Genomic DNA, 144,179 nt, shown 5'->3' with positions numbered 1-144,179 from the left:
TATATGCCCTGGAGAACTCCCTGCCAACCTATGTCCCCTGTCAATAACATCCCACACCAGTATTCCTCCCCTGCCATTGTTGAACCTCTCTGTGATCCAAAACTTCTTCAAAAATGAAGCATAATATATTGCCACATTCCATTAATAGTAAAATGGAATATAGTGATGAGTTTAAAGGTTAGATATAGAATACATATTAATTTAGAAAAATTAAGGTAAAAATAAATTGGGGTATCAAAAAATTTAAAAATGCAAAAGCTTTATTTTTGATGTTTTGCCTTCCATCACTGCAGTAAGTGTTGTCCTGTACGCAAATTGGCAAGGCAACTTCTTCCATCTTTTCCTTAGTGTCTATGTCCTTCCTTTTTCTTTTTTTCCCCTCATTATTAAGCTTATCTTCACAAAAGTTTTAGATCACAGTAGTTCATATATACAATATACAGTACTCCAACATATCCAACATAAAACCTTTTCCCTTCCACAGCAATAATCTTTTTACATATTCATACTGTATTTACTGAAACTGGTGTACAGATACTGAGACAATAGCTTTCAAACATGGTAACATTTGGGTTTACATTGTGGTTTATATTTTAGACTATACAATTTTCTAAATTTTTAATTATCTTATGTTTTACATTATGAATTGCATTTTAGCCTATTGGCCCCTCTACATTTTTGGTGTAATTTAACATGTCTTATATCCATCTTTCCATAATCTTGTGAACACTTCTATTGCACACACAGTTACATTGATTCTGTCTATTGAATACCTCTGTCCCCCTCCCCTCAGGGCACACAGTTACCATCAATCTTCATTGCTTAAAGGGCCATGTTCAGAGATACTTGCAACAATGTTGAGGACTTGACATGCTCAACTGCCACCATTCCTCTCGAGAGATACAATTCCCTCTATTTGAGAACATCAGTCCTCCCCAGGATGTGGGTATACCTTCACTCATTATGTGGGTCTCTAGCCAATGATATAACTCACTATGGCAAAATGAGCACTCACACACTCCCTAGGAACCTGTCCTGTATCAGATTATCTCCTTTAAGCATCTTAAACAGGTAACCTTCCTTATATTTTTGAAAGAGTTTTCTCAACATTATACTCTCAACCAAATATCTGACAATCTCCTATGTTCATATGTTCCCCCAGCCTCCCCTCAATTTCTTGGGCAATATTACCCATACTCCCATACCTAGCCCCCTCTAGCCCACAAAACCCCACTCAAAAGTAACCCTATGCCCCCATTTTATCCCTTCCTTGTACAAATACTTCCAGTTTATTATAAATTTCACCCATGTAGGTGTCAGCTTACATCCTTCCTCTACCCCCAATTTCCTGTAAGCCTATCATCCAGTCTCTACCTCTCGGAGGCAGCTTTGTTTCCTTATTTCATGTCATTGAAGTCATGTAGTATTTGTTCTTCAATGCCTGGGTTTCTTCACTAAACATAAGGTTCTCAAGATTCATCCATGTTATCACATGTGTTTGTAGTATATTCATTTTTAAAGCTGAATAGTATTCCTTGTATGTATATACCAGATTTTATTTATCCATTCATCTGTTGATGGGCATTTGGCTTTTGGTAATAGTGAACAATGCTGCTATGATCATGGTGTGCATATATTGGTTTGTGTCCTTGTTTTCAGTTCTTCTGGGTATATACCCAGCTGTGAAATTCCTTGGTCATATGACAAATCCACACCTAGTTTTTTGAGAAACCGCCAAACTGTCCTCCAGAATGGCTGGATCCTTCTGCATTCCCACCAGCAGTGGATGACTGTTGCCATTCCTCCACATCCTCTCCAGCATTTGTAGTCTTCTGTTTTTTTCATAGCTGCCAGTCTTATGGGAATAAGATGGTATCTCATAGTTTTGATTTGCATTTCCCTAATAGCTAGAGATTTGGAGCATTTTTTCATGTGTGTTTTAGCCATTTGTATGTCTTTTTTGGAGAAGTGTCTGTTTAAATCTTTTCCCCATTTTTTTTTAAAGATTTATTTTTATTTATTTATTTAATTCCCCTCCCCCGGTTGTCTGTTTTCTGTGTCTTTTTGCTGCGTCTTGTTTCTTTGTCCGCTTCTGTTGTCGTCAGCGGCACGGGAAGTGTGGGCGGCGCCATTCCTCGGCAGGCTGCTCCCTCCTTCGCGCTGGGCGGCTCTCCTTATGGGTGCACTCCTTGCACGTGGGGTTCCCCTACGCGGGGGACACCCCTGTGTGGCACAGCACTCCTTGCGCGCATCAGCACTGCGCATGGGCCAGCTCCACCTGGGTCAAGGAGGCCCGGGGCTTGAACCGCGGGCCTCCCATGTGGTAGACGGACGCCCTAACCACTGTCTTTTCCCCATTTTTTAAATGGGCTGTTTGTCTTTTTATTTTCAAGATATAGGAGTTCTTTTTATATGCAAGATATAAGTCTCCTATCAGATAAGTGGTTACCAAATATTTTCTCCCATTATATAGGCTCTCCTTTCACTTTCCTGACAAAGTCCTTTGAGGTACAGACAGCTTTAATTTTCAGGAAGTTTCATTGATCTATTTGTTCTTTTGCTACTCGTACTGTTGGTGTGAAGCCCACGAAGCCATTTCCTATTACAAGGTCCTGTAGATGCTTCCCTACACTGCTTTCCAAAGTCTTTATGGTCTTGGTTCTTATATTTAGGTCTTTGATCCATCTTGAGTTGATTTTTGTATAAGGTGTGAGTTGGTAATCATCTTTGATTCTTTTACACATGGATATCCAGTTCTGCAGGCACCATTTGTTGAATAGGCCATTCTCTCCCAGTTGAGAGGGTTTGGTGGCTTTACTGAATATTATATGACTATATATATGAGGATATGTATCAGAACTCTCAATTTGGTTCCATTGGTCTGTGTGTCTCTCCTTGTGCCAATACCATGCTGTTTTCACTACTGTAGCTTTGTAGTATGTTTTGAAGTTGGGTAGTGTGATTCTTCCAATTTCATTTTTCTTTTTCAATATGTCTTTGGCTATTTGGGGACTCTTTCCTTTCCAAATAAATTTCATAGCTAGTTTTTCTAGTTCCTTAAAGAAGGCTTTGTTGATTTTTATTGGGAATCCATTGAATGTGTAGCTCAGTTTTGGAAGGATAGACATGTTAATAATATTTAGTCTTCCTATCCATGAACAGTGAATATTCTTCCATTTATTTAGGTCTTCTTTAATTTCTTTGAACAGTGTTGTGTAGTTCTCTGTGTATTCGTTTTCTACATCTTTAATTAAATTTAACCTAGGTATTTGTTTTTTGTATAGACTATTGTAAATGGTATTTGTTTCTTGATTTCCTCCTGAGCTTCCTCATTATTGGTGTACAGAAATGCTACTGATTTTTGCACATTGATCTTATAACCTGCAACTTTACTAAACTCATTTATGAGTTCTAGAAGCTTTGTTGTAGACTTCTCAGAGTTTTCTATATATAGAATCATGGTATCTGCAAATAATGAAATTTTGACTTCTTCCTTTCCAATTTGAATACCTTTTTTATCTCGTTCTTGCCTCAGTGCTTGAGTAAGTACTTCTAAGATAATGTTAAATAGAAGAGGTGATAGTGGGCATCCTTGTCTTGTTCCTGATCTTAGAGGGAAAGATTTTAGGATTTCACCATTGTAAATGATGTTGGATGTGGGTTTTTCTTTTATATATATATATATATTTTATTCATTTTTAAAAAATATTACATTAAAAAAATATAAGGTCCCCATTCACCCCCACTGCCCCTACCCCACCACTCCCTGGCTGTCGGTTTTTCATATATACTCTTTATCATGTTCACAAAATTTCCTTATATTCCGATCTTTTGCAGTGTTTTCCTCAAGAAAGTGTGCTGTATTTTGTCAAATGCTTTCTCTGCATCTATAGATATAATCATGTGATTTTTTTCTCTTCAATCTGTTTATATGGTGTATTACATTGATTGATTTTCTTATGTTGAACCATCCTTGCATACCCGGAATGAATCTCACTTGGTCACAGTGTATAATTCATTAAATGTGTTGTTGAATACGGTTAGCAAGTATTTTGTTGATGATTTTTGCATTTAGGTTCATTAGAGAAATTCATCTGTAATTTTCCTTTCTTGTGGTGTCTTTCTTTGGCTTTGGCACTAGGATAATGTTGGCATCACAGAATGAGTTAGGTAATACTGTTTCGATTTTTTGGAAGAGTTTCAGCAAGATTGGCATTTTTCTTTCTGGAATGTTTTGTAGAATGAACCAGTGAAGCCATCTGGCCCAGAGCTCTTCTTAGTTGGGAGGTTTTTAGTGACTGATTCTATCTCTTGTGATTGGTTTGTTGAAATCGTCAATTTCTTCTTTCATCAGTATAGGCTGCTTATGTGTTTCTAGAAATGTGTCCATTTTCTCTGAATTGTCATTTTTGTTGGAATATAGTTTTTCAAAGTATCCTCTCATGATCGTCTTTATTTCTGTGGGGTCAGTGGTTATAATCTCCCTTCTCATTTCTTATTTTGTGTATTTGCATCTTCTCTCTTTTTTTCTTTGTTAGTTGAACTAAGGGTTTGTCAATTTTATTGATCTTCTCAAAGAACCAGCTCCTGGTTTTGTTTATCTTTTCAATTGCTTACTTATTTTCTATTCCATTTAGTTCTGCTGTTATCTTTGTTCTTTCTTTCTTCTTCCTGTGGGGTTATTTTGTTGTTTTTTTTACTAATTCCTCCAAATGTGCAGTTAGTTCTTCAATTTTTGCTCTTTCTTCTTTTTTGATGTATGAATTTATGGCTATAAATTTTCCTTTCAGTACTGCTTTTGCTGCATCCCATAAGTTTTGGTATGTTGTGTTATCATTTTCATTAGTTTCAAGGTAGTTATTAATTTCTTTTGAGAGTTCCTTCTTCACCAACTTTTTCTAAGAGTGTGCTGTTTAATTTCCATATCTTGGTGTGAAATGTAGGTCTGGTCCTTGTAGATTTCCAGCTTCACTCCACTGTGATCAGAGAAATTATTTTTTATGATTTTCATCTTTCTGAATTCATTGAGACTTTCTTTGTGGCCTAGCATATCGTCTATCTTGGAGAATGATCCCTGTGCACTTGAGACAGATGTATATCCTGCTGTTTTCTGGTGTAATGATCTGTATGTGTCTGTCAGGTCCAGCTCCTGTAATAAACTGTTCAAAGTTTTTGTTTTCTTTATTGATTCTCTTTTCAGATGTTCTGTCCAAAGTTGATAGTGGTGTATTAAAATCCCCCAGTATAATTGTAGAGGCATCTATTCTTTCACTTAGTTTTTCCAGTGTTTGCTTCACATAATTGGAGGTGCCCTGTTAGCAGCATAAATGTTTATGGTTGTTCATTCTTCTTGAAAGAGTATCCATTTCAGTAATATGTAGTATCCCTCTTTTTCTCTCACAATCGTTTCACATTTAAAGTCTATTTTGTCTGATATTAATATAGCTACACCTGCCTTTTTTTGGTTATTGTTTGCTTGTAAGATTGTTTTCCAGCCATTCACTTTCAACCTCCTTGAATCCTGGGGTCTAAGATGTGTTTCTTGTAGACAGCATATAGATGGGACATATATCCTATTCAGTCTTCCAGTCTGAGTCTTTTGACAGGTGAGTTTAATCCATTGACATTCAGTGTTATTACTTTCAAGGAATTATTTATGTTAGCCATATTTTGTTTGTACTTGTGTTTGTCATATTTTGTTTTCTTCCTTCTCTTTTTGTCTTTTTTGTTGCTTGTACAGTGTCCTCCAAGTCTGCCTTTCCTCTTTTTTTCTTTGTTCCTGCAGAACTCCCTTTAGTATTTCTTGAAAGGCAGGGTTCTTGTTGGCATACTCTTAATTTCTGTTTATCTGTGAATATTTTGAACTCTCCATCATTTTTGAATGCTAGCTTAGCTGGGTAGAGTATTCTTGGTTGGAAATTTTTTCTTTTAGTACCTTGACTATATCATACCACTGCCTTCTTATCTCCATGGTTTCAGATGAGAAAGCAGCACTTAATCTTATGGAGCCTCCCTTGTATGTGATGGTTCTCTTTTCTCTTGCTGCTTTTAGAATTTTCTCTTTGTCTTGAGCATTGGAAAATTTGACAAGTATATGTCTTGGGGTAGGCCTTTGGGATTTATGGTGTTTGGGGTGTGTTTTGCTTCCTGGACATGTACATCCATCTCCTTAAGTAGATTTGGGAAGTTTTTAGCCTTTATTTCCTCCAACACCCTTTCCTTCCCCTTTCCCTTCTCTTCTCCTTCTGGGATGCATATAATACATATGTTTGTGTCTTTTGCATTGTAATTCAGGTCCCTAAGTCCCAGCTGTAATTTTCCTAACTTTTTATTACTCAGTTCTACTATCTATTTGATTTCAGATGCAGTGTCTTCCATGTCACTAATTCTCTCCTCTTCCTCTTCTAATGTGCTGCTGTTTGCTGAGAGTGTATTTTTGATTTCTTGATCTGTGATGTTCATCACCATCATATCTGTTATCTTTTTGCATATGACTGCAATTTCTTCTGTATTCTCTCCTAGTGTTTTCTTCATATTGTTAATCTCTTCCTTTACTTCATTAAGTTGGTCTCTGATATGTGTTTTGAGATCTTTAATTACTTGTCCGATGTTCTGCTCCTCTTCCTGGTTTTTAGTTTGTTCATTGGATTTGGCCATGTTTTTCTGATTATTTGGTTTGTAGTTTCTTGTTGCCGTCTGGTTATCATTTTATCTTGATGGGTTTAATCAGTTCCTTAGCTTCTTTGTTTAGTCTTGGGGATTAATTAGTTGTTGTTTGTGCATGTTATGTCTTCTCTTTGTCCCTTTGTTTTTCTTACTCTATTTTCTTGTTGCTGGGCAAGTTCAATTTGAAGGAAAATATTAGTGCCAAGGAAAGCAAAAAGAGTAAGAAAAGAAAATGTATAAAGTAGTATTGGTAATAAATGTTAAAAGAGCAATGTGAGATCTAGCAGAATGGATATTAGACTCATGTAAGTTGTGTAGAGTTATAGCAGTAAGTAGAGTACCTATAATGAGACAGTCAACTGAATATGGGGATGAATATAGTATGAGTTAACAGGTCAGTGTTTTCATGATAGAGGGAAAGAGAAAAGAAAGACAATATCAAGAGTGGATAGGTGGCGGACTTGGCCTAGTGGTTAGGGCATTTGTCTACCACATGGGAGGTCCACGGTTCAAACCCCGGGCCTCCTTGACCCATGTGGTGCTGGCCCATGTGCAGTGCTGATGCACGCAAGGAATGTTGTGCCACACAGGGGTGCCCCCCGCATAGAGGAGTCCCTTGCACAAGGAGTGCACCCCATAAGGAGAGCCGCCCAGCATGAAAGTAAGTGCATCCTGCCCAGGAATGGCGCTGCACACACGGAGAGCTGACACAACAAGATGATGCAACCAAAAAAGAAACACAGATTCCTGTGCCACTGACAACAACAGAAGTGGACAAAGAAGATGCAGCAAAATAGACACCAAGAACAGACAACTGAGGTGGGAGTGGAAGGGTGAGAAATACATTTAAAAAAAAAAGAGTGGATAAAAGACAGAAAACAGAATAAAGTATTAGAAATAGAAATTCAGACGATTTGGGGGCCAACGAATGGGAAGTGGAATATAAGAGAGACAGTAGATGGTGGAGGATAGAACAATGTAGAGGGAAGGGGATAGTGTAGGTGGCCAAAATCAATGCATATAGAAAAGAGGAAATGGAGGATGAGGAAACAGAGCAAATGTGAAGTGCTCCCTGCAGCACCTATTATATAAAGAAAATAAAAGAAAAAGAGGAAAAAAGGGGGGGCAAAGAAAAGCAGGGGAAACAAGCAAGAAAAAGAAAAAGAGAAAAAACTAAATAAATGAAAAAGGACCTTGTGGGATAAAATGGGACATAAAACCAGGAGAAAATGTAATAGTAGCAACCATGACAAAAAAAACACAAAAAACAAAAAAAACCCAAAGTTTCAAGCTAGGAATCTTCTTTGCAGTTAAACAAAATGCCTAGGGATTTGACATTCCCCCTTTCTCCCTTCCTCTCTTCTCTCCCAGGGCAGCAGGAAAGCTGCCTGAGAGGTCCAGTCGGAGATTTAAGTGGGCCCTTGTTGAACCAACTCAGCACAGAAGACAATGACTCTTTATTTCCAGCATGAGAGCACCTACACCTCACCAGAAATTGCAAATATTCTATTGGAAGCTTGGATAGCATGTCCTACAGTCCCTCCCCCTTAGGTGTGCCAGTGGAGACCTAATTGATTTTCTGACTCCACCTTCTCCCAGACCAAGTTTCCAATCTCAGGACGTTTTGGTAAATTGGTCTTTCTCAGCAGGTTCACCTCTGCCTTCTTTGCAGACTCTCCCCAAGTCAGCTTGTACACTCCTCCATACTCAAGGAGAAAAAACAAAAAACAAAAAACCTGGACATCTAGGGTGATCAAGGACCTGATGGACCTCAGGCTGCAGTGGATTCAGGAATGGAAATTCCATGATATTGCAGACTCAAGGTGTGTGAGTCTCTGGAGCGTGGGCTACCAGGATTTAGGGGATACAGACCTGGGAACCATGCATCTGGTAAACACAGGGCCTTGGAACACTGCAGCACAACAAAGTTTTCAGGGATTGCTGTGGCTGGGCCACCAGCCCTAGGGGGAGGGGTCCCACCCACAACTTCTGACCTCCGTGTCAGAAACCCAAAATTCCACCTCTCACAAGAATCTCTTCTGTCACTGTCTTGCCAAATCTACATGCAGATACTTCCTGCCCTGCTAGCTCCTGAAACAGCCCACTCAGGGTTTGGGAACCCTGCAGCACAACAGAGTTTTCAGGGATCGATGCAGCCAGGCTGCCAGCCCTAGGGGGAAGGGTTATGCCTACAAATTCTGACCTCTGTGTCAGAAACCCAAAGTTCCACCTCTCACAAGAATCTCTTCTGTCACTGTCTCACCAAATCGACACCCAGACACTTCCTGCCCTGCTAGCCCCTGAAACAGCCCAGTCCAGCAGGACTCCAACCTTACTCAGCTGCTTCTTTGTAGGAGAGATTATGAGGTGCATTCACTCAGATGCCATTTTGCCCCACCCATCATCCATAAGTTTTGATAAGTTGTTTTCTCACTTACATTTGTCTCAGTATATTTACTGATTTCACTTGCAATTTCTTCTTTGACCCACTGCTTATTTAGGAGTGTGTTGTTTAGTCTCCACACATTTGCGAATTTACCTTTTTTTTGTCTCTTATTGATTTCTAGTTTCATTCCCTTATGATCTGAGAATGTGCTTTGTATAATTTCAGTCTTTTTATATTTTGAGAGCTGCATTGTGTTCTAACGTGGTCTTTCCTCAAGATGAATCCATGGGCATGTGAAAATATTGATAACTTGCTGAGTTTGGATGCAGCATTCTTTATATGTCTGTTAGGTCTAACTTGCTTATCATATTAAGTTTTCTATTTCCTTGTTGATCTTCTGTCTAGTTGTTCTAGCTAATGATGTGAGTGAGGTGTTGAAGTCCCCAATGATTACTGTAGAGATGTCTGTTTCTCCCTTCAGCTTTGCCAGAGTTTGTCTCATGTAATTTGGGGCACTTTGGTTAGGTGCATAGATATTTATATCTGTTATATCTTCCTGGTCGATTGTCCCTTTTTATTATTAAAATTAAAGGCCTTCCCTATCTCTTATAACTTTTTTTTTTTGCATTTAAAGTCTGTTTTGTCCAATAACAGTACAGCTACCCCTGCTCTTTTTTGGTTAGTATTTACATGGAGTAGCTTTGTCTAAGTTGGGTCTCTTGTAAGCAGCATATGGATGGCTCATGATTTTTTATATATCCTGTCAGCTATATCTTTTTATTGGTGAGTTTAATACATTCAAATTCAATAATATTGTGTAAATGCAATATTGATTTCCACACCATTTTATCCTTCGGTTTTCATATATCCTATTATACTTTGGTTTGTCTTTTTACTTCTTTGGTTTTTCTTCCTATTATTCTTTTATACTCTTCTCCAAGCCTCTCTCTCCTTTTTCTTTCTTTCTTTTTTTTGAAAGATTTATTTATTCATTTCTCTTCCCTTCCCCCCCACACTGGTTGTCTGTTCTCTGTGTCCACTTGCTGCATCTTCTTTGTTCGCTTCTGTTGTTGTTAGCGGCACAGGAATCTGTTTCTTTTTGTTGTGTCATCTTGTTGTGTCAGCTCTCCGTGTATGCGGCACCACTCCTGGGCAGGCTGCACTTTCCTTTGTGCTAGAAGGCTCTCCCTATGGGGTGCACTCCTTGTGCATGGGGCTCCCCTACACAGGGGACACCCCTGTGTGGCATGGCACTCCCTAAGCACATCAGCACTGCATGTGGGCCAGCTCCACACGGGTCAAGGAGGCCCAGGGTTTGAACCATGGACCTCCCATGTGGTAGACGGATGCCCTAACCACTGGGCCAAGTCTGCCTCCTCCTTTTTCTTTCAGGCTCTAAATCTTCCTTTAATATTTCCTGCAAGATGGATTATTTATTTCAGACTCTCTTAGTTTCTGTTTGTGAACATTTTAAACTCATCTTCATATTGGAAGGACAATTTTGCTGGATGCAAGATTCTTGGTTGGCAGTTTTTCTCGTTTAGTCTCTTAATTGTGTCATACCAGTATTTTCTTGCCTCCTTGATTTCTGATGAGAAATCTGCATATGTCTTACTGGTCATCCCTTGTAAGTGATGGTTTGCTTCTCCCTTATTGATCTCAGAATTTTCTCATCTTTGACATTTGTCATTCTGAGTATATGTGTCTTGGAGTTGGTTTATTTGGATTTATTGTGATTGGGTATGGTGGGCTTCTTGGACATGTAGGTCATTTCTTTTGTGAGAGTTGGGGAATTTTAATCTATTTCCTCAGATAGTCTTTCAAGCTCATTTCTCTTCATGGAGCCTCTGCCATGTCCATGGCGAAGTCTTTTTGCCCCTATGTTCTTCTTCTCTGCATCTTATTCTGTGTTCTACATGAGTAAGTGTCCACCTCATCTTGATTTAATAAAATAAAAGTGAAACTTTAAAAAAGTTTAAAAAAAAATTTCTCTCCCCTCCCTCTTCATTCCCCCAGTTTTCCATTCTCTGTGTCCATTTGCTGTGTGTTCTTCTGTCTGTTTGCATTCTTGTCAGTGGCACCAGGAATCTGTGTCTCTTTATTGCATTACCTTGCTGTGTCAGCTCAAAAGTGAAACTTTTTAATTCAGTACAATCAGAGAGGTATCATGCCCAGAGGAACAGACCAGTTTACAACCATAATCAATATGTTTTTGGAATTCATAAATAATATCAAGCTATCATAGGAGGAGTGTATTTCATGTAATGTTCAAATATAAGATAATGCCCAAACTTTAGGTTGAAACACTGTGCACTATTAGATGTGAACCAATCTTGAGTTGTACATGCATTAATTCTGTGATTGTGGCAATTCTGATTGAATTAGTAAATTACAATTTTCACATATACAAGAATATGGCTTAGGCATTTTATGGATTTTTCCTATATATAGGACTGATAAGCTACAATTGTTATTCTTGAATCTACATGATGATTGCATTTCCACATTACCTTCTGTAGAGCAGGTGCTCAGGTATATCTTCTAGTGCTTCCTTTTCTTTGGCCTGATAGTGATTTTGGTGCTACTGATGGACTAGTATCATGGACAGTAGATACTTTTGACTGAGAAACAAATTTTCTTTTTTGTGCCCTTGAAGCAAAACCTGGGAAAATTATTCATAATCGGAAGATCTGTTAACATTTTACTGACAAAGGTAGGAACGTTATTCATAATTTATTTGCAATTCAAACATTTGATCCCCTGATTCATAAGTTGCCTAGTGGACCCATGTGCATCAAAGTAGGGTTTCAAGAAAATCTTTTGTGTTTCCTTGAAACACCCAATAGACAGATATGAAGGCATGTGAATGTTACAGTAGGTGATGTGACTACTTAGCTTAACTTACAATGTTGGGCAGTATTTGTAAACTCTGTAGGCTTGGGAAATTTCAGCAATATGCACAGATGCTAGACCTCCCTTGTACAGTATCTATTTCTACTTCACAGTTCCAAGTGTAGGTTCAGTGTATTGATGTTAATGATAGGGTATGCATTAGGCTTTTCTGCATGAGATTGGGAACCTTTGTCTCTGCCTGGCATTCTCCATCTGAGTTTGTGTATAGTAAAGACTCACTACATGTGGCTTTGATGAGGACTAATAATTTCCCATGTGTAAACTTTGTAGTGGTAAGATGAGATTATTTTCTTGACATAATTGATAGTGGCAATTGTCTTGTGCAAAGAAAACCTGTGCCCAGGATAAATACACAGAAGGGCACACACACACGAAGCATGCACAATCACACTACATAGTTATCCATTAACAAACTATAACTCCACTTTGTGGTAAGCAAGACCACCCAAAGGGACCACCGCTGACTCCAGGATCTGTAGAAACATGATCAAGGGTCTTTTTCTGGAAGTCACTTTCTCACCACACCCTCAGTCCTTATTCCCACATGGGATATGGAATCACTGCGTTCTCCACTCTGAATCAAGGAAGCCCCATCATAGTCATCTAGATTCCTTCCCTGAGCCAGAGGGACACCATAACATGCACCTTTTCCTCTGGTAGTTGAGGCCACCTGCAATGAAGGAAAAGAAATGCTGAGGTTATATGAACCTGTGTGTTGTTTGCATTTTTTTCCTTCTTGCTGTCTCTAGAAAAGAGGATGGGAAACCATGATCATATCAAGATCACAAAAGCAAGATTAGAAGGCACCTGTAGAAAAGGCCCTGAGGAGTTTTCTTTCAAACCCATTTTGGTTGACAGTTAAAAAAATTCTTAATCCAAAGAGGAAAAAATGTCACTATTGATAAGGCCCTTTAGCATACACTTTCCAATGTGATGCTATTGACATTGAATGCCCTTGGATCCAGGTATCCACTAGTAAGGGATTGTACTCATGCACACATACTACACACACACAAGAGGATGGTGCCTAGCTTCTATGATCTGCATGATGTTTTTAAATCTGAACTTGACAGAAAAGACAAAAATTAAGAAAGCAACATAACTATGTCAAACAAAGATAGGCAACCTTACTTTGGCATTAGATGGGTTCTCCTCTTCTGCCTTGGCATTTAGGAAGTTCCTCTAGTGGGTCCCCTGGGGGACCTGGGCTGAGAAAGAACAACTGTCAGTATATAGGTGGTTCTGCCCATGAATTGCTCAGAGAACTTTTCATGTGGGACCAAGAGTATACTTTATGCATGTTGATTAACAAGTATGAACTGAGCTGCTGCTGGGCCATCCACTTCATCCTTCTTATTATTCTTACTTTTTATTTATTATCTTGCCTGTGTACATTATATTTCTGCATGTGTAACTATTTGCTTATCTAGTAGTCTCTTAGTTCATTGGGCTGTTCTTCTGTCTACTGCTCTGTAGGAAAGAGCCTTCTCTTTGATTACTTGTGAAAAAACTTATTCTATTTTCCCCTTGGTTACTTTTAGGGAGCCAAGTGGGTTCAGTAAAAGTAGAAATAGTTATCTCCTTAAAATGGGAATTTTGGATAATTACCAAGAATGTAAAGGAATTTGTGTTTTGGGCCATAAACTCATGCTTAGGAAAGAAAACTCTTAACATATGCTTTGGGAAATTGCTTATATGCATCAAATCAACAGGTACACAATTATACTGAGCTAATCATGCTTCAGGATAAATTAAACTGGAATGGCATGCTAAAAACAAGTCCAGTACCCTTCATTGTGAAATGCCTTCTTTCCTATCTCCACTGTTCAGATTCACTCTAAATTTCTGAAACAAATAATTTAATACATGCTTAATGTGTAAAGAACAGCATCAAAATAGACATCATAATATGATCCCCCAATGAATACCTAGAGTGAACAGAAGTGAGGGCTGAAGGAATAATAAAAAATATTCAAGTATTCTAAATAGAAGTTCATTTTAAGTCAACCAGCTTGATAGAATAATCAAAAATATAAATTAAGGAATAACAAAAATATAAAACTCATCTAAAACTCTTCATTATCAAATGAAAAGGGGAAACTGTAAAGAGATGAAAATAATTTGTGAACAGTAAACTAGCTCCTTTGGAGGAGTGAGTTAATTAGCAGGTCCATATGAGCATTCCAGCATTCCTCTGGAGCAGCAATTGAGATTTCCCATCTCTGTGAACTGTAGTAATGAAGCTGAGAGCTTTTCTACCTGCTGCCAACTTTGCGACTCTATGAGCAGAGTGTCAGAGCCATGAGCCACACATGCTTCATGAGATAACCACAGTGAGGGGCCATCCCAGAATGTTCAGAGTGCATGTGTTCTCCACTTTGCAAGGTCCAGCTGCTGCTGTCCAGACTCGTGTGTTTTTACATGGACAAGTGTGTCATTTCAGAGTAAATGTTTTGTTTTAAAAACTGAATCCTAGAGCCATACATTATCTTCTTTGAAAATAAGTTACATGAGGGATAATGATCTTTTCCCCTGCATTGTCACCAGTAGTGAGATTTCAAAGTGAGGAAGAACAAAGCTGAAATCCTAGGTTATTACATAATGATTGAAAACACTATGAGTTTGCCCATGTATCACGGGTTAGGAGTTCCGCAGGGAGCAGTGGGGATGTCTGTTCTGCTTTATGATGTCTTGGGCCTCAGCAGTAAGAGCTCCCTGTCTGGGGTTGTTTCTACAGCCAGGAGTTTGACTCATCTGGCTTGACTTCACTCACATGCTGTGGTTGAAGCTGGCTTTGCCTTGATGACCTATGTCACCAGGCCTTCTAGGCAGCAGAGAAGTCTCAGAACAGGTTGGTCAAAGAACTTGTAATCATATTTTCAAACCACAACACACCTGGACTAGCTTAAGAAATACTCAGTCACCGGATGCCACTCCAAAGTATAGGATGCAGGAGATTTTGGCCATGGGATAGGATCATGGGTTAGGTACACAGGGTTGACACCTGCCTCCTTCACCATGAGCTGGGCAGCAGGTAAACACAGGCATCTCAGGTTCCTCAGATGACAGACAGTATTGGCCATTTTAAAAGTAAAGTCTTCCATATATGGTGTTCTATGAGGAAAACATTCAATCCCCACACAGGTCAGGTCAGGATAACAGTGAGTACATGCCCTCAGAGCTTCCTGAACTTCTCTTTCTAAGCAGTGCACAGACTTGTAAATCCAAATAGATTTGTATAGTGTGCATAGTGGTCACTTTCACTGGAGGCATAAAGCCATGTGAGGCCAAAGATTGACTCTTTTGTTCCTCACCAGCTTTTCACTCAATGATGAGCACAGAGAGGGATCCCCACAGATTGTATCAACTTCCTCTTCTTTCACCAGGCTGTTTCAGGATTTTTGCAGGACAGGAGGTATCTGGACATCGATTTGGTGGGAAGGTAACAGAAAAAATACATGGAGGGAAAGCTCCCTCCTTGGGTGGGTGGAGCCGCAGCACTGGGCGCTGCCGTGGCATTTTTTGTTTTTGTTTTTTTGTTTTTTTTTTGAGGCTCTGCAGTACTGGGGAACTCATAAGTCCTGAGTGGCCTATTGGGGGGTTAATAGGACAGGAGGCGCTTGCAGACTGATCTGGGGAGACAAACAGGAGTTTTATTGTGAAGCAGGGGAATTTTTGATTGCAGACACAAACAGTTCACACTTTTAACAATTTCCTGGTCCACACCAGAGAAAAGGCCTTCCTGCAGCCTTCCACATCTATTCCATGCTTTTGTTGTCACTGGAAGATATTCACCTATAGTCTCCATTTTATCTGGGTGACAGCAATGTTTTCTAGAAAATTCCAGAACTTCAGGCATTGGCCATATGAAATGCATGTAGTTATGGTACATACTTAGTGAACAAATCAATGAACATTCCCAAAACATTGTCATCCATAATAATTATTTGGTGCATTATAAAAATAGGTGTAGAAAATTACCAATATTCAATAAATGTCATTTTTTAGAAAATGACAGGAATATGAAAACATATTTCCCCCTTGACAGCATATACCAAAATATCTAGGTCACTTTAAAAATAACAGTAAAATATACATAAATAATATTACTTTCATAAAATTTTCCACAGGAAAACCATGAATGAAATTATGTGTAACAAACCAAAGAATTAGATTAATGCAGATGTAAACATTTCTTTCTCCTCTTTGTCATTGAACAGGAAATATAAAAACTAATGCTAAAAACTTTATGTAAATTATATACTAATAATCCTTACTTTATAAAAATGATATGGCATTATAATATAGCTTTTAATAAGGAGTGCAGATAGAGAGATGCAATCTTAACATGGAATCTCCTTCATGTATTTTAAGTATTTCCCCAACAGAAATTTCAGAATGAGCAAAGCAATTGGGAACATGCTAAATAACCACAACTTGGGTGATTTATCTTGTACATAAATTTAATCTCAGTAAAGCTCTTGAAACTGCATTAAAGATTGGTATATGAATACAATGGAACAAATCTTAAGGAGTGATATGTTGAAAACAAATATTTGATATGGTAAGATCCAAATGAAAGAAAAAGCTGGAATACTTTCTGGTAAAACAATAGTTGTGTCATGATGTTCTTAAATGATCAGTTTACATATAAATATGTACTATGAAATGTTAGAGAAAAAATGGTTTCTAGTATTAGAAGTGATTTCCCTTGAATGGTAAGATTATTTGTGATTTTCATTTCCTTTGCTTTCTCTTCTGTATCACGAATTTTTGGATTAGGGTATATAAATTGCAATAAGATATATTTTGAGTGCTAATGACGTCTATGAATAGAAAAAAAACTTGAATGGGCTTGTGAAGATTTGTCTTGAAATGATTTTCCAATACTTTATCCATGATATTTTGACAGCATCTATGATGTTCAAAGTCAGAAGATTAATGTGACTAGGATCATGACCCTTGGAACCACAGGGTCAGGGCTAAACCCAGACTCTGGCCTTACCAATTGGGCAACTTAGAGAGTCTGGGTCTCATTTCCTAATGTGAAATACAGAGATAATACCTCATAGGCTGCCTTAGGAAGGAAATTATGGTCCTGCCTAAAATCCAGTCTCAATCTGTATTATTCTATTGTTATCCATAGGTTTTTATTGTTATAATTATTTGTCTGATGACTCAGTTACATTTCTACATATAGCGTTAACAGACAATGATCACATAATTAGAGTCCCACTGACATAAGTGGACCAGTCTCAAATGATGTGACTGGTTGAGCCCTAATCTCCTAAAGGCAGTTTTGGCCAATCAGGTGGCTAGTACTTCCTAGGAAGTGTTTGTCTTTTCAGAGCCTGTCTTTGTCTCCCTTGAGGAGTTTCCAATGACTTAGGCAGAATGAAGCCAGCACTTCAAGGCCTTCTTGTATGCCTGACTTTTCATTCTATTATAAATCTGTTAGCACAGAAGCTGCCTCCCCGAGGCATCAGGGGGTCTGGAAATGGACTCTCCTTTCCTTAGCTGACACACTCAGATGCATCATTTTTTCTCAAATGCTTTGTCTCAGTATTCATTTTACAGTTTTCAAAAATATTGTGAATAACAGAGAAAAAATACAAAAATAAAAATTAAAAATAAATAAATAAAATTTCCTTTATAGCCTGAAAAAAAATATGGATCCCAAAGTGCTTTCCTTTGTATGGATTGTATCTATGAATATTTATCTTTTTATAAACTGAAACTGACTCTTAGGGTTACATAACGACAATGGTATCTGTGTAGGTGATTTTCTCCCAATATTCTTTCTAAAAATGATAGTACACCCTGAAAACAAAATAAGAAATTTATGAAACAGCCACACTCTCAGCATGCATTTTAGAGAAAGAACGTTGAAATGTCAAAAATAAATTTGAGGACAAATAAGAATAACAATGAACCATAGAGGAGCTCTCACCCTTCCCTCCTATCCCCACATGAGCTGAAAAATATCCAACAAAGGCAGATTGAGAGGAACTGTTGGGAAAAAAGATGAGGGAAGAGATAAACCATTCTTATGATGTTCTAAAACTTCACATAAAGAGTAACACCCAGAAGAGTGAACTGGTAAAATATAAGTCTGGAAATTCAGAGCATGGAATATAGGGAAAGTCCTTCACAATATTTATAAATTTAAAGAGCTGGTAATGTTAAAGAAGCAAAAATAGTCCCTTGGGGGAGGCAGATGTAGCTCAAGTGGTTGAGCACTTGCTTCCCATGTACCACATCCTGGGTTTGACCCCAATACCTCCTGAAAACAAATAAATGAAAAAAGCAACTCTTATTGGGAGCAGATGTAGCTCAGTTATTGAGTACCTGCTTCCCATGTATGAGGTCCTGGGGGGCATTCCCAGATACCTCCTAAAACAACAATAATAAACAGTGCATTAGGAAGTCCTAGGATCATTCCATCTAAAAAAGCATCAAGTATATGAGAAAACTAGCGAAATAAAATTTTTCACAAAACCATGCTAAACAAAAGAATACAACAAGGGGAACTTTGAATCATGATTTTAAAAGAATAGATAAAAATGTGTAAGAGAGGGTTTGAGTTGTTTTTGTTTACTTTGGTCCAATCCTTCTCATCAGCTTGGTAATGGCTTTGAAGGTGACAGCTTGCATTTCTGTTATAATCTATACCGTAAGGAGCAGGAAGGACCTTATTCTCAGTGGTTTGTAGTTGATAGTTTTACTTGGATGGTAACTCCCTATAGGTCCATCTCCAGGGACCTGCATTTATTTCACCTAACTCAGAACCTTCCCAGTGCTCAGGCTGCTCATGCTATTTACCAAAATATTTAAGTAAATAAACTAGTTGTTACATGGCTCACAGGATTGTAGTTGGGGCTGCAAAAGACTAAGCCAAATGCTTTGGAGGAATGAGGTGGTTGAAAAGCTGCAATATATTCTTGCATATCTAGATTCAATGTGCATGCAAGGGCTAGGTGCATGAATAGAAAAGATCTTAAAAATGTGCTAATCTCTCAGCTCTGGTTGACCCTTAAGATTTGTACAAACAGGATGTGTAGGGTTGTGGGGTCATAAACTGGCTGAGTGTTAAACCTATGTTCCATTGTACAGATAAAACATATCTGCAAGGACTTTGAAATTTTTTATTGATATTAGGTCTGTGTGGAAATTTCTGCCCATTCACTTTGTGACCACTAAGCTATTGGAACAGAGATTTAAGTGACCATACCTGGAAAATTTTACCAGTTTCACAAAATTAGTGCCAGAAACTGACTAAACAAACAACTACAGCAAGCAGTCATAACAAACCATGGATTCAGGAAAATCTGATTTCAGACTGGCCACCTTAAAATATTCAAAGGATCCAGTTTTCAGAGCATGCAATGGAAGAAGGAAGAATATCCCACATACAAGGGAAAAAGTGATATAAATGAAACTTTAGGAAACCTATATATTTTTTCTTTTTTTTCTTTTTTTATTGATTTTGTAAAAATATTACATTAAAAAAATTATATGAGGTCCCAATCAACCCCACCACCCCCATCCCACTACTCCCCCCCCAGCAACACTCACTCCCTTCATCATGACACATCCATTGCATTTGGTAAGTACATCTCTGGGCATCTCTGCACCTCATGGTCAATGGTCCACATCATGGCCCATACTCTCCCACATTCCATCCAGTGGGCCCTGGGAGGATTTACAATGTCCGGTGATTGCCCCTGCAGCACCATCCAGGGCAACTCCAAGTCCCAAAGGCTCCTCCACATCTCATCTCTTCTTGCCATTCCCCATATCCATCAGCCACCATGTCCACTTTTCCCATTCCAATGCCACCTTTTCTCTGTGGGCCTTGGATTGGTTGTGTCTGTTGCACCTCTATGTCAGGAGGAGGCTCAGATTCCACATGGATACTGGATGCAATCCTCCTGCTTTCAGTTGTAGGCACTCTAGGCTCCATGGTGTGGTGGTTGTCCTTCTTCAACTTCACCTTAGCTGAGTGAGGTGAGTCCAATAAATCAGATTGTAGGACCTGGAGTCTGTTGATGCTCAGGGCCTGGCTATCCTATTGTCAGTTCAGAGATTCAAATCCCCTAAATATATCTTAAACCCCAACACCAACTACAATTCCAGTAAAGTAGGATGAAAGTCTTATGAAAAGAGATCCCATCTGAGTCCAGTTCCATCATGCAGAAACACCAGCTCCAAAGAAGGGCCATCTGACATGACAGTGAACCCTGTCTTCCATGACCATAGAACCCGTGGGTCTCTTTAGCCCTCAAAGGAACCAACACATGGGGATTGCATCCACTCCATCTGTCTCCCAGACTCTGCTCAGCTGTGCACAGGGGCAATCCTTCTGACAGCCTCCAGACTCTTTTTTAGAGACTCGTAGCCATATAAACTCATTTCTCCTTTCCATTTCCCCCTTATATTAGGTCAAACAGCATTTTAAAGTCATGTTATTATATGTAGACAGGGATATTCTGCTGATCCACATTGAACCTTTAATTCAAGGTCATTTTCTAGTTCCATCTTCAACTGGTATTTGGTAGTGATCCCTCGGTGCCAGGGAGGCTCATCCCCGGGTGTCATGTCCCACACTGGGGGGAATGCACTGCATCTACATGCTGAGTTTGGCTTCGAGACTGGCCACATTTGAGTAACATGAAGGCTGTTAGGAGGAAATTCCCAGGCACAGTGCTGCTCTAGGCATTGTTCTTATTTCAGGCATATAGGCTCACAAGCATAGTCATTGGTATCATGCTCTTCCTGTTGGACCCTCATTCCTTCCTAGTCCTTACCGTTGCACCTGGGGGATTGCCGCTGTTCCCCTAGGGACCGTGACAGAGCACCCCCGGCCAGGAACTCAGTACCCCCCCAGCTGTAGTTTTTAATTGTTGCCACTATGAGTATATCCAAACATTACCATGCACCCTGGACATATACCCTGTACAGCTCCCTGTCAGCCATATATCACCTGTCGATAGTATCCTATACCAGTATTCCTCCACTGCCATTGTTGAACCACTCTGTGATCCAAAACTTCCTGAAAATTGAAGCCCAATATAATGTCAGGTTCCCTTACTAGTAAGATGGCATATAGCGATGGGTTTAAAGGTTAGATATAGAATACGTGTTGACTTGGAAAAATTCTACATCCTATCTTTTTCTTTTTCTTTTTTTTCCCTAATTATTGAACTTCTCTTCACAAGGGTCCTAGTCCACAGTAATTCATATATACAATATACAGTACTCCCCCACATCTACCATTAAACCTTTTCCCTTCCATGGCGATATTCTTATAACTTATTCATATCATATTTACTTAAAGTGATGTACAGACTCTGAGACAATAGCTTTCAAACAAGGTGACATCCATGCTTACATTGTGTTCCATACTTTAGGATATACAGTTTTCTAAATTTTTAGTTATCCTATGTTTTACATTGTGGTTTACTTTATTAGTCTGTCGTCCCCTATATGTTTATGGTGTAATAGTACATGTTTTATATCCATCCTTGTGTACTCTCGTGAAACTTCTCCCTTACCCCACATTTACTTTGGTTCCACACATTTAACATCCATTTTCCTATCCCCTTGGTGCCCACAGCGACAGCCAACCTCCATTTCCCAAGGAGCCCCATCCAGAGATACTTGCAACAGTGTTCAGGGCCTAACTTGCTCAACTGCCCCAATGCCCTGGGAGCCACCCTTTCTCTCGAGAGATACAGTTCCCTCTATTTGATGGTATTAGTCCTCCCCAGGATGTGGGTCCACCCCCACTCTCATTACTTGGGTCTCTACCCAATGGTACCACCCACTCTGGCAAAATGAGCATTCAGACATTCCCCAGGATCCCGTCTCTCATCCGACCATCCCCTCCGAGCATCCTAAACAGGCAACCCTCTTAATTATATTTTGATACGATTAGGAAACCCATATTTTGAACTTACTAGGTGTGATGGTTAGGCTATTGTGTCAACATGGCCAGGTCATTATGCCCAGTTCTTTGGTCAAGCAAGCACTGAACTGTAATACAAGGGCATTTATGAACTTTAGTCACCATTGACCTTACTGTAGTGGTAAATCATAGATAGCTGGTTATAATTACATCAGTCAGGGAGATCACCATCAGCAATGAGTGACACACTTGACCCAATCAGTTGAATCCCTTAAAAGAGGAAGTGATTTCAACATTGAGAGAATTTCCCAGCTCATCTTTGGACAGCCAACATCTCCCAGAATGCATCAAGAATCTTCACTGGACTTTTACCAGAGCTCCTGGTTGCAGCCTGCCTGCAGAACCTGAACTTGTGTATCCCCATGGCTGCATGAGAAACTCTGATAAATCTCTTACTATTGACAGATATCCCTTGTTGATTCTGTTTCCCTAGAAAACCCTGACTAATACACTGCAAAGATTACAAATTACCAAATTTTATATACTTTTCCATTTTTTTAAAGAAGGTATTTAGATTACATAAATGAAATATAAGAAATATAAGGGATTCCCATGTGCCCTGTTCCTCATTCCTCTCACATTTTCCCACATTAACAGCATCCTTCATACATGTGGTACATTTTTGAAAATTGATGAACACATTTTGGAGCATTGCCTATAATGCTATATAGGCATTATGTATGGATTATAGTTTCCATTGTAGTTTACACCATGTCCTGCACAATTTTGTAAGTTTTGACAGGATATATGATGGCCTGTATCTGTCATTGCCATTAAATTCAGGACAATTCCCAAGTCTGGGAAATGCCCCCATATTACACCTATTTTTCCCTCTCCCTCCCCTCAGGACCTCCAGTGGCCACTGCCTTCTCATGAAGGGTAAAAGTTCTTCCATTGCCAGAATCACATTGTCTATAGTAGAATACCAGTAAGTCTACTCTAGTCCATCATTCATTCCCCAATCCTGAGGATTCTGGGATGGTGAATCCACTCCATCCTTTCATTGGGAAGGGTCTTAGATACCATGGGGCAGATGGATGGGACAATCTTGGTTGCAGTTGCACACACTGTGTAGCTTGGGATGGTCCTTGTCCATCATTATCTCCTTTTTAGTTCTCTTAGATGAGTCCAATGAACTGGAGAGTAGGTGTTGCAACTCTGTTGAGATTCAGGCCTCAAATGGCATATGGATAGCCCAAAGATTTACATACCCTTATCAACTCTAGTACTAACTATAGGTTCAGGTAGAAGGGGCAGAAAAGTCACGTGTAGGGAAACCACAACTGAGTCCACCTCTGTCACACTGGGGAGTATAAGTTCAAAATAGTGCCTTCTGGCATGATGCCAGGCCTAAGCTGTCTGCCCTGCCTATAGTGTCTGGATGTCTCCAGAGCCCTCAGGAGCCCTAATGTTTGAGGCAGTGTTTACTTTGGCAGTCAGTGAGATCCTGCTGAAGCATAACCTCTGGAATGACCTCCTGACTCACTTTGAAGTCTCTTACCTTATAAACTCATTTGTCTTTACCCTTTCCCCCTTTTGGTCAAGGTCTTTCTCCTCCTAGCATTGATAGTTGGTGCTTGGTAGTAATCCATCAGTGCCAGGGAGGCTCATCCTTATGAGTCACATCCCATGCTGGGAGGAAGGTAATGCATTTATATATTGAGTTTGACTTAAGAGAGGCCATATTTGAGCAACAAGGAGTCTTTCAGGAGGTAACTCTTAGGCACTCTATAATACTATGCTAAGTTTCAATTTCAGAAGTAAAGTTTCATAAATACAGTCATCACTTTCAAGGGCTTGCCATCAGTCCATCCTTCTTCACTAGTCACTGTCTCTGTACTTGGGGGATTCTTGCTGCCCCATTCAAGAATGTGGCAGGCTCCCCAGAATGGGAATTTGATATTCTTTCAGTTGTGTGTAAATCTCTGCCCATTGTGACAATGCCCCATGAATACTTACATACATTTATATGCCTTATAGGTTTGCCCCAGGTCACCCTCCTCCCAGGCATCCCCCATTACTGACACCCTACAGCAATCATCCTCTCCTGCCACAGTTGTAACCCTTCTGTGATCCAGAACTTCTTCAGACATGAAACCAACACAATAACCAAATACAATTAATAGGAAAATGAAATAATGATAGTTTAAAAATTATCAATGAAAATACAAAAAATTAAAGGTAAATTTGAAATGAGGAAAAGTAAAATAAATTTTAAAAATTTAACATGTCTTTCATCATTGTAAGATGTGTTGTATTGTATGTTAAGTGACATTTTCTTCTGTTTATTCCCCCAGGGTGTTATTTATTTTTGTTTTGTCTTCAGAGAAGCTTTTATTACAGTAAATTCACATACAATGTATAGGAGATTCCATATACCCAACATCTTCCCTTTTTCCTCTATTGAAGACATTTACATGTGGATGATACATTTGTTGTAATTGATGTACAGATATTGAAACATTGCTACTAACCATGGTCAGTGATTTACATTATGGTTTACATTTGAAACCATACACCTTTATAAATTTTGATGAAATTTAACATGGTCTTCCACCACCCCCAAAATGCCCCATATTCCATCTATTTTATTCCTTCCTTCCCCTCCCTTGAAGAACAAGGTTCAGAGTTACTTACAACATTTTGGGCTTTACATACTGTTCTGTTCTCCCCTATGAGTCACCACCCTAGCTCTCAAGAGACTCCCTCCTTTCTATTTGATAAGCACAGCAGGACTCCCCAGGGTGGGAGTCCAACACCTTCCCACTCATTATTATATGGCCCTGCACCCACTGATACAACACACAATTGACAAGATGAACTCTCACTCCCTAGATGCCTACCCCAGGTGCACCCTGTCCTGCATGCTCCCTACATCCAACTCTGTAAACTGGTAATCCCCCCTTGCCATACTTGGCAAAATAACATTCCCAACATTGTAGTTTCAACCACATACCTACAAATCCCCAGTGTTCACCTGCTCCCTCCCCCATCATTCCCCCATTTCCATTGACAGTCCAACCAACCCTCCCCTCCCTAACCCTTCACAAACCAGCACCTAGCTAATAGCATCACTGCCAATCCAGCACTGTCATCATGCCCTTCCACTGCACAACTACTCCTATACACCTTACCATAGGTTTCTCTCATATGGGCCTTGGCTCACAATCTTCTGCTCCCTTTCTATCTCCTGTAAACCTATCTTCCAGACTCTAGCTCTGTGAGTTTTCTTAATTTGTTTAATTCATATCAGTAAGGTCATGTAATATTTGTCCTTCAGTGCCTGGCTTGCTTCACTTAACATAAGGTCTTCAAGATTCATCCATGTTATCCCATGTGTTAACACTGCATTCTTTCTTACAGCTGAGTAATATTCCATTGTATATATATAGCACAATTTGTGTATCCATTCCTCTGTTGATGGACATTTAGGTTCCCATCTTTTGGTAGTAGTGAATAATGCCACTGTGGACATTACTGTGCTCTATCTGTTCTTGTGCTTGTTTGTGCATTTCTTGTTCTCATTCACATTCCTAGTTCCTCCTGAATTTTTTTGGGTCTTTTTATCTATCTGTCCTGATTTCAGCTGTCCTGTCTTCTGCTTTGCTGATTCTTTCCTCTGCCCATTCAGATGTGTTGTTTGTACCTCTAGGGTATTTTTAATTTCTTGCATTATGCCATTCATCACCATCAGTGATGTTATATTTTTATGTATATTTACAATTTCTTCAGTATGTTCCCCCAGTGACTTCTTAATATCCTTTATCTCTTCCTTCACTTCATTAATTTCACTCATGATATTTGTTTGGACACCCTTGATTAGTTCCCCATTTTGTATCTTCTCCTGTTTTTCAGTTTGTTCATTGGAGTGAGCCATGTCTTCCTGTTTTCTTAGTATGGCTTGTAATTTTTTGTTGTGTCTAACCATCTGTTTATCTTGATGAGCTATTTTGTTTCTTTGCATTCACCAAGGATTTTTTTTTTGCTTGGTTCCTCTCATTCTATATCCTTGCAGTTGTCTCTGTTCCCTTGTTAAAAAGAAATAGGCTCAGGGAAAAGGAAAGAGATAAGGAAAGGAGAATAGTATTAATCATAAAACATACAAGAGGAACTGTACAAAAGTTTGGAAACTAAGTAATATGAGTAAAATTCATAACAAATACAAAGGAATAAGAATAAAGAGTTGGGATTGAAAAAACTAGAAAAAAATAGAATGAATTTGAAGACTAGACAGATGAGGAAAAAATAAAACAAGAAAGAAAATAGAAAAAAAATAATGAATTGAAAGACTAAGCAGATGAGAAGAGAATAGAAAGGGGAAAAAAGAAGACAAAGAAAAAGAAACATAAAGACCAAAGAAGAAGTGGTGGAATGAAAGAAAATCAACAGAAGCTGGAAGACAGAAAAATGAAGGAAAGAAGAGAAAGTCGGTTGAAAAATTAGGTAAAAGAATGAAGGAAACAAAAGGTAAGAGAACAAACAAGAAACAAAAGAGTAACAACCCAGGAAGAGCAGCCTTCCCTCTTAGGCCCCTAGGGACCTCCCAAGACTGCTGGTGCTCATAGTCACTCACCCTGCAGCCTGCCCTCTGCAGGTGATGTACCCAGTTTTAGTGAATAAAAGAAAAAAGAAAAAAAGATCCCAAACAACCATAAAACAAAATAATAGAAACACAGTCTATGAGTTCCTATCATGAGGTGCTAGCTGGGTGCCTTACTCTCTCTAGATCCCTTCTCTTAGGAGGTACCAAGGTTTGAACCAGGTACCTATGTGCAAGGTAGGCATTTCCCTCTTTTTCTACAGCAGCTCTACAAGCTAAATAGGCAACAAGCACCTCAATCTTAATATTAAGGTGGTGGTAAAAATAAAGTGATCTTGATTCCATTGGGAATCTTAGGTTTTCATAAAACAATAGAAAAAGTAATTTTTCCTGTATTGTTAAAATAAACTACCTGTTAATGTAAGCAAGGTAATTATATATATTGTAAGAGATTTGCTCTGAGATAGTTTCCAAAATAACTTTGGTAACTTATGTATGTAAATAGAATGTTTTATTATTATGGAAAAAGGAAGTAGTTATGCCCTAAAATAAAATAACTGGTTATTAAGAAAAAGTAAAGTGTGGGACAAATCCTGAATGAATACAGAAAGTTCAAAAGGCTCATGGAAAAATAATTTTTATAGTTAAAGTTGAGTAAGATTTGATGGGACTATTTATAAAGATTTAAAAGCTTTAATATCAAATCTAATGATGTAAAGCTAAAATTTTGTTCTTTCTCTATTAATGTGACAAAGTTTCTTAAGCTGTTAGTCTGTTTTAGTAGAAGTTGAGTTTTTCTCCTGAATAACATGAAGAAACAAACACAACAAAAAAGAAAGTTTATCTGGCTCTTCCTGCCCCCATTTCCCTTAGGCAGGTGGACTTCTTCTAACAATTTTCAGTGGCTGGACTAGTTAGATGCCTGTCTCTGCCCCCTCCTTGGCCAAGTTCCTCTCTCAAGGTGGCTGGGTCTGACAGCTTGCCTGAGCAGATTCCCCCTTTCCTCTCCCCAGGGCCACCTCAATGCTGGCTGGTGTCCTCCCTGAGATTCAAAAGTGGCTCAGGTTCCCAAAAGGCAGAAAGGAAACCACTCTCCACCCTTCACCAGGGCTCCCTTCCTCCAGGGAATGCTTCCTCCCACTCAGCTGGCCTTTGAGAGCAGGGGGTCCACAGAAGCTATTTGCCTTGAGGGTGGGACTTATCCACCAACTTTTCCAGCCACAGGGCTGAGCACCTCATGGTTTTCCCTTGGGATCTTTGTCTCTTTGTCCAGCTCCCTCCTTAATGATGGCTGCATGCCTGCAGCCTCCTGCTCTGTGGATTCCCCAAACAGCTCACTCAGGTTAGGCCCCTGCCCTTTCTCTACCATTTTTGTGAAAGAACTCAGCAGTGCCCACCTCCACTGATGCCATTTTCCCAGACTAGTCTCTTAATTACCAATTTTTAATCTCAATGAGTAAAAGGAAAACATGAGAAGGATGTTTCACCAAATAGAGAATATAAATAAACAGCTAAGAAGTATAAAATCAACTGAAATAGAAATTCTGGAGGTGAAAAGTATAATCTGTGATAATGAGAACTTCTCTAGAGGTGGTCAACAACAGTAGTTCCCCTGGCTAAAGACCTGAACCACTCTCTGAGCAGCCTGGAGTTGTGCACCTTCCTACTTCAGTCCTTCCTCACCCAGATCATGTTCATTCCATAAGATGTATCAGTGAGACTTTCTAGTTTTCTTATGAACTTTACTGGTCACTAGTGTTGTTGAATGAATGTTCATACCCTTGCTTATGCTTAACTCACTGCAGATCCTATGACTTAGGGTCTACAGGGGAAGGAGATTGTCAGTTATTAATTTTTTTAAGAGACCTTTACTTCCTTCTGAGAACCCAAGACTGCACCCAGTGTGAATGAAAGTCCCCCAAAGGAGAGATACTGATGTGGGCTATGGGTGGGAGGCTCTTTGTCTCTTCAGAGATAACCTTAAACTATCTGTGACTTGTGGGTGTGGGATGATAAAAGGTTGCAGTCCTGCCCTTGGTGAGCAGGAAACAGTTTAACAATGCAAGGTCTATAAACTTTAAGTATTCAGGGGAAATGCAAACCAAATATGCTAAAAGCTTACCAAATGCCTGAGGTCCATGCTAAAAGCTTACCTAAGATGTGGAAATATATGCTAATTCAAGCCTATTGAGAACTGAAACAAAGGGACTATTTGGCATTTCCTCTCTGTATAAAAGGGACTAAAAAATCTTGTTCGGGGCTGGGGATTGAAACGGAAAGTTCCCGAGTCCAGCCAGCTGTCAATAAACCATTTTTCCTTCTCAAAATCATTCCTGAGTCCTGGCCTCTCTATACACAAATAATTGAACCTCTCAAATTCTACAACAATACAGCTCTATACTCAGAGATATTCCACATTCTTGCCTCTGAGTCCCCATTAAACTTACAGGAAGATAGTGGCCCTCCATTAACAAGGAGAATTATAACCCAAATTTCTGTGAACCCCAATGTCCCTGAGGATCCTGCAAATTCTTAAGTCAACCAGATCTCAAGGAAAGACCTCCTGATGTTATATAAATTAACCTATCCCAATCTCACAAAGGAGAAAGATGATTGTTTTGACTCTTCAAGACAGTAATTGATGCCATTTAAATTTGACAATCAGTTTTTCCAGTTCTGCAAAAAGAATAATGCTGCTGGGATTTTTTAAACTATTATATTGATCTGTAGTTTCCTGTAGGTAGTATTGATATTAGAACATTACTGAGTCTTACTATCCTTGAGCAAATGATGTCTTACCATATGTCTAGGACTTCAGTTTAATGCAGGTATGTTTGCTAGTGTTCAAGTGTTTCACCCTTTCATTAAATTCATTAGGTATTCAATTTGTTAGTGGATAATTAAATGGACTTCTAAAAAAATCCTTTGCTGTATTATAAAACCTTTTTTGTGTATCTTATACATGACAAGTTTGCTTTATTGTAAAATTATTAGTATTGTGGATTCTTTGGAATTTGTTTTTATAAGATTATGTCATCTGTATGTAAGGATAGCTTTCCTTCTTCCATTCCAATCTGAATGACTTTATTTCTTTTTCTTACCCAACTGCTCTGGCTAGACTTCATAGGCAAGATTTTCAGGATTTCACTATTGAGTATTATGTTAGCAGTGAGTTTTGTAGATGCAGGTATATGAACAGAGTAGAGTGACTTCCACAAATGTCCCTCTGCTTAGTAAGCAGTAGAAAGTTCCCAGGTGATAGCATCCTGTGAGTGCATTTATGAAATCCTGGAATGTGAGTTAATTGTAGCATACCTACAATTTTATGGTTTTGAAGAACTGAATTCTTTCTAATATCCACGTGTTCAAGTTTTAATAATCCACTCATGATAAAATATGCCTGAAACATTTTGATGTGTTCTTAAGTTTTAAAATTCAGTAAAGCATATCAAATGAATTTATTCTTTCTAGAGGTTATTAAGAAAACAGTACTATTAATGGATCAAGGACAAGTATTAAAGACAATCCTTGGGGGCCATGGGAATACCAAGATTCCTTCAGGGATGTTGGTGTATGTGCCTGATGATAGGTTTAAAGCCATATGGTGGTGATATTGTAGTCCATATAAATGACACTGAACCCATGTGATTGTGAATCAAAATAATAGAAATTTTTAAAAAATTGCTGATATGAACTGCCATTGCTAACACCAAATATGTATGAAAATAGATTGATTTAAAATGAAATAAAAAGGAAGTTAACTCTGAAGTCAACTCAGATATAAGTGTAAAAACAAAGAAATTTACATATATAAGAAATATAAGAAACTAAAACCTAATGAGTATAGGAATAATATGTATATAAATATTCAAAAATAAGTTAATTCAGTAATGAAATACAATGTAAGTCATATATTTGAAAATAACAGATAATTGGTTTTAAAAATACATAATCATTTATGGAGAATGACTTGATTTTGGCAAAGTGGTAATTCATGTTTCACTTGCTAAAAGGAATATTCAGTAGTCACATGGAGGAAAAAAATACACAATGATGGGTGCAATAGAGGTAATGAGAGTGACGATGCATTTTTAGGAGTGCTAAAAGTACAGAATCCAGAAATATCAGGAAGAAAGCTTCCATGCTTTAAAAAAAATTTCATAATACATCTAGACACAGAAACAGTTCTGTGTTATTGGAAAAGGTATTTTGAATCTCACTTCTGTCTATAATTTTTTAAAATCATGTGAAAATCGAAAGAAAAAATTCATGTTATTTTCAAATAATATAGTGAGAAAAGAAGTACAGAATAACCCCAAATGAATGAAAGCTCTTTATCATGATTTATATTATGTACTGAAATATACTTTCTCTAAAGAAGATATGAGGCACTAAGAAAATGAAACAATATTTGAGAAGACATTATAAATTATTTATAAAACAAAAAATGAATGGGGAGAAATTAGGCAGTAAGAAAATTGGAAAAATATGAGTTAAAACTTGAAATGTAATATATATGAAATAGGGTGACAACGCTTAAGTAGAAAGAGAAGGTAATAAGTGGAAAGTGCTGAAAAGATATTAAGTGTAGAATGTTAAAGATTTGAAAGAGAAGTCAACAGGTGAGTGTGATGGTTATGTTAATATGTCAACTTGGCCAGAACGTGTGCCCACTTTTTTGGTTAAGCAAGCACTGGGCTAATTGTAATATAAGGGCATTTGTGGACTTAAGTCATCAGTGAGTTTACTGCATAGATGGCTGATTATGTCTACAGTCAACCAGGGAGATTGCCTTCAGCAATGTGTGATGCTTTATGCAATCCACTGAATGCCTTAAAAAGGGGAAGTGATTCAGCATTGAGAGAAAATTTCCCAGCTCCTCTTTGGACAGCCAGCGTCTCCTGGGAACTTCGTGGGACTTTCATCAGAGCCCCTGGCTTTGCAGCCTGCCTACAGAATCTGGATTTGTGCATCCCCACTATACATGAGAGAATTTTATAAAATCTCATACTCTTTACAGATATCTCCTGTTGATTCTGTTTCCATAGAGAACCCTGAGTTAATACAATGAGGAATGGTATAGAATGTCTGAACCAGAAAACCAGTTGAAAGACTTGAAAGAAATACTAAAAATTACAATTCCTTTGTTTGATATGAAATTCTTTGAAGCTGCATATCAAAAGTGCACACTGAGCACTGACTAAGAAAGGCTAAATGTAAGGCATATTTTAGGAAAATTACCCATTAAAGAAAATATAAATATCCTTATACATGCATTATGCAAAGTAATTACTATTTCATCAACATTTTGGAGAACAATATTTTGTGCCAGATGCAAATGGGGCAGTATATTTGTGGAAAGAAATATTTGTGGTTTTATACCCAGCAACACAGAAATGTAATAAAAAAGGCATTGACCACTGGGTGGACTGGGAGAGAGTGTAAACTACAATTTAAATCATTATCATGTGGTGCAACAGTGCTCCAAAATGTATTCATAAAGTGTAGTGAATATCCCATGATGATGAAAGAGGTTGTTGATGTGGGAGGAGTGGGGTGAGGGGAGTGGCGGGTATATGGGGACCTCTTATATTTTTTGAATGTAACATTAAAAAAAAAATAGAGAAAAAACAGCAAAAAATTCATTGAAACTCAATTATCCTACTAGACAAAGATTAATATTTTGGCCAAGACCTCTTCCATGTTGAGTGAACAGAGTTCAGTAAATGAAATTATAGAAATTCATTGACAGGAGGATGGATGATACACACTCAATTTACCATTATTCAACTAACAATGAGGATCCTAGGAGTGAGAGTATGACCTTGGGAGCCATTATGGAGACCAAATATAATTCATATAGTGCTAACTTTGTTTAGGGTGCTTATCTATATATATACATGTATTAAAGATACAAATATTGTTTAATAAGTAAAATTAAATGTAACCTCTTTCTAAAACAACCTAATCTTTTGAAGTAAAACTAAACTGTCATTAAATTGACTCATTCTGAGTGGAGTAGAAGAGTGAGTACTGAGGCATCTCCAAACACTGTGAGATCTCCAGCTCCTCTTAGCCTCAAACTGAGGCCTCTAGTCAAGGTCTCTGCAGCTGTCAGTTGTAGGATCTGCAACACAAATACAGAATCTGGAATACCTGAGGTGGGTTGCAAGACCCACCTTCTGGACACCTCAGACCCTGGAGAAGTGACTTTAGGTCCCTGTACCCCTGGGAGCCAGATCTAGGAGGCATTGAATTCCTATTGCTGCTCTTTGCAGAGGGTGCTGTCTGTGACAAAGATTGTCTAGAAATTTCCAACAGAGTTCAGTCATGAAAGATTCACATTAAAAAAAACCTTCCTTTTCCTAATCAACAGTTTCATTCTTAATCAAACACAAAGCTTACCTGTCATTTTCCATTTTTAAAAAGTTGTACTGTGATACCAAAAACAAATTTTCTTACATTAATATATTCCAAAATGTAGATATTATAAAACACTCCTCATTATAGTATAATAGAGTTATTTTAATAATTACAATCTTTAATAAGGGGAAATGAGTAATGTGAAATCCTACTTGCTTCTCTCATCCCAAGTTAGCTCTGCAGGGAAATTTCCTTCAGGTTTTGTTTCTTTGACTTCTACATACATAGAGAAATCTTGAAGACCTGCATCTGTAGAAAAGGTGCATGAGCTAATCTGGTATCTGGGTAGAGAACTGCAGAGGCTGAGAACCCCATGTCTTGGGCAACTGAGAGTCAGGTCCCAGTGAGAACAAATGGCCACAGTAGCTACCCTTCTTGCTTAAGAGGGACCCCAGAGCATCACTGTTCTTGTTAGATCAAGTCAGGTCCAGCCATAAAGTCATGGTTTCACCCTCACCTCGACTCCTAGGGAAGTGAACTCGTTTGTGAATAGGGCTGTTAGATCTTCTTGGTGTAAGTGATGCCAGTCTGCTACAGGGTGGCTTTAGTCCTTTATGCATGGAGTCCTGAAGAGAGCAAGTCTAGAGAAATTCATGAGCAGGAGCAGAGGGGGCAAATATAAAGAGATGATAGGTGATGGAGGGAGAAGTGGAGTTATGGATTGCTGGCAAACTGCCACCAGCTTGAGGGAAATCATGGCCATGCTCACACCTAGAGTTTACTTCTAACCTCTGAAACTTTTAGGCAGTCAATTCCTGCGTATACACCAACTAGTCAGTGGTATTGGGTAAAGCAGCCCTGGCAAACTAACAATCTAACTCAACCTTTTCCCTTGAGACCTGACTAGGTGGCACTCAATGACACTCCACTTTATCCACCACACTCAATAATAGAGAGGGGAAGAGCTGGTGGACTTTAAGGGGATTGGGAGGGCAAACTCTGTTCTTAAACTGGGCTAGAGCTCTCTCCTCTTAACTAAGGAGCCATAGCTGAGCAAATTAGGACTTTTGTGGAATGGGTTTCTAGTCCCTGGGGTGAGGGTCTCAGGGCATCCTTCACCTGCCTGCACTTATTTTCACCATCCAATTCTCACCTCTATCTCCATGCTCCCACACTTGCAGTCTCTTCAGTAAGCTCCTCAAGAAGGCTGGATTTCCTGAAGTGTCAAGAGAAAGTAAAGAATCAGTGGAGTGTTAGTTTACCTGTTTCCCTTCTCCTCCTCATTCTACCCACACCACACTCAACATTTCCTCTTCTTGTTCTTCTCTTTCTACATCTTGAATGCCATCTGTGCTTTCCAGGAACAGACAATTGACATAAAGAGACTCCTTCTCCTCCTCAAAGAGTGTAGACAGCTGCAGGGAGGAGAGCAGACTTGCATTTCCAGAGCTGCATGTGCAGCATCACTACCGTGAGGGGATAGCCCAGCCCAGAACCAACTTCACAGAGTCCCCTTCCTCATGATGGAGATCCAGGCTTCTGATCCCAGCACAGCTACTTGTTTGGCTCATCTGGATTCCATGAGTTGATTCATGGTGCAGAGTAGGTTGAAAAATCAGTGTAATGTAGAAATATAGAAGGTAGGAAGTTGAAGACATGTGTTAAAAACATTGTCATTGGTATGAACTCATCTTCCTGGAAGAGACCTTCAAGATAATTATATAAAGAATGGATAAAGGAAGAGCTACAAAGAAATGCTTACAGATAAGAAACAGATTTTAAAAATAGGGAGAAAGGAAATAAATTACATGCAAGTTGCCATTCTCTATGTCTGAATCTTCTTCATCTGTGAAAAATGCTTCTGAATGCACCAATGCTGTAATGGTGATGGGGTGGCCTTGCAAAAGGAAAGGAGAAAGTTCAGGTTGAAAGGGGAGCTCAAGCCCCTATTGTTGATGTCATAACATGACCTGCACCTAGGATACAATTCTGTCCTCATCTCATCCTGATTTTGAGCTTCAATTGCTTCTCTTCTGCCTTGTGGGGTTTGCCTAAGATATAGGGTCTGTGTTCTAGACCTCACATGCTCTAATTTTAGGGAGAAATGCTCATATCTTCCTTGAGCACTAAGAAAGCAATCAGTGTCTCCTTGTCTTTCTAAGCATGCTATTGCTTTCCTCCCCATTTTCCTGGCTCAGAACCTCCCTGCCTCTCTTCTCTCTCCTAATTAGTGCTTATTTGCTTTCTTATTTCCATTCGTGTTGTTGTTCCATAGGATAACATGGAGGAATGATCAAGTGTATATTGTTGTCCTCTCCAGTCAATAAATTGTTCACTTACCAATTAACCCATCTCCAGGGGCAACTCTCTGCAACCTGGAGTTGAATCAGATCCTGGGGAAGAGAGCTACCACCCACCTCACAAACCAAGTGGCTGTCAAGTGCCTGGGATGACCTTAGGAATTGGGCAGACCTTTGTCCTCTCAATGCCCCCATAGGTTTCCTAACCCTTTTGGGTGGATGAACACAAGATTAGAGGTAACTTGCCCACATTCCCTTGTCCTGCAATTGACATAATAGGGTTTATGCAGGATGCATGGCCAATTAAAGAAGTGACTTCATCAAGCCTCTCTAGGACTGGGTACCTTGGGTGCTTTGACAAGCCTGGGGAAAGGTATAGGGAGGGACACACATGTTGTGTGAAGGACATAGCAGAGATGCCTGGCAGCAGCACTGGTTTAGGGAGGAGCAGGGAAGCTGTGGTCCTGCTGTCCAGAGATTTTCTCTTGGGCCTGCTCAATTCCAGGACTCCAGCTGAGTAGGACTTGGAGAGCCAGTGTGTGAAGCCATCCAGCAGCCCATTCACAGAAGTCCTACAAAAACCTGCTAGGGTTTTTTAGCACTGAAGGGGCAGCTGGAATCAAGCCTTTCTCGAATGTGATGAAATGTAGGTTTAATTCCTAATCCAGCATTTTGGATTTGGCACCAGGTATAACTACTGATCTGGAATCCTCTCCATTAGATCCTTCCTTGAGAATTGTTACCTACCTGGATTGTCATCATCTTTGCTTCTGGTGGAGATGTACCTCTGATCCACAAGTTAGTCTTTTAGGAACACAAGCATCCATAGGAACATTATTAAAATAAGGCCTCCACCCTCTGTTCTCTACCTGAGGCTGTGCTGGCTACCATAGGAATCCCAGCTCCCTAGCCTGGGTCCTGAGACATTCCCTGTGCTCTCTGGAGTCCCAGGCCTCCAACGAGATGTTGCAAGCAGTTTGCAAATGTGGAAGAAGAGGTGAAGGAATCAGCCCTCAACTTCTCACTGCCTCATTTAGCTCAAAAGTTACAGCATTATTCTCAAATCTTATCACCCTGAAATGTTGACTGGACACACACACTAAGGTGAGTACAAAGAATGGACCTAGTGCTAGACTCTGGGTAGCTGTCCTGGAGATCATTTTACAAGGGTGAATGTGTTCTCTCTATTGTCCATATCATAACTACTAGCACAAATGGATACTGGGCTTTTGAAAATTTGCAAAAATTGCAATCTGCTATACATGCACTGACCCTGTGGGGCTCAGGACCAGGAATTAAAATAGGAAATGTTGACAAATTCATACTAGAACTTTAGAGACCCTGCCAGGCAGAAGAGGCGTGAAGAAAGTGTGTGGTTTAGGAATCCAAGCCTCTAATATCTCCAGTGCCTGGGTCTGTTTTCACTAAATGTGCAGCTCTGAATACTTTGTACACCTTCTCAAGTCTTCCCTGTCTCATATGTTAATGAATGGCCACATATGTCTGTTTTCATTTCATCATGTGCCACTCTGGTGCACACAGACTAATGCCAAAGAAAGAGAACACAGCTTCTCAGGAAACATAGTTGTTGTATTACCTGGAATAGCCGCAGCTTTCACCACACTTCCTACCAGGAGGCTGTAATCAGGGACTTCTTGAGACTAAACTAGCATGGAAGACCTTTTTTTTTTTTTTTTACTATATGGATTTTTTTCCTCAGCTAGTGAGATTTCAGAATACTTACCATTGCTTTCTGTATGGGCTGGTTGCAATTACAAAGAAAATATTGGAGGGACAGATGCTGGACATTATATATCCTGGCATAACCCACTGAATGTACTGGGGGAGAGTGTAAACTACAGTGTGAACTATAATCCATGTGGTGCAGCAGTGTTCCAAGATGTATTCACCAAATGCAATGGATGTGCTGCAGTGATGAAGGAAGTTGTTGACCTTGGAGGAGGGTGTGTGTATGGGGTATGTGGGAACCTCTTATATTTTTTAATGTAACATTTTTTGTGGTCTGTGTCTACAAAAAGTACAATAAAAATAAATGCTCATTAAAAAAAAGAAAGCACTGTAAGGATCAGAACTCACTGTATAGTGATATCAGAAGCTTATGTCCACTTGGTGACTTTAGAATACAGGATGGGAAAGAACTCAAGGAAAGGAGACACATCAGGAAAAGAAAGAAGCTTGTCCTGGATGATGTATCTCTCAAGTCCATTTTGATTACTAAGTCCAAAATTTTTAACCCAAGTAGAATATATTTTTCTACCATATAGTTAATAACTTGATGCTGCCTTTTGTGATTTTACCCTTGACATAGTGATTAGCTAAGAGATGCCCACTGATCACTGACCCACTAGACATTTGTACTTCCCACCTCTAGTGCACAGGATCAAATTTTCATGTCTGAATTAGATGGGAAAAGGAAGAAATGAAGAATGGCTCAGTTCTAACTCAGATGAAGAAAGTTGACCTCACCTTGGAGTAAATGGTGCATGCTCTCTGCCCTGGCACTTAGAAACTATTCCAGCTGGCCTTCAGGAGGATCTTGGAGGACACGGAGTCACAGTCAGTACCTTGGGTTTGTTCCTCCTGGATTGGTCATGAGGCCTTATTTGGAGCAGGGATTAGGGTCTATGAGGCAGGTAATCAGCAAGCACAAGTGAGCTGCTGAGGAGAGGAAGAACCACACCATGGAGGGGCAGCAATAGCAAGGGAAGCTGTCACTGGTGTTTAGCAGGAAATAACCTTGCAAAGGGACTAAAATGCAGCAGTTTGTTCAATGAGAGATTCTTACCACTCCTCCTGCCCCTTTTGAAGCCCAGTGTTATAGTTTGACCATTGACTGTGCAAATATATGTTAAGTATGCAATTGTGGTGGAGCATGAGCAAAATCCCAAACCACCTAATGGGAATACAGCTGCTTCCAAGTACTGTAGTACATGGCCATTTGTCTTCACCTTAAACAGAAGCACATTCCTATTTCTTATGTCCCCGTGGAAGCTGAAAGCAGGCTTCTCTCCACAGTAAAGTAAGCATGAAAAACCTTGTGGTTAAATTATCTAGATTTTTTTTCTTAACGTGTAACCAATACCAAAATCCGTACCATTTTCACTTACTCCTGAAGCCACCTACAATTAGAGAAATGAAAACACTGAGGATTGGACCATGCTGTTTATGTTTGCACAAATATTTTACTCTGTTGTTTCCTTTAGAAAAGCTGATGGTAAAATGTGGTCCAGTGAAATGCCCGTAAAGTAACTGTAACAGATGTGTGGAAATGCACAGGATTTTCCTGTTTGATCCATCTCTCCTGTCTATTTAGGTTGGAAATAAAATCTTAGTCCTATGAGGAAAAACTAGCCCTGTATCATACAGGTGATTCCTTGTGGTTCCTCTTGTGTCAGGGCTAAGTTAGTAACAGGCTCCAAATTAACACTCCCCCTGACCAAGGAAATTGTATACATCATGAATAATTACTTGGTCTGATTTTCATATCTTAATGAAAGCTAAAATTAGGAAGTTTATTTCAGTAAAAGAAAGGGTGACCTTACCTTTGAGTTAGATGGAACATCTTTGTCTGCCCTATCTCTAGGGGACTTCTCTAACAGACCGTTTGGGGTTGCTGGGAGGACACAGAGTAAGTATCTTTACATGGGGTGTTGTTCATGAATTATTCAGGCAGCTGCCATATCTTTGCAATGGGCAAGAAAATATGGAGCTGATGGCAATAAACCTGGAATGATGTGTGGTAGCCCATGCTTTCTGGTGGAAGAAGGATTTTAAAGGAGGAGAGGAACAGGAAACAAATGAGAAACAAGAATGTTTGGCTATGTAGCTTAAGGCATCCAAGAGCAACATGATATATCCAACCCACAATTAGTATTAAATAGATGCTTTTCCCTCAGAGTCCTATCACTCTTCCTTCCTCTTTTGAATCAAAGCTAATTGTAGTGTCCTTTTGTACTTCACAAGATCATTTCAATCTCCACTACTACAAAATACTGCTACTAAAATACTCATTTGTTGTGTAGTATTTTTCTTTGTGTGTATTGGTGGACTGGATATAATTCTAGGTAAATTATTCTTTGTATTGAGTCACTGAGATGTGTCATAAGGATAGTCTTTATAGAGCTTGTCATTATACTGAAGCATTACCATTTAAAAGTAACATGTTCAACTTACATTTTTCCTTCATTCTTTCTTTTCATTACTGTATTTTTGTATTCACTGAGTGATGTGACTCTCCATGCTTACATGAACCAGCCCACTGTGGGACAGTTAATTTGGATTAACTGTACTGAGAGGTTGAGCATTGATTCTTTATCCCACCTATGCAGGAATGTGGCAATGAGAGTGATGAACATGAAGCTTATGACTAAGATGGAGTTTGATTACTTCCTGGTTACTGTTCCTCCAATGTGTACTCACAGAATGATCATTTGTATGGCTGTGGCAATGAAGTCATCAAGTAGATGAAAATATCTCCCCAATACCTATCTACTTGGGCCATGCACTGAGCTGTGACCCAACATTGGCAGAGATTGGCAACTTGTTCTACTGATGCCTCACAAGTCTTGGAATTTACCAGAAACATTTTGGGCTTTCTCTTGCTTTTCAAACTAGTAACTAAAAGATTTGGTAAAATGCAACTAATGCAACCCTGGGTTATATGACCCCTGAGTATATCAAATATATAAGTGCAGTGTTTAAGAACTGTCTAGGGCACATGCATATATACAGATGATGGAAACTCCTTCATTGTCACTAATAAATCATGCCTGTGATGTAAGTGATAGTAGCTCACAATATTGGTATATTCTATCACAATATTCGTATATATTGTGATAGGTAGCACTACCACAGATATTAGTGGTAGAATATTTGACTCTACCACTTAGGAATTTGAAGTCTTGGTTGATTAATCAACGCCCCTCAGAATCTTCATGTAAGGGATGGGGAGAGTGTACATCATTGCAAGAATGATTCTGGTGAGGATTTTACAGATTAATATATGCGAAATGTGCAGTGGTGATGGGATGATTTTTTAGAAAGTTTTCAATGACAATTGTCCTTTGTATGTTGGGCTTCTCTTAGGGAAACACACATTAATGCCCCACACACCTCCACAATTCCTGCACATAGGGTCAGTCATACAGTGCCCTAACCACAGTACACACAAATCCATGCCACCTAAAGGGAATGCATTTGCTTACTGGACAATAGAGAATGGCCATAGTCCTTATCATGAGAAATTCATGTCTAACCATACCACAATCTTCACTCCCACCAGTACCTGGAGCTGCCATGGCTCTACAGGCAAACTTATCTTACCCATATATTTCCTTAATCAGTATTCTAGATACCTACCAATCTGACTTGCTCCTGGGGCCATCTGCAATTAGAGAAAAGCCTATGAGGATCATATCATGTTTTGTCTGTTTGCAAAGGACTTTTGCTTGTTTGGCATCATTAGTAAATCAGATGTGAAAGAGTGGTCAGGCAAGACCTGATAAGCAATTATAGCAGACACTTCAGGAGAGGCATGAGTTTTTACTGAGACATGCATCTGTTAAATTCAGTTTTGATTGTGATTGCAAATTCTCAATCTAAGGTGAAAAAAGTTATAGTTCAGTAAAAGACTACTTTGTAAACTGCTGCCCCACTTTGTCGATGATCTCTTCAAAGTTGGATCAGTTAATAGAGGTTCTTACTTGATGCTTCCTACTCTAAGAAAATTGTGTTATGTCATGTAATATGTACATGATGAGGCATCCTCATCTGAAAGTGACTGAAAAGGAATGTTGTCATTTTAGATAAAGAATAGTAACCTCACCCTGGCTGTAGATGGGACCTCTTTATCGTCTTGGTCCTTTGGAAGTGCCACCATCAGTTGTTGCTGGGGTGCTATGAGGACACAGAATAATGCCTCATATTTGTGGGTTGCTTATGAATGGCTAAAGAAATTTATGGCCTTGGACAAGATGCTAAATTTTGTAGAGATGGTAGTTTAACAAGCATGATGTTTGCTGCTGTGGGGACTTCCATCATGAAAGAAAGATGACAGGGAGAGTAGGAGGAAAAAACAAAACTCAGTGTCCCCAGCTTTGTAGCTAATGGAAGCCTAAAGCAATTGGCCATACCCAGTGTACAAATGGCACAAAAATACATGCTGTGACCCAGTGGCTGAGTACTATCACACCTCCTCTCTATAGTGTATCTCACCTAAATTGCCAGTATCCTCTTGACAAATCCAACAAATTCAGCTCCTTGGATACACATGTACTGATGCTACATTTACCATTTGTTCCACAGGAATTTCCACTTGTGTGGCCGCCGCTGCGGCGCTGCAGGCAGGTCGCTGCAGGTGAGTCGCTGCCGGGGATCGGGCCTATGCCACGGCCGGACCGGGGCAACAGCGGGCGGCTCAAGGCTTGGTGGGGACGCGCGGTTCGATGGAAGAAAAACCACGGAGACGAGGTCTATGCGCAGGTCTGATTTTATTCGGGAAGTACATGAGGTTTTATAGTGTCATGGAGGCGGGGAGGTTGTGGGAGGGGCATGTCCGCGGGGCAGCTGAGGATTGGCTGCAGAGGCAAGGGCGGACCTGTGGTTTATGACATAAGCCATTGATGGCAGAGGGGGTTGTTTCCGAGGTTGTGCCGGGGCGGATCCGGGATGAGGGCAGTTGAAATGAGGCGGGGAGAACAGCGATCGGCTGGGAGGGGGAAGATAACAGTGGCTGGGAGGAGGGACAGAGGGAGGCAGCAGCACAAACTACTGCTGAGAAGGGCCATAATACAGGGAGGTTACGAGGAACAGGCGGGCAAAGTATAAGGAAGCGAAAGGCAGGGTGGGAGCAGGGGACAATTGCTCCCTCTTTCAAAAATAAGAATGCATAGGTTTTGTGGGATTGACACTTTGTGGGGAGGAAAGATGAGGGGGGTGAGAGGAGGGGAAATAGGAGAGAAAGGAACGAGGAGGGGCTACCGGCAGGGGGCATGGGGGCATGAGGGGGGCGTGAGCAGAGGGGAGGGCAGCTGAAATGCCCAATTCCCCATGCGGAGGGCAGAGAACCCGTACCCGCAGCTCGAGGTGACCACGATGGGCCCTATCGATGGCCGCCTCCTGCCACCTCCGTGAGCCACACCTGGGCATGCCGGGCCTCCTCGGGAAGGGGATGGCTTTGGGAGAGGACTAGGCGGAGTTGGTGGGGAAAAGCCAGGGACCCGTGACATTGAGAGCGGAGGCGTTGAAGGAGGAGTTGACGTTGAGGGGTGAGGTGGGGGAGAGGTCAAGAAGAGTGGCGTTGGTGAGAAAAAGGCACGAGTTATTGCGCGGGTTTACGCACAGGGAAAGGTTGGTGACGAACTGCAAGGCGTCGAGGGGAATAGGGATGGAGACATTTGGCAACGACGAGGAGACAGGAAGGGCGAGGGGGTCGCAGCTTTCTGGGAGGAAGTCGCAGTTGGGGGAGTACATGGTGGGGAAGGTGGGGGAGTGAGGGGAGAGAAAGAGGAAACCAGGCGGTTGAAGAAGGGCGGCCCAAAGGGGTGTGGCCTGGGCTGAGGAGGCTAAGGAGAGCATAATGATGAGAAGGTGTAGGGGGGGGAATGGTAGGAGGGCGCGGGGCAGGGGAGGCGCGAGCACGACGGAGAAGCTGGAGAATTTGCTGCTCGATGGAGGCATCTTCGAGGGAGAGACGGCTCAAGCGGTGGACAAGAAGACGACGTCGACGTCGCTCGCGGCGGGAGAGAGCTGGCGTGGTCCCTGCGGGTGATGGCGCAGGAGGGGCAGACTCAGGCGGGCTCGACTGGGTGACTGGAGGCGTCATCTGCAATGACAAGAGGAGAAAAACCTCACGGGGGGGTGAGGTGCGGAGAGGGGCCATCATTACGGCAGGGGGGAATCATCAGGGGGAAGGGGGTCGGGAGGTGGAAGGTCGGCAGGGCCGTGTGGAGTGAAGGGCTTAACAAGACGAGCAGGGATCCAGACAGGCTGGGGTGCGGATTCCGGGAAGACGCAGGCAAATCCTCGCCCTTGGGTGAGAAGGGGCGCTGGTCCGGTCCACTTGCTAGTGAGCGGGTTGTGCCAGAGGCCGAGAGGGGCCGGAGTGGGCCGGTAAGAGGTCCCCCAGTGCTTGTGGACGGGCGAAAGCCCCTCAGAGTCAAAGGTCATCAGGTTGTGCTGGATGAGCACTTGCGTGACTGTTTCACGTGGGGTGAGGTGGGGTTGAGTCTCTCTAGTCTTCTGGACGAGGATCTTGAGGGTTTGGTGAATTCTTTCAACAAGTCCTTGGCCTTGCGGGTTGTATGCGATGCCGAAGTGGTGGGTGATGTTGTAGAGCTTCACAAACTCGGCAAAGGCGGCGCTGCGATAGGCGGGGCCATTATCTGTCTTTATGTCCCAGGGGACTCCCATGAAGAGGATGGCTTCCCGGAGCGCTTGAGTGGCATACTTGGCAGACTCTCCCGGGAGGGCGACGGCATAGCAGAGGTGTGAAAACGTATCGATGGCAACATGAAGGAACTTCCATTGGCCAAAGGAAGCGACATGTGTGACATCTAATTGCCATCTAGAGTTGGGCCACAATCCGCGCGGGTTGACACCTTGGGGCTGGAGTGGCCCCAGGGGCAGCAAAGGTGCGCAGGAGCGGCATGCATGCACCAGATGTTTGCATGTCTCGATGGGAAGTTCTGGGAGGAGTCGATGGAGGGCGGGCGCACCAAGATGGAAGCGCACATGCAAGGTCTTTGCCTGGTTGATAATGTCTCCTACGGCAGCTGCGGGGCTGAGGGCATTGATGGAAGCACCTTGGGCCGCTTGGTCAGCGAGATGGTTGCCGTGAGCCAAGGGGCCTGGGAGGCCTGAGTGGCTCCTAACATGGGCAATGAACCAGGGTTGTCGCCGCCTCTCTAAGAGGAGTTGAAGATCAGCTAAGGCCAGGTTGATGTCCCGGTTGCCAATGCTAGCAGGCGGCAGGAAGGCCGCAAAGGCAAGGATACGAGAGACCTGCAGGCAGTAGAGACTGTCCATGAAGATATTTACTGGCTGGTCCTGGAGGTATTGGAGAGCCAGAGTGACGGCTTTCAATTCGGCCACTTGGACAGAGCTGCTATGTCGGTGGGTGTGGCAGAGGGGTTGTGTGGAGTTGGGCTTGTAGAGGACTATAGCAAGGCAGTGCTTGGAGGCGTCCGTGAAGGCAATGGCGGCGTTGGGGAGTGGCTTGGAGGACGGGAACGGGAAATGGTCAGGAGCTGCGACGGGGAGCGTGCTGAGGCCTTGTATGAGGCGGTGCTGGGGGAAGTGATTATCGAATGGGCCGGAGAATAGGAGGAACAGTGCCTGCATATCTCTGGAGTCCTTTAGCAAGTGAATGACCTGCTGAGTTGTAAGGGGCCAAATGATGACATCTGGATGACGCCCGTAATGGTGGGTGGAGCGCTCAACAAGGGCGATGGCGAGCTGCGCGAACAGGACGGATTGGGGGGTGATTTTGCGAAGCTTGCTTTTGGCTAAATGGACCCACAGGAGTGGACCGTCCTGCCAGATGAGGCCAGTGGGGGTCCCACGGGTGGGAAGGACGAGTCCTGCAAATGGCTTGTCTGGGTCTATTCGCTGGAGCAAGCAGTCCATTAGGGCAGAGTTGACACAGCTCAGGGCGCACTCTGCTTCATACGACAGGGTGACCCTCTTTGTGGGTGCCTGTGATGGTGGGCCAGTGGTCTGAAGAAGCTGGAACAGAGGCTGCAGCTGATGTGTGGTGACTGGCAGCGACGGGCGCAGCCAGTTGAGCTGGCCACAAAGCTGTTGGAGATCATGGAGCGTCATGGTTTTGGGGACGTTTATAAGCGGCACCATGGGCGTGACCGTTTCCGAGATTTCAAAGCCCAAGAATTGAAATGGTGGGTGGAAAACGGCTTTCTCTATGTTGATCTGAAGACTGATATCTTCCAGATTGGAGAGAAGACTGGCAACTATAGCTTGTAGTTTTGGCTCGCTCGGATGGGCTACAAGGATGTCATCCATGTAATGCACGATAGTGGCCTCGGAGGTTAAGGGCTCAATAGCAGTAGCCACAAACAGCTGGCAGATGGCAGGGCTGTTCTTCATGCCCTGGGGGAGGACTTTCCACTGATACCGTTTGGCAGGCCGGTGGTGGTTGGGCTGGGGAACAGTAAAGGCGAACCGTGGGCGGTCGTCCGGATGCAGGGGGATAGAGAAGAAGCAGTCCTTGATGTCGAGGACTGCCACATACCAATCTCGCGGGAAGGCTGACGGGTGAGGCATGCCGGGCTGAGGAGAGCCCATGGGTTTGATGTGCTTGTTAACCTCTCGCAGGTCGTGGAGGAGGCGTGGCTTGCCAGATTTTTTGATGATGAAAAAAATGGGAGTATTGTATGGACTGGTGGAGGGCTCAACATGGCCAGCACGGAGCTGCTCTTCCACGAGGTCCTGAAGAATAGCTAGTTTTGGGGCAGTCATGGGCCATTGCTCCACCCAAATGGGTTCCTCTGTGTCCCATTGCAGAGGAACGGGTGCTGGAGGTCGAACGCGAGCAATGGCCAAAACTATTGGGGGGGCAGCGATGGCTGCAAAGTAAAAAGAACGGCACCTGACTGGTGAAGAATGTCGCGCCCCCAAAGGACTTGCTTGATATCCCTGAGAACCAGGGGACGGAAGAACCCTGACCGTCCATCGGTGTCATGCCAGGTAAGATCTTCAGCCGCCTGTTGTGAGGAGGACTGGCCTGTGGCGCCTACGACGATGGGTCCGGCTGTGAGTGGGAAGTCACGAGCTTGGGAGAGTGGGATGCAGGAGATTTCGGCACCGGTGTCAAGAAGGCCGTCCATCCACTTTCCATTGACCTTGATGGTGAGGCGCGGCTGCAAAGCGGGTGACATGGGAACGGACCAGTGGATGCCTATGGGCGGGGCTGGCACGGGGCGACTGGAGCCTCTTGATGGCGGGGCTGAGGCCTGCCCCGCTGCCCGTTTAAAGGCTGTCTCGGAACACGGCAATCGCGAGCCCAATGATACCCTTTTCCACAGCGCGGGCAGGGGGTGGAGGGCGGCCGGGCGGCAGGAACAGGGCCCGGTGGTGGCACCATAGGCTGGACTACGGGTTGCGGCAGAGCCGGAAGGTTGGGGCACTCACGAGCGAAGTGGCCCAATTTGCCGCAGCGGAAGCAGGTGTTGGTTGTTTGGACTGCCGCGACAATAGCCGCTGCAAGCGCAGATGCTTGCCCAGAAACTCCGGAGCATGCGAGGACCCAGTCTTGGAGCGGCTTGTCACGAAGGGGACGAATGATGGCTTTGCAAGCTGGGTTAGCCCCCTCCTGCAGGATGTCCTTAACGAAGGACTCACGGGCTGCGTTGCCGACAACTCACCTCTCTGCAGCAGCCTGCACACGAGCTACGAACTCGTTAAACGGCTCCTCGGGTTTTTGGAAAAGCTTCATGAGGGGCTCTGGGGCGGCCGCGGCGCACAAACGGAAGGCTCAGAAAACACAGTCACGGAGCTGGAGGAAAAACCCAGGCGGGGTGGCAGTGTAGGCACTGGGATCGCCGTAAGGGCCGAACCCGAGAAATGCGTTTGCAGGGTAATGCACACCCTGACGAGCATTGTCGGCAATCTGATTGTCGATCAGGACACAGAGATGGGCTCGCCAGTCAATGAATTGCCCGGGGGAGAGAACCGCTTGGGCTAGGGAGATCCAGTCGTAGGGGATGCAGCGAGGGATGGCCATACGCTCGAGAAGGTCTTGGGCATGAGGGCTGGCAAGGCCATCCTCTTTTATCGCGTTGCGGAGCATTTGGATGTCTTTGGGGGAAAAGGGGACCCACGCTTGTGGGCTCTGCGGAGTGCGAGCGGGATTGAGGGGGAACATCTGAGCCAGAGGCGGAGTGGGGGAGGTGAGAAAGGCGGTGTCGTACGCTGGTGGAGGAGGATTCCCGATGCTCCCGCTATTGCTGGGGCAGGCGGGAGGTGAAGCGGGCCATGGAGGTGAGGCATTGGCGGTGCCACCGGGCGCCGGCCAGGAGGGCGCGGCGGCAACGGTGTTTCTGATTGGCCAAGATGGCGGCACGGTGACGTCATGCCTGACATCACTTCTGGCCTCGGGCCAAGATGGAGGAGTGGCCACGTCATTTCCAGGTACAGGCCAAGATGGCACCGGAGGCTCTGCCGGTTTAGCCAAAAATGGCGATCGGCAGGCATCCGGGACGGGACCGGATGGCGACGAGACAGGAAGAGGTGGGTAAAGGCGGGAAGAGGGCGCCGAGGAAGAAGAAGGAGGAGGTGCGCCATGTTGGCATTGTTTGCAGGACGCGGTGGGGGGGGAAAGGCGGAGGGTCGCCATGTTGGTTGGGGTCCGGATCGGAGGCTGTGGGGGGATCCAGTTCAAGCGCGGCCTCTAGCTGGGCGGACAGAGAACGAGTATCATCGTCTCCATCAGGATTGCAGGTGAGAGGGTGGCTAGGCTCACAGGCGAGAGCGGAGGCAGGGGAGGGCACACCTTGGAGACAGGCGCGGATAGCGACGAGGGTCGGGATAAGGCCAGGGGGAAACTGCTTGCGATCATGCTCCATAGCGGACGTCACCCGCTGAATTAGACGTTCATAGGTCTCTGGGCTCCAGAGAGCACAGGTGGCGAGCCAAGGGTTAAAGGGTAGGAGAAGGTCCCAATACCACTGTAGCTGACAGAGAGAGACCTTCACGTGGTGAGTTTCTAAAAGGGCCGCGAGTAAACGTACTTGAGGGACTTGGCGGGACGAGAGAGAAGCTCCCATTGTGACGGAGGGTTCAGGAGGGGGGTAGACTCGCTGTCGCTGAGGGCCGGGTTAGGTTCACAGATGGGCTGGGACAGCGAAGAGGAAGGGAACAGCGCCGGAGAGTCCCTACCTTGAGCGGCGGCACGGGAGGACGGTGATGGGTCCCGTGCGGGAGATCGAGCGGCTGGCCGGCCAAACAGGAATGCGAAGATGTCGCTCCACCGCATACAGAAGGGAGCGGTGGTCCCTGTGCGGTGGTCCCTGTTCGGGCGCCACCTGTGGCCGCCGCTGCGGCGCTGCAGGCAGGTCGCTGCAGGTGAGTCGCTGCCGGGGATCGGGCCTACGCCACGGCCGGACCGGGGCGACAGCGGGCGGCTCAAGGCTTGGTGGGGATGCGCGGTTCGATGGAAGAAAAACCACGGAGACGAGGTCTATGCGCAGGTCTGATTTTATTCGGGAAGTACATGAGGTTTTATAGTGTCATGGAGGCGGGGAGGTTGTGGGAGGGGCATGTCCGCGGGGCAGCTGAGGATTGGCTGCAGAGGCAAGGGCGGACCTGTGGTTTATGACGTAAGCCATTGATGGCAGAGGGGGTTGTTTCCGAGGTTGTGCCGGGGCGGATCCGGGATGAGGGCAGTTGAAATGAGGCGGGGAGAACAGCGATCGGCTGGGAGGGGGAAGATAACAGTGGCTGGGAGGAGGGGCAGAGGGAGGCAGCAGCACAAACTGCTGCTGAGAAGGGCCATAATACAGGGAGGTTACAAGGAACAGGCGGGCAAAGTATAAGGAAGCGAAAGGCAGGGTGGGAGCAGGGGACACACTTGATTAAAAGCAACTCTTTTTTGGTGGTCTAGATTCCAGTCTACATTGTACATTCCATTGCATTTATCAGTATCATATTGTAATAAAGATAATCAATTGTAGAAGATTGATGATCTAAAATATTACCATTTAAATGTCACTGCTTATTAATCATATGGATTTTCTTCCAGTCTTTTTTTGCAGCCCCCTTTGTTAATTCATTGAAATATTGTTTTCATTATTGGCCATCAACTCTGGGATGCTCATTATGGAGGGCTGCCTAGATTGAGTGCCAACACCCATAAAGACAGCTGTTTAAGAATGTTTCAAGAAGGGTTTTAGAAACCAGGTTGAGAATGATGATGTTCCTGAGTTCTTATTTTCAGTGACAGTATTGTGTTGACTCATGATTCGAGCATCTATGGTGTCATTTAGGATGATATTATCAAATGCACTGTATTGTCTTCTCAATGCTTTTTCTTAATATATATGTATTTTTAATCACCCCTTTGCAGCTTTTTTTTGCTTGCTCTCAGTTCTTTGTGTCCATTCACAATGTGTTCTTCTGAGTCTGTATTTTTACTTATTTATTTCCCCCTCCCCCCCCGCTTTGTGGCTTGCTTGCTGTCTGCTCTGTGTCCATTTGCTGCATGCTCTTCTGTGTTTTTTTTTGCTTGTCTCCCTTTTTGTTGTGTCACCTTGCTGACTTGGTGCTCCATGGTGCTTGTGGGCCTGGAGACCTTCTGCAGTGCTTGCGGGCCAGTGGCATTCCATGGCGCCTGGGCCAGTAGCTCTCTGCAGCATGTGGCTGAGCCTGCCTTTACAAAGAGGCCCTGGGTTCATGCTGTATGGTAGACAGGAGCCCAACTGATTGAGCCACAGCCACTTCCTGCCTGTCTGCTTTTGGTGACTTGCTGAGCTGTGTCCTCAGCCCTCTTAGGATTGACCATGTTATCCTATGCATTGCCACACAACTCAGAATTTTGAGCTGCTCATTTGCATGTGGGAGTACTGTGTGCTTTGGGTACTAATAACTATGCCAATGTCTGTAATATTCTGGACAGCTAGCTTCCCTAGGCCATGTGACTATGGAGGCTACTTTATAATGATGGGCAGTTTTGTTCTCTTTGTAGGCCCAGGTAATTTGGGTGTAGGTACATACACATGTGCTAGAACTCTCTTGCATGGTTTCTAGCAAGCATATGGTTGTGTGGTAAGTTCATGTCTGTAGGTCACAGTATCATGACACATGGCTGAGTTCACATTTATGACCTTCCCTTTAGCAGTGCAAGAGTGTGGGTTCACATCTGGACCTCACTTTTACATCTTTTTGCCATCATAGAAAGCAAACCCCAGATCCAGCTGTGGTGAGGACAGAACAAGGTCATATACCTAGAGCATGCTGTGGTGATGGGTTGTATTTGAGAAAACTGTCCCTGGTAATTGTCCAGTGTAAATGGCACCTAACATCTAGGGAGCTGCTTATGGTCACCCCTTTTGCTCAGAGGCAAACTAAAAATGACACCACAGAAACTAAAACTAGAGTACCTGCAAACCCCCTTGCATGCAAAACTTGCACAACTTAGAGAGATCACAGCCATTACCACAGAATGTAGTAACAAGGGCACATTTCCTCCATGGAAACCCTTCATCATACCCCTAATCCTCATCTCACCATGATGCTGTGATTAGCCTGAGTCTCTAGTTTGAAGCCCAAGTCTTTTATATTTGTTTTCTAATCAGACATTGGATGAGCCCAGAACACCTACTCTTTCACTTGCTCTGGAGTTCCCCTGCAATTGTTGAAAAGAAAACTATGAGGATACTATGATGTTAAATAGGGTCTGTTCAGATGGTGATTTTATAAAAAACATATAGGAAGCACTAGTAAAGTCAAAGCCCCCATGAATAAGCCTGGCAACTAACTCTGGGAGTCAACCTTTTCCTGCAGTATGTGTTTCTCAAATCCATTTTGATGGCAATTAGCAAAGTCCTAATCTGATCAGGAATAATGGTGCTCAAGTATAAATCCACTACCATATGGTTTATGAAACAACACTGCCATTTTAGCACTTCCATTGTCTGAGATCTTTTGGTAGGTATCTCCCAACTATCCTTCCCCCAAAGAGTGGTTAATTGTGGGGAGCCACCCGCTGTGAAATCTATTTATGGCCTCAGACAACATGGGCGGATTTCACAACTACCTCAGCCCTGCCCCGCCATTTCCTTCTTCTTCTTCCTCCTTGTTTCTTTGTTCTCCCCTTCCCGCCACAACTCTGGTAACCACAGCAGCACGCATGTTCAAGGCATGAAATTCTGCAGACCTGCCATGAACTTTCAGCCAATTCCCTCCTTGGATGCCTGCCACCCACAAAACCAGCCTATCACCCATGGACACGTTTCCTTCCCTCAGTATATATTCCCATGTTCTACCCCCAATAAATGAGGCTTGATCAGAATCCTGTCTTGCCTCCATTCTTCTCATCCCCTGCCCCCACTTCTTCCCACAGGCCCCTGGAATCCACCCCCACCAGATCAGACAAGCGGCACCCTATGTGGGTGGGGCCGGGAATGAAGTACTCATGATAGGCTGACACAACAGAAAACCTGGCCAGGTGATCTACGCGAACTCGGAAGACCTGAGAATTCTTGGGCGGAAGACCTGAGCAATCAGCTTGGGGAGAAGACCTAAGCCATCGGCTTGGGTAGAAGACCTGAGCAATCAGCTTGGGGGGAAGTCCTAAGCCATCAGCTTGGGCAGAAGACCTGAGCTATCAGCTTGGGTGGAAGAGACCTTCAGAAGACTGCCTATCTTCTGAAGGCTCGGTAAGTGATCTGGCGAGGATGGGGCAGGCATCCTCTAATAATTGTTCCCTTTTCCTGTCCGGCCTGCAGGCCCCGCTTAGGATGAGAGGAGTAAAGGTTAATGTTAAAGAACTCTCTAAATTCTTTGCCTTCCTAAAAGAAGTTTATCCCTGGTTTCGACAGGAAGGGAGCATTTACAACTCATAAAGGAGCTACAGCAGCTAAAAGGATTACAACACCATAAATGCAGAAAGGCAGTTTAACCACAATCCTTTTATCAACTTCCCACCCACCTGCACCTGCTTAGAAAGGCCACCCAGGCAGGCATTCCCTGCAGTGAAAACCCCCCCTTTTTTTGCATATCCAGTCACCGAAAGGCAAACCGAGGGGCAAAACAATGAGGCAGATAATGAGGCAGATGGTGAGGTGAAGATACTTTGTGTGCATTCCACTTTCCCCTTTAAATCTTTAAAAGAGCTTAAAACTGCCACCGCCACCTATGGGCCCACTGCTCTGTAACAGGCTCGGGAGATTATGAAGGCACTGTACAGCATATGAATTATAACCCTGGCCTATTTGCCCAAATTCAAACTGCAGCCCTTAGGGCCTGCAAAAGGTTGCTCACAAAAGAACACCCTGCTTCCTCCCTCACTAATATTAAGCAGGGGCCAGAGAAACCCTTTTCAGATTTTGTAGGCAGATTGTGCATGGCTGCAGAAAGACTGTTTGGTGATACCAATACAGAAACAGACTATGTAAAGCAAATTTCCTTTGAAAATGCGAATGCAGCTTGTCAGGCCACAGTTAGACCTTATAGAAAGAAGGAGGACTTGTCTGGTTACATCAGGCTTTGTTCTGAAATTGGCCCTGCCTACCAAAAAGGCCTTGCTATGGCCGCCACTTTAAAAGAGGTTTTACAGCCACAGCAAATAAGAACTTGTTTTAAGTGCACTGATCCTGGCCATTTCACCCAAGACTGTCCCACCCCTGATATTAACAAAAAGCCTAGTAGTGCCCCTAAAGTCTGTCCTTGTTGCCGCTGCAGCCAGCACTGGGCTAGTGGCTGTTGGTCCCAAACCGACATGCAGGGTCAACCTCTCCCTCCCCATCAGGGAAATGGGAGGTGAGGCCAGCTACAGGCCCCAAAACCCAAACAAGCTTATGAGGCAATCAACTTTGCTCCGGTGAATGCCAATCCCTTTCACAACTCTTCAAACTCCCTGCTGTCTACATGACAATGTAGCTCTGGGCAAGTGAGGGCTAATATAGTTAAGCCACTGGAAAGAGAGAAAAATGTGGCAACATTTGTGTTTTGTTTTGTTTCCATGCTAATTCTGATTGGGCTTACATAACCAAGATAATAAAATTACTACCAAGTTTTTATCAAGGTCTAAAAGGAATTTTCAGTTTTAAATCAATAGTTTTCTCCAGAACTTCAAGTCTCAGTATAGTCTTACAGTAATAATCCAAAAATGTGTGTTAATGGTCTGTCTAAACTGCAAAATAGAAACTTAACTATATTTATGCTGCTCAAGTTATTTTAATTGATTGCTGATAACTAATAATGTTTCCAAGCACAAGCTTGCATATTACAGGTGACATGAATTCCAGAAGAAATCTTAAAAGGTACAATCTAAGATGTGATATATAACAGAGGATTTAAAAGCAGCTATACCAAGAAAGTAAGAATTATGAGTCAATTGTAAATAAATTGTATGTTTCTGTTAATGTGTTGTAATTGTTTTGTGTTTGTCTGTCTGTTCATTCGGTGTCAGTGTATATTGTGATACCTCCGGATGGTAAATATAAATTAGTAGAAATTTTTAAAAGAGCTCTATTCAAATGGCTAAAAATTAAATAAGCACTTATATTAATAGTTAAGTTAATTATATTAATACATAAGTTTAAATGTTAATAAGATATCTACAATGATAAAAATTGTAAGTCTTGATTAACAAAATTACTATGCCTTTTCATAGGGGATGGTTCTTGCCTAGACTGAAATGAATGGCTTGTTTTTCTTTGCAGGGTGGTGTGGGGGATGCAAAACTTGAATGAATGTTAAAGAGTTGGGGGTTTGGCAATGCTAGCTGAAATTTAATGGGTTTTGCAAGGGGGTGTGTTTTGTCCTAAAGTAGGATGGCTAATTTTTCATAAACTCTTGAAACTTAATTTGCATGTGGCAAGTTGTAGAAGGTATTGTGATAACTTTAAGTAAGGGAATGTGTTCTGTAAAGATAAAATTTGTCTAAAAATGATATAATTATAGTCTATATGTTATAGACTATAATTATAAATAATTATAAAAGGTCTTATAAAGCATTATTTAAATTAAAGTGTTTAAGTGGCTATTTCCAAAAGGTCATTATTAAACAAACCTGAATTAATAATAATAATAATAAAAAGTAATTTTATAAGAGGGAAGCTTGGCTGCAGCCAGCCTCCCTTGACAACTTGCTTTTAGGAAACTGTTTCTGATATTGCATGCTACTAAATATTTAAAGTAAAGAAAAGTTCATTATTTTAACAAGCTTGTTTAGTGTTCACGGTATTATGTTATAAAAAGTTTGCTTGATAACTTTGTATGTAGGCTATATGGAATGTGTTTTTATTATTAAGGAAACAGGATAATTTTGTCCTAAGAGAAAATGATTGGTTATTAAGAAAGGGTAAAATATGGAACAAAACCTGAGTGACCACTAAAAGTGCAGAAGGTTCGTGAAAAAGGAAATTTTATAGTTAAAGTTGAATAAGATTTGATGGGTCTATCTATAAAATTTTAAAGGCTTTAGTATCAAGTAGTATGCTGATGCAAAGTTGAAAATTTTTATTCTTTCTCAAGGCCTCTCATCATTAATCTGTTTTGGTAAAAGTTCTTATCCTCAATAATCAGTATACAAAGAAAGTCTGTCTTACCAAAATAGCTTCTTGTGCTTCTTCTGCTTATCATTTCCTCGGTGTTCCAAGAAAGGAAAGTTTTATCTCTTTTAAAGGAACATAATGTTCAAAACTGCTTTCTCAAAACCTAATCCTGAACAGTAGCCTTTTATTCCAAACTAATTATAAGAGATTTGTTCTTTTACCTTGAAAGAAAAATTAAAGTAATAATTAAGTTCATTTAATATGTTATAAGTAAATAAAAGGTGTTTTACAGTGTTATAAAATTAACAAGTTTTTTCTTCCCTTAAACCCTCTATTAAAGTCGTATGAACAAAAGGTTTCTATAAATGCTTAAAAGTGTATAAAGTTACCAATATTTCAGCATAATATTAAAGAGAAGTACAGTGTGGTTATTCATGGTTTTAATTATAATAAAAGAGTATGTGTCACAGAAACAACCTCTTATCATAGATTAAAGTAACAACACTAGTATGCAGCAATCCCAAACACTGCTAGTTTGTTGCAAAAAGTTAAAGTCCAGCACAGCTATCACTTTGTTTTAAAACTTGCTAAGACTTTCTTTAGTGTCTTCTTACACAAATCAAGCCAGCTGCATTCCTCTATCTATAAAAAACCTAACAATGAACTTTTGCAGTGCTTTTCAGGACTATGTGCATGGCCTAACCATCTTGTACAGTATTTACTGATTGTAATAGTAATAAAAAAGCAGCATACATTACTTCTTGAAAAGAACAGGCTTGGCAGACTCCATTCATGTCTGCTCAGCATACTGAACTTGCTGCCATCATTAAGGTGTTAACAATATTTAAGGAACCTTTGAATGTTGTCTCTAATTCTGAATATGTATGCCTTACTGTTTAGCATATTGAAACAGCTCATATCTTTGCTACTAATAAGTTATCTCAACTTTTCACTGACTTGCAACATCTCATCAGGTTAAAACAGCATCCTATTTACATTACTCACATACACTCTCATACCTCTTTGCCTAGTCCTATGACAGCAAATAATGCTTGAGCTGATTTGTTAATAGGGTGTTTACAAGGTGCTCATGCTCTAACTCACATTAATGCTAAAGGCCTGCAAAATAAATATCAAAAGTTAACAAAACTACAGGCACAAAAATTATTCACGCTTGTCCTACTTGTGGACCACTAACAGTGGTACCTTTTCAGGCTGGAACTAATCCCAGAGGCCTGACTCCTAATCAATTATGGCAGATGGGTGTTACTCACATACCATCCTTTAGTAAACTACAATATGTTCATTTTTATATTGACACTTATTCTCATTTTATGTACACTGCTGCTCAAAGTAGGGAACAGTTGCATCATGTTCATTCACATCTATAGTCTGCTTTTGCTGTAATGGGATGTCCTCTAAAAATTAATAATACACCTTCTTACATTAGTAAATCCTTTGAATCTTTCCTTTTAAAATATGGTATTCAATATGTTGCTAATATTCCTTATAATCCTACATGTCAAGCCATAGTTGAATGCAACCATCATACCCTAAAAACTATGCTTTTAAAACAAAAAGGGGGAAATAATGGTATTATGACACCAAAAGATGAATTAGCAAAAGCTTTATTTACTTTGCATTTTCTTAATATTTATAATTCATTAACACCTGTGGAATGTCACTCTGGAAAATGTCAAACATCTACAGTAGACACAGGAAATGAAGATCAACCAATATTCTAGAAAGATATTTTAAGCAATGAATGGAAAAAAGGTAGGATTAAAGTAAGGGGGTGAGGCTATGCGCTTATCATTTCAGAAATGGAAAACAAATTTAGTTATCTCTGAAAAGGATTAAACCCCAGAATGAAGAGATGGAGTCTTCTACAACTTCTGATGATGGTGATCATAAGTAATAAGGAAGCTGCCAGTAATTACACTTATTAGGCCTTTATACCTAAACCCCCATTACTTACAGTGTTAACCTGGAAAAATCCATTCTTTCATATATATCTGAATAAAACCCATATATTCCCTAAACCAATTGATAATTGATTGCCAATTAAACCCTATAAAGACAAAGAATCGATACTCTCATATTACCATTTGATTATCAACCCTTATGCATTAGTAACCATCCTTTTTGTATGTAGGTTAAAAATCAGGCCATAATTATTTTCAAAAATAGTAATACTCAGTTTATTGTGACTTTGTTTCCCTCTTACAATTTAATCATAACCAAGAATCCTACTCATGATTGTCAGAAAATTAACTATAACCCAAAAATGCTCTATTCTATAAAAATGAGGCCTTGCATCCTAGTAGCCATTACCCTGCAACTAACATACTATGGAGAAGGCAAACTAAAAATTTTACTATCCGCATCTGTGTCAAAGAGAGCCGCTTTCCTCCCTATATTGGTAAAAAAATTAGCCTCACAGGTTCAGTCGCTGAAGCTGCCATGGCAGGTGGTGCTCTTGGTCATGGCCTCATCAGCTTGCAGTACTTTAAACAAGAATGACAAATTAGCCTAGAACCCAGTGCACAGTCTCTTGACTCTCTGCAGTGGCAACTAACATCCCTCGCCCAAGTAGTCCTTCAAAACTGCAGGGCCCTTAACTTACAGCTGAAAAAAGGGGGAACCAGCCTTTTCCTCCAGGAGGAATGCTGCTACTATATAAATGAATCTGGTATTGTTGAGCAAAATGTTAAGAAATTGTGAGAATTGCAGGAAGGAATACTGCCCTCCCAATCAACCTCCTCCTTATCTGCCTGGCTCACCTCCCCCTTCATAACATGGCTAGGTCCACTCCTCAGCCCCCTAATCACTCTCCTTTTAATCTCTGCATTTGCACCTTGCCTCCTTAAATTCCTCCAAGAAAGGATGAAGCAAATTTCTGCCCACGTGATGTATCTTGCTGCTGTTCGTCAATACCAGCCTATCCAGACCGAAGAACAAACAACCAACCTTTGAAAATGCAAATCTCTTATGCTGCCTCATCGCCAACCTGTACCCTAATGGCGTTTCCTTGCCTGTCCTCCCTGCCCATGGTCACAACTGCCCCTATTGCAGCTAACCCTTCTCTGTTTAATTAATATTGCTGAACAGCTTCGGTAAGGAAAACAGCTTCAGTGAGGAGTTTAGTGGTTCAAATGAGCAGCAGGTGCTCTAGCCAAACAAGACCAGGGTGGGTGTGGCCTCACCCACTAATCTCAGTACATCATGCATGTCATGCATGGTGTAGAGCTCCCTGTTATAGCTTGTTATATTTGCAAGTCATTTATCGCTGAGGCACTGGTCTGGTTAGCCAACGATGGGCAACTGGGCTGACCCATCAGTCAACCTAAGACAGACGTGGCCTTTTGCTGCCACAATTCCCAATGACAGGTAAGACTGATCACTTAGTGGGTGCAGTCCCAACCTAAGACAGGCACAGCCCCCCTCAGTACAGGAGCACCTTGCAGCCATACATCACCACTGAGCATAAGCCCTGCCCTAACGTGAGCCATCACCAGCTGTCCTTCACTTCAGTTCCTAACATATTAAACAGAGAAGGGGGACCTGTGGGGAGCCACCCACTGTGAAATCTATTTACAGCCTCAGACAACATGGGCAGATTTCACAACTACCTCAGCCCTGCCCCGCCATTTCCTTCTTCTTCCTCCTTGTTTCTTTGTTCTCCCCTTCCCGCCACAACTCTGGTAACCACAGCAGCATGCATGTGCAAGGCGTGAAATTCTGCAGACCTGGCATGAACTTTCAGCCGATTCCCTCCTTGGACGCTTGCCACCCACAAGACCAGCCTATCACCCATGGACACATTTCCTTCCCTCAGTATATATTCCCATGTTCTACCCCCAATAAATGAGGCTTGATCAGAATCCTGTCTTGCCTCCATTCTTCTTGTTCCCTGCTGCACTTCTTCCCATAGGCTCCTGGAATCCGCCCCCACTGGATCGGACAGTTAATATCTGTAGTTCAGGGAAGCAGATGTGGTTCAAGTGATAAGGCTTCCACCTACCATATAGGAGAACCTGGGTTTGATCACTGGGGCCTCCTGGTGAAAAAGAGAAAGTGAGCCTGTATGGTGAGCCAGTGCCTATGTAGTGAGCCAAGTGCCCTCATGGTGAGCTGTGTGCCCATGTGGTGAGCCGATTGTCCATGTGAATGCCCATGTGCTGAGCCAGTGCCTGTAAAGGGATCCAGTGCCCACACAGTAAGCCAAGTGCCCATGTGTTAAGCCAAGTGCCTATGTGAGTACCTATGCAGTGAGCTAGTGCTCACATGGTGAGCTGAGTGCCTCTGTGGTGAGCCAGTGCCTGCTCAGGTGAGTCACACAGTAAGATGATGATGCAACAAAAGAGAAACAAAGGGGAAAGTCAAAGTGAAGGGCAGCAGAGACCAGGAACTGATGTGGCACATGTGAAAGGGTACCTTTCTCCACATCAGAGGTCCCCAGGACCGAGTCTTAGTGAATCCTAGAGGAGAAAGATGAGAAGACAAGACAAAAATGCAGGTCATACAGTGAATGGGCACAGACAGTAAGAACAGTAGGATGGAGGTGGGGGTGGGGCTGGGGGAGGAGAAGAAAAAATATAATTATGCTGTAGTCTAATCTTTAAAAATATTTATAATTCATACCATCATATAATAAGTGCTGTACTCAAATTTAAAAAAGGACAAATCTGAGAAAGGAACATTTCTATCTTAGACAAAAACAGATGACTTCACCTCAACATTAGATGGGACCTCCTCAACCACCCTGTCACTAGAAGGTTCCTCTACTAGGTCTTCCATGGGAGCTAGGGGGACACAGAGTAATGATCAGTACACTGGGGTGCAGCTCCTGCATTACTCAGGGCATTTTGCTTTGCCCAGACAAGAGGCTACAATGTGCAAACAAGGATGGTGGAGCTACCCAGAAACACTTCATGTAGGAAAGAGAGACAAAGGAAAGAGTGGAATGTAATCAGAATAGAATCCTTGGCTTTGTAGCTGAAGACAATCTAAGTCAATGTGAAATAGTTCATGTATAAGTGGTACTAAACTATACAGTATGATGATATATATCCAACCTATTCTGAAGTCCAAGGAAATTGTCAGTATCACACTGACTTCAAGAAATACTGCTTCAGCCTCACAGCCTTGTTGACTTTGAATATCCCATCCATTCTAGAGGATTTTTTAAAAATTTTCAATGAGATAGCTGTATTATAGAAAATTTGCCAGTTTACCCATTTTTACAGCATGTACAATTTACTTGAATCAATTACATTTACAGTGTTTTGTTACTGTCACCAAACATTCAATTCCAAAACTTTCTCATTACCTGAAACAGAAACTCTGTAGTTATTAGCTATTAAGCCCATTCTACTTTCTGCTAGTCCCTGGTAATAAACTCTAATCTATCTGTTTCTATGAATTTACTTTTTCTTAGCTTTCAAATAATTGCAATCACCAACTGTTTTACTTTTGTGCCTGCCTTATTCAGTACATTTTTAAGGGTCATGCATATAGTAGTATGTATCAGAACTTCAATACTTTTTATGGCTCAGTTATATACCATTGTATGGATATACCACTTTAAAAAAACTTATTCCTCTAAATGAGCACACTTACTCATTTAGAAAGTTTCCAGCTTTTGGGTATTGCAAATAATGCTGCAATAAAAGTTTCCAGCTTTTGGGTATTGCAAATAATGCTGCAATAATACTGGTTTCAAGTACCTCTTTCAGCCTCTGTTTTTAATTCTTTAATATATAAACCTAGTAGGTAGCTGTCATATAGTAGTTCTAGGTTTAGCTTTTTGAGGGAATGTCAAACTATTTCCCGAATTGACTGCTTTGTTTTAGATTCCTATCACCAATATATGGGGATTCCAGTTTACTCATATCCACATCTCTATTTGTTATTTTCTAGTTTTGTTTCTTTCTAAAATGTTAGCCACCCTACTTATTAAAAATGGTATCTCCATTTCCTTAAAGACTAACCCTCTTCAACTGCTGCTGGGAAAGTGGAATGGTGCAGCCATTTTGGAGGATGATTTGGCAGTGCTCAAAAGGGTTATATAGAATTGCCATATGATTGTGCAATCCCACTACTGGGTATATATGCATAAGAATTGTGACCAGCAACAAATTAATGGATAAGCAAATATGGTTTATACATACAATGGAATATTACTCAGCTGTAGGAAGGAATGGTGTGTTGATATATGTGACAACATAGATGAATCTTGACCTTATGTTGAGTGAAGTAAGCCAGTCACTAAAGGCAAATACTTCTTGACCTCACTGATATGACCTAAGTTTATTTAGGAGACTCACAGAGATTCCGGAAGATAGATTAAAGGAGACAGAAAGGGAGTTGAGTGTGGTGAACCAAGCTCAATATGGGCAGAGCCTATGATAAGGCAGAAAGGGGTGGTTTGGCAGTGGATGGGGTGATGGTGATGCAGGGATATGAGTGGGTTGATGGAACTGGAATGGAAGGGTGAGCAGGGTGGAGGTATTTAATTTGGACTGTATGGAATTGTGGAAGTCTTGGAGAAAGGAACAAGTGTACTTGGGATTTGTTGGTTTGTGTTGGGACTACAAGGATGGGAATGTTCTTTTGGCAAATACAGCAGGTAGGTCACTGGTGCAGTGTACCAGTGCTAGGGGGGCATACAGAAAAGGATGCCCCTGGGGGATGCTTCAAAGGAATATGAATGTGTTCATGTTGTCATAAGGTGTTATATCAGTGGATGGAGACCCACAAACAATGAGAAAACATTAAAATTCCATTCTGGGAATCCTGCTATATACTCAAAGAGAGGGGCAAGAATCTCTAGAGTACATGGGCAGTGCCAAATAAAAGCAGACCAGTATGTCAAAGCCTCATTATTAATGCATAAGACTATGAACCTTATTCTTGGAAAATTGAAACTTAGTGGCTAACATAGGTTCTGAGGGAAGATGGAGGGAAGAATAGATGGATCATAGGGCATTTTGAGGGCATTGGAACTGTTCTGTGTGATTTTGCAATGATGGATACAGATGATTGTACATTGTGTGAAAATGTATAAAAGTATGATGCAAAGTGTAAACCATAACATAAACCATTGACCATAGTTTGTAGCAATGCTTCCGTTTTTTTTTTTAATTGTAACAGATGAACCCTACTCATGTATGATGTTGCTAATAGGAATAAATATGAGATGGGAAGGGGTGCAGTATATGGGAATCACCTATATATTCTTCTATTTTCTTCTCTCTTTTTTTAGGTACCAGGACCAGGGAGTGAAACCCAGACTTTGTAAGTGGGAAGCCAGTAGTCAACCACTGAGCCACATCAGTTCCTTTGAGTTGTTTTTTTGTGTGTGTGTTTGCTTTTTTCATTTACTTTTTGTTTGTCTTTGTTTTTAGGAGGCATTGGGAATCATACTGGGGCCTCCCATGTGGAGAGCAGGCATTCAAACATTTAAGTCACATCTGCTCATTCCCTATATTTTTGATGTGACATTTCTGTAACCTAAAGCTTCTTTGAAGATAAAGTGAAAAAAATAAGACGTTGGGGGAAGATACAGATGAAATTGTAAGTATACATAAAAAATAACAGATATTAAGGTGATGAAAGTCACAATGCAAAAAACTTTTGACTTTCTTTATGGGGAGGTTTTGAACTGCACAAGTTACAGCTATGGCAGGGGAGATCTGCTGGTGCAGGGTGACAGTGAGGGACAGATGTGTGGGGAGGGGTGCACCTCAGGCATGCCTCTAGGGATTATGAATGTGTCCATATGGTCATGGGGTGTTATCTCAGTAGATGGAACCCATACAATAACCAACAAAACTTTCAATTCCCATTCTTGGAGCCCTGCTACATTTTCTAATACAGTGGCAAGAATATCTTCAATACATCATCAGAACCTAGCTAAAAGAGGACAGACCAATATGCTAGGCCCTTGATATTAATGCTGGTAGTTATGAACTTCATTCTTGTAAAATTGTAAAAAGACCTTGACCAAGAGAGGGAATATTAAATACAAATGAGTGTTTATGGCTAGGATACTTCAATATGAGTCAGGAAGTCATTCCAGAGGAAAGTTTAGGCAGGTCACAGGAGGATCTCTGTGGCTGCCATAGTAAATAATGTCTCAGGCAGGAATGTTCCTGAGGGCTCTAAAGACATCTGGACATTCTAGCCAGGGCAGATATCCCCAGGAAATTGGCAACCCATCAGTGGGCCTTACCTTGGAAACTATGGACCATTGTTAGTAGCAGTGCTTCAAGATTTATAAAAAATGTCCCACATTAATGAAAGATGTTTTTAATGGGTAAAGTGTGAGGGGGTGGAGGTGGGGTATATGGGAATCCCACCTAATTTTGCTTTAACTTTCATGTAATCTAAAATTTCCTTAAAAGTAAAGGGAAAAAAGACCATGAGTACACATAGGTAAAACCCTTAGAAAACTGTGGTACAGTGTCAATTTTATATGAATACTCAATTACTCAATCCAAAAGGATGTGCAAAAACTTAACTGTTGTTACTTGAGACACAGAACCTAGAGGGCTAAAGAAAATGGAGGGTAGGTCAATCAGATTTCAATATACAGTCCTGCATACATTTTAAATTTCTTATTAATGCGTTATTTTTGCTGCTATTTTGTATGAAAACCCAAATTGTGGAATACAACAATTTCAGTAGGTTTTTGTATCACATCTTTAGCAATCCAGAGAGGCACATTGATGAGGTCCATTTGTGCTTTCTGGAGTCTGGAACTTCAATGCAGAGTCATGGCTATAGGTAGGCTGGAAATATCTGGGCTAATTTCGCCCATGACTGTGCTCAGAAGCTATATTTTGCCTAGAAGCCTCTGTGAGCCTTCCACATGTATCTGTTACAGCAGCACATTACTTCCCAGCACATATGTGTTTAGTTTCTTAGCACTTCTATAATACATTGCCACAGACTGGGTGGTTTGAGAACACAAACTTAAACCTTCACAGTTCTAGGGACAAAAAGTCCAGCATTAATGTGTCCATAGCACCATACTCTGTGTCTCTCTCTGAAGATCCTTGCTAGGAACCATTCCTTGACTCTTCCAGCTTCTGGTGGCTCCAGGTGTCCTGGCTCCTGGAAGCATGACTCTATTCTCTTCCTCATCTCCACCTGGCCTTCTTCTCCAGTGTTGGTCCATCTTCACACAGCCTTCTCCTCTCTGTCTCTTCCCTTCTTGTAAGTGCACAAGTTGTATTATATTGCAGTTCACCCTGATTCAGTAGACTTCATCTTAATCACATTTGCAAACATCTTATTTCCAAAAGTGGTCACACTCACAGGTACCAAGGTTTTCTCCGTGTAATTTGGAGGGACACAATTCAACCACTGATGTTCTGTCATGATAGGTACATGACAATATGCCTTTGTCAAAATGCACAAAGCTGAGGATTAGGAAGAGTGAGCCTCCAAAACACTGTATCAATACTGTCCCTTCAATTGTTCATGCCACAGTGATGAGAGTTATTAACAGGGGAAACTGCTGGCTCTAGACTGGGAGGGTGGCAGGGGAATATGTGGGAACTGTTTGTATTCTCCACAGTTTTTATGTGAATCTAAAACTTCTCTTAAAAATATATCAGATTTTTAATAATCTCACAGCACTTTTTCAGAAGATAACTCTTCCTACTAATGTTCAGAAATAGACTGACCAAACATTAACTTAAAATACAATCTACCAGTAAATGTGAACCAACTTTAGTTGTAACTACATTTTTAATTATGTGGTTGTGGCACTACTGACTCATTACTAAAAGCAAAATTTCACATGTGAATTAAGAAAACTATCATGGTTTAACCTTTTTAAAGGTTTTTCTCAATATGGAATACTTAGTATCTACAGTCAACATTACTGATGCAATAAAATAATTGCATTTCTACTGTACTGTCTGCAGAATATTTTCTAGGGAATGTTTGAGGACACTCCCTTTTCTTTGGCCAGATGCTGATTTTGAGGTTTCCAACTGAATGGGATTATCAGATAGTAGATTTTTTGGACTGGGTAGGAAATTTTCTTTTTTCATGCTTGAGACAAGAACTGGGAAAGGCAATCACAACAGAACTCTCAGGTGACATCCTTCCAACAGATGAATGTAGGAAATCATTATTAATTTATTTACAGTTCACACTGTGATCCCTTATTTACAGTCTACACAGGTGTCCCACTTGAGTCAAAGGTGGGTTTCAAAAAAAGTTGTAGTTTGGGGTTCACTTTAGACACCCAAAAGACAGATGTAGGGTACTTTATATAGATGACACAGCATAGGAAGGCAGCAGAGCACAGTGACCAAAAGCATGGTCAACTGTGTTCAAATCTAATTCAGAGGCCACCCAAAACAGGGAACATTATGTAAACTCTATGTGTCCAGTTTTCCATGCTGTCTTTTGAAGATTTTAGCCAGACCTGCTTATTAGTTTTATTATGAGACTAAAAATAAGCAAATGTAAGGAAATCCTTAAGAAAAATGCCCGATATGCCATAAAAGCCCCAGAAGAGTTCACTTATTAAATGTTGGGAGGAATTTGCAAGAAACTTGCTAGTGCCTCCCTCCAGAGTGGGTGCCTGATGGTTCCAGGACAGGGGTGGGTGGACACTGACTTTCAGCCCTCAGTGGGGTGATCCTTTACAGCTCAAGGAGAACACGTGCTCTGTTCTGAGATCCCACATCAACCCTGTGTGGTCACAACACTGCTGAGTGAATGATTCTAGTCAGGAAATGTAGTCAGTGTCCCCACTAAGCAGATTCTGGGGTTACAAGTTACCTCCCAGGAGCTGTGGAGAAAGGCCTGCCAACTACTTTATTACAGGAGAGAGAGTGGTTCAAACCCTCACCCTGCCTTCTGCCTAAGTGAGTTCTCTGACCCAAACCATGACTCAGGTTTCCTCTCATAGAGTTCCTCTGAAGGACCAGGGAATAACAAAACTTGTGAACATCGTGCCCCAAATACTCCCACTGTCAGCTGTCTCATGAGAGCCTTCCTGGGGGCATGTAATCTCTCCTAGTGGTCAGTGGTGTGCTTGATTCCCATCCTGGCTCAGAACCCACCTTTTCACAAAGAGCTGCCACATGAGAGCTCTGCAGAGAATGTGCTCTCCTTGCACTCAAGTCTGAACAAGCAGTGGCAGAGGAGAGAGTCCAATCCATAGCTATCCCCACCCAGGACTTTCCTCATCACCTCTAGCCTCCTTTCTTTGGGCCCCAATTGCTCATGTACTAAGGGATGTCCCTTCTTCTCCCTCCCTCAGGCTGCACTCAGTTACCTGCGCCCTCTGCTATTATCCCACAGAAATCCCACCATGAAATCTGGCAAAATCATATGCCCTTTTAGGTAAAGATAGACAATCCATTAGTGAGAAAGGATAGTGAAGGGAATCATTCCATTTAAGTTCAACATTTGTCTTACTTATGGTCTAGCTTCCTAAACCATGAAACCACTAACAAGTCTAATATGTGTTATTATGGTCAACATCTAAAGAAGCTTATTTTGTAATGTAAAACACAATGGAAAAAAATTATTCTATTTTCCCCATACTTACTATTGAAGAGCATACAGGGCAGTGAGAAAATCAGTAGGTAACTTCTTAAAATGAAAATTTTGGATAACCCCCAAGGATTAAAGGAAATATGTATATTGGTTTATAAACTGACATTTGGAAACTCAAGTTCTTATAGCTAGGTTTGGAAAACTAGTTATATGAATGGTACTAACATACCCCAAGTATACTGAGTTATATATACACTTAATGATGAATAGAGGTTGAAAAGGGTGTTAAAAACATCTTTAGTACACCTCATCATATGAAATGCATCCTTTCTGGTCCCTACCAATCCAGATTCACTCCATATTCTGCAATAATTATTTTACTACATCTCTGCTGAGTAAAATAACATTAACACAGACATGGTCTTGAGGAAGAGAGTGAATGGTAAAGAACTTTATAAGAAATGCTAAATTTTTCTAAAGGGAGACTCATTTTAAGGCAACCAGCTTGATAGATGGATCTAAAATATAAAATAAGAATTAAGAGAAAAGTATAAATCACATCTAAAACTCTTTAGGACAAATTGGAGAGGAGAAACCAGAAGAAAAGTGAATCATATTTTGTGGAAAAATTTCCTGCCAATTTTTTGGGGATTGAATTAATCATGTAGGCCAATATGATCATACCTCTCAAGCAGCAATTGAGATTTCCCATCTCTATGTACTGTGGAAACTAAGCTGGGAGCTTTTCCACCTGCTACCAACTCCAAATCTCTCTGGGCATAGAGTGACAGTTAGGACCATGAGCCTTATGTGCATCATGAGATAACCATGGCAACCGGTCATCACAGAATTTTCAAAGGGAATGTATTCTCCATATTGCAAGGTCCAACTGCTGCTGTGTGGCCATTTTACTTGGCCATCAGCATTGAATGGCTGTTTCTATATCTCAACATCCTCTCCAATATTTTTTATTTTCTGTTTCTTAATAACACCATTATAGTGAGTGTGACATGGTATTTCAGTTTGGTTTTGAGTTGCATGTCCATAATAGCTAATGAAGGTAAGCATCTTTTCATGTGCTTTCTGTTCATTTGTGTATACTCTTTGGAGACACAAGTCTTTTCCCCATATTTAATTGGGTTTTCTTTCATTGTATTGTTGAGTTTTAGGATTTCTTTGTATAGTCTAGGTATTAAACCCTAATTGAATATATAGTTTCCAATTGTTTTCTCCCATGGAATGACTTGTCTTTTCATTTTCATGATAAAATTATTTTAGGTGGAAAACTTTTTAATTTAGATGAGGTCTTATCAATTTTTCCTTTGTTGCTTGTGCTTTGGGTGTAAAGTCTAAGAAACCATTGCCCAATATGAGGTGCTGAAGATCATTTCCTATGTTTTCTTCTAGAAATCTTATCTTACTAGTTCTTTTAGATCTTTATACATTTTCAGTTAATTTTTTGTATATGAGATGAGATCAGGGTCCTCTGTCATTGTTTTACATATGAATATCCAGTTCTCTTAGCATCATTTATTGAAGAGACTATTTTGAATGGACTTGGCAGCCTTGTCAAAAATCAATTGGCCATAGTTATGAGAGTCTATTTCTGAATAATTTTGAGGGTCCATTCAGTTCAATTGGTCTATGTATCTACTTGTCCCAGGACCATGTTGTTTAGGCCACTGTAGCTTTGTAATATGTTTTAAAGTGAAGAAGTGTGTGTCCTCTGAGTTTGTTTTTCATGATGGTTTTGGCTTTTTGGGACTGTATGTCCTTCCAAATAAATGTGTTGACTTGTCTTTTCCATTTCTACAAAGTTGTTTATTGCAATTTTCATTGGGACTGCATAGCATCGGTAATTCATATATCTTGGTATATTTAACCTTCCAATCCATGAGCAGGGAATATCCTTCCATTCTCTTAAAAATTCTTTTTGTATTCATAATTTTGAAGTTTCCCATGCATAATTCCTTTACATCCTCAATTAAATTTATTCTGGTAGTTGGAAATGGACTCTTTTTTTTTTTTTTCATTTCTTCCTGAAATTATACATAAATACTACTGATTTGCTCATGTTTATCTCAACAAACAGCACTTTGCTGGAATTGTTAGCTTGAATAACTTTGTTGTATAATTTACAGGACTTTCTATATATAAGATCATGTCATTTGCAAGTAGAAAGTTTTACTTCTTTTCCTAATTGGATGTCTTTAATTTCTTTTTCTTGCTTACTTGGCTCTGCCTACAACATCCAGTACAATGTTGAATTACATCGGTGACATTGGGCATCCTTGTCTCATTCCAGATCTTGGAAAGTTTTCAATCTTTCACCAGTGATATGGTGTTTGCAGTGGTGTTTTTCAAGTATGCCCTTTATAATGTTGGTGAAGTTTCCTTTTATTCTTATTTTTCTAAGTGATTTTAGGAAGAAACGATGCTGGATTTTGTCACATGCTTTTTCTGCATTAATTTAGATGATATTGTTTTTTTTTTCCCCTTCATTTTTGGTTTTTAAACTCTCCAATCTTTGTGATTTCTTTCTGCTTGTGTTGGATTTAGTTTGTGCTGTTGTTTTGTTAGTTCTTCCTGATGTGCAGTTCGGTGTTTGACTTTTGGTCTTTTTTCTTTTGTAGTTTAAGCATTTAGGGTTATAAATTCCCCCCTCAGTACTGCGTTTGCTACATCCTGTAAGTTTTTGTATGTGGTGGTTTTGTTTTCAATCATCTCAGAATGTTTCCTAATTGCTTTCCTGCTTTCACCGTTGAGACCATCCTTAAAAATGCTGCTTTCTCAAAGCTGTTGAGGGAATCAATGCCCAAAGGATGTTCATGAGCCACCAGAATGGCCCCAATGCTGACACAATTTCCTGACTCTACATTTCAAACCCTAACAATTATGTCATTTCCCTCACATGAACCCCCCCCCAAAGGTCTAGATGAAGTCCAGACTTGTAGCCCTCTTCCCACAGCATTTTTACATTATCTGTCACCTACTTTGGTGAGCCTCTCTGACAGTCAAGTGACTTCCCTGAGTGACTGGTGGTCTATTTGGCTCCCCAAGCTGGTGCAGAACCCTGGACATCCCAGACCAACTGCTACACAGCAGCTCCTCAAATGATTAGCTTCACCTTCCACTGAACAACCCTGGGTGATCAGTTGATGTTCATCAACAGGGATAGTGACCCACTGCACCAGGGCTTTTTGGTTCAATGGATGAAGTCTGGAAGCCCCCAGCTTTTTCCCTGGCTAAGGTCTTCAATCCTGTCTGAGCAGCCTGGATTGAAAATAGGCATAGAGTTCACAAGCACTAATTATGTACCTTCCCTGCAAGTGTTCTTCCTCACCAAACCAGGTCCATTCTGGAAGATATGGTTCTGAGACCTTACAGTCCTTATGAATTTTACTGACCATTACTGATACTACATGCCTTTTTCTTTACTGTTTCACAAGCTGAACTCACTACAGATCTGTGACAGTTAGGCTAATGTGTCAACTCAGCCATGTAATTGTGCCCAGTTGTTTGGTCAAGCAAGCACTGGGCTAACTGTAATACAAGGGCATTTATGAACTTTTAGTCACCATTGACTCTACTGCAGTGGTAAATCATGGATAGCTGGTTATAATTACATCAGTCAGGGGCATTGCCATCAGCAGTGAGTGATGCTTAACCCAATCAGTTAAATGCCACCCAACATTAAGAAAGCAAAAACCCAATTAAAAGTTATTAACAACCATGATTGTAACATTCTTACATCAATATCAAAATGTACGTGTTAAGGCTAGGGGAGTACAGAAGAGATATACTAAATGTATGCTATGGACCATATTTAGTGGTAATAGTCTGATGATAAATCTCATAATCTGTAACAAATGAATGTTCCACAATGGTGTGGTTGTTGAAGGCTTGTAGTATGGGAATTCTGCATATCAGCATGATTGTTTTGTAAGTTCACAACTTCATATATATATGTGGGGGAAGTGATTCTGGCATTGAAAGAGAATTGCCCAGCCCATCTTTGTACAACCAATATGTTCCAGAATTTGTCAAGAACCTTTACTGGACTTTCATTGCAGCCCCTGGTTGCAGCCTGCCTGTGGAACCTGGACTTGTGCATCCCCATGGCTGTGTGAGAGATTCTTATAGAATCACATACTATTGACATAATTTCTTGTTGATTCTAGTTCCCTAGAGAACACTGACTTATACAGCTTTGTACAGGGAGTGGTTTTTTTTTTCCAATTTCTACTCAATTTATTCATTTTTTAAAAAGATATTACATTAAAAAAATATATATATGAGGTCCCCATTCGCCCCCACCACCCCCACCTCACCACTCCCCCCTCAGTAACACTCTTCCCCATCATCATGTCACATCCATTGCATCTGATGAGTACATCTCTGGGCATCGCTGCACCCCATGTCCCATGTTCCACACCACAGCCCACACTTTCCCATGTTCCATCCAGTGGGCCATGGGAGGACATACAACATCTGGCAATTGTCCCTGGAGTACCACCCAGGACAACTCCAAGTCCCAAGAATGCCTGGGAGTGGTTCTTGAGGAACAGAGTCTTTACATGGGGTGTCTGAGATGGTTTTGGGAGTTTTGCAATAGTCTCTTTAATTGGACTCAAGGGAACTGACAATTCCCTTTCCAATAACAAAGAGGCTGCTAATGGTTTATGGTGTGAGTTAGCAATCGAGATGCACAGATAGCATCACTGGATTCCCCTACTTCTATACTTATAAGAAGCAAGGATCTGGGTGAGAGTGTTTTCAATACCTTAACAGAGTTCTGTGCAGTCAAACAGTGTAATGATGTTGGCTGGCTCCTCCTAGGTAGTCTGGATAGTGTTACAAAAGAAAGAGATGAGTTAAAGGCTTCAGATTTGAAACTTAAACTCCACATGGATGATGCAAAAGTTTCTATGTGTGCTCTGAAAGAAAATCTTGTCTCCTGTGCCACAGGCTTGAAATATCTGAGAACCAAACTCAGACTCTTATTGTATGAGTAATGGAGTTACAAAGGAAACTAAAATCCCAATCCTGCAGGGTTTCTTCAAACTGAAGACTTTGATTGGAAAAGAGTGGAATTCAGAGAATTGGGATGGAGATATATGGTATGATGATATTGATGGAGACATTGAAACCCTGAATTCTGCTGTGACTTTATCACATAAGCCTGCCATGGCCTGCCCTGTCCAGATCATACCTTGCCAACCTTGTATCATCCAACCTCCAGCCTGCTCCAGGGAGTCTGAAACAACTTCCAGCCCTGAGGTGGGTACCAGCCAAACTGAAGCCTGCCCTGCCCAGTCTCTGGCCTGCCCCAAGGAGTCTGGACCTCCTCCCAGCACTGAGACATGTACCAGCCAAACTCCAGCATGCACTGCCTAGCCTCCAGTCTGCCCTGAGGAAACTACCTTCCAACCCCTGCCTGAAGAGATTAATCCTGTCTCACCAGAAGAAAATGCAAGAGAATGCCCTGAGGTCAGTAGCTTGCAAGGCATTTCTAATCCTTCTCCTTACCCACCCCCACCACCTCTCTTGTATTTGAGACCTATTACTAGACTAAAATCACAACAAGACCCCAAAGGTGAAATACAAAGTGTGACCCATGAGGAAGTAATGTATACTCAGAAAGAATGGCATGAGTTTTCAACTTATATAGACAGAAATCATGGGAATATGCATGGAAATGGATACTAAGGGTATGGGATAATGGTAGAAGAAATATAAAGTTGGATCAGACTGAATTTATTGATATGGGCCCACTAAGCAGAAATTCTGGATTCCTTGCTATAGCTGGATGGGTTAGAAAGGGCTTTAACAGTTTGTTTGGGTGGCTGATTGAAGCATGGGCCAAAAGATGGCCTATCATGTCTGAGGTTGAGATACCCGATTTATGCTTGTACACAGTAGAAGGAATTCAAAGGTTTAGGGAGATTGTAATGCTAGAATGGATTTACCATTTTAGAGCTGCCCACCCACCCCAGAAATGTCCAGAGGACACACCTTTAATCAGGACTGTAAGGAATAATTTTGTAAGACTTACTCCATCTTCCCTGGAGAGCTCTGTGGTTGTTGTTCTCTGTAGTCCAGAGATAACTGTGGGGGGGGGGCTCTGATGGAATTAGAATCCTTAAACATTATGGGGATGATTGGATGTCAGTCTGGTAAAAGTCAAATAGCAGATAATCTCAAAGTCAAGGTGGGCATGGCTACCACCATGAAAGGCAGATTCAAAAAAGCACTCAAAATAGTCTGAGTTACGTAGATTTATGGTATTGGATAATACATAATGGGGGACCTAGCAGTGAAATAAGCAGTCTACTAATTTTCTTCACAATCTTTATAAACAGAAGTGTTCTAGGTTGAGTGAATAAAACCCTAACTCAAATTACAGATGCAGAGTATCACAGCACCTTAATCAATTCCCAGACTTGAGATGGTTTACAGACCCAGAGCCCCTTGAATGAGGAGAAGGCCAAGTCTCCTTGGGGAAGGATCCCATTAAACTGCCCAAACTTTATACTGTTAATCTTCCTCCCACTTTTCCCCAAGGAGACCTACTTTTACCAGAGTAACTGCATTGGGGAAAAGGAAATGATCAGACATTTTGGTAATTATTAGATACTGGCTCAGAAGTGACATTAATTCCAGGAAACCCAAAATATCAGTATGGTCTGCCAGTCAGAGTAGGGGCTTATGGAAGTTGGATGATTAATGGAGCTCAGGTCTGTCCCACAGTTGGTCCAGTAGGTCCCTGGACTCATTCTGTGGTTATTTCCCCAGTTGCAGGATGCATAATTGGAATAGACATACTCAGTAAGTGACTAGATAAATCCCCACATTGGATCCCTGACTTGTGGAGTGAGGGCCATTATGGTTGGAAAGGCCAAGTGGAAGCCACTAGAACTGCCCCTACCTAGCAAAATAGTAAATCAAAAGCAATACTGGATTCCCGGATGGATTGCAAAAAGTAGTGCCACCATCAAAGATTTGAAGGGTGCAGGGGTGGTGATTCCCACCACAACCTCATTCAACTGTCCTATTTGGCCTATGCATAAAACAGATGGATCTTGGAGGATGGCAGTAGATTATAGTGAACTTAACCAGATGGTGACCTCAATTGCACCTGCTGTTCCAGATGTGTTACCATTGCTTGTGTAAATCACATTCCCTGGTACCTGGTATGCAGCTGTTGATTTAGCCAATGTGTTTTTTCTCAATTGCTATTGGTAAGAACCACCAGAAACAGTTTGCTTTCAGCTGGCAAGGCCAGCAGTATACCTTCACTGTCCTGTCTCATGAGTTTATGAACTCTACAGCTCTATGTCATAATATTGTCTGCAGGGATATCGAACATCTCTCCCTCCCTCAGGGCATCACACTGGTCCATTATATTGATGATATCATGTCGATAGGACCTAGTAAGCGAGAAGTAGCAAAGACTCTAGACTTATTAGTAAGGCATTTGCATAAGAGAGAATGGGAGATAAATCCAATTAAAATACAAGGTCCTTCCACCTCAGTGAAATTTCTAGATGTTCATATATGATCCATCAGATCCCATGGTGCTGGAAGTTTCAGTGGCAAATAAAGATGCTACCTGGAGCCTTTGGCAGGCCCCTACAGGAGGATCACAATGCAGACTCTTAGGATTTTGGAGCAAAGCCCTGCCATCCTCTGCAGATAACTACTCCCCTTTTGAGAAACAGGTTTTGGCCTGCTACTGGGCTATAGTGGAGACTGAATTCTTAACCATGGGACATCAAGTTACCATGAGACTTGAGTTTCTTATCATGAGCTGGATATTGTCTGACCCACCAAACCATAAAGTTGGGAGTGCACAGTTGCACTGCATAATAAAGTGGAAGTGGTATATATGAGATAGGACTCGAGCTGGTCCTGAAGTAAGTTACATGAGGAAGTAACCCAAATACCCATGGTCACCACCCCTGCCTTGTTACCTTTTCTTTCCCAGCCCACTGTTTTGGCCTCTAGGGGAGTCCTTACAATCAGTTGATTGAGGAAGAGAAAACTTGGGCCTGGTTTATAGATGGTTCTGCACAACATGCTGGTAGCACCCAAAAGTGGGCAGCTACAACACTGCAGCCCCTTTCTGGGATATCCCTGAAGGACAGTGGTGAGGGAAAATCCTCCCAGTGGGAAGAACTTGGAGTAGTACACCTGGTTGTTCATTTTGCTTGGAAGAAGAAATGGCCAGAGGTGCATTTGTTCACTGATTCATGGGCTGTTGCCAATGGTTTGGCTGGATGGTCAGGTACTTGGAAGGAACATGATTGGAAAATTGGTGACAAAGAGGTCTGGGGAAGAGGTATGTGGATAGGCCTTTTTGAGTGGGCAAAAGACATGAAAATATTTGTGTCCCACATGAATGTTCACCATGGGGTGACTTCAGTAGAGGATTTTAATCAAGTGAATAAGATGACCTGCTCTTTGACTAATGCTGTCTCTTTCCCCAGCCACTCCTGTCATTGCCCAGTGGGCCCATGAACAAAATGGCCATGGAGGTAGGGATGGAGGTTATGCATGGGCTCAGCAATATAGACTTCCCCTTACCAAGGTTGACTTGACTATAGCCACTGCTGATTGTGCAACCTGCCAGCAACAGAGACCCACACTCAGCCCCTGAAATGGCACCATTTCCTCAAGGTGACCAGCCTTCTACCTGGTTGCAGGATGACCTCATTGGACCACTCCACCATGGAAGGGGCAGCGATTTGTTTTAACTGGAATAAGACACATACTCTGGATATGGGTTTGCATTTCCTGCATGCAATGCTTCTTCTAAAACTACTATCTGTGGACTAACCAAATGCTTTATATACCTCCATGGCATTCTACACAGCATTGTTTCTGATCAAGGAACCTATTTAACAGCAAAAGATGTGTGGGAATGGGCACATGCCCATGGAATTCACTGGCCTTACCATGTTCCCCATCACCCTGAAACAGCTAGATTGATAGAATGGTGGAATGGCCTTTTGAAGACTCAAATACAGTGCCAACCAGGTGGCAATACCTTGCAGGGCTGAGGCAGTGTTCTCCAGGAGGCTGTGTATGCTTTAAATCAGTGTCCACTCTATGGCACTGTTTCTCCCATACCCAGGATCCATGGGTCCAGGAATCAAGGGATGGAAGTGGGAGTGGCACCACTGACTATTACCCCTAGTGACCCACCAGGAAAATTTTTGCTTCCTGTCCCTGCAACCTCAAACTCTGCTGGCCTACAGGTTTTAGTCACAAAAGAAGGAGTGCTGTCACCAGGGAACACAACAATGATTCCATTGAAATGGAAGTTAAAACTGCTACCAGATCTCTTACCTCTGAATCAACAGTCAAATAAGGGAATTACTGTACTGGCTGGGGTGATTGATCCTGACTGTCAAGGGGAGCTACTACTCCAGCTACATAATAGGAGTACAGAAGAGTTTGCCTGGAATACACAAGATCCTGTAGGGCATCTCCTAGTACTGCCGTGTCCTATGATTAATGTCAATGGAAATTTGCAACAACCCAATCCAAGCAGGACTAACAATGGCCCATATTCTTCAGGAATGAAAGTTTCAGTCACCCCACCAGGCAAAGAACCATGGCCAGCTGAGATGATTTCTGAGGGTATGGAAACATGGAATGGGTAGTGGAAGAAGTGATAAATATGAACTTTGTCATGTGACCAGTTAGAAAAGTGAATGGTCATGAATCTTTCTTCCTTGTTTCATTATTATGATGATTTTATATGTACACAAAACAAATTTCTTTGTCTTCTTCCCCAAACTTTTGCCTTATCATATAACAAGTTTTATCGATTTAATGTCATAATATTTGAGGATATTAAGTTTGAGAGTGAATATTACTCAACAACTTGCACCCTATTCTATATGGAATTAATATGTTTCCAGTTGTACACAAGAGAGTTGAACATTGTTAGGCAGAAATATAGATATATGCATGTCTGTTACTGTTTTTGCTTAGAGACTAAGTATGGTTTAAGGTAATGTGTATGGGTACCAGGTTGACAAGGGGTGGACTGTGATGGTTAGGCTATTGTGTCAACCAGACCATGTAATTGTGCCCAGTTGTTTGGTCAATCAAGCACTGGACTAACTGTAATACAAGGGTATTTATGGACTTCAGTCACCTTTAACTTTATTGCAGTGGTAAATCATAGATAGCTGGTTATAATTGCATCAATCAGGGAGATTGCAATCAGCAATGAGTAACACTTAAACCAATCAGTTGAATCCCTTAAAAAGGGGAAGCAATTCCAGCATTGAGAGAGGATTTCCCAGTTCATCTTCAACAGCCAACATCTTCCAGAACTTGTCATGAACCTTCATTGGACTTTCATTGCAGCCCCTGGTTGCAGCCTGTCTGTGGAACCTGGACTTGTGCATCTCCATAGTTGTGTGAGAGACTCTTATAGAATCACATACTATTGACAGATGTTTCTTGCTGATTATTTCCCTAGAGAACCCTGACTAATACAAGATCCAATGATTTATGGTTCACAGAAGAGCAGATACTGTGGATTATTTGTTCTTTCAGAGGCTTCCACAACCTTTTGAGAACCCATCCTGCTTTCAGCCCAATCCCAAAACCCCCAAGGAAAACAACCAGCCCTGTTCTGTGAGATGAGCTACAACCTTCCCTATGTGTCCCAATAAGACATTTGAGAGAATTGCATCCCTCTGTTAAGGAGGGTAATTACACGCCTACATCATCAGAGAGTCCCACAAATTCTTACATATCTAGGTCAACTGAAGCTCAACCAAAGACCACTCCATGTGATATGATTTAGTCTATCACAACCTCACAGGAGAGATATGCTTCAGTACATGAGTTTTCACAAGGCTTTGCCCTATTTTAGCAGAGATGACAGAAGCAGGGAGATAGAGTGAGTGCAAAGCTGAATAGAAGAAACAAATCAGTGGCCCAGTGTATAAAGTGTGGCCCAAAGGTGACCAGTTCCATTCATGTATCTCACCACAGCCATGGGATTCTAGTGAAACAAACAATCCTGTGTTGTATCTCATCACATTTGCTTAATGTGCATACAGGAAACAGCTACTTATATGTAAATGCAAGAATCTCAACAATATCTGTGGATGGGGGTTAAAATGGGTATATTGATGTGAATTCCTGAAGTTGACCATATAAATAAAGACAGGATTAAACAGTAGACAGAAGGAAGGAACTGAAAGGCTTGGTGGCACTGCAGTCAGTATGGACTCAGTCTTCTTTCACCCCTCCCCACCCCCCCCAGTACATTGATGCTCAGAAATGTGCTTCCATCTTCAAGTCTAGAGCCACATAAGTGGTCTATTTAGCTAGCTGGGCATGGCAGCCACCTCCGAGCCTCCCCTTGCCTGTGTGGCAGTCAAACGTCTTCACTTCACTCTGTCTATAACTATCAGATTTGGGTGAGCAATTCCTTGACTTCCTTTTATTCCTGTGGACAAATCTAAACCATCTTCTCTTACCACCTGTGAGGCTAAGTTGATAGTCTTCTGGCCATCCAGCTCATGTTCTCTGAGGACCTCTGGTACAGCAGGGAGGGGTGTGGATCTGGACTCCTGCCCTCCAGGGAAACCTCCAGTATTGCTGTATGGGCTCATGAAAATGGCATTTTGTTTGGCACGTGAAGTCATGGGAGAGGTCTGTGAGTTCTGGATGGAGCTGCTTTCTGAGCAATTGGAACCGAGGTTTCTCTTTAGAGGTCAAGGTCTTCCAGGAAGGAGGAGAGGCCCCCACTGACACCTGGAGCATAAATGTGAACTTTTTGTGCTCCCAGAGCCAAAGAGGCTCATCTAAGACTGTGCAGAGCTGGTGGCAGGGGCAAAGCTTGCCCAGGCAAGTACCTATAAAGAGCAGATACATAGGGTGGGTCTCTGAATATCTTAACCATGGTCCAGAAAAACTCTATTAAAGGCAGAGTCCACCCTGATTGACTTGTGCCTGGGGTGCAATGGAGGAAAGAACGTGCACAAACACAGGCAGGATATTGGTGTGTTAAAGCCTGTGGTCCAGCCCCCAGGACACTCCTCATTACTGGACTCTGTTGCTTGAAAATCATGTTTGGTATGATTGAGAAAGGACTTAATGGTAGATATACCCAACCTTCTGCTCCAGCACCAGCACTGCCATCATCCATGTAAGGCAGGAGTCCCCTGAACTTGCAGGGCAGAATCAGGTGGGTCATTGGTCTTAGACTCTTGGAAGCCTACTATAGGAGGAGCTGTGGGGTCAGCACCAGGAAATCTAGCATTTTCTCCAGGGTGACTGGCAGCCTCATGCACAGCTGAAAAGTAGAGGCCACCCAGATCCTGCTGTAGTATGGTCAACCTTGGTAGGGAGGATAGCTGGAAAAGACCGACTTCCCCTCTGACCCAGCAATTCTACTCCTAGGTATTCAGCCAAGAGAAATGAATACTGTTGCTCACTCCACAAGTTGTATGCCAATGTTTTAGGTGCTTTATATGTGTCTCTTAGATAAAGGACTATTTAGGTCACATAGTTTTTCTAGAGTTTTTTGCAATTGTTTTTTTCTCTCTATTTTTTGAAATTTACATTAAAAAATATAAGCAGTCCTCAAATACCCCCCACCCCCCTAACCCACTCCTCCTGCGGTCACCCCTCGGGCTGAAGCATGGTTTGCTGGCCTGGCAGGGGAGTGGCCGTGGTAGGCCAAGCCGCTGCCCTCATAATAGGGTGGCTGGTCGGACTCACCGCCACCCCTTAAGGGAACTCGGCATGGGCGCAGAGTGCCCTCGGGTCTCCCCTTCTCGGCAGCCATGCTTCCGCGGCCGCCCCTCCTCCCGGATGGCGCCACCTGATGCCTGTGGGGCGGCACCCTTCTTCTTCTTTCTCCCTGCGCAGGTGCAGGGTGGAAAATTCCAGTCTGCCCTTTTCCCCTCCCCCGACAGCAGCAACAGCCAGGCGTGGGCGGAGAAATCCAGTCTACCCTTTTCCCCTCCCCCAACAGCAGCAACAGCCAGGCGTGGCCGGAGAAATCCAGTCTGCCCTTTTCCCTCCCCCCGACAGCAGCAACAGCCAGACGTGGGCGGGAAACTCAAGTCTGCCCTCCACCCCAGCAACAGCAGCCACCAATCCCTGAACCCTGCCCCTTCCCCCAGCAACAGCGACAGCCAATCCCTAACCACCACCCCTCCCCCATCCAGTACTGCCCACTGACCTTTCGCCGGCAACCAATCAGAACAGGGCGTGGCTTCGACCAATCAGCCTTCCCCAGCCCCTATAAAACTGTTGCCTCTCCCTCAATAAAGTGGACTTGTGTGTTTACCTTGTCTCCGCGGTAGTTCTTCTGCCGTGCGCCCTCCAGTCCTGAGAGCCCCCGACAAGGGCCTGGCCTCCCTTGTCCCCAGTTCGTCGCCTGCTTCTCCGGGCGACCCCTTCGTCGCCTGCTTCTCCGGGTGACCCCTTCGTCGTCGGCTTCTCCGGGCGACCCCTTCGTCGCTGGCTTCGCCGGGCGACCCCGTCAGCCGAACCGCACAACCCCTTGTGAGACCGATCCCTCGTCTGCTGCCGGACCGACCCCTCGTCCCAAGCGGGACCGACCCCTCGTCCAGAGCTCGACCGACCCCTCGTCTGCAGCCAGACCCCACCTCTACCGACCGAGCAAGCCGCCGCATCCTCCCACATGAACAACCTTTTTCAGCATCATGGGACATTCATTGCATTTGATGAATACATTTTGGAGCACTGCTGCACCACATGCATAATGGTTTACATTGTAGTTTACACTCTCCCCTAGTCCACCCGGTGGACCATGGCAGGACATACAATGTCAAGCATCTGTCCCTGCAGTACTACCCAGGACAACTCCAAGTCCTGAAAATGCCCCCACATATCTCCTCTTCCCTCTCCCTACCCTCAGCAGCTACCATGGCCACTTTCTCCACCTCAATGCTACAATTTCTTCCATTACTAATCACAATAGTTTCATAGTACATTATCAGCAAGTCTACTCTTGTCCATACTCTATTCCTCCATTTCTGTAGACCCTGGGATGGTTGTGTCCACTCCACTTCTATATTGAGAGGTGGTTTAGATTCCACATGGATGATGGATGCAATTCTCCTGCTTGCAGTTGTAGGCACCCTCGGTTCCCTGGTGTGGTGGTTAACCTTCTTCACCTCCCTGTTAGGTGGCTGGGTTAAGTCCAATAAACCAGAGGGTAGGAGTTGCGAGTCTGCTGAGGCTCAGGACCTGGCTGTCACATGGACAGTCCAGAAATTCAGGTCTCCTGAGTACACACCAACAGTAGCGCCAACCACAGATCTGGTGAAAGTAACAGAAGAGGCATGTGTAGAAAGGTCACATCTGAGTCCAACTCCATCACACTCAGGAACACAAACTCCAAAGTTGAGTCAACTGACATGGCACTGAACTGATTGCTCTGAGAATAACATATGTATACCGATCTAGTCAAATGTATTAGAGTTAACATAGCAATTCAACTGACAGCCTTTGAAGCACTTGGATCATTTCAACCCCACTTCTTATAGTGGTCACCTACATTCCCTCTACATGGAGGGTGTCCTCCCACCCAGAGTAGAGTCTAACTTTTAAAAAAATATTGTACCTTTTAAAATATATGAAACAATTTTAAAGTTTAAAAATAGGTTATTTCCTTTACCCATTTCTGGACTATATCTTTTATTCTTGAAGCTTCCTTCTTGTATCTTTTCTATTCAGCTTGAAGCAGTTCTTTCACATCTTTATAAAGGAAGGACTCTAATGAAGAAGTCTGTTTTTCAGTCTGTCCTTTCTTAATTTTCCCTTCAAAGTGTAAGCAACATTTGCAGCCTAAACTCTTTTTGGTAAATAACAATTCCTTTCTTTCAGCACTTTAAAGTTAAACTCCCTTATGGCATGTATGTTTTCTGATAGGAAATACAGTCCTTCAAAATAATATTTTCCTATATGTAATGTTCATTTCTCTATGCCTCTTTTCAAGATGTTTCATTTCCCTGTGCCTCTTTTCAAGATTTTTCAAGATTGACTTCATTTCTTCAATTGTTTGACTGGATTTTCTCCAGGTGACATTTTCTGAGATCTTTGGGATCTGTATTTGCAAAGTTGGGTGGTGTTCAGTCACTTTTAACTTGTATTTATTTCACATCAAATTCTTTCTATCTCCTTCCATCTTTGGAATGAATATTAAAACTTTTAAGTGTCCTACAGTTCTTTTAGACTGTTAATTTTGTATCCTCTTTCTGTGTATATACTGAGCTTAAATGATTTCTACTCATCTAGCTTCCAGCATGACAGTATTTTCCTCTGATGCCTGCATTTTATTAAGCCCACCAGTAATTTTTTTGTATTTGATAATTTAGTCTGAGCTCTGAAATATTCATTTACATCTTTTAATTCCTTCTGTTTATCTACTGAGAACTCTTTTCTTTCCATTCATTCTAAGGATTTGGTTTCTCATTGAGCAACATATAGTAGGTATTTTTATTACCCTTTCTGTGGTTATTAAGGACTGATTCTGTTTATAAGTATTTACCCTTGAAAAGAGAGCAAATTTATCTAGTTCTGTTATAAGACATTACCCTGGAGAAGAGAACAGATTTACCTGGTTCACTGCATGTTATGTAGTATAATTTTGGGTAATATTCTGGTTAGCATGCTTATTGTATTTTGATACTTTTTCAAAGTTGTTTTTATAATGTGAGACAATTAAAGATTCCATGTGAATTTGAGGATTAAGTTTTCCATTTCTGTAAAAGTAAAGTAGGAATTTGATAAATATGTCATTGAATCTGTAGCTCACTTTGGGTAGTATTGATACATTAACAATACTTTGACTTATGAGACATGACCAATGGATGTCCTGCCTTTGGTTTCAGTCTTCAATTGTGTTCAGCAGTCTTTTTTCTAGTTTAGTGTACAGTGTTGCACCTATTTCATTAAATTTATACTTAGGACTTTTTCTTTTAGATGTCAATTGAGTAGAATCTTTTCATTTTCATTTCAGATAATTCTTTGCTGGAGTGTCAAAACGTAACTAATTTTTGGATTTTTGTTTTATACTCTGCAAATTTACTGAATTCATTTAGTAGATCCATTTTTTTTTTAGTTTTCTTTTGGATTTTGTATATAAAGGATCATGTAATCTTTGTAAAGAGATAGCTTTACTTCTTCCTTTACAATTTGTATGCCTTTTATATTCTCTTGCCTAATTGCTCTGGACAGAACTTCCTGTACAATAATGAGTAGCAGTGATGAAACTGATATACCTTAACCTGTTCCTGGCCTTGGGTTGTGGATGTTCAGAATTTCACCATTGGCTATAATTTTAAATGTGAGTTAGTGTGCACGATCTTTCATCACATTGAGGAAGTTAATATCTCAAACTATTTTCCAGAGTGTTTTTTTACATAAAAGGATATTGGATTTTGGAAATATCTTTTCTTTGTTCATTGAAATGTTCATGCAGTATTTCCTTACTTGAGAAATAAGGATTATAACATTGAATGATATTGTGTTGAACCCCTCTTTTGTTCCTGGGATAAATCACCTTTGATCAAGGTGTTTAATCCTTTTATTTTTATGTAGTTTTTATTTTTTTTAAAAAAAGATACTTAGATTATATGAATGTTACATAAACAATATAGGGAATTCCCATATGCCCTGCTCCCTACCCTCCCATACTTTCCCACATTAACAACATCCTTCATTACTGTGATACATTTGTTACAATTGATGAACACATTTTGGAGCACTGGACCACTAAGCTTGGATTATTGTTTACACTATAGTTCACATTCTCTCCACATACCTACATACATACATACATACATACATACATTTATTTCTCTCTCTCTCTCTCTCTCTCCTTCCCCTCCACCCCAGTTGTCCACTCTCTGTGTCTATTTGCTGCATCTTCTTTGTCCACTTCTGTTGTTGTCAGTGGCATGGAAGTCTGTGTTTCCTTCTGCTGCATCATCCTGTTGTGTCATTTCTCCATGTGGGTGGTGCCATTCTTAGGCAGGCTGCACTTTCTTTGGCACTGGGTGGCTCTCCTTGCAGGGTGCACTCCTTGTGTGTGGGGCTCCCCTGCATGGGGGACAACCCTGCATGGCATGGCACTCCTTGCACACATCAGCACTGCACATGGGCCAGGTCCACACGGGTCAAGGAGGCCCAGGGTTTGAACTGTGGACCTCCCATGTGGTAGATGGATACCCTAACCACTGGGCCATGTCCGCCACCTCTCTCCACATTTTTGTAAGTTATCACAAGATATATAATAGCCTATATCTGTCATTATAATGCCATTCAGGACAATTCCCACATCCTGAAAATGCCCCCAAAGTAGACCTGTTTTTCCCTCTCCTTCCTCTCAGAACCTCCAGTGACCACTGCCTCCACATCAGTGATAAAAGTTCTTCCATTGCCAGAATCATAATGAGTCTGTAGTAGAATAACAATAAGTCTACTCTCATTCATTGTTCATTCCCTGAACTGGAGGTTTCTAGGATAGTGATGCCCACTTAACCTCTGAGAGGGGGCTTAGATCCCATGGGGCAGATGGATGGGACTATCTTGCTTCCATTTGCAGACTCTCTCTGTTCCTTGACATGCTTGTTGTCCATCATCATCTCCTTGTTGTCCTGGGTGAGTCCAATGAACTGGAGAGTAGGTGTTGCAAATCTGTTGAGAGTCAGGGCCAAATGGTACATGGACAGACCAAAGATTTAAGTCTCTTGGACATACACCTCTTAACTCTGGTACTAAAAATAGGTTCAGATATAAGGGACAGAAAAGCCTCATGTAAGGAAAATGCAACTGAGTCCAGCTCTGACACACTGGGATTTCCAGACTGGCCACCTTAAAATATTCAAAGATCCAGTTTTTTGCACATGCACTGAAACAAGAAAAAATACTACACACACAAGGTAAAAGACAGTTAATAGAAACTATCCCCCATTAAGCTCAGATTTTTAAAAATTTATTGAAGTATATCTCTCATGTAAACATACATAAACAATAAACAAATATTAATAGTTGTGAATTTACAACACATATAGAACATCATACAGGACTCTTGTACCTCACCATACCACCAATACCTTGCATTGTTGTTAGAATTTTTAACTAATGATTAGAGAGCATTGTCAAAATATTATTACTAACTGAAGTATTTTCCCCAACCCACCCTATTATTATCTTTATTTCATTTATATATGAACATACAAAACCGTAAGTGCATAGTAAAAGTTGGGAACTTACATAGCAAACGTGCATAATATAATACAGGGGTCCATTCATCAATCCTTCACCAACACCTTGCATTGTTGTGAGATATTTGTTACAAATTATGAAAGAATATTGTCAAAATCTTCCTAATTACAGTCCTTATCTTCTATTTCATGTATGTTTTCCCAATCCATGCTATTATTTTTAAAATATATTTTTTATGACAGAAGTTGTAAATTTATAAAAAAATTGTGCACACATGCAGAATTCCCAAACAATACCCCTCTATCAACACACCACACTGTGGTGGGACATTTATTACAAATAATATAATATCATCTGATTGTTACCACATCCATAGTCTACATTTAGCACACATTTTCCATACTGCCCCATAATCAGTACTGTACATCTTTGGCATAAATGAAAGAATATTGTATTATTACTGATATCCACAGTCTATAGGTCACTCCAGTTGTATCTTTTCCATGCTTCTCCACATTCCCACGACCCTGCAATAAGTACATTTACTCTAGCTAACAAAGGACAATCTTGCATCTATACCATCAACCATAATTCTCACGCATCTCTTGGTTTACTGTGCTATTCAGTTCCCAGAATATTCTCTAGCATTTTGTTAATTGGCATTTACATACCTAGACTACTACCATTTTCAGCCATATCCCCATTTATAAACTAGGTGTTACTATGTGTTTCCATCCACTCTATGCATTTCCACATATTTACATTAAAGCTTTTAAAACTACATACATTGAACATCAGTAGTCCATCTCAGTCCTTCTCTTATCTCCTTTAAGAATCTGCCACCTACCACCAGGTCTTGAAGCTATTTTCCTACAATTTCTTCTAGAAGCTGTATTGTTCTTGTTTTATTTTTTGTTTTTGTTTTTTTTTTTTAATCCATTTTGAGTTAATATTTGGATAAGGTTTGAAATAGGGGTCCTTTTTCCTTTTTTTTGGCTTTGGATATCCAGTTCTTTCAACACCATTTGTTGAATGGACTGTTCTGTCTGAGTTGTGTGGGTTTGACAGGCTAGTCAAAAATCACTTGACCATACATGTGAGGGCCTGTTTCTGAACCATCAGTTTGGTTCCACTGTCTTTTGCCAGTACCATGCTGTATTTACCATGATTGCTAAGTAATATAATTTAAACTCTAGAGAGGAAAGTTCATTTTTCCTTTTTAAGATGTTTCTGGCTATTGAGGACCACTTACCTTTCCAAATATTAGATAGTCATGTTTTCAAAAAAAATTTTTATCCCCCACCTTGTGGCTTTTTTGATGTGCTGTCTGCTTTCTGTGTCCATTCACTGTGTTCCTTCTGTGTTTGTACTTATTTATTTCCCCTCCCCTCTTGCAGCTTGCTTGCTCTCTGCTCTCTGTGCCCATTTGCTGCGCTCTCTTTTGTGTGGTTTTTTTTTTTTTGCTTGTCTCCCTTTTTTTGTTGCATCACCTTGTTGAGTTGCCTCTCAGCAGTGCTGCGGGCTGGGTGGCGGGTGAGCCTGCCTTTCACAAAGAGGCCCTGGGACATGAACCCAGGGCCTCCCATATGGTAGATGGGAGCCCAACTGATTGAGACATAGCCACATCCCTGTGTATTCAATTTTAAAAATGTTGGTGGTAAATCCAATGGATGTGTCATGATGATGGGAACGAGTGTTGCTGGGGGGGGGAGAGGTGGGGTGGGGGGTGGGGTTGAATGGGACCTCACATATATATTTTTAATGTAATATTATTACAAAGTCAATAAAAAATGTTGGTGGAATTTTTATCAGGATTGCATTGAATCTGTGTATCAATTTGAGTAGAATTGATATCTTAAAGATACCTAGTCTTCTAATCCATGAGCATGGAATGTTCTTCCAGTTATTTAGGCATTTCTTGATTTCCTTTAACATTGAGTTGCAGCTTTCTGAATACAAGTGCTTTACAACATTGGTTTAAGTTTATTCCTGAGTATTTGAGTTTTCTGGCATGTTTTATTTTCATCACTCTTTTTACACTTTTAGTTACTTTTACTGATATAATCTTGATTTCTAGACTCTCTGCTAGGCCCATCTCTCCAGTCTTTTCTTTTCAGGCTCTAGCCCACCCTTTAGAATTTCATGAAAATCTCATCTCTTGGTTAGAAATTCTCTCAGTTTCTGGTTATCTGTGAATATTCTAAACTCTCATTTTTTTTAGCAAATTTTTTTCTTGTCTTTTTTCAGATACATAGATCACACAAAATGTTACATTAAAAAAATAAGATGTTTCCATATACCCCACTCCTTATCCACTCTCTCCTCCCACATCAACAACCTCTTTCATCAGTGTGGCACATTCATTGCATTTGGTGAATACATTTTGGAGCACTGCTGCACTGCATGGATTATAGTTTACATTGTAGTTTACACTCTCTCCTAGTCTATTCAGTGGGTTGTGGTAGGATATATAAGGTCCTGCATCTCTCCCTCAGATATCATTCAGGACAAATCCAAGTCCTGAAAATGCCCTCATGTCACACCTCTATTTTCTTCTCCCTGTCCTCAGCAGCACCTGTGGCCACTATCTCCACATCAATGATACAATTTCTTCCATTGCTAGAGTCACAATAGTTCTATAGTAGAATACCAGTAAGTCCACTCTAATCCATATTTTATTCCTCATCCTGTAGACCCTGGGATTGTGATGTCCACACCACCTCTAAATCAAGAGGGGGTGTAGATCCAATATGGTTGATTGAAACAATTCTCCCGCTTGTAGTTGTCTACTTTCTCAGTTCCCTGGTGTGGTAGTTGACCATCCTCACCTCCCTGTTAGCTGACCTGGTTAAGATCAATGAACCAGAGAGTAGGTTTTGCAATTCTGCTGAGGCTCAGGGACCAGCTGGCACATGGACAGTCCAGAGATTGAATTCTCCTGAGCATACACCAACCCCAGTGCCAGCCACATGTTCAGTAAAAGTGACAGAAGAGGCATGTGTAGAGATGGAGTCCAACTCCACCACACTCAGGAGCACAAATTCCAAAGTATGGCCCACTGACAAGGCACTGAACTCCAGAGCCATCTACCATGACCAGAGAACCTGTGTGTTTCCGTAGCCCTCAGGAGCACCACTACCTGGGGTTGTATCTACTTTGCTATCTCTGGGATCCTTCTGAGACATGCATAAGCATGACCCCTCTGATGACCTCCTGACTCATTTTGAAATCTCTTAGCCATATGAATTCATTTGTCTTTACCATTTCACCCTTTTATTGAAGGTCTTTTCCTAGTTGCATCACCAGCTAGTAATTGGTAGTAATCCCTCAGCACCAGGGAGGCTTATCACCATGACTCATGTCCCATACTGGGGGGAAGGTAGTGCATGCTGAGTTTGGCTTAGATAGTGGCCACATTTAAGCATCATGGAGGCTCTCAGGAGGTAACATTTAGGTACCTTGCAGCTCTAGGCCTAGTTGAAATTTCAAGCACACAGGATTATAAGCATAGTTCTCAGTATCCAGGGCCCATCATTCTACCATCCTTCTCTGGTCTTTGCCCTAGGACTTGAGCGATTGTTGCTGTTAAATTGGGGAATGCAGTAGAGCTCAATACTCCCTCAGTTGTCATGTCTACCTTGAAGGACAATACCCAATTAATATCTGAACATATTTATATACTCTATATACCTGAGAAAGGGGATATCACCACTGACCCCACAGAAATAGAGACTATCCAAAGAGTATACTTTGAAAGTCTCTATGCCAACAGAAAGACAATTTAGTGGAAATGGACAAATTCCTAGAAACACATAAGCAACCTACATTGATGAAAGAAGTTGATCTCAGTAAACCAATCACAAATAAAGAGAATCATTTATTTAAAACCTCCCAACTAAGAAGAGCCCTGGGCCAGATGACTTCACAAGTGAATTCTACCAAACATTCCAGAAAGAACTAACACCAATCTTGCCTAAACTCTTTCAAAAAATTGAAATAGAAGGAACACTGCCTAACTCATTCAATAATGGCAACATTACCCTAATACAAAAGCCAAACAAAGACACCACAAGATAGGAAAATTACAGGCCAATCTTTTTAAATCCTCAACAAAATACTTGCTGATCATATTCAACAACACATCAAATGAATTATACACCACGACCAAGTGGAATTCATCCCTGGTATGCAAGGATGATTCAATTTAAAATCAATCAATGTAATTAATATGTCACATGACCAGAAAAGGAAAAAAATCACATGATCGTGTTTTTAGATACAGAAAAAGCATTTGACAAACTAAAGCACCCGTTCCTGGTAAAAACACTACAAAAGATAGGAATAGAAGGATACTTTCTGAACATGATAAAGGGTATATATGAAAAACCCACAGCTAACATAATTTACAATGGTGAAATCTTAAGTTTGCCCTCATTTTTGAAAGACAATCTTGCTGGATATAAGATTCTTGGCTGGAAGTTTTTCTTTTGTAGTATCTTAGATATATCACACCATTGTCTTGTATTCATGGTTTCTGGTAAGAGATCAGCACTTAATCTTTTTGGATATCCTTTATATGTTATGCATTGCTTTTCTCTTGCTAGTCTCAGAATTCTCTTTACATCTTTGGCATTTTACATTCTTTTTAGTATGTGTCTTGAAGTTTGTCTATATGGACTTTTTTGGATGGGAGTATATTTTGCTTCTTGAACATGGATGTTTATGTCCTTCAATAGGATTGGGAAATTTTCTGTCATTATTTCTTCAGGTATTCTTTCTGCCCCTTTTCCTGTCTCTTCTCCTTCTAGGACACCCATGACACATATGTTTGCATTTCTTTTGCTGTCATTTAGTTTCCCTGAAACCTTGTTCAATTTTTCTATTCTTTTCTTCATCTGTTCTTTTGTATGTTCACTTTCAGAGGCCATTTCTTCAAGCTCACAAATCCTTTCTTCCACCTCCTCAAATCTCCTATTATATGATTCCAAAGTTTTAAAATTTCATTTATTGTGCCTTTCATTCACATAAATCTGCTATTATTATATGTATGCTTTCAAATTCTTCTTTGTGCTCATGCAATGTCTTCTTAATATCCTTAATCTCTTTAGCCATCTCATTGAATTTATTAAGGAGATTTGTTTGAACATCTGCAATTAGTTGTCTCAGCTCCTTTATGTCATCTGGAGGCTTATCTTGTTCCTTTAACTGGGCCATTTCTTCTTGTGTCTTGGTGTGCATTGTGATTTTTTGTTGTTATCTTGGCGTCTGGCTTATTAGAGTATTTATTTTGGGTGAAGTTTTCTCTTTAGTTTAGGACTTCCTGCTATTTCTCCCTTCCTGGTTGTGCAGTAGGTGCTATATGCTGTGGAGGCTCAAACTGCCTGCATTGCCTAAGGGACCAATGAAGGTTTTCCCAACTTTCTTCTTGCCAAGGGTTGGGACAGAATAATCTCAAGTATGCAGCCCTAGACTCTAGTTGTTCAGAGAGACTGATGAAGTTTCACGTCCCTTTCTTCCCTGCCTGGGGTGAGGATGGAGCTGCAGGTGTGGGCAGCAATCTATGCAGTGCAGGTTCAAGATGACTGCTGTTGACCTGATAGACTTCTGATTATTCAGTCTGTGCCAGCCAAATGTACCTAAAGTTACCTGGATAGGACAGTGCAGGGCCTGCCAGTCTCTTCCCTACCAGAGGTGGGGCTGAAGCCTAGTCTAGGACTGCAGGCTCATCTGGGTGAAAGAAACTGGTTCCTACCATCACCATGACTTTTGGTCAGCCCAGCTTCCCCTCAGGCTGGGGTTTGGAGTCAAAATGGTGGCCATTGGACTCTTTCCAGCTTAGACATGTTCATACTTTACCTGTTCTTAGGGTTAGACTTTAGTAAGCTGAATTTACTTATCAGTAGCTGAAATCATGACCAACCATCTCCTTCTCCCCTGTTTTTTGGAAATGGGGCTTCCAATTCCAGCCACAGAATAGGTCCTGGGGTGGCTCATGCTGCCAAAGTAGAATAAACACTGGCCTTCATGGCTTGACTGGTAATTTCCTGGAGAGGCTGATGCAGGTCCCTACAGCTTCTTCCCTGCTGGAGGTGACACTGGTGCCTAGGCTAGAGCTGCAATCTGACCTGGATTGAAGGAAGCTGGTCCCCACCAGCTCTGTGATTGTCAGTCCACCCTGCTTCCCCTCATGCCAAATGTGGAGTGAAGACAGCAGCTACCAGCCTCTTTTTGGCATGGACAGTCTCAAACTTTAGTTGTTCTTAGGATTATACTTTGGCCCACTGAATTTACTCATCAGCAGCTGAAGTTGGTGCCCAACTATCTCTTCCTCCCCATTTTTTGGAAGTGGAGCTTTCAATTCCAGCCATAGAACAGTTTGTGATGTGGCTTATACCTTCAGTAGAGGATGGGCACTGGCCTCCGTGGTGTGGAGTGATCTACTTACAAGTTTTCTCTGCAGATGGGCAGTTTCCTCCTTCCATTCCTTCAGCGATGTGGCAGGATGCTCTTCTGGCCTCCTTGAGCCCCCAGATGGATGCTTCACCTAGATCCAGATAGCTCTGGGTGTTTACTAACTGCCCTGTAGCAGGAGCTGACTCTGGGAGCTCCTTACTCCACCGCCATCCTCATCATTCTGGAGCCCAGATTTTGAACTTGATAAATAAAGATTATAAATTACTAGTTTTTTTTATTGACTTTCTAATAATATTACATTAAATAAATATATATATATGAGTTTTTAATATTCTCTCTGAGTAAAAGGAAAATATGAGAATTATGTCTCACCAAATAGAGAATATTAATAAAGAGATAGAAAGTAGTAAATCAATAGAAATAAAAACTTTGCATTTGAAAAGTCCAATCAGTGATATGAGAATTTATCTGGAGGTGGTCAACAACACTTGGCTCCCTGTTGAAAGACATGAATAACTCTGAGCGGCTTGGTGTGTGCACCTTTCCTATTTCAGTCCTTCCTCTCCCAGATCATGCCCTTCCCAAAAGATGTAGCAGTGAGACCTTGTAGTTTTCACATGAATTTTACTGGTCAGTAGTGATGTTGAATGAATGTTTATACCTTTGCTCATGCTTAACTCACTGCAGGTCCTATGATTTATGGTATACAGATGAAGGGACATGGTGAATTATTAGTTCTTTTAGAGACCTCCACTTCCTTCTGAGATCCAAAAGCTTTACCCAGCCTGAACAAAAATCCCCCAAAGGAGAGACACAGCTCTGTTCTCAGAGATATTCCACATCCTTTCCTCTGAGTCCCCTCAAGACTTACAGGAAAATGATGTCTCTCCATTAAGGGGAAGAATTAATCCCTCTTTTCTGTGACCCCAGTATCCCTTATAGGATCCCACAAATCCTACATATCTAAGTCAGCCAAATGTCTTCATGTTACATAAATTAATCTACCCAATCTCACAAGAGAAATAGGTGATTGTTTTACCAGTCAAGCCCCTTACTGATGTCATGTAAATTTGAGAATTGGTTTTTCCATTTCTGTAAGAAAAAAATAAGGCTGCCAGGATTTTTATAACTATTATGTTGAATCTGTAGTTCCCTGTGTGTAGTATTGATATTAGAGCAATAATGAGTCCCATCATCCATTAACAATGGTTGTCTTGCCATATGTATATGTCTTCTTAAATTCTTTCATGTATGTATGCCAGTTATTCAAGTCTTCACCCTTTCATTAAATTCATTCTTAGATATTTTATTTGTTAGAGGCTAAATGAATGGATTTTCTTAAAAAAAATCCATTTCATATTATTTTCTGCTATATAAACAAAACGGACTTTTGAGTGCATGTCTTGTAGAATGCAAGTTTGCTTAATCTCCATTTCTTCCAGTTGTATTGTGGATTCCTTGGGACTGTCTGTTGAAAGCATTCTTTCATCTGTGTATAAAGATAGTTTACTTCTTCCATTCCAATTTTGATGACTTTATTTCTTTATGTTGCCTAATGCCCTGGCTAGAATTTCCAGTACAGTGTTCAATGGCAGTGATGAAAATGAACTAATGTATCTTGTTCTTGACCTCATGGGAAAGACATTCAGTATTTTATTATTGCTTATTTTAGCAGTGGGTTATTTAGATGCAGCTCAGAACAGAGTGGAATGAGTTCCACAAATGACCATCCACTCAGAGAGAAGCAGAAAACCCCCAGGATATAGGATGCTTGGGAGTGCATTTCTGAAATCCTGGAATGTGAGCTAATTGTAGACCTATATTTGTATGGTTTTGAATTACATGTTTCTTACTAATGTACTTGTGTTCAAGTTTTAATAATAAGATCATGACAGAATATACATAAATGTTTGTGTTCTTAAATTTTAAAAATTCAGTAAACCCTATTAAATGAATTTTTCTTTCTAGAGGTTATTTATAAAATATTGGTTTTTTTTTTAAACCATAGCAAGAGCAAGTATTAACCAGAATCCTTGAGGACCATGGGAAATATAAAGATTACTTTGGGGGATGTCAGTGTATGTGCCTGATGATAGATATAAAGCCATATAGTGGTAATATTGTAGTCCAGATAGAAATGACACTGAACCTATGTGATTGTGAATCTGAAGCAATAGATATTTTTAAAAAATTGTTGAATATAGACTGCCATTGCTAATACCAAATATGTATGAAAATAGATTGATATAAAATTAAAAACTGTAGTCAAATGACTCAGTATAAAAACAAAGAAATTTCATTATAAAATATATATAAAAAACTAAAATCTAGTGATTGTAGAAATACAATACATATAAATATGCAATAAGATAATTCAGAAATGAAATCCAATGTAACTTATTGAAATAACCTGTAGGTAATTGATTTTGAAAATATATAGACATTCATAGAGAATGACAAGATTTTGCCAATGTAATAATGTTTCTCCTCAATAGAGTATATGTAAAAGGAATATTTGGTAGTCAGATAGAGAAAGAAAATGAACAACAGAAGGTGCAATAGAGATAATGAGAGTGAGGACCCATTTTTAAGAGTGGTAGAAGTAGAGAATCCAGAAATATCAGAAAGAAAGTTGCATAATTTAAAAAATTTCATTAAAAGTCTAGGAAAAGAAACAGATCTCTGCTTTGCTGAAGCTATTTTGAATCTGTTTTGTCTATAATGTTTTAAAATTGTATGCATACCAACAGAAAAATTTCATGTTACTTTCAAGTACCAAAGTAATATAGGGAGAAAAGGAGCAAGTGTGGAGTAACCCACAACAAATGGATGAAAGTTCTTCATCATGACCTACGTCATATACTGATATATAGTTTCTGAAAAGAATATATATGGCATTAAGAAAATGGCCAGAGGAACTCTATCACAGTCCCTAAAGGAATAGCAACAATCCCCCAAGTGCAATGGCAAAGACCAAAAAGGACTATGACTATGCTTGTGAGCCTGTGCACCTGAAATAAGAACAAGGCCTAGAGCTGGAGAGTGCATAAGAATTACCTGAGAGCCTCCTTGTTGCTCAAATGTGGCCAGTCTCAAAGCCAAACTCAGCATGTAAATGTGTTGCCTTCCCCCCAGCATGGGACATGATGCCTGGGAATGAATCTCCCTGGTGCTGAATAATTACTACCAAGTACCAGCTGATGATGTAACTAGAAAATGACCTTGAATAAAAGGGTCAACTCAGACCAGCAGAATATCTCAATCTACATATAATACCAGGAGTTAAAAATACATTTTGACCTGAAGAAAAGGGGGAAATGGAAAGGACAAATGAGTTTATATGGCTATGAGTCTCCAAAAAGAGGTGGGAGGTTATCAGAGGGGTCATCCTTATGCATGCCTCAGCAGATTCACAGAGACAGATAAAGTAGATACAACCTCAGGTATTGGTTCTTCTGAGGGCTACAGAGACCCACAGGTTCTATGGTCATGGCAGATGGAGTTCAGTGCCATGCCAGTTGCCCCTACTTTGGAGTTTGTGTTTCTGTGTGATGGAGCTGGACTCAGATGTGATCTTGGTCCACAAGTCTCTCCTGGTACTTTTACCAGAACTGTAGTTGTTGCTGGGGTTTAATGTATACCCAGGGGACCTGAATCTCTGGACTGCCCATGTGATAGCCAGGCCCTGAGCCTCAACAGACTTGCAGCTCCTACATTCTGGTTTATTGGACTTACCCCACTCAACTAACATGGAGTTGAAGAAGGTCAAGCACCACACCAGGGAGCCAAGAGTGCCTACAGCTGGAAGCAGGAGGATTGCATCCAGCATCCATGTGGAATCTAAGCCCCCTCTTGATATAGATGTGGAGTGGACACAACCATTTTAGAAGGTCCACAGGATGGACGAATAGAGTATAGATTGGAGTGGACTTACTGATATTCTATGCATGAACTATTGTGATTAGTAATCGAAGAAAATGTGGCATTGGTATGGAGAAAGTGGCCATGTTGGCTGCTGGGGGTAGGGAGTGGGAGGAAGAGTTGTGATGTGGGGGCATTTTCAGGACTTGGAGTTGTCCTGGGTGGTGCTGCAGGGTCAGTTACTGGACATTGTATGTCCTCCCATGGCCCATTGGGTGGACTGGGAGAGTGTGGATTATGATGTGGACCATTGACCATGATTGCAGTCGTGCTCAGAGATGTATTCACCAAATGCAATGAATGTCTCATGATGATGGAGGAGGTTGTTGTTATGGTGGGAGGAGTGGGGTAAGGGAGTGGGGGTATATCGGGACCTCATATTTTTAAAATGTAACATTAAAAAAATAGAGACAAAAAAGAAAACGATATAAGACATGATAAATTTTAAAAAAAACAAAAAATGAATGAGAAGAAATTAAAAAATAAGAAAAACGGGAACATAATTCAAACTTGAAATGGAATCTCTACAAAATAGGTTGACAAGATAATGCTTAAGTAGAAAGCAAAGGTGAAAAGTTGAATGGGCCTAAAAATTAAATGGAGAATGTTAAAGATTTGGAAAAAAACTCAGAAGTTGAGGATTGGTTCGGATGATCCAATAGCTAAGCCCTGGGTACCTGAACCAAGAAGTTGCCGGGACCATCCCAGTCTGAGTCCTGGCTGGATACTGAGGTCTGGGTGGGGCCTGCATGTGGGCAGTGCTAGAAGCTGTCCTGCCCCTCTCTCCCATGTTGCTCAGCTCCAGGCTCCTTCTGCCATGCCTTTGGTGATGTCTGTGGCTCCTCAGGTGCTAGGCTGCCTGGAGCTCTGCACCCTGGAGTGTTTGTGGGAGGTGTTAGTCCTGTGCACTAGGGAGGGTTCAGACCCTGTCCTGAGTTTCTTATCCTTTAATACTGGACCTCCTGCTGCTGGAGTTGGAGATGGTACACTTGTCTTCGTGGACCTGGTGGACTCCAGATCACTGATATGTCAACTAAAGTAAGTCCATGAACTGGATTACCATAGAGCTGTTAAACAGATGGATGAGCTCCAAGATGACTGTGTGCTCCCACTTGTCTAGGGCAGTCCTGGTTTATGTCTGTTTTGCCTTTTCATGTCACTCCCTCTCACTAAGAGTTTCCTAATGTGACTTTGTTACATGGTCATGCTGGTAGGTCTATTTTGGACATTTCTTTAAGAAACATTGGCTTAATGACTGAATAACTTAATTTAAGTAAAAAAAATGCAAAAAATAGGCTGTACAATCAGATACAGGCATATATACTTCTGCCTGGACAGCCTATCCAGCAAGGAGATGTGTGACATTGGTAAGTGGGTGTCTGGGCAGGGGAAGAACTACAGGAACAGGGGCTGGATGAGAGGGAGGCTTACCTTTCATTATATAGCTTTTTCAACATTTGATTTTTTTTAAAGATTTTTAAAATTTATTTCTCTCCCCTTCCCCCCCACCCCAGTTGTCTGTTCATTGTGTCCATTTGCTGTGTGTTCTTTTATTTGTCTGCTTCTGTCTTTGTCAGTGGCACAGGAATCTGTGTTTCTTTTTGTTGCATCATCTTGGTGTGTCAGCTCTCCATGTATGTGGTGCCATTCCTGGGCAGGCGGCCCTTTCTTTCATGCTGGGTGGCTCTCATTATGGGACACACTCCTTGTGCGTGGGGCTCTCCTATGCAGGGGACACCCCTGCATGGCAGGGCACTCCTTGTGCACATCAGCACTGCATGTGGGCCAGCTCCACACGGGTCAGGAGGCCCGGGGTTTGGACCCTGGACCTCTCATGTGGTAGGCAGATGTCCTACCCCCTGGGCCAAGTCCACTTCCCTCAACATTTGATTTTTATTAGTAATATTTTTTCCTTGTTTTGCCATTAGGATAATGTTGGCCTCCTTGAGCGTGTTAGGAAATGTTCCCTCTGCTTTGTTTTCTGAAAGAGGCTGTGGAGAATTGGTTTTATTTTTCCTTAAATGTTTGGTAGAATTTGCCAGTGAACTATCTGAACCAGGTCTTTTCATTTTGGAATGTTATTATTGATTCAAATTTTTAATGGCTATAGGGCTATTCTGATTTTGTATTTGTTTTTGTGTGAGTTTTGATAGCTTGCACCTCTCAAGAACTTTTGAGTGATTACATCTAAGTTATCAAATTATTGGACCTAGGGATGTTCATAGTCTTATCTGATTATCCATTTAATGTCTGTGGAACCAGTAGTGATGACCCCTCTTCTATTCCTGGTATTAGTAATTTTTATCTTCTCTATTTTATGTTTGGTTAGCCTAGCTAGAGGCTTATCAGTTTGATTAAATCTTTTCAAACAACAAACTAATGCTTTAGTTTGGGAATACATTTTCATTTCTATGTGGTCAATGTACAGGAGTACACTTGCTGGGCTGTATGATAAGTATATATTTAGTTTTATAAGAAACTGCTAACTACTTTTCAGAGTGACTATACCATTTTACATTCCCTTATGCAATGTATGAGAGATTCAATTTCTCTGCATCCTCACCAGCATTTGATGTTGTCACCAACAGCATTTTAGTTGTTTTAATCATGTGTAGTTATATATCATAATGGTGTAGTTTGCATTTCCCTAATGGCTAATTATATACAGCATCTCTTCCTGAAGTTATTTCCAATCTATTTATCTACTATGGTGAAATGTTTGCTCATATATATTGCCCATTTTCTAATAGAATTGTTTTTTCATGGTTGAATTTTGACAATATTGGAAATTCTTTTAATTTATTCTATATATCTGTGTTTTTTTTTTGTTTTTGTTTGTTTGTTTTTGGTGTCAGGGCCAGGGGTTGAACCCAGGACCTTGTAAGCAGGAAGCCAGTGCTCTACCACTAAGTCACATTGGCTCCCCTGAATTTTTTTTTCATTTCTTTGCTTGTTTTTTCTTTTTGTTTATTTTAGCAAGTACCTGCAACTGAACCCAGAACTTCCCATGTGGGAAGCAGGCACTCAACTCCTTGAACCACATCCACTGCTAATATTCTAGATACCTGTTCCAGATATCAGCTCCAGATATTCTAGGTATCTGTTCTTTCTTTGTCATAGTTAAGTTTGCAAATATTATTCCCCATCTGTAGTTTACCTTTATATTTTTTTTTCAGATCTGCAGTTTTAAAATTTGGTGAAGACCAATGTATCATTTTTATTTTTTATAGATCTCATTCAAAGCACTCTTCCTTTGGAATCTCTTTCCATGTTTTCAAATATCAAATAGTTTTGATGATACTCCAGTCTTTCTCTTGCCTAGCATGACAGCTTCATTGGTTCTTCTGCTTCAGTGTCACAATTTTTAAAAATTTTGTTTCCCTTATTTTTAAAGGAGCTTTAAATGACATAGATGTTCCATAAAAAAATATCAGGGATACCCATATACCCTACTCCCTCCCCCTAACACTTTTCCCCAAGAACATCATCATTCATTAATGTGGTCCATTTGTTTCACATGACAAAAACATTGAAGCATTGCTGCTAAGCATGGTTGCGGCGGCTTGCTCGGTCGGTAGAGGTGGGGTCTGGCTGCGGATGAGGGGTCGGTCCAGCTCTGGATGAGGGGTCGGTCCCACTTGGGACGAGGGGTCGGTCCCACTTGGGACGAGGGGTCGGTCCGGCAGCAGACGAGGGATCGGTCTCACAAGGGGTTGCGCGGTTTGGCTGACGGGGTCACCCGGCGAAGCCGGCGACGAAGGGGTCGCCCGGAGAAGCCAACGACGAAGGGGTCGCCCGGAGAAGCAGGCGACGAAGGGGTCACCCGGAGAAGCAGGCGACGAACTGGGGACAAGGGAGGCCAGGCCCTTGTCGGGGGCTCTCAGGACTGGAGGGCGCACGGCAGAAGAACCACCGCGGAGACAAGGTAAACACGCAAGTCCACTTTACTGAGGAAGAGGCAACAGTTTTATAGGGGCTGGGGAAGGCTGATTGGTCGAAGCCACGCCCTGTTCTGATTGGTTGCCGGCGAAAGGTCAGTGGGCGGTACTGGACGGGGGAGGGGTGGTGGTTAGGGATTGGCTGTCGCTGTTGCTGGGGGAAGGGGCAGGGTTCAGGGATTGGTGGCTGCTGTTGCTGGGGTGGAGGGCAGACTTGAGTTTCCCGCCCACGCCTGGCTGTTGCTGCTGTGGGGGGAAGGGAAAAGGGCGGGCTGGATTTTTCCGCCCACACCTGGCTGTTGCTGCTGTCAGGGCAGGGGAAAAGGGCGGGCTGGATTTTTCCGCCCACACCTGGCTGTTGCTGCTGTCGGGGGAGGGGAAAAGGGCAGACTGGAATTTTCTGCCCTGCGCCTGTGCAGGGAGAAGGAAGAAGAAGGGTGCCGCCCCACAAGGCATCGGGTGGCACCATCTGGGAGGAGGGGCAGCCGCGGAAGCATGGCTGCCGAGAAGGGGAGACCCGAGGGCACTCTGCGCCCATGCCGAGCTTCCTTCAGGGGTGGCGGTGGGCCCGACCAACCACCCTATTATGGGGGCAGCGGAATTAGGCCTACCGCGGCCGCTCCCCTGCCAGGCCAGCAAACCACACTTCAGCCCGAGGGGTGACCGCACATGGTCTATAGTTTACATTATGTTTCACAATTTGCACAGCACATTTTTATAAGTTTTGAGAAAATGTATAGTGACTTGTATCTGTTATTGTAGTATCATGCAAAAGTATTCCAGTGTTTCAAAAATACTGCATGTTATACCTATTCTTCCCTTTCCCTCCCCTCAGAACCTCTTGTGTCCACTGTCTTTATATCAGTGTTACAAGTTCTTACATTATTAGAATAATAGTAGTCTCCTTTAATCCATAGTTGTGTTCCTCCTGTTTGTTCATTCCTCTCTCTTTTGGAGTTGAAGTTGTGTCACTTTCTTATCCCACATCATTCCAGCACCAACTACTTCAAATATGTGCAAAACCTGACCACCCATTTCCCTAACTGCTACTGCTCTGTCTCATCCACCATATCACTTGCCTGGACTACTGTGGTAGCTCCCCAACTGGTCTGCCTTTGACCTGCTTGCCACTGTGGTCCATTCTTACCTAGCAGCCAGAATGATCCTGTTGAAATCTAAGGCAGGTCTTGTCTCTTGTTTCTCTTTACTGAAACCCCCATGCATTCCCAGCTTACAGTAAAATGCAATGGTATTACACTGGACTACAAGAACCTCCACAATGTGTGCCCCAAGTTTTAAAAGCTGTTTTGAGATAGTCACATACCATATAATCTATCCAAAGTGTACTTTAGTATAATCACAGAGTTGTGCATTCATCACCACAATCAAGTTTAGAACATTTTCATCACTCCTAGAAGAAAAGTCCTATGTCCCTTAGAAATCACCTCTCATTACCTCTATCAATCCCCAGTCCTACATAACCACTAATCTCATTCCATCTTTATACATTTATTTATCTTTACATTTTATGTTAATGAAATCATAGACTATGTAGTACTTTGTGTGTAGTTTCTTTCACTTAGCATAATGCTTTCTTAAATTATTGCAATTTTTTAAAATTAGGGAAGTTGTATGTTTACAGAAAATTCATGTAAAAAATACAGTGTTCTTATGTTTCCCTCTATTGTTGACTCTTTGCATTAGTGTATTACCTTTGTGAGGATTGATGAAGGAATATAAGATATTAGTGATAACTATAATCCATAGTTTACATTAGGTAGGTGTTTTTTAATCTACCTTCCTATTATTAACAACATATAATAGTGTCAGACATTTGATATAATTCATGAAAGAACAATTTTATATATGTACTATTAACCTCAGTCCATCATCCACAACAGTATTCACTTAATTAAACAATCCCATGTTTTGGCTTCTAATTTTCCTTCTAGTAACGTATATGACCTTAAACTTCTCTCAACCACATTTACAAACATAATTCACAGTAAGGTCCTGCCATCACCACTATCCATTCCCAAACACTTATAATCAACCTAAATAGAAATTCTACACAATTTAAGCATCAGCTCTCCATTCTCTACCCCATTCTATCTCTTGGTAACTTATAATCTAGATTCTAACTCTATGATTTTGCTTATTATAATTCTTTCATATCAGTGAGATCATACAATATTTGTTCTTTTGTGCCAGGTTTATTTTACTGAATGTAATGTCCTCATGGTTCATTCATGTTGTCTCATGCATCAGAACTTCTTTCTTAGAGCTGAATAATATTCCATCATATATATTTACCACATTTTGCTTATCCATTCTTCTGTTGATAGTTATTTGGCTTCTACTTTTTCTCTATTGTGCTCTGAACATTGGCATGCAAATACCTGTCTAAATCTCTGCTTTCAGTTCTTTTGGATACATATCCAGAAGTGGGATTGCCAGGTCATATGGTAATTCTAAGTTTAACTTTTTGAGTTACTGCCAAGCTGTTTTCCACAGCCAATGCATTATTTTATATTCCTACTAAGAGTGTACAAGTTTTCCTAATTATATGCATCCTCACCAGCACTTGCTATTTTCCAATTTTAAAAATAATAGCCTTTTGTATGGGTGTGAAGTAATAACTCATCATGCTTTTGATGTGCCTTTCCCTAATGGCTAATAGACTTGAGCAGATTTCATATGCTTATTTGCCATTTGTATATGTTCTTTGTAGAAATGTCTATTTAAATACTTTGCCCATTTTAAATGAGTTTCTTTGCCATGCCCTCCTCCCTTGGAGGCTACCCAGTGACTCAAGCTCTGTCTTCCTTCTCCACTTTTCACTGGCTATGTCCTTGATGTGGAAATAGTCCCTCATCAGTTGGCTGCTTCCTCCTCCTCCTTGATTCCCAGCTCTAGTCTTGTGTTCTCTGACTTAGGCAACTTTTTTTTTTTTTAGGTACCAGGACTGGGCATTGAACCTGGGACCTCATATGTGGGAAGCTGGCACTGAACCACTGAGCCACATAGGCTCCCTTGAGTTGGTTTATTCATTTGTTTGCTTGTTTTTAGAAGGCACCAGGAACCAAACCTGGGGCATCCTGTGTGGGAAGCAGATGCTCAGCTGCTTGAACCTCATCCACTTCCAGCATCTTCCGTACCTGCTCTGTTATTCTAACACTGACCCCTCAAGTTGTATTTGCTAATTCTTTATTTCTTCCTCACTGGATTGTAAATCACTCCCATAAGGCTTACATCCATCTCTCCCTGCCCTGTGCCTAGTACAGGGTTACATACACAGTCATCACTCACTGTTTAATAGAGTATAAAGAGTGGAGATGGTGGCTCTTTCCACTGTCTCTACGATGAGTCTCCTGGCTGGGGAGGTGGTTTCAGACCATCATATTTGCAGCCCTTGGATGTAGTTGAGGCTCACCATGGGCTTTGAGGGCAGCCCAACTTGGGTGGAATTGTGACTCTTGTGGAGTCATATCCACAGTGGGTTAGCCTAAAGTCAGACTTCCCTGTACTTAGATCCTGGCATGTACTTGGTGAGTCACTTCAGGGAAAGTACTTTGAGATCTTTGTACCTATCCCTTATCTGTAAAATGGTGATTAAAAAAAAAAACCATACCTAATTTTTAGACTTTATTTTATAAATCTAATTTTAGCTTGCCTGACTCCCCAAATAGCCTCCTTCCTTCCCTATTCTGCAGATAGGAGACTGAACAATTCAGTGGGTCCCATGCTTTTTAAAATTAAAAAAAAAAAGGAAGCACACTTGGCCCAGTGGTTAGTGCATCCATCTACCACATGGGAGGTCTGCGATTCAAACCTTGGGCCTCCTTGACCCGTGTGGAGCTGGCCCATGTGCAGTGCTGATGCATGCAAGGAGTGCCATGCCACGCAGGGTGTCCCTGCATAGGGGAGCCCCATGCGCAAGGTGTGCACCCCATAAGGAGAGCCGCCCAGCACGAAAGAAAGTGAAGCCTGCCCAGGAATGGTGCCGCATATATGGAGAGCTGACACAACAAGATGATGCAACAAAAAGAAACACAGATTCCCATGCCACTGACAACAACAGAAGCAGGCAAAGAACACGCAGCAAATAGACACAGAGAAAAGACAATGGGGGGAGGGGAGAAATAAATAAATAAATCTTTTTTAAAAATTTATTGAAGTATATCTCTCATACATAAGCATACATAAACAATAAGTATATAATAATAGTTGGGAGTTTAAAAAACAAACATATAGCATCACACAGAACTCTCATACCTCATCCTACCACCAATATCTTGAAATGTTTTTAAACATTTTTAACTAATGATTAAAGGACATTGTCAAACTATTACAACTAACCAAAGCATTTTCTCCCAACCCACCCTATTATTATCTTGATATCATTTACATATGATCATACATAAACAATAAGTATGGTAAAAATTGTGGGCTTACAAAGCAAATGTATAACATCATACAGGGGTCACACACATCAACCCTCCATCAACACCTTGAATTTTCATGAGACGTTTGTTACAAATTATGAAAAATTATTGTCAAAATCTTAAATTCCTTATCTTACATTTGGTGTATTTTTCCCCCAACCCACCCTCATTACTTTTTATTTTATTTTATTTTTTAAATTATTTATTTATTATTATTATTTTTTAATTACATTAAAAAAAAAATGAGGTCCCATTCAACCCCACCGCCCCCACCCCCCACTCCCCCCTCCCCCCACAGCAACACTCTCTCCCATCATCATGACACATCCATTGAACCTGGTAAGTTCATCTCTGACCATCACTGCACCCCATAGTCAATGGTCCACATCATAGCCCAGACTCTCTCACGTTCCATCCAGTGGGCCCTGGGGGGATCTACAGTGTCCCGTAATTGTCTGTGAAGCACTATCCAGGACAACTCCATGTCCCGAAAACACCTCCACATCTCATCACTTCCTCCCATTCCCCAAACCCAGCAGCCCCATGGCTACCGTTCCCACACCCATTCCACATTTTCTCTGTGGACATTGGATTGGTTGTGTCCATTGCACACCTATGTCAAGTGAGGGCTTAGATTCCACATGGGTACTGGATGCACTCCTCCTGCTTCTAGTTGTAGACACTCTAGGCTCCATGTTGTGGTGGTTGACCTTCTTCAACTCCATGTTAGCTGAGTGGAGTAAGTCCAATAAATCAAAGTGTAGGAGCTGAAGTCTGTTGAGGCTCTGGGCCTGGGTGTCATATTATCAGTCCAGAGATTCAAATCCCCTACATATATCTTAAACCCAGCACCAACTACAATTCCAATAAAGTAGCATGCAAGTCTTGTGAAAAGAGATCCCCTCTGAGTCCAATTCCATCACGCAGAAACACCAGCTCCAAAGAAGGGCCATCTGTCATGGCAGTGAACCCCTTCTGCCATGACCATAGAACCCGTGGGTCTCTTTATCCCTCAAAAGAACCAATACCTGGGGTTGTATCTACCTTATCTGTCTCTTAGACTCTGTTCAGTTGTACATAGGGGTATTCCTTCCGACAACCTCCAGACTCTTTTTTAGAGACTCACAGCCTTACAATCTCATTTCTCCTTTCCATTTCCCCCTTACATTAGGTCAAACCGCTTCCCGAAGTCATGTTATTATATGTAGACAGGTATATTCTGCTGTTCTGCATTGAATCTTTAATTCAAGGTCATTTTCTAGTTGCTTCTTCAGCTGGTATGTGGTAGTGATCCCTCGGTGTCAGGAAGGCTCATCCCCGGGTGTCGTGTCCCACGCTGGGGGGAATGCATCGCATCTACACGCTGAGTTTGGCTGTGAGAGTGGCCACATTTGAGTAACATGAATGCTGTCAGGAGGAAACCCCCAGGCACAATGCTACTCTAGGCCTTGTTCTTATTGCAGGTGTATAGGCTCAAAAGTGTAGCCATTAGTATCAAGAGCCCACTGTTGGGCCCTCCTTCCTTCCTGGTTCTTGCCGTTGCACCTGGAGGATTGCCGCTGCTCTCCCAGGGCCCACAACAGTGACCCCCCGGCCAGGAGCCCAGTACCCCCCCAGCTGTTGTTTTTAATTGTTTCCACTATGAGTATATATAGACATTACCATATACCCTGGGCATATGCCCTGTATAACTCCCTGTCAACCATATATATCCTGTCAATAACATCCCATATCAGTATTCCTCCGCTGCCATTGTTGAACCACTCTGTGATCCAAAACTTCCCGTAAAGTGAATCCCAACATAATGTCAGCTTCAGAAGAGTCTTAGATCACCAAAATTCATATATACAATATACAGTATTTCCCCAGATCCACCATAAAAACTTTCCCTTCCACAGCAATAATCTTTTAACTTATTCATATCATATTTCCTGAAACTGATGTACAGATTCCGAAACTATAGTTTTCAAACAAGGTGACATTTGTGCTTACTATGTGGTCCATACTTTAGGTGGTACAGTTTTCTAAATTTTTTAATTATCCTATGTTTTGTCTTATGGTTTTCATTATTAGTTTGTCGTCCCCTATATGTTTTTGGTGTAATATTAGCTGTTTTATATTCATCCTCGTGTACTCTCACATAATTCCTCTTTTGCCCCCTTATTTACCTTTGTTCCATCCATTGCACATCCATTTTCCCCTCCCCTTAGGGCCCACAACGCCTGCCAATCTAATGCCCTGGGAGACGTCCTTTCTCACAAGAGATACAGTTCTCTCTATTCGACGGCATTAGTCTTCCCCAGGATATGGGTCCACCCCACCCAATGGTAGAACCCACCTTGGCAAAATGAGCCTTCAGCTATTCCCTCCAGAGTCCATCCCGCATCAGACCATACCCCCCTGAGCGTCCTAGCCAGGTAACCCTCCTACTTATACTTTGATATGTTTTACTCAACATTTAGTTCTCAACGAACTTCTGACACTCTCCCATGTTCGTATGTTGCCCCTCCCTCCCACCTATTTCTTGAACCATATTACCCCTCTTCCCATCCCCAGCCCCCCTCAAACCCAGAAAACCCCACCTGAAGGTAACCCCTTGCCCCCATTTTGTCCCTTCTTTGTGCTCATACTTACCGCCAGCTCATCACAGATTCCACCCCTGCAGACATTAACTCACATCCTTCCTCCACCCCCCGATTTCCTGTAAGCCACTTTTCCAGACTCTAGCTCTCTGAGGCAGTTAACTTATTTCAAATCATTGAGGTCATATAGTATTTGTCCTTCAATGCCTGGGTTGCTTCACTCAACATAAGATTCTCAAGGTTCATCCATGTTATCACGTGCGATTGTAGTGTATTGGTTCTTACAGCTGAGTAGTATTCCATTGTGTGTATATACCACATTTTATTTTATTTTTTTTATTTTTTATTTTTTTTAAAGATTTATTTTATTTATTTAATCCCCCTCCCCTCCCCCGGTTGTCTGTTTTCTGCGTCTTGTTTCTTTGTCCGCTTCTGTTGTCGTCAGCGGCACGGGAAGTGTGGGCGGCGCCATTCCTCGGCAGGCTGCTCCCTCCTTCGCGCTGGGCGGCTCTCCTTATGGGTGCACTCCTTGCGTGTGGGGCTCCCCTACGCGGGGGACACCCCTGCGTGGCACGGCACTCCTTGCGCGCATCAGCACTGCGCATGGGCCAGCTCCACACGGGTCAAGGAGGCCCGGGGCTTGAACCGCAGACCTCCCATTATACCACATTTTATTGATCCACTCATCTGTTGATGGACATTTGGATTGATTCCAACTTTTGGCGATGGTGAACAATGCTGCTATGAACATTGGTGTACATATATCGGTTTGTGTCCTTGTTTTCAGATCTGATGGGTATATACCCAGCAGTGGTATTGATGGGTCATATGGCAAATCTATGGATAATTTTTTGAGAAACCACCAAACTGTCCTCCAGAATGGTTGGATCCTTCTGCATTCCCACCAGCAATGGATGAGTGTTCCCCTTTCTTCACATCCTCTCCATTTGTATTCTACTGTTTTTTTCATGGCTGCCAGTCTTATGGGAGTAAGATGGTATCTCATTGTAGTTTTGATTTGCATTTCCCTGATAGCTAAGAGATTTGGAGCATTTTTTCATGTGCTTTTTAGCCATTTGTATTTCTTCTTTGGAGAAGTGTCTGTTTAAATCTTTTTCCCATTTTTTAAATGGGTTGTTTATCTTTTTGTTTTCGAGATATATGAGTTCTTTATATATGCAAGTTATAAGTCTCTTATCAGATATGTGGTTGCCAAATATTTTCTCCCATTGTGTGGGTTCCCTTTTTACTTTCTTGACAAACTCCTTTGAGGTGCAGAAGGCTTTAATTTTGAGGTAGTCCCATTTATCTATTTGTTCTTTTGGTGTTCGTGCTTTTGGTGTGATATTCATGAAGCCATTTCCTATTACAAGGTCCTGTAGATGTTTCCCTACACTGCTTTCTAAGGTCTTTATGGTCTTGGCTCTTATATTTAGGTCTTTGATCCATCTTGAGTTGATCTTTGTATAAGTTGTGAGATGGTAATCCTCTTTCATTCTTCTACATATGGCTATCCAGTTCTCCAGGCACCATTTGTTGAATAGGCCATTCTCTCCCAGTTGAGAGGGTTTGGTGGCTTTATCGAATATTATATGGCTATATACATGAGGTTTTATATCTGAACTTTCAATTTGATTCCATTGGTCTGTGTGTCTCTCCTTATGCCAGTACCATGCTGTTTTCACTACTGTAGCTTTGTAGTATGTTTTGAAGTCAGGAAGTGTGATTCCTCCTATTTCATTTTTCTTTTTCAATATGTCTTTGGCTATTTGGGGCCTCTTTCTATTCCAAATAAACTTCATAGTTAGTTTTTCTAGTTCCTTAAAGAAGGCTGTGTTGATTTTTATTGGGATTGCATTGAATGTGTAGATCAGTTTTGGTAGGATAGACATCTTAATAATATTCAGTCTTCCTATCCATGAACAGGGAATATTCTTCCATTTATTTAGGTCTTCTTTGATTTCCTTGTATATCTCAATGTATAAGTTTTTTACCTCTTTAGTTAAATTTATTCCTAAGTATTTGATTTTTTTATTTACTATTGTGAATGGTATTTGTTTCTTGATTTCCTCCTGATCTTGCTCATTATTGGTGTACAGAAATGCTACTGATTTTTGCACATTGATCTTATAACCTGCGACTTTGCTGAACTCATTTATGAGTTCTAGGAGCTTTGTTGTAGATCTCTCAGGGTTTTCTATATATAGGATCATGTCATCTGCAAATAATGAAATTTTGACTTCTTCCCTTCCAATTTGAATGCCTTTTATATCTGGTTCTTGTCTCAGTGCTCGAGCAAGTACTTCCAAGACAATGTTAGATAGGAGCAGAGACAATGGGCATCCTTGTCTTGTTCCTGAGTTTAGAGGGAAGGATTTCAGGATTTCGCCATTGTAAACAATGTTGGCTTTAGGTTTTTCATATATACTCTTTATCATGTTCAAAAAGTTTCCTTGTATTCCGATCTTTTGGAGTGTTTTTATCAGGAAGGGGTGCTGTATTTTGTCAAATGCCTTTTCTGCATCTATAGATATAATCATGTGGTTTTTTTCTTTCAATCTGTTTATATGGTGTATTACATTGATTGATTTTCTTATATTGAACCATCCTTGCATACCTGGAATAAATCCCACTTGGTCATGGTGTATAATTCGTTTAATGTGTTGTTGAATATGATTAGCAAGTATTTTGTTAAGTATTTTTGCGTCTAGGTTCATTAGAGAAATTGGTCTGTAATTTTCCTTTCTTGTGGTGTCTTTGTTTGACTTTGGTACTAGGGTAATGTTGGCATCATAGAAGGAATTAGGCAGTGTTCCTTCTGTTTCGATTTTTTGGAATAGTTTCAACAGGATTGGTGTTAGTTCTTTCCGGAATGTTTTGTAGAATTCACCTGTGAAGCCGTCTGGCCCTGGGCTCTTCTTAGTTGGGAGATTTTTAATGACTGATTCTATCTCTTTGCTTGTGATTGGTTTGTTAAGATCATCAATTTCTTCTTTCGTTAGTATGGGCTGCTTATGTGTTTCTAGGAGTTTGTCCATTTCTACTAAATTGTCATTTTTGTTGGAATATAGTTTTTCAAAGTATCCTCTTATGATAGTCTTTATTTCTGTGGGGTCAGTGGTGATATCACCTTTCTCATTTCTTATTTTTTGTATTTGCATCTTCTCTCTTTTTTTCTTTGTTAGTCTCGCTAAAGGTTTGTCAATTTTGTTGATCTTCTCAAAAAACCAGCTCTTGGTCTTGTTTATTTTTTCAAGTGCTTTCTTATTTTCTATTTCATTTAGTTCTGCTCTTATCTTTGTTATTTCCTTCCTTCTTCTTTCTGTTGGGTTACTTTGTTGTTGTTTTTCTAATTCCGTCAAAAGTGCAGTTAGTTCTCCAATTTTTGCTCTTTCTTCTTTTTTGATATATGAATTTATGGCTATAAATTTCCCTCTCAGTACCGCTTTTGCTGCATCCCATAAATTTTGGTATGTTGTGTTATCATTATCATTTGTTTCAAGGTAGTCATTGATTTCTTTTGAGATTTCCTCTTTGACCCACTGTTTTTCTAAGAGTGTGCTGTTTAATTTCCAAATTGTCGTGTGAAGTCTGGGTCTCTGTCCCTTGCAAATTTCCAGCTTCACTCCACTGTGGTCAGAGATATTGTTTTGTATGATTTCGATCTTTCTGAATTCATTAAGCCTTTCTTTGTGGCCTAGCATATGGTCAATCTTGGAGAATGTTCCATGTGCGCTTGAGAAAAATGTATATCCTGCTGTGTTTGGGTGTAACGATCTATATATGTCTATTAGATCCAGCTCTTCTAATATACTGTTCAAATGTTTTGTTTCTTTAGTGATTCTCTTTTGAGATGTTCTGTCCAGAGTTGATAGTGGTGTATTAAAATCCCCCACTATAATTGTAGATGCATCTATTCTTTCACTTAGTTTTTCCAGCGTTTGCCTCACATATTTAGAGGCGCCCTTGTTAGGAGCATAAATATTTATGATTGTTCGATCTTCTTGACAAATTGTCCCTTTCACTAAAATATAGTATCCTTCTTTGTCTCTCACAATTGTTTCGCATTTAAAGTCTATTTTGTCTGATATTAATATAGCTACTCCTGCCTTTTTTTGGTTGTTGTTTGCTTGTATGATTTTTTTCCAGCCATTCACTTTCAACCTCCATGAGTCTCTGGGTCTAAGATGTGTCTCTTGTAGGCAGCATATAGATGGGTCGTATTTCCTTATCCAGTGTCCCAGTCTGAATCTTTTGATAGGTGAGTTTAATCCGTTGACATTCAGTGTTATTACGTTTAGAGAGTTATTTATGGTAGCCATATTTTGGTTGGATTTGTGTTTGTTATATTTTGTTTGTATTATTTTATTTTCCCCTTCTATTTTTGTCTTTCTTGTTGCTTTTACACTCTCCTCCATCTCTGACTGTCCTGTTTTTTCCTTTCTTCTTGCAGAATTCCCTTAAGAATTTCTTGAAGGGGAGGTTTCTTGTTGATATACTCTTTCAGTTTCTGTTTATCTGTGAATATTTTGAACTCTCCATCATTTTTGAATGCTAGTTTAGCTGGATAGAGTATTCTTGGTTGGAGATTTTTTTCCTTTAGTACCTTGACTATATCATACCACTGCCTTCTTGCCTCCATCGTTTCAGATGAGAAATCAGCACTTAATCTTATGGAGTTTCCCTTGTATGTGATGGTTTTCTTTTCTCTTGCTGCTTTTAGAATTTTTTTCTTAGTCTTGAGCATTGGATAATTTGCAAGTATATGTCTTGGGGTGGGCCTGTTGGGGTTTATGACCAGGGGAGTGCGCTGTGCTTCTTGGATATGTACATCTGTCTCTTTCAGTAGATTTGGGAAGTTTTCATTCATTATTTCCTGCAACACTCCTTCTGACCCCTTTCCCTTCTCTTCTCCTTCTGGAATGCCTATAATACGTATGTTTGAGCGTTTTGCGTTATCATTCAGGTCCCTAAGTCCTATCTGGATTTTTTCTACCTTTTTATTGACCACTTCTACTATCTGTTTGATTTCCAATGCACTGTCTTCCACATCACTAATTCTCTGCTCTGCCTCTTTTAGTCTGTTGATATTTGCTGCAAGTGTATTTTTGATTTCTTGAATTGTGGTGTTCATTTCCATCATATCTGTTATTTTTTTGCGCATGTCTGCAATTTCCCCTCCAAGTGTTGTCTTCATGCTGTTAACCTCTTTCATTACTTCATCAAATTTGTCGGTGATAAATGTTCTGAGATCTTTCATTGCTTGTGCGAAGTCCTGCCCCCCTCCCTGATTTTCAGTTTGTTGATTGGATTCAGCCATGTTTTCCTGATTACTGGTTTGGTTTGTAGATTTTTGTTGCTGTCTTGTCAACATTTTTTCTTGACGGGTCTAATCAGTTCCTTAGCTTCTTTGTCTAGTCTTGGAGATTAATTAGCTGTTGTTTTTGTGTAAGTGTTTTATCTTCTCTTTGTCACTTTGTTCTTCTTATTCCAATTTCTTATTGCTAGTTAAGCTCACTTTAAAGGAAAGTATTAGTGCTGGGGAAAGGCAATTGTGTAAGAAAGGAAAAAGTGTGAAGTAGTATTGGTGATATATGTTAACAAAGCAACAATATGAGTTCTGGGAGGATGGAGGTTAGATCATGTAAATTGTGTAGAGTTATAGTAGTAGGAAAGTACCTATAATGAGGTAGATGACTGAATATGGGAGGAATGTGGTACGTACTAAGAGGCTATTGTTTTCGTGAGAGAGGGAAAGAGAAAAGAAAGGTAATAGTTTCAGGGACAAATACCAGATGGAAAACTAAACAAAGGTATTAGAAATTAAGAGTTAGACACTTTGTGGATCAAAGAAAGGGAGATGGAATATAGGAGAGATAGCAGATGGTGGAGGATATCAAGTTGTAGGGGAAAGGGGATAGTGTAGATAGGCTAAATCTATTCACAGAGAAATGAGGCAGTGGAGGGTGAGGAAACCCAGCAAATGTGAGGTATTTCCTGTAGGACCTTCCCTCCAAATCGATGTCCAGACACCTCCGGACCAGGAAAAATCCCGAAACAGCCCGGTCCCAAAGAGTCTCCGACGCCTCCCAGCCGATTCCCCTCAGGAGCTAGTAACCGGGAAGTTCACTCATCCGCCATCTTGCCTCCTCCCCCTCATTACTTTTTAAAGTATATTTTTATGGAAGAAGTTGTAAACTTATAATCATCCACATGTGCAGAATTCCCAAACTACACCCCTCTATCTGAACATTTGTTACAGACAAGAATATCATCTGATTGTTACCATGTCCATAGTGTACATTTGGCACACATACTCCACACTGCCCCATTATCAACACAGTACATCTTTGGCATAGATGCAAGAATATTATATTATTGCTGCTAACCACAGTCCTAAGGTCCCTCTAGTTGTATTTTTCCCATGCTTCTCCACATTCCCACCACCTTGCAGTAGTGATGTACATTTGCTTTAGCTAACAAAGGACACTCTTGCATCTGTACCATCAAACACAATTCTCATCCACCTCTTTGTTTACTGTGCTATTTAGTTCCTAGATTATTCTCTAGCATTTTGTCAATTGGCATTTCATACCTAGACTAACATTTTCAACCACATCCCCATTTATAAACTAGCTTTTACTCACTATGTATTACCATCTACTCTATATTTTTCCACACTTTTATAGCAAAGCTAATTAAAACTTCTACATATACTAACCATCAGTAGTCCACATCTCATTCCTCCTCTTATGTCTTTTAAGAATCCACCACCTACCACCAAGTCTTGAAAATACTTTCCCACAATTTCTTCTAGAAGCTTTATGGTTCTTTTATTTTTAGATTTTTGATCCATTTTGAGATAATTTTTGGATAAGGTGTGAAATAGTGGTCCCCTTTCCTTCTTTTGGCTATGGATATCCAGTTCTTTCAGCACCATTTGTTGAATGGATTATTCTGCCTGAGCTGTGTGGGTTTATCAGGCTAGTCAAAAATCATTTGACCATACATGTGAGGGTCTGTTTCTGAACCATCAGATTGATTCCATTTGTCTATGTGTCTGTCTTTATGCCAGTACCATGCTTTTTTTTTTTTAACTTCTATAGCTAGGAAATATGATTTAAAGTCTGGAGATGTGAATTTGCTTTTCCTTTTTAAGATGTTTCTGGCTATTCAAGACCCCTTAACCTGGCAAATAAGTTTAATATTCATGATTTCAATTTAAAAAATGCCGGTGGAATTTTTATCAGGATTGCATTGACTCTGTATATCAATTTGAGTAGAACTGACATCTTAATGATATTTAGTCTTCCAATGTGTGGGCATGGAATGTTCTTTGAGTTATTTAGGCCTTTTTTTATGTTTTTAAAATATTGAGTTGCAGTTTTCTGAATACAAGTGCTTTACATCTTTGGTTAAATTTATTCTTGACTATTTGAGTTTTATCTGTCATATTTTATTTTCACCATTCCTTTGATACTTTAGTTACTTTTATTGATATATTCATTTCTAGACTCTCTTCCAGGCCTCTCTCTTCTGTCTTGTCTTTTCAGGCTCTGGCACACCCTTTAATATTCCTGAAACTCTTGTCTCTTGCTTAGAAATTCTCTCAGTTTCTGTTTATTTGTGAATATTCTACTCTTACCCTAATATTTTTAAAATATTTATTTATTTATTTTATTTCTCTCCCCTTCCCTCCCACCCTAGTTGTCTGTTCTCTGTCTATTTGCTGCATGTTCTTCTTTGTCAGCTTCTGTTGTTGTCAATGGCATGGGAATCTGTGTTTCTTTTTGTTGCATCATCTTGCTGCATCAACTCTCTGTGTGGGCATAGTAAGATATTCACTGGCCTCTGTAGCTTGGCTGGTAATTTCCTGGAAAGCCTAACACAGGTCCCCCAGCTTCCTCTCTGTTGTAGGTGTGGCTGAGGCCTGGACTACAGCTGCAATCTGATCTGGATGGAAAGATGCCTGTCCCTATCAGCACTGGGATTTTCAGTCTGCCCCACTTCCCTTCATGCCAGGTGCAGAGTTAAGATGGTGACTGCCAGCCTTTTTCTGATGACAGTATCAAACTTTAGCTGTTCTTAGGATTATACTTTAGCCCACCAAATTTACTCATCAGTAGCTGAAGTTGGTGCCCAACCATCTCTTCCTCCCCATTTTTGGGAAGTGGACCTTTCAATTCCAGTTGTGGAACAGCTTGTGCCTCCAATGGAGGATGGGCACCGGCCTCCATGGTGTGACTTGCTCTACTTACAAGCCTTCTCTGTAGATGGGCAGTCTCCTCCTTCTATTCCTTCAGGGATGTTGCAGGATGCTCTTATGGCCTCCTGGAGCCCCCAAACAGGTGCTTCAGCTAGCTCCAGAGAGCTCTGCATGTTTACTAACTGCCCTATAGCAGAAGCTGACTCTAGGAGCTTCTTACTCCACTGCCATCTTGCTGGTTATCCAGTCCTATGCTTTTTTTAAGACAAATTGACCAGGAATATTTCATATCTTAGACATATGCATTTCACCGCTTACAGAGCAGAGGTGAGTTTTCTTCCCTTATTCACTCTGGTCCTAGGGCCTTGATGCCAGTCCCACACTCTTTAGATGAAGCTATGATTTGTCTAAACCTTAATTAGAAGCAAAAAAAAAAAAATCAGCTTCAAAACACTAAATGTATCACATGTGTTTTATTGGGTGTACTAGTGATGATATAGCCTGTTCCACAGTCAGAGTCCCCTTCCCTGGACCCACTGTCTTGGGCCTCCACCTGTCTCCCTCCCTCCCCAGGGCCTCTTCTCCCCAGGCTCCCTGTCTACCAATCCCTTCCCCAGGCCACTTTTACCCTGGGCACCCCATCTATCCTTTCCCTGGATCCACTATATCTGGACTCCCAGACCTTAAAGTCAAATCACATTTTTTAAAAAAGGTTTTATTTATTTATTTGTTTTTCCTCCCCCCACCTCAGATCACATTTTTAATATTTATGTGTCAGGCTTCATACTCAGGTTTCATTTATTTTGCTGCTTTCCCTACCCCATTAGCTGGGACATCAGAAACTTTAAAGAGTTAAACCTGGCTTTATCTGTCTCCAATTGTACAAGTCAGTGGCTTCTCTATACTTGATTTACAGAGCAGAGATATATTATGTAAAAGGAAAAAAAACAGGTTTTATTTATAAGACATCTCTAAGACTGACAAGGAAAATGGGAAGGGCAGGAGGCACCTATGGGCTGCTGTGGGCTCAGCCGGCTCCACGTCTGGAGGGGTCAGGTCATCACCTCCTGTCCTACCCAATTAATCTGGCTACTGCGACCCTACCAGATGATAGCCCAAACACCCAACTTCAGGAACAAAACTGCAGGGAATGCAAAGGAAATGGAAACTTTTATCTTTGGGACTCCAACAGGCTCTAGGAGTGAAGAGAACAGGGGTTGGTTTGTATAACACATTTAAATTGGTCAATCGCAGATTCAGCCTGAAGGAAAGTGGACAAGACTCCTTCTTTTTTTTTTATTAATTTATTTTATTTCTTTCTCCCCCCACCTCGATGTCTGCTTTCTGTGTCCATTCGCTGTGTGTTCTGTGTCTGCTTGTATTCTCATTAGGCAGCTCCAGAAACCAATTCTGGGACCTCCCAGAGTGTGAGACAGGTGACTATTCTCTTGTGCCACCTCAGCTCCCTGATCTGCAGTGTCTCTTATTGTCTCTCCTCTGTGTCTTTTTGCTGTGTCATCTTGCTGCACCAGCTCTCCACATGTGTCAGCTTGCCTCATGGGCCAGCTTGCTTTCACCAGTGGACCCTGGGCATCAAACCCTGGACCTCCTATATGGTGGATGGGAGCCCAATTGCTTGAGCCATGTCCACTTCCCAAGGCTGCTTCTTGAGGTTCCACTCCCTCAGGCCAGCTTTTGCCTCTTAGACCCTGAGATGGTGGAGCCCCACCTGGAGAGAATTGAATGAGCTGAGGGCCCACAGTTCTGTCTCATGCAAAGCCCTGCCTTGTGATGACTGAACCCTGAAAGCAAGGCTGTTCCTGGTGGGTTGGTGGGAATAAAGGGATGAATGTGCATGTAAATCCAATATGGGTTTGAGAGGTGCTGGGCCCTCCATGGGAAGGGGCCCTGCCATGGCAGGTCCCTGGGTGTTGGGTAGCTTGTAGGGGCATTAGTGCCTCAAAACACAAGGTTCCTCTTAGGGGTGCTGGTTCCCACGATGGCAGTAGGGGTGCTCTGGCTCCAGGGCCCTAGGGCTTCAGGCTTAAGCTTATTCCATAGCAATTTGTAGTGTGGGACCCCCCTCCATTCTGCTTTTATACTGAGTGCTTGAATGTTGGAGCACAGATCTGTGACCTCCACTTGGTTCCCAAAGCTCCTATGTGCTGCTTAAACCCCGACTGGAGTGGTGCTGCCAAATGTTGAGATTCACTGCCTCACGTTGGCTTTGAAATTGGTCACAGCACAGGGCACGTTGGTGATGTATGCAAAATCATATGCATTGGCTGTGCCAGAGGAGAATTCAGTAGGGGTGGACCCATAGGCCAGCTGGAGCCTGGCTTGGGTGCCCAAGGTGGAACTTATGGGTATCAACCCCCCAAAGCTAACTGGTGCTGCCCAGGGGTGGCTGGCCTTGAGGAGAGGTTGAGGTGGGAGCTGCCAGATTTGCAGACTGGAAAGAATGGTCAGAGCTGATGGCTCCATGAGGCTGCCCACCAGGGACTCCAAATAGGGACTGGGAGGGGGTGACTCTAGGGTTAAAGGGGTCTTTACACTTTGGGGTGGGGTTCCAGAACCCAAGTGTGGGCAGGCTGGGGGTTTCTGGCTGAGGCAGTGCTGCCACTTGGGGTGTCTGAAGGGCCTGGTCAGATGGGAAGAAGGTGGCACTGGAGCCAGCTGGAGGCCCACAGAGCAGTAGGGGGGAGGGATGTTGTATTCATCAGGGTGACCCCAAAGTTGGAAGATGGCAGGAAACCAAGCCTGCAGATATGCTGGTTGTGAGTGGTTGTGGATTTTTTTCCCCCATTTTTCTTCATTTATTGAAGTATATCACTCATACATAAAATATATAGGCAATAAGTTTATTGTAATTTTTGTGAACTTACAAAGCAAACATACATAACATCATACAGGGGTCTCATACCTCATCTTACCACAATCAATTCAGTTCCGTTGGTCTATGTGTCTGTTTTTATGCCAGTACCATTGCTGTTTTTAACCACTGTAGCTAGGTAATATGGTTTAAAGTCCAGAAGTGAGAGTCCTCTGACTTTGCTTTTCTTTTTTAAGATGTTTCTGGCTATTCAGGACCCCTTCCTTACCCTTCCAAATAAATTTCCATTCATTTTTAAAATGCTGGTGGAATTTTTATAAGGAATGCATTCAATCTGTATATCATTTTGAGTAGAATTGGCATCTTAGTAACATTTAGTCTTCCAATCTGAGCATGGAATGTTCTTCCAAAGATTTTGGTCTTATTTATTTCTTTTAACAATGAGTTGTGGTTTTCTGAATACAAGTGCTTTACAACATGGGTTAAGTATATTCATAAATATTGAGCTTTTATCTGTCATATTTTACTTTCACCACTCTTTTTACTTCAGCTACTTTTACTAATATAATCTTCATTTTTAGACTCTCTTCCAAACCTTTCTTTCCTGTTTTTTCTTTTCAGGCTGTAACACACCCTTCAATATTTCCTGCAAAGCTAGTCTTTTGGTTATAAACTCTCTCCATTTCTTTTAATCTGTGAATATTCTAAACTCACCCTCAATTTTTAAAGACAATCTTGCTGGATATAAGGTTCTTTTCTGGCACTTTTTTCTTGCAGTATCTTAAATATATAATAACTCTGTCTTCTTGCCTCCATGGTTTCTGATGAGAAATTGGCATTTAATCTTATTGGGTATCACTTATGTGTTATGCATTGCTTTTCTTTTGCTGCTCTCAGAATTCTTTCTTTGTCTTTGACATTTGACATTCTGATTAGTATGTGTCTCAGTTGCTATTCAGATTTATCCAGATGGGAGTGTGTTGTGCTTCTTAGATGTGCATATCCATGTCCTTCAATAGGGTTGATTAATTTTCTACCAGTATTTCTTCAAATATCCCTTCTGCCCTTTTACTCTTCTCTTTCTGGTCTACCCATGACACATATGTTTGCATGTCTCTTGCTATCATTTATTTCTCTGAGACCTTGTTCAATTTTTCCCATTCTTTTTTTTTATCTGTTCTTTTGTATGTTTGCTTTCAAAGGCCATTTCTTCAAGCTCACCAATCTTTATGCCTCCTCATCTGTTATTTTATGGTTCATGTGTATTTTTAATTTCATTTATTGTGCCTTTCATTCCCATAAGATCTGCTAGTTTTCTATGTATGCTTTCAAATTCTTCTTTGTGCTCATGCAGTGTCTTCTTAATATCCTTAATCTCTTTAGGCATCTCATTGAATTAGTTAAGGAGATTTGTTGGAACATCTCTGATTACTTGTCTCAACGTTGTCCTTTATATCATCTGGAGGCTTATCTTGTTCCTTCAACTGGGCCATAGCTTCCTGTTTCTTGGCATGGATTGCAGTTTTTTGTTGGTGTCTTGGCATCTGGCTTACTAAAAGTATTTATTCTGGGTGAAGTTTTCTTTTTAGTTTAGTGCTTCTTGTCCTTACTCCCTTGCTTGTTGTGTAGTAGGAACCAAAGATGTAGTTGGTGCTTTAAGCTGTGAGGCTCAAGTTGCCCTAATTTCCCCAGGGACTGATGAAGCATGTCCCAACTTTCTCCTTTGCCAGGTGTATGGACAGAGCCACAGCTGTGTGTGATAATCCAAGTTTTGCAGGCCTTAATTGTAGTCACCCAGAGAGACTGATGATGTCTCAAGTCCTTTTCTCCCCTGCCTATGGAGGAGTGGAGCTACAGGTATGGGCAATAATCTATGCCACACATGTCCAAAATGATTGTATTTGCCCCAGTAGAGTTCCCACTATTCAGTTTCCCCACTGAATGTACCTGCAGTTACCTGGAGACGGTGGTGAGGACCCACCTGCTTCTTTCCTGCTAGAGGTGGGACTGAAGCCTTGGCTTGGACTGCAGGCTGATCTGAGTGAAAGAAGTTGGTCCCTACCAGCAGGGTGATTTTCAGTCAGCCCAGCTTCATCTTTGCTGGGGGCAAAGTCAAAATAGCCTACTGGCCTCTTTCTGACTTGGATAGGTTAAAACTTTAGCTGTTCTTAGGATTGTACTTTAGGCGGCCAAATTTACTAATTAGTAGCTGAAATCAGTGGTCAACCATCTCTTCCTTCCCTGTTTTTGGGAAATAGAGCTTCCAGTTCCAGTCACAGAGGAGCTCCTGAGATGGCTTGCACCACCAGTGTAGTATGATTACTGGCATCCATGGTGTGGCCTGTATTTTTCCAGAGAGTCTGGCAAAGGTCCCCCCAACTTTCTCTGGAAGTGGGACTGGGTCTTGGGCTAGACCTGCAATCCAATCTGGATGGAAAGAAGCTGGTCCCTACCAGCACTGGGCTTTTTAGTCCATTTGCCTCCCTCGTGCATGGGGTGGAGTTAAAATGGTGGATACCAGTCTCTTCTGACTTGGATATGTTTAAATTTTAGCCATTCTAAGGACTATACTTTAGCCTGCCAAATTTACTAATCAGTAGCTGAAGCTGGTGCCCAGTTGTATCTTCCTGCCCATTTTTGGGAAGTGGAGCTTCCGTTTCCAACTGCAGAATAATCCCGAAGTGGTTTGTTCCTCCAGTGGAGGATGGGCAGTGGCCTCTAGGGCATAGGGTGCTTTACTTATGAAGCTTTTCTGCAGATGGGCAGTCTCCATCACTTCAATCATTATTAAAGTATTTTAATTTTTTTCATAATAATAATAAAAAAAACAGACAAGAATGGTGAAAAATGAAAGAACCCAGATTGACTTTGTATTATTAAATTAAATTGAAATTGTTTCCTATCTACTTTTTGCTGGATTTTTATTGTATTTCATATTCAAAACCAAGCCACAGTCTCAGTTCTCAATAGGATTATCTATAATATAAACAGAACACACAAAGTTAAGTAAAAACAGTACCTTGTTGTATCACGTATTTACACATTGTCCTGGGAGAGCAAAATGGAGAAAATATTTGCCTTGGGACAACACATGATCATCTCAATACGTGCAAAAGAGGGCATTTGACAAAATACAACATCATTTCCTGATAAAATCCTTCCAAAACATAGGAATAGCAGGAAACATTCTTAATACAATAAAATACATATATAAAAAATTGAAAGCTTTTCTGCTAAGATGAGGAATAAGAGAAGGGTGTCCACTCTGTCCACTGTTATTCAATATTGTGCTACAAGTTCTGGAAGAGCCATTAGGCAAGGGAAAAAAAGGTACCCAAATAGGAAAGGAAGATGTAAAATCACTATTCACTGATGATATAATCCTATAACTAGTACATTCCAAAAAATCTACAACTACACTCCTAGAACTAATAGACAATTTCACCAAAGTGGCTTGATACAAGGCTAATTTACAAAAATCAATAGTGTTTATATACATTATTAATGATAAATCTGAGGGGGAAGTCAGAAAAAATTTCATTTACCATAGTTTCTAAAATAATCAAATACTTAGGAATAAATTAAAACAAGACCATAAATTACCTATATTCAGGAAAGTATAAAACATAGCTAAAAGAAAGAATGATGATATAAATAAATGGAGGAATATTCTGGATGCATAACTGGGAAGACTAAATATCATTAAGATGTCAATTCTATGCAAACTGAACTACAGTTTTAACACAATCCCAATAAAAATTCCAACAGTCATCTTTGTGGAATTGGAAAAGCCAATTTTTAAAAATGTCTAAAAGGATAAGGGCCAAAATAGCCAAAAATATCTTTAAAAAGAATAAAGATGGAAGATTCTCACTTCCAGGCTTTAAAAGATACTATCTTGGTACAGAGGTAATAACAGCTTGGTACTTGAATAAAGACAGACAGATTGCCAAATGGAATCAAACCAAGTGCTCAAAACAAGACCTTCAAATCTATGGTTAAGTGATTTTTCACAGAGCTGTCAAAGCTACTCGGCCAGGTCAGTACAGCCTCTTCAACAAATGGTACTGGGAAAACTGGATATTCTTAGCCTAAAGAAAGTGCCCCCTATCCCACACCTTATTAAAAAATGAACTCAAAATGGATCAAACAACTAAATATATATGCAAGGACAATAAAACTCCTAGAACAAAAAAATTAGGTCAGCATCTTTAGTACCTTGTGGTACATGGTGGTTCCATGGAGATTACACCCAAAGCACAGGCAATAAAGAAAAAATAGGTAAATAGGACTTTCTCAAAATTGAACACTTTTGTGCTTAAAAAATTTTACTAAGACGGTGAAAAGGTAGCCAACTCAATGAGAAAATATCTTCAGAATCCACATATTTGACAAGGGTTTATTTCCACATTATATAAAGAGATCACACAACTTGACAAAATGGCAAGCAACCCAATTTTTAAAAAGCCAGAAGACTAGAAAATTTTTCAAAGAGGTAATACTAATGGCCAAAATGCATGTGAAAAGATGCTCAACCACCACACCAGGGAGCCAAGAGTGCCTACAATTGCATGCAGGAGAATTGCATCCATCATCCATGTGGAATCTAAGCCCCATCTCAATATAGAGGTGGAGTGGACATAACCATCCCAGGGTCCACAGGATGGAGGAATAGAGATGGATTAGAGTGGACTTACTGATATTCTATTCTGGAACTATTGTGATTAGTAATGGAAGAAAAGGTAGCATTAATGTGGAGAAAGTGGCCATGGTAGCTGCTGAGGGTAGGGAGAGGGAAGAAGAGATATGATGTGGGGGCATTTTCAGGATGTTCAGGGACAGTTCCTGGACATCATATGTCCTCCTATGGCCCACTGGGTGGACTGGGTGAGAGTGTAAACTACAATGTAACCACTATCCCTGTGGTGTAGCAGTGCTCCAAAATGTATTCACCAAATGCAGTGAATGTGCCACAATGATGAAAGAAGTTGCTGATGTGGGAGGAGTGGGGTGGGGGGGTGGAGGGTATATGGGGACCTCATATTTTTTTATGTAACATTAAAAAATAAAAAAAGAAAAATTGGGGTATCAAAAAATGAAAAAATGAAAAAGTTTGGTTTTTGACATTTTGCCTTTCATCACTGCTATAGGTATTGTCCTGTATGTACAGTGGCAAGGCAATTTCTTCCATTTCTTCCTCAGTGTCTACATCCTTTCTTTTTTTTCCCTAATTATTAAGTTTGTCTTCACATAAGTTTTAGATCACAGTAATTCACATGTACAGTATATGGTACTCCCACATATCCAACATCATTTTGTGCCTTCCCCAGCAATGATCCTTTTATGTGTTCATATTATATTTGCTGCAGCTGATGTACAAATATTGAAACAATAGCTTTCAAACATTGTTCCATTTGAGTTTACATTATGCTTTGTATTTTTGACTATACAATTTTCTAAATTTTTAGTTATTTTATGTTTTACATTATGGTTTGCATTTTTAGCCTATAGACATTTATACATTTTTTGTGTAATTTAACACGTTCTATATCCATAATTGAATGTCTTGTGGAACACTTTTATTGCCGCACAGTTACACTGATTCCATCTATTCAACCCCTCTTTCCCCTCCCATCAGGGCCCACCACAACAATCAATCTTCATTACTTGAAGACCATATTCAGAGATACTTGCAACAATGTTGAGGACTTGACATACTTGACTACCCGAACCCATTGGGAGCCACCAATTCTCTTGAAAGATACAATTCCCTTTGTTTCAGAACATCAGTCCTGCCCAGGATGTGTGTATACCTTCACTCTCATTGTATGGGTCTCCACCCAATGATATAACGCACTATGACAAAATGAACACTCACACACTCCCTAGAAGCCTGCCCTGTGTCAGATGCCCCCCCTTAAGCATCTTAAACAGGTAACCTTCCATATTATATTTTCTAAAGAGTTTTTCTGCATTATAATTTTAACCATATATACCTGACAATCTCCTATGTTCAAATGTTCCCCCCAATTTCTTGGGCCATCTGCCCCATCCTCCCATCCCTAGCCCCCCTCAAGCCCACAAAGTCCCATCCTAAGCCCCCATTTTATCCCTTCCCTGTATAAATACTTACCTCCAGCTTATCATAGATTTCTTTTACATCTCTAGTTAAATTTATTCCTAGGTATTTGATTTTATTTACTATTGGAAATGGTATTTGATTCCTGATTTCCTCCTCAGATTGATCATTATTGGTGTATAGAAATGCTACTGATTTTTTGCGCATTGATCTTGTAACCTGTGGCTTTACTGAACTCATTTATAAGTTCTAGAAGCTTTCTTGTAGACTCCTCGGGGTTTTCTATGTATAGGATCACATTATCTGCAAATAGTGAAATTTTGACTTCTTTCTTTCCAATGTGGATGCGTTTTATGTCTGGTGATTGCTTCAGTGCTTGAACAAGTACTTCTAAGACTATGTTACATAGAATGGGTGATAATGGACATCCTTGTCTTGTTCCTGATCTTAGAGGGAAAGATTTTAGGATTTCACCATTGTAAATGATGTTAGCTGTGGTTTGTTTGTTTTTTAAGATTTGTTTATTTATTTCTCTCCCCTCCCCCCACCACACTGGTTGTCTGTTCTCTGTATCTATTTGCTGCATCTTCTTTGTCCACTTCTGTTGTTGTCAGCAACATGGGAATCTGTGTTTCTTTTTGTTGCGCCATCTTGTTGTGTCAGTTGTTCATGTGTGCGGCACCATTCCTGGGCAGCCTGCGCTTTCTTTCATGCTGGGCAGCTCTCCTTATGGGGTACACTCCTTGTGCATGGGGCTCCCCTACGTGGGGGACATCCCTGCATGGCATGGCACTCCTTGTGTGCATCAACACTGCACATGGTCCAGCTCCACACAAATCAAGGAGGCCCAGGGTTTGAACCACGGACCTCCCATGTGGTAGATGGATGCCCTAAACACTGGGTCAAGTCTGCCACCCCCCTTTAATCTTTTATATGATATATTACATTAATTGAGTTTCTTATATTGAACCATTCTGCATACCAGGAATGAATCCCACTTGGTCATGTGTTGTTGAATACGATTAGCAAGTATTTTGTTGAGGATTTTCACGTCTATGTTCATTACAGAGATTGGTGTGTAATTTTCCTTTATTGTGGTGTCTTTGTTTGGCTTTGGTACCAGAGTAATCTTGGCATAATAGAATGAATTAGGCAATGTTCCTTCTATTTCAATTTTTTGTAAGATTTAAGAAAGATAGGTGTTAGTTCTTTCTGAAATGTTTGGTGGAATCACCTGTGAAGCTGTCTGGCCCAGGGCTCTTCTTAGTTGGGAGGTTTTAATGACTGATTCTATCTCTTTTCTTGTGTTTGGTTTGGTGAGATCATCAATTTCCTCTTTTGTCAATGTAGACTGCTTATTGTTTCTAGGAATTTGTCCATTTCCTCTAAATTGTCCTTCTTGTTGGAATATAGTTTTCAAAGTATCCTCTCATGATAGTCTTTATTTCTGTGGGGTCAGTGGTGATATCTCCTTTCTCCTTTCTTATTTTGTGTATTGCATCTTCTCTCCTTTTTTCTTTGTTAGTCTAGCTAAGGGTTTGTCAATTTTATTGATCTTCTCAAAGAACCAGCTCTTGGTTTTATTTTTTCAAGTGCTTTCTTATTTTCTATTTCATTTAGTTCTGCTCTTATCTTTGTTAGTCTTTCTTTCTTCTTCCTTTGGAATTAGTTTGTTGGTTTTTTTTAACTAATTCCTCCAAGTGTGCAGTTAGTTCTTCAATTTTAGCTCTTCTTTTTTGATGTATGAATTTATGGCCATAAATTTCCCTCTCAGTACTGCTTTTGTTGCATCCCATAAGCTCGGGTATGTTGTGTTATCATTTTCAATAGTTTCAAGGTAGTTATTAATTTCTTTTGGGATTTCCTCCTTGACCCACTGTTTTTATAAGGGTGTGTTGTTTAAGTTCCATTCTTGGTGCCAAATCTAGGTCCCTGGCCCTAGCAGATTTCCAGCTTCATTCCACTGTGGTCAGAGAAATTATTTTGTATGATGTCAATCTTTCTGAATTCATTGAGACTTTTTCTGTGGCCTAGCATGTGGTCTATCTTGGAGAATGATCCATGTGCACTTGAGCAGAATGTATATCCTACTATATTTGAGTATAATGTTCCATATATGTCTGTTAGGTCCAGCTCCTCTAATACATTGTTCAAAAGTCTTTGCTTCTTTATTGATTCTCTTTTGAGATGTTCTGTCCAAAGTTCATAGTGGTGTATTAAAGTCCCCCACTATAATTGTAGAAGCATCTATTCCTTCACTTAGTTTATCCAGTGTTTCCTCACATATTTCAAGTCTCCCTTGTTAGGAGCATAAATGTTTATGATTGTTCTTTCTTCTTGAAAGATTATCCCTTTCACTAATATGTTGTGTCCATCTTTGTCTCTCACTATTGTTTTGCATTTAAAGTCTATTTTGTCTGATATTAATATAGCTACTCCTGCCCTTTTTTGGCCATTGTTTGTTTGTAAGATTGTTTTTCAACCATTCACTTTCAACCTCCTTGACTCCCTTGGTCTGAGATGCGCTTCTTGTAGAGTGCATATAGATGGTTCATAGTTCCTTACCCAATCTTCCAGTCTGAGTCTCTTGACAGGTGAGTTTAATTGATTGACATTCAGTGTTAATATTTTCAAGGAATTTCTTATGTTAGACATATTTTCTTTGGATTTGTGTTTGTCATATTTTGTTTGATTTTATCTGTGTTTGTCTTTTTTGTTGCTCTTACACTCTGCTCCAACTCTGTCTTTCTTGGTTTTTTCTTTCTTCCTGCAGAACTCCCTTTAGTATTTCTTGAAGGGCAAGATTCTTGTTGGCATACTCTCTTAGTTTCTGTTTATCTGTAAATATTTTGAACTCGCCATCATTTTTTTTTTAAAGATTTATTTATTTATTTAATTTCCCCCCCCTCCCCTGGTTGTCTGTTTTTGGTGTCTATTTGCTGCGTCTTGTTTCTTTGTCCGCTTCTGTTGTCATCAGCGGCACAGGAAGTGTGGGTGGCGCCATTCCTGGGCAGGCTGCACTCTCTTTTCATGCTGGGAGGCTTTCCTCATGGGTGCACTCCTTGCGCGTGGGGCTCCCCCACGCGGGGGACACCCTTGCGTGGCAAGGCACTCCTTGCACGCATCAGCACTGTGCATGGCCAGCTCCACACGGGTCAAGGAGGCCTGGGGTTTGAACTGCGGACCTCCCATATGGTAGACGGATGCCCTAACCACTGGGCCAAAGTCTGTTTCCCTCGCCATCATTTTTGAATGCTAACTTTGTTGGGTAGAGTATTCTTGGTTGGAAATTTTTTTCTTTTAGGACCTTGACTATGTCATACCACTGCCTTCTTGCCTCCATGGTTTCAGATGAGAAATCAGTGCTTAATGTTATGGAGCCTCCTTTGTATGTGATGGCTCTCTTTTCTCTTGCTACTTTTAGTGTTTTCACTTTGTCTTGATTATTGGATAATTTGACAAGTGTATGTCTTGGGGTAAGCCTGTTGAGATGTATGCTGTTTGGGGTGTGTTGTGCTTCCTGAATAATGTACATCCATTTCCCTCAATAGGTTTGGGAAGTTTTCAGCCTTTATTTCCTCCATCACCCCTTCTGTCCCCTTTCCCTTCTCCTCCTTCTAGGATACCTATAACGTGTATGTTTGTGTGTTTTGCATCATCATTCAATTTCCTCAGTCCCTGCTGGATTTTTTCTATCTTTTTATCCACCAATTCTACTATCTATTTGATTTCAGATGTACTGTCTTCCGTATCACTAATTCTCTCCTCTGCCTCTTTGAGTCTTCTGTTATTTGCTGAGAGTGTACTTTGGATTTCTTGAATTGTGCTGTTCATCACCATCATATCCATTATCTTTTTGTGTATATCAATTTCTTCTGTATTCTCTCCAAGTGTTTTTTTCATATTCCTAATCTCTTCCTTCCCTTCATTGAATTGGTCCCTAATATATGTTTTGAGAGCTTTAATTACTTGTTCTGTGTTCTGTTCCTCTTCCTGCTTTTTACTGTGTTCATTGGATTGGTGCATGTTTTCCTGATTATTGGTTTGTTTTGTAGTTTTTTGTTGTTGTCTGGTCATCATTTTATCTTGACAGGTTTAATCAGTTGCTTAGCTTCTTTGTGGGGGTTTAATTAGTTGTTTTTGTGTGTGTTATGTCTTCTCTTTGTCACTTTGTTCTTCTTATTCTATTTCCTTGTTGTCCTCTAAATTCACTTGAAGGAAAATATTAGGGCCAGAGAAAGCAAAAGGAGTAAGAAAAGAAAATGAATAATAGTAGTATTGATATACTACTATTGTATATAATATTGATATACTAATATAGTAAATATTAACAGAAGAAACATGTGAGAGCTAGGAGAATGGATAGTAGATTCATGTAAGCTCTGTAGAGTTATAACAGTAAGTAAAGCAGAGAATGTATAATGAGACAGAAACTGAATATGGGGAGGAATATATTGTGAATTAAAAGGCCACTGTGTTCAGGAGAGACAGAAAGAGAAAAGAAAGGACAATAATATAAAGAGTGAATATAAGACAGAAAACAGAACAAAGGTATTAGAAATAAAAAGTCAGAAAAATAGGGGGGCAAACAAAGAGAGGTGTAATGTAAGGGAAACAATAAATGATGGAGGATAGAAAGATGTAGAGGAAAGGGGATAGTGTAGGTGGCCAAAATCAATACACACAGAAAAGAGAAAGTTGAGGATGAAGAAATACAGCAAATGTGAAGTGCTCCCTGCAGCACCTAATATAAAAAGAATAAAAAAGAAGAGAAAGAAAGAAAGAAAAGGAAAAAAGGGACAAAAGGGAGGGGGAAGCAAGCAACAAGAAGAAAAAGAGAGAAAAAGAAAAACAGAAAAAAGGGCCTTCGGGGGATAAAGAGGAAGGGAAAAGAACAGAAACCATGAAAATATCAGACAAAGCTTCGAGCAAAGGAATCCTCTTTTCAGTTAAATAAAATGCTTAGGGATCTGACATTTGGCCTTTCTCCCTTCTCACTTCTCTCTCTTCCAGGGCAGCAGGAAAGCTACCTGAGAGGTCTGGTAGGAGATTCGAGAGGGTTCTTGTTGAACCAGCTCCACACAGAAAACAATGACTTAATTTCCAGAGAGAGAGCACCCACACCTCACCAGGAACCCCAAGTATGCTATTGGAAGCTTGGAAAGCACCTCCTTCAGTCCCTCTCCTTAAGGTGTGCTACAAGAGGGCTAGTTGATTTTCTGAGTCCACCTTCTCCCAGACCAAGTTTCCTATCCCAGGGTATTTAGGTGAATAGGCTTTCTCAGCAGATTCGCCACTCCTTTCTTCCCAGGCTCTCCCCAAGCTAGCCGTATGCTCCTCCAAGTGGAAAATTAAAAAGAACAGAAGTGGGGGGAATCACCAGAATATTGAACCCATATTAGCCAGGACCCCTGCTGCACCCCCCATCAAATCCCTCCCACCCACAGAATTAGTCCAAACCTGGAGGGCTAGGGCAATCCCGGACCTCCAGGAGTGCTGGACTAGGGAAAGGAAAATCTGGGACACTGCAAACCCAGGGTATGTAGGTCTGTGGAACATGGGCTATGGGACCTCAGGGGACACTGACCTGGGGACCATGCATCCAGGGACCATGGGGCCCAGGAATACTGCTGCACAACCGACAGTTCTCAGGGCATACCGCAGCTGCCAGCCCCAGAGGGAAGGGTCCCACCATCCCACAGCTTCCAACCTATGTACTTGTAACCCACAATTCTACCTTTAGCAAATGCCACCTCTGTCACTGTCTCTCCAAAACAACATCCACACACCCTCCACCCTGCAAGCCCCCAAGACAGCCCACTCTGGCAAGACTCCATCCCCACTTGGCCACCTCTTTGCAGGAGAGAATGTAAGGGTCACTCACTCAAACACTATCTTGCCCTTCCTCTCCTAGCTTGTTATTCTAACCTTCCCCTTCCCAATTTCCTTTCTGAGTCATGATCTGATGATTTTAGCACAAGTACCTGAGAAATACCAAGAAGCCTGTTGCCAAGGTAATTTATTTTTATATTTCATAAAACATCAACTTTCATGCTCAAACATGGTAACCCAAGTTGGGACACCACCAGGAACACAGCTAAGTGAAAAATCATGACATGAAAGTGGGCTGAGAACTGTGGTCAGGAGACTTGCAGCTGTGAGCAACAGAAAGAAAACCGCTGTGAATTTAGCACCACCAAACAGAATCTTTTGGGGATCTTGTTACCCTGTGCAGGGACATTTCCAACAGAAGGCCCCTCCCCCCCAGTCCTGTGCCACTAGGAGATACAGGTCTCTGTGAGGAGGTGATTTATGTGAGTGCACAAGCAAGGAACTGGGGGATCTTCCCAAAACCTGTTCAAAGTGAGAATGGGAGCCAGGGTTTTTATAGGCAAAGGAGAGGGCTAGGGGAGAAGTAAAACAAGTAAAAAAACAAACATAGTGAGGACTAGATATTCCAGGGGCCTTGTGAGGAGGATACATGCAATTTCTCAGGCCTGTGTTCTCTCAAGCACATTCACCTTGTCCTTGGTTTTAGCACCAAATAAGTCAGAGTTTAGAAAGTGTTGTGCAGGTGCCTACATGCCAGTCTCCATGACTCCTTTCTCAGTGAGCACTCAAGGATATCAAGGTTTTTATCCTCTGATGTAAGTTACAGATTTCCTGGGTCACAAGATACTCCTGACACCATTTTGTTTGGTTTTGCTTTGAGATTTTTATTCCAGTAAGCAAAACTGAGAAGGGTTGGTTAATATTCTTCAGGGAACAAGATGCAAAATGTAAGCTTCTAAAATTAGACTAATTGAAAACTAGTTCGGTTATGTCTGGGAAGACCCAGAGCTGCTTAAGTGAAGAAATTTTTATGAAGTGTATATTCATAAAATATAAAATATAATATAGCTATCAGTCTCACTTAAGGAATCAAGTAGCAGTAGATCCATTATAGGAGTGATCCTTCACAGCCTGCATGGTTTCCTCTAGGTCTCAGGCACGTCTTAATTTTCATTTCCACATTCTGTTGCGTTCCTTAATTCTGTGAGGCTGACCCTTCTCCTGACCCTACAATGCCTACTGAGCTTCATTCCTCACCTGCATGGGGTTGTCTATATCCAGGGCACAGATGGAAATTTCCAAGATTACTTGATGATTGCCTCCCATCTACACATCCTATAGGAGCTTATATGCCTAATTCCTGTTAGGTCTCTATTTAGAAAAACTGTAATTCAGACAAAAACCACTTGCAGCCTTCTAGGAGATTTGGTTATGGTTTTGGGATAGGCAACAGAGTAGGAAGGAAACTACAAACATTTCATTCCATTTGCAAGTCTACAATAAATGAATTGTTTTTCAGAAAATATATGCTTCTGTGAACTACCATTCTCTGGAAGATGACATCTGAGGGGGATCATTTGTCCCTTTGCCCAGAGACCTGAAGGTCACTGGAACACTGAGTCATGTTTAGGACTTGCTCATGGAGATGCTGCTGAAGATAAGAAGACACGGACTTGAATGCAGGGGTCACTTGGTCCCCACAGAGGTCACATGATCCCCAGCAGACTCTTGCAGCCACCACTCAACAAGGCCATGGCTCTGTTTCTCTGGGATTCCCCTTTGCTCCTGGTCTTTCTAAGCACCAGGACACATTCCAACGGCCCAAACAGGAAAAGCAGGAGTTGCATTACTTGCCATGACCTTCAGAAAGCAGCTGTGGGTGTTTCTGAGCTTGTGCACATGTGTATCTGTGGGTGGGTATGAGACAGAGAGAGAGGGAGAAAGAGAGAGGGGTAGAATGTATGTGTATGTGACAATAAACATTCTCAATTTTCTCTGACTCCTATTAAGATAATAAAAGCAGTATCAACTACTCACTGATTGCCTGGACCCATTAGAAAATTCATAGGTATGTCCTCATAAACACATGTAATTATTGCCATTCAAAGGTGAGGAAAATGAGTATTAGAGAAAAAAATAAGTAGCAAACATGAAATTTGAAATTGGTCAGCTCCTGATTTCAATCCCAAGTACCCTTTTCGTGTGAACATCTTTGATTCAGTTAAACTCTCAGTGCCAGTTTTCTCAATGTACCATGATAATGCATCTACTGTACTCCTGAAAACATATTTTGATCATTTTTAAATTACATGTTATTAAATGAAATAGATACAAGAAGGAGGAGTTTGCAATGGAAGCAGAAAACTTTATCAGTAGGCACAATGGATTGAAGTTACAAAGCTAATTATAACTGAAAAAATGATGTCCTGTAAAAGAAGAGGACCAAGTTGGTCTCTTCCCAGAAGGTGTGAGAAATACTGGGGGTGGGCAGGTATTGACTGTAAAGGGGCATGAAGGAAAAATTCTTTGGTTGGTTTGTTGGTTTCATTGGGGTAGGCCTTTATCAAAGTGTATTGGTGTGAACAGGTGAATGGTCTGGCTCGTATCTATATGAATTAAATCTCTATATAATTGAGAAAAAATGATTATTAGCTGAGTAATATTCCATTGTATGTCTATACCACAACTTATCCATTCATCTCTTTTTTATTAATGAGAAATTTTATAATTTTTTACATGGTTATTATAATTTTATTTTTTTTAATTTATTTTTTTAATATTACATTAAAAAAATATGAGGTCCCCATATACCTCCCACCCCCTCACCACACTTCTCCCCCCATAACAACAATCTCCTCCATCATCATGAGACATTCATTGCATTTGGTGAATACATCTCTGAGCACTGCTGCACCTCATGGTCAGTGGTCCACATCATAGCCCACACTCTCCCACATTCCACCCAGTGGGCCATGGGAAGACATACAATGTCTGATAACTGTCCCCTCAGCACCACCAGGACAACGCCAACCCCTGAAAATGTCCCCACATCACATCTCTTCCTCCCATTCCCTATCCCTAGCAGCCACCATGGCCATTTTCTCCACACCAATGCCACATTTTCTTTTATTACTAATCACAATAGTTCATGAATAGAATATCAGTAAGTCCACTCTAATCCATACTCTATTCCTCCATCCTATGGACCTTGGAATGTTGTGTCCACTCCACATCTATATTAAGTGGGGGCTTAGATTCCACATGGATGCAGGCTGCAATCTTCCTGCTTTCAGTTGTAGGCACTCTTGGCTCCCTGGTGTGGTGGTTGACCTTCTTCAACTCCATGTTAGCTGATAGGGGTAAGTCCAATACACCAGAGTGTAGGAGCTGCAAGTCTGTTAAGGCTTAGGGCCTGGCTATCACATAGTCAGTCCAGAGATTCAGGTCCCATGGGTATACATTAAAAACCAGCACCAATTACAGTTCTGGTAAAAGTAACAGGAGAGGCTTTGGACAAAGATCACATCTGAGTCCAGCTCCATCACACAGAAACACAAACTCCAAAGCAGGGCCAACTGACATGGCACTAAACTCCACCTGCCATGACCATAGAACCTGTGGGTCTCTGTAGCCATCAGAAGAACCAATACCCAGGGTTGTATCTACTTTATCTGTCTCTGGGACTCTGCTCAGGTGTGCATAAGGGCAACCCCTCTGATAACCTCCTGGCTCTTTTTGAAGACTCATGGCCATATAAACTCATTTGTCCTTTCCATTTCCCCCTTGATTCAGGTCAAAATGTATTTTTAACTCCTGGTATTATATGTAGACTGAGATAGTCTGCTGGTCTGAGTTGACCCTTTTATTCAAGGTCATTTTCTAGTTACATCATCAGCTGGTACTTGGTAGTAATCCCTTGGTGCCAGGGAGGCTCATCCCTGGAAGTCATGTCCCATGCTGGGAGGAAGGCAACACATTTATAAGCTGAGTTTGTCTTTGAGACTGGCCACATTTGAGCAATATGGAGGCTCTCAGGAGGTAACTCTTAGGCACCCTGCAGCTCTAGGCTTTGTTCTTATTTCAGGTGCACAGGCTCACAAGCATAGTCATTAGTATCAAGGTCTCCTTGTTGGACCTTCATTCTCTTTTGGTCTTTGCCGTTGCACTTGGGGGATTGTTGCTGTTTCTTTAGGGACTGTGATAGAGCTCCTGGCTAGGAATTCAGCACTCCCTCAGTTGTTTTTAATTTATATCCACTATGAAAATATCCAAACAATTTTATGCACCCTGGGTATATGCCCTGTAGAAATCCCTGCCAACCATGTGTTCCCTGTCAATAACATCCCACACCAGTATTCCTCCCCTGCCATTGTTGAACCTCTCTGTGATCCAAAACTTCTTGGAAAGTGAAGCCCAATATATTGCCAGGTTCCATTAATAGTAAAATGGAATATAGTGATGAGTTTAAAGGTTAGATATAGAATACATATTGATTTTTAGACAAATTAAGGTAAAAATAAATTGGGGTATCAAAAAATGTAAAAATGCAAAAGCTTTGTTTTTGATGTTTTGCCTTCCATCACTGCAATAAGTGTGACCCTGTATGCAAATTGGCAAGGCAAATGCTTCCGTCTTTTCCTCACTGTCTATGTCCTATCTTTTTCTTTTCTTTTTTCTAATTAACCTTATCTTCACAAAAGTTTTAGATCACAGTAATTGATATATACAATATACAGTACTCCCACATATCCAACATAAAACCTTTTCCCTTCCACAGCAATAATCTTTTTACATATTCATACTATATTTATTGAAACTGATGTACAGATATTAAGACAATAGCTTTCAAACAAGGTAACATTTGTGTTTTCCTTGTGGTTTATATTTTAGATGATACAATTTTCTAAATTTTTAGTTATCTTATATTTTACATTATGATTTACATTTTAGCCTATCAGCCCCTATATATATATATATTTTTTTTTAAATTTATTTATTTATTTTAATTTCCCTCCCTCCCCTGGTTGTCTGTTCTTGGTGTCTATTTGCTGCATCTTGTTTCTTTGTCCGCTTCTGTTGTCGTCAGCGGCTTGGGAAGTGTGGGCAGCGCCATTCCTGGGCAGGCTGCTCTTTCTTTTTCACGCTGGGCGGCTTTCCTCACGGGCGCACTCCTTGCGCGTGGGGCTCCCCCACGCGGGGGACACCCTTGCGTGGCATGGCACTCCTTACGCGCATCAGCACTGCGCATGGCCAGCTCCACACGGGTCAAGGAGGCCCGGGGTTTGAACCGCGGACCTCCCATATGGTAGACGGACGCCCTAACCACTGGGCCAAAGTCTGTTTCCCTTTGGTGTAATTTTATGTCTTATATCCATCCTTGCGTACTCTTGTGGAACATTTCTATTGCCCACACAGTTACATTGGTTCCATCTATTCAATACCTCTTTCCCCCTCCCCTTAGGGCCCACAGGGACAGTCAATCTTCATTGCTTGAAGGGTCATGTTCAGAGATACTTGCAACAGTGTTGAGGGCTTGATATGATCAACTTCCCTAATGCACTGGGAGCCACCATTTCTCTTGAGAGATACAATTCCCTCTATTTAAGGGCATCAGTCCTCCCCAGTATGTGGGTATACTTTCACTCTCATTATATGGGTCTCTATCCAATGATATAACCCACTATGGCAAAATGAGCATTCACATATTCCCTAGGAGCCTGTCCTGCATCTGATTATCTCCTTTAAGCATCTTAAACAGGTAATGATCCTTATTATATTTTTAAAAAAGTTTTCTCAGCATTATACTCTCAACCAAATACCTAACAATCTCCTATGTTTGTATGTTGCCCTACCCTCTCCCCAATTTCTTGGGTAATATTACCCATCTTGCCATCCCTAGCCCCCCTCAAGCCTGCAAAGCCCCACACAAAGGTAAACCTATGCCCCAATTTTATCCCTTCCTTGTACAAATACTTACCTCCTGCTTATCATAGATTTCACCCATGTAGGTGTCTTGTTACATCCTTCCTCTACCCCCCAATTTCTTTTAAGTCTATCATCCAGTCTCTAGCTCTCTGAGGCAGCTTGGTTTACTTACTTCATATCATTGAGGTCATGTAGTATTTGTCCTTCAATGCCTGGGTTGCTTCACTCAACATGAGTGTCTCAAGATTCATCCATGTTATCACGTGTGTTTGTAGTGTACTCATTCTTATAGCTGACTAGTACTCTATTGTATGTGTATACCACATTTTATTTATCCATTCATCTGTTGATGGGCATTTGGGTTGATTCCAACTTTTGGCAATAGTGAACAATGCTGCTATGAACTTTGATGTGCATATATCAGTTTGTTTCCTTGTTTTCGGTTCTACTGGGTATATACCCAGCAGTGGACTTGCTGGGTCATATGGAAAATCTATGGCTAGTTTTTAGAGAAACCGCCAAAATGTCCTCCACAATGGCTGGATTCTTTGACATTCCCACCAGCAGTGGATGAGTGTTCCCATTCCTCCACATCCTCTCCAGCATTTGTAGTCTTCTGTTTTTTTCATAGCTGCCAATCTTATGGAAGTAAGATGGTATCTCATTGTAGTTTTGATTTGCATTTCCCTGATAGCTAGAGATTTGGAGCATTTTTTCATGTGCTTTTTAGCCATTTGTATTTCTTCTTTGGAGAAGTATCTGTTTAAGTCTTTTCCCCAGTTTTAAAATGGGTTCATTGTCTTTTTCTTTTCAAGATATAGGAGTTCTTTATATATGCAGGTTATATAAGTCTCCTATCAGATATATGGTTATGAAATATTTTCTCCCATTGTGTAGGCTCTCTTTTCACTTTCTTGACAAAATCCTTTGAGGTGCAGAAGGCTTTAATTTGAGGAAGTCACATTTATCGATTTGTTTTTTTTGCTGCTCGTGCTTTTGGTGTAAAGTTCATGAAGCCACTTCCTATTACAGGGTCTTGTATATGCTTCCCTACACTGCTTTCCAAAGTCTTTATTGTCTTGGCTCTTATATTTAGGTCTTTGATCCATCTTGAGTTGATTTTTGTATAAGGTGTGAGATGGTAATCCTCTTTCATTCTTTACATATGGATATCCAGTTCTCCAGGCACATTTGTTGAATAGGCCATTCTTTCCCAGTTGAGAGGGTTTGGTGGTTTTATTGAATATTATATGACTATATATTTGAGGATTTCTATCAGAATCTCAATTCGGTTCCATTGGTCTGTGTGTCTGTCCTTGTGCCGATATCATGCTGTTTTCACTACTGTAGCTTTGTAGTATGTTTTGAAGTCAGGTAGTGTGATTTCTCCAATTTCATTTTTCTTTTTCAATATGTCTTTGGCTATTCGGGGCCTCTTTTCTTTCCAAATAAATTTCATATCTAGTTATTCTAGCTCTTTAAAGAATGATGTGTTGATTTTTATTGGGATTGCATTGAATGTGTAGATTAGTTTTGGTAGGATAGACATATTGATAATATTTAGTGTTCCTATCCATGAACAGGGAATGTTCTTCCATTTATTTAGGTCTTCTTTGATTTCCTTGTATAGTCTTGTGTAGTTCTCTGTGTATAAGTTTTTTACATCTTTAAATTTATTCCTAGGTATTTGTTTTTTTATTTATTATTGTAAATGGTATTTATTTCTTGATTTCCTCCTGAGCTTGCTCATTATTGGTGTACAGAAATGCTACTGATTTTTGCACATTGATCTTATAACCTGTGACTTTGCTAAACTCATTTATGAGTTCTAGAAACTTTGTTGTAGACCTCTCAGGGTTTTCAATGTATAGGATCATGTCATCTGCAAATAATGATATTTTCACTTCTTCCTTTCCAATTTGAATGCCTTTTATATCTGGTTCTTGCCTCAGTGCTCAAGCAAGTACTTCTTAGACAATGTTAAATAGAAGAGGTGATAGTGGGCATCCTTGTCTTGTTCCTGATCTGAGAGGGAAGGATTTTAGGATTTCACCATTGTAAATGATGTTGGCTGTGGGTTTTTCATATATACTCTTTATCATGTTTAGAAAATTTTCTTGTATTCCCATCTTTTGCAATGTTTTCATCAAGAAAGTGTGCTGTATTTTGTCAAATGCTTTTTCTGCATCTATAGATATAATCATGTGATTTTTTTTCCTTCAATCTGTTTATGTGGTGTATTACATTGATTGATTTTCTTATGTTGAACCATCCTTACATACCTGGAATGAATCCCACTTGGTCATGCTGTATAATTCATTTAATGTGTTGTTGAATACAGTTGGCATGTATTTTCTTGAGGATTTTTGCTTCTAGGTTCATTAGAGAAATTGGTCTGTAATTTTCCTTTCTTGTGATGTCTTTGTTTGAGTTTGGTACTAGGGTAATGTTGGCATCATAGAATGAGTTAGGTAATGTTCCTTCTGGTTTGATTTTTTGAAAGAGTTTCAGCAGGATTGGTATTAGTTCTTTCTGGAATGTTTTGTAGAATTCACCAGTGATGCCATCTGGCCCAGGGCTCTTCTTAGTTGGGAGGTTTTTAATGACTGATTCTATCTCTTTACTTGTGATTCGTTTGTTGAGATCATCAATTTCTTCTCTCATCAATATAGGCTGCTTATGTGTTTCTAGGAATTGTCCATTTCCTCTGAATTGTCATTTTTGTTGGAATATAGTTTTTCATGAGACTATCTCTCATGATAGTCTTTATTTCTGTGGGGTCAGTGGTGATACCTCCTTTCTCCTTTCTTATTTTGTGTATTTGCATCTTCTCTCTTTTTTTCTTTGTTAGTCTAGCTAAGGTTTTGTCAATTTTATTGATCATCTCAAAGAACCAGCTCTTCATTTTGTTTATATTTTCAAGTGCTTTCTTTCTTCTTCCTGTGGGGTTACTTTGTTGTTGATTTTTTACTAATTTCTCCAAATGTGCATTTAGTTCTTCCATTTTTGCTCTTCTTTTTGATGTATGAATTTATGGCTATAAATTTCCCTCGCAGTACTGCTTTTGCTGCATCCCATTAGTTTTGGTAGGTTGTGTTATTTTCATTAGTTTCAAGGTAGTTATTAATTTCTTTTGAGATTTCCTCTTTGACCCACTGTTTTTCTAAGAGTGTGGTGTTTAATTTCCATATCTTGGTGTGAAATCTGGGCCACTGGCCCTTGCAGATTTCCAGCTTCACTCCACTGTAGTCACAGATATTGTTTTGTATGATTTTGATCTTTCTGCATTCATTGAGACTTTCTTTGTGGCCTCGCATGTGATCTATCTTGGAGAATGATCCATGTGCACTTGAGAAAAATATATATCCTGCTGTATTCGGGTATAATGATCTGTATAAGTCTATTAAGTTCAGCTCCTCTAATATGCTGTTCAGAGTTTTTGTTTATTGATTCTCTTTTGAGATGTTCTGTCCAAAGCTGATAGTGGTGTATTAAAGTCCCCCAGTATAATTGTAGAGGCATCTATTCTTTCACTTAGTTTTTCTAGTGTTTGCCTTATGTATTTGGAGGTGCCCTTGTTAGGAGCATAAATATTTATGATTGTTCTTCCTTCTTGAAAGATTATCCCTTTCACTAATATATAGTGTCCTTCTTTGTCTCTCACAATTGTTTCGCATTCAAAGTCTATTTTGTCTGATATTAATATAGCTACACCTGCCTTTTTTGGTTATTGTTTGCTTGTAAGATTGTTTTCCAGCCATTCACTTTCAACCTCCATGAATCCCTGGGTCTAAGATGTGTTTCTTGTAGACAGCATATAGATGGGTCATATTTCCTTATCCAATCTCCCAGTCTGAACCCTTTGACAGGTGAGTCTAATCCATTGACATTCAGTGTTATTACCTTCAAGGAATTATTTATGTTAGCCATATTTTGTTTGGACTTGTGTTTGTCATATTTTGTTTGTTTTTTTCCTTCTCTCTTTGTCTTTTTTGTTGCTTGTACACTCTCCTCCAACTCTGCCTGTCCTGTTTTTTTCTTTGTTTCTGCAGAACTCCCTTTAGTATTTCTTGAAGGGCAGGGTTCTTGTTGGCATACACTTTTTTTTTTTATCAAGCAATAATGTTTAATTTCATTGGAATAGGAGTCCTCCATATTTTAAAAAACATTAGCAATCAATCTAGAAAACACGAGTCTCTTTTTGTGTTTTTTTTTTAAATATTTTTTTTTAATTTTTTTATTTTTTATTGACTTTGTAATAATATTACATTACAAATATATATGTGAGGTTCCATTCAACCCCACCCCCCCACCCCCCCTCTCCCCCCCCAACAACACTCGTTCCCATCATCATGACACATCCATTGGATTTGGTAAGTACATCTTTGGGCACCTCTGCACCTCATATACATTGGTTCACATCATGGCCCATACTCTCCTCCATTCCATCCAGTGGGCCCTGTGAGGATTTACAATGTCCGGTGATTACCTCTGAAGCACCATCCAGGGCAGCTCCATGTCCCAAAGATGCCTCCACCTCTCATCTCTTCCTGCCTTTCCCCATACCCTTCGTCCACTATGTCCACTTTTCCCAATCCAATGCCACCTCTTCTATGTGGACATTGGATTGGTTGTGTCCATTGCACCTCTATGTCAAGAGGAGGCTCAGATTCCACCTGGATGCTGGGGCATACACTTTTAATGTCAGTTTATCTGTGAATATTTTTAACTCTCCATCATTTTTTAATGCTAGCTTAGCTGGGTGGAGTATTCTTGGTTGGAAATTTGTTTTTGTTTTATTATCTTGACTATATCATACCACTGCCTTCTTGCCTCCATGGTTTCAGATGAGAAAGCAGCACTTAACCTTATGGAGCCTCCCTTGTATGTGATGGTTCTCTTTTCTCTTGCTGCTTTTAGAATTTTCTCTTTGTCTTGAGCATTGGATAATTTGACAAGTATATGTCTTGGGGTGGGCCTGCTGGGATTTATGGTATTTGGGGTGCATTGTGCTTCCTGGATGTGTACATCCATCTCTCTCGGTAGATTTGGGAAGTTTTCAGCCATTATTTCCTCCAACACCCTTTCTTTCCCCTTTTCCTTCTCTTCTCCTTCTGGGATGCATATAATACATATGTTTGGGCATTTTGCATTGTCATTCACATCCCTAAGTCCTAACTGAATTTATTCTATCTTTTTATCGATCACTTCTACTCTCTGTTTGATTTCAGATGTACTGTCTTCCATGTCACTAATTCTCTGCTCTGCCTCTTCTAATCTGCTGCTATTTGCTGAGAGTGTATTTTTGATTTCTTGAACTGTGGTGTTCATCACCATCATATGTTATCTTTTTGCATATGTTTGCAATTTCCTCTCCCAGTGTTTTCTTCATCTTGTTAATCTCTTCTTTTGCTTCATTGAGTTGGTCTCTAATATATGTTTTGAGATCTTTACTTGTCCGATGTTCTGCTCCCCTCCCTGGTTATTAGTTTGTTCATTGGATTCAGCCATGTTTTCCTGATTATTGGTTTGGTTTGTAGTTTTTTGTTACTGTCTGGTCATTATGTTATCTTGACGGGATTAATCAGTTCCTTAGCTTCTTTGTCTAGTCTTGCGGATCAATTAGTTGTTGTTCATGCATAAGTGTTATGTATTCTCTTTGTCACTTTGTTCTTCTTACTCTGTTTTTTTGTTGCTTGCTAAGTTCACTTTGAACGAAAATATTAGGGCCAGGGAACAAAAATGAGTAAGAAAAGAAAATGTATAAAGTAGTATAGGTAATAAATGTTATCAGAGCAACAATGTGAGATCTGGGAGAATGGATATTAGATCCATGTAAGTTGTGTAGAGTTATAGCAGTAATTAAAGTACCTATAATGAGACAGTCAACTGAATATGGGGAGGAATATAGTATGAAATAAAAAGCCAGTGTTTTAATGAGAGAGGGAAAGAGAAAAGAAAGACAATAATATTAAGAGCGGATAAAAGACAGAAAACAGAACAAAGCTATTAGACATTAAATGTCAGACAATTTGGGGGCCAAAGAAAGGGAGGTGGAATGTAAGAGAAACAGTAGATGATGGAGGATAGAAAGATGTGGGGGAAAGGGTATAGTGTAGGTGGCCAAAATCAATACATACAGAAAAGTGAAAATGGAGGATGAGGAAACACAGCCAAATGTTAAGTGTTCCCTGCAGCACCTATTATATAAATAAAATAAAATAAGAAGGAAAAGAGAAGAGAGAAAGGGTGCAGGCAAAGAAAAGGGAGGGAAACAAGCAAGAAAAAGAAAAAGAGAAAAAAAACTAAATAAATGAAAAAGGACCTTGGGGGAGAAAATGGGAGAAAAGACCAGGAGACAATGCAATATTAACAACCAAGACAAAAAAAAAAGAACCAACGTTTTAAGCTAGGAATCTCTTTTCAGTTAAATAATACACGTAGGGATCTGACCTTCCCCCTTTCTCTTTTCCTCACTTCTCTCTTCCAGGGCAGCAGGAAAGCTGCCTGAGAGGTCCAGTAGGAGATTCAAGTAGGTTCTTTTTGAACCAACTCAACACAGAAGACTATAGTTCTTTATTTCCAATGTGAGATCACCTACACCTTACCAGAAATCCCAAATATGCTACAGGAAGCTTGGATAGCATCTCCTACAGTTCCTCATCATTAGATGTGCTAGGAGAGGTCTAATTGATTTTCTGCCTCCACCTTCTCCCAGACCAAGTTTCCTATCCCTGGATGTTTAGGTAAATTGGGCTTTCTCAGCAGATTCACCTCTCCTTTCTTCCTAGACTCTCCCCAAGACAGCTGGTATACTCCTCCAAGTTCAGGGAGAGAGAGAGAGGAAAAAAACACACAAACTCCAAGGGCTAGGTTAATCAAGGACCTCAGATAGACCCCAGGGTTTGGTATATTCAGGAATGGGAAGTCTGTGATATTGCAGACTCAAGGTGTGTATCTGAAGTGTGGTCCACCAGGGTTTAGGGGACACAGGCCTGGGAACCCTGTATCCAGTTAACAGCGTGCCTGGGAGCACCACAGCATAACACAGCCTTCAGGGATCCCCACAGCTGGGTGCCAGCCCTAGGGGGAGGGGTCCCACCCACAACCTCTGACCTCCATGTCAGAAACTCAAAATTCCACCTCTCACAAGAATCTCCTCTGTCACTGTCTCACCAGATCGACATCCTGACACTTCCTGCCCTGCAAGCCCCTGAAACAGCCCACTCAGGGTTTGGGAACACCCCACATGACAAAAATTCCAGGGATCACCAAGGCCTGGCCACCAGCCCTAGGGGGAGGGGCTCCACCCAGAACCTCTGACCTCCATGTCAGAAACGCAAAATTCCACCTCTCACAAGAATCTCCTCCATCACTGTCTCACCAAATCAACTTCCAGACCCCTCCCACACTGCAAGCCCCTGAAACAGCCCACTCAGGGCTTGGAAACTCCCCCAGCATAGCAAAGCCTTCAGGAATCCCCAGTGCCGGGCCACCAGACCCAGGGGGAAGGGTCCCACCCACAACCCCAACCTCCATGAAAGAGACCCAAAATTCTACCTCTTGCAAGAATCTCCTCTGTCACCATCCCACTAAATTGATGTCCAGACACCTCCTGCCCTGCAAGCACCTGAGATAGCCTAGTCCAGCAGGACTTCAACCCTACTCAGCCTCTTCTTTGCAGGAGAGATTATCACTCAGATGCAATCTTGCCCCCCCCCCCCATTCATCTCTTGATGGACATTTGGTTTGTTTCCAACTTTTGGCAATAGCGAATAATGCCGATATGAAAATTGGTGTGCATATATCTGCTTGCAGACCTGCTTCCAATTCTTCTATGTATATTCCCAGCAGAAGGATTACTGGATCATATGGCAGCTCTATAGTTAGCTTCTATAGCACAGGAACCATCAAACTTGTGGGCAGCGGCGCTTCCTCCGGGAGGGTTGACACGGATGGCCGGGCGGGCTCTCCGGACGGGGGCTGCCTCATGGTCAAAGGAGAGGAGGGGGGTCAGCACGAAGCCGTTGGGCCCTCGCTCTCTCCGCTCAGGCACGGGGGACGTGCGGTGCAAGCAAGAACACCACGGAGACAAGGTCTGGGCACAAGTCTGCTTTATTGTAGAAGGGGACATGGTTTTATAGGGTCTAGGGATACGTAAAGGGACTTGATTGGTGCCAGCGGGTGCTGTTGCTTGCGTAGACGGTTACTGGACAGTAGGCGGTTACTGGACAGTAGGCGGTTACTGGACAGTAGGCAGTTACTGGACAGTAAGCTGGCTAAGGGGTTAGGAGCAAGGGAGGGGAAGGGGAAAGTGTGGGCTGTCTAGATAATGGCTAGGCGGAAGACAGAGAAGGGGAGAAGGAGGGACAGCGCCGGCTGCCAATACTGGGCGGGAAAGAGACGGGGACAAAACTGTGCACAATGGCTGCACAATTCTATATTTCCACCAGCAGTGGATAAGGGTTTCTATTCCTCCACATCCTCTCCAAATCTTGTAGTCCTGTTTTTTAAATAGTTGCCAGTCTAATGTGTGTAAGATGATACCTCTTGTAGTTTTGATTTGTATTTCTCTAACAGCTAGTGATATTCAGTATGTTTTCATGCACTTTTCAGACATTTGTATTTCTTCTTTAGAGAAGTGTCTATTCAATTCTCTTGCCCGTATTTAAAAAATGGGTTGTATGTTTCTTTTATTTTTGAGATGTAGGGTTTCTTTTAAAATTCTAGATATTAGGCCCCTATCAGATATATGGTTATCAAATATTTTCTCTCATTGAGTAGGTTGCCTTTTCTCTTCCTTGACAAATGGACACTATAGGCAGGGCAGACAGCTCAGGATTTTGGCACCCTACCAGCAGGCCCTACTTCGAATTTATGCTCTATATGACAGAGTTGGGCTCAGTGGTGGTTTTCCTAACATGGCTCTTTTGCCTCTTCCATTTGAACCTGTAGTTAGTGCTAAAGACTCAAATCTCTGGGTTGTCCATGTACCAGGTGGGCCCTGAATCTCAACAGATTTGCAAAAGTTACTCTCCAGTTCATTGGCTCACCCAGGATAACTAACCAGATGATAATTGACAACAACCATCTCAAGGAACAGAGAGTCTGCAACTGCACCCAAGATAGTCCCATCCATTGACCCCATGGGATCTGAGCCTCTTTCCAACTAGAGACAGAGTGGTCCTCACCATCCCAGAATCCTCAGAATTGGGGAATGAATAATGGACAAGAGGAGGCTTACTGTTATTCTATTATAGACTTATTGTGATCCTAGCAATGGAAGAACTCTTATCATTGAAGTGGAGGCAGTGGCCACTGGAGGTTCTGAGGGGAAGGAGAAGGAAAAATAGGTATAATTTAGGGATATTTTTGGAACGTGGGAATTGTCATGAATGACATTGCAGTGACAGGTATAGGCCATCATATATCTTGTAATAACTTACAAAAATGTGGGAGTGTAAACTATAATGTAAACTATAATCAACACTTAGTGGCATGTTCCAAGATGTGTTCATCAATTGTGGCAATTGTACCACATTAATTAAGGATATTATTGATGTGGGAAATGAGGGCTAGGGATTGGGACATATGGGAGTCCCCTAAATTTTTTATGTAACATTTATGTAATCTACATTTCTTTAAAAATTTTTTAAAGTATATTAAAAAAAATAGTACAAATTTAAGCATATTCTTCCCTGAATCAGAACAAATGTATGTTAATATCACATGATATTAAAAAATAGGGTGGTATTTGGGTGAAAATACACCTAAAGCAATCAATGGACTGTAGAGAATAGTAAAATATTAATATTTTTCTATCAATGGTAAAAAAAATTGACTGAAATAA

At 41.1% G+C, this 144,179-nt stretch overlaps 2 long non-coding RNA genes across 2 annotated transcripts; one reads left to right on the top strand and one right to left on the bottom strand.

The window, feature by feature from the left end:
- Nucleotides 1-41,627: 41,627 nt before the first annotated feature.
- Nucleotides 41,628-66,684, bottom strand: LOC139438515 (uncharacterized). The gene is made up of 2 exons (XR_011648190.1): nt 66,599-66,684; nt 41,628-42,978 (listed from the first exon to the last, which is right to left on the bottom strand). It is a non-coding gene; the product is annotated as an uncharacterized lncRNA (long non-coding RNA).
- Nucleotides 61,800-127,895, top strand: LOC131277514 (uncharacterized). Its single transcript, XR_009184671.2, has 3 exons — nt 61,800-61,963; nt 70,883-71,404; nt 127,586-127,895. It is a non-coding gene; the product is annotated as an uncharacterized lncRNA (long non-coding RNA).
- Nucleotides 127,896-144,179: the final 16,284 nt, after the last annotated feature.

This window comes from Dasypus novemcinctus, unplaced genomic scaffold (genome assembly GCF_030445035.2).
Source record: "Dasypus novemcinctus isolate mDasNov1 unplaced genomic scaffold, mDasNov1.1.hap2 scaffold_123, whole genome shotgun sequence".
Lineage (NCBI taxonomy): Eukaryota > Metazoa > Chordata > Mammalia > Cingulata > Dasypodidae > Dasypus > Dasypus novemcinctus.
Note: the sequence above shows the minus strand (reverse complement) of the source record. Positions and strands in the feature narration are given on the sequence as shown.